This window comes from Oreochromis niloticus, linkage group LG20, assembly GCF_001858045.2.
Source record: "Oreochromis niloticus isolate F11D_XX linkage group LG20, O_niloticus_UMD_NMBU, whole genome shotgun sequence".
NCBI classification, from domain to species: domain Eukaryota; kingdom Metazoa; phylum Chordata; class Actinopteri; order Cichliformes; family Cichlidae; genus Oreochromis; species Oreochromis niloticus.
In genome coordinates this window covers 17049629-17193807 of record NC_031984.2, presented here as the reverse complement: position 1 = coordinate 17193807, position 144179 = coordinate 17049629, and the positions used below count along the sequence as shown (strand labels likewise).

The following is a 144179-nucleotide window of genomic DNA, read 5'->3' as shown; positions in this document are numbered from 1 at the left end:
TAACAAAAAACTTAAACAGAACAGTTATCATCATGTGTTTCTTCAGTTAATGGTAACGTAAGTTATATCAAAAATGTTTCCCTTTTAGCATTTGGCCTTCACCCAACAATATAATGTAATACCATAATCTAACCCCAGTCAGTAGAACAGAAATTTCTCAAAGCAACTCAAAACTCCGCATCCCCAGAATTAAGTCTTCCACTTGTCCTGCTTATAACAAAAGCAAACAAAGCATCCCATTTCTCTTGCTGGCATGGTAAATTGTTTGTCCACCTCTATTCATCCCCACCTTGGTCCAGTCACACACATTCACTCTCCTACATTCACACAAGATATTTTGCTGATAGTGGAGCCTATCCTGCGCAAATAATCGGATACTCCACAATAGCAAATTGAGCTCATTCGTTTGTTTTATTTTGTTTTTTAGAAAATAGTTCTTTATGCTTTTGACTGGATTGGCTCGCCGCAATCCTTTAGACAGAGACTCACAGTCTGATCAGGTCCCCGCAGGTAGACTCCTCCTCAGCCAATTATAATCTGGAAAGCCCACCTTATGATTGTCTGTGAAGGTTCTCAGTCATCCAGGTCATCGTAGTCAAAAGAATTTGCAAAGAAAAGCGTCTGGACTTCTTTGAGTTGCTTGAAGACGTTTCACCTCTCATCCGAGAAGCTTCTTCAGTTCTAAGGTCAAATGGCCGAGAGTCCCTGATTTAAACCCAGTGGGAGTATCCCCCCAAGGAGGGACAAAGGACCCCCTGGTGATCCTCTAATCACATGAGCCAAGGTGTGAAAGCGGGTGTGGCACCTAATCAGCCAGGGTTTCGGGTGAGCTCATTGTGAAACCTGGCCCCACCTTGTCATGTGAATTCCTGAGGTCAGATGGCCCAGGATGTGAGTGGGCGTTAAGGCGTCTGGGGAGGGAACTCAAAACTGGATTATAGATGGCAGACAGTTGGTGTCGTAAACTGTCTGCCATCTATAATCCAGTTTTGAGCCATTTAATTAGGTGAAGAAACTGCAGAAAGCTGAAGTAAATATTGGTTTGAAAGAGTAAAAGGAGAGGCAGACTGATTACAGCTAGCAACAAATAATTTTTCAGTGATTATTTTGTACTGTTGAAAACACAGAATTGAACAAAGTTGGACACACCTAATGCATGAACCAAAAAAAATGATGTAGAAAAACTGGACACACAGTATTAATACAACACTTAAATATTTAGTCACTGAAGACACCAAGTGAAGTGTTTCAGGTGTAATTTTGTTCCATTCTTCCTGCAAACAAGTCTTAAGGTGGACAACAGTACGGGGTCTTCGTTGTGGCATTTTGCGCTTCAAAATACGCCACACATTCTCTATTCGAGACAGGTTTGGACAAACTTTTACATGATGGCTCAGGACAAATTTAACTCTTTTTTAAATTACTGTTAATCTCCACAAACTCAAGAATTCAAGTCAATTTCCACAGCTATGGGCCAGTTATTTTTTACAGTTGATATTTTATTCATTGATTCAGCACACAACCATTAGGCTGGGCTATTTAGATGCTTTTCTCTTTACTTATTAGTAAAATGATCAGGGAAACTACTGCATTTTTGCCTGACAACAATTTTTATGACAGCTATATTTAACTGTACTTTCATACACTGACACTCAATTCTCTGTCTAGAGGACACTGGTTAGCTAATGCTGTCGTAAACAAACAGCAAGCCAAGCCATGAATTCATATATGAAATTCCAATGTCGCAACGAAAATATGTATAATGCTCACCGTTGATTAAAGAAATGTGTCCTGAAATGCAAAGAATTCAAATTACTGGATGGGACAGAGGCGGTTTCTCGCAAGTGAAGTAGTTTTTCTTTTAAGGGGCTTTTTTTTTGGAAGTTGCAAAACCATAACATCACAACAATGTGAGTGGTCACTTGCAATGTTGAACATTGAACAACATTAATTATGATGATGTGGGAACAACACCAACACGAGGATATCAGATCCTGCTGGCAGGCACGACCCTAACATGAGTTCTATTTTTAAAAGTGTTGACAAGAGAAAGTCAATGAGCTGCCTAGTTAGTTAGGACTGTAGTACGATAATAAACAACATCAGAATAAATTTTTCATCCATGCTTGAGTTAAATGAGCTAACTGCACCAACTTGAGTTGCTGAACAGTCCTCAGTTCCTGCTTCCTCCATAGAAGGAAATACAATATTTATGTGTGATGTAAGGCTTCAGGTGGCCCCTTAACTTTCAGCCATGAGTTGTATCAAATTACTGTTAGAAGTGTTGTCACAAGATTAAAATATCCATAAGTTTACACAGCATTGCCTACTAAAATAAGTGTTCTGAAATGTTAGAGAATGAAGATGGTTAGCAGCAAGTTATTGCAATACTTGAAGAGGTAGGGATGAGGAGCTGAGTGGAGTAGCAATAATGGCAGGCAGTTGCACAATGGAGATGGAGTCTGATGGCTGAGATGCTGTCATGCTGGAGGCTTAAAGGGTCAGTGAGTATAAATTGGTGGCATCATATAACAATGAAAATGAAATAGCCCCCAACTGTGTTGGGACAACCTATGATGTCTGTAACATAAACATAACATTACAAAAGTTTTGTGAAAGGTGGAGGGAGATACGGAGGACTCATTATAAGCTGTTGAATCCAAACTTATGATAGTAAGAATTTATTATGAATACATTGTGTTTGACAATATAAATACATTGTGTGGACAGCAGTATAACAGCACTGATGTTATGATTGATGACAGATGCGCAAACAGGTAGCTGGAGGAGCACCACACCCTTGGATACACAAACAGAGAGACAGTCAACACAAAGGCAGAGAGACACAGAAGTGCATGATAATAAGGCACACTGTACAAGCACTGGTAAAACGTGAGTCTTCCAGTTCAAATAGGTCTGTACATTTGTTCCATTTTCCAAGCAAAATGGTGTAGAAACAATTGTAACTTGAGCCTATAATGTTTAACACACTTTACACTGTAATTGTCCATCCGCAGGATGTTTGCAGTAAATTAGCAGTGGGTCATTTTTTGCTGCAAATTCCTTCAAATATTAGGTTTGGGCAAGCTAATCCAGTGAGTAATACTCTCTCATTGTAGCAATTTCCTCTAAACAATTAGCTTAAATGGAGGATTTATAAAAACAAAGCATGATGTGACTTTTATCAATTTATTTGTAAAAGTGCAATAAAAAGTCACAAAATGTACTGCAAGACATTATAATTTAAAACATTGTGTCACAATTTTTAGCACTACAGAAAGAAAAATGTTGAATGATTCAACAATTTACTAAACTTAATAACTTACCAGCAATTAAATTGAATGAAATTTAAGATTCCCTTGTTACTCCCTGTGGCACTTATAGTGTTTTCAGTTATTATTTTTAATAAATGTGTCCAAATCAAAGATGAGTTACTGACAGTAAGAAGTACAAAGGCCTCTAGCGTTGTGTTGTTGCTGCGCGCTTGTGAAGTGCAGTTAGCTTCTTTAACCTGTAGATGTGAATCAGGTCAGGGCCTGATGCTGTGCAGTTCTTCATACTGGAGACTTTCTTGTATGTCTGCCACTGTGATGGTTACTGGATCTTGTTCAGTGAGGTTGCTATGCTCTGCTTTTAGATCCACTAGACACTGATCATTGTTGTTGTGTTTCCTCCATTTCCCACATGCTCTTCCAGAATTGTGAGCCTTGGTGGGGCTGTACTCATATTGTTCCCCTGCCAATGAGTTTAGACTGTGGATCATTAAATGGAAAACATTGATTTAAACATCTGGTGAAAGACTGCAGAAGATTGTCACCTCAAATGAGAAAACATTTGGATAGTTACTTCACTACCTATTGTTTTTCATATTCTGGGTGATAAAAAATATTCTGAATCTGTTGGAATTGTTGGAATGAACAAAATCAGAATACATTTTTCATCCATGTTTGAATTACATGAGCTAACAGCTCCAACTTGAGTTGCTGAACAGTTCTCAGCTCCTGCTTCCTTCATAGCAGGAAATACAATATTTGTCTGTGATGTGAGTCTTCAGGTGAACCATTCGTTTTCAGCCATGAATTGTATCAAAGTACTGTTAAACACAAGATTACTACCAAAATAATCTATATAGCAACATTAAAACATTACCTACTAAAATAAATATCCTAACTTGTCAGAGTTTTTTTGGCCCAAACACATATATGTAAGATATGTAAGTATATCATTAGACGTGAAACGTATATCAGCTGTAACCATAGTTCACTTGGTCAGTTTTCTTGTTGCATTGAAAGCGTTCCTCTGTTACAGGCTTTGGCTTCAGTCCTGTTTAGTTTTCTGGAAAGTTCATGCTAATGCAGCAAGTTGAAGATTTTAGCTAGCCTTACTGTGAAACAAACGCCTGTTTAATTTACCAGGAGCAGCTAAAGTCGATGTTCCTTTTTAATTTCTGTCCCAAGTCAGTGAAGTCACTGAGGGGTAATGTATTTCACTGCGACCTGCTTCTGCCATCCTGACCATCGTAGAGGAAATTTTAAAAAATATATGAGTTGGGTCAGTCATATACTCTGAATAAGCTCACTACACTTCTTAAAACTGAAACAACATTATCTGATGAGGGTATTGCCAAGCTTTGTGAGGTGGTCAAGGGATCCAGGCTGTTTTCCGCATGTCATAAAGGGCCAGTGAGGACAACATACTCCAGAACACAGACCTTCATACACATGTTGAAGTATGTGGAGTCCAAGAACATTTTTTTAGGATAAAGTAAGAATAGAACAGATCAGTTTGCATACTATATACCTCTAAGAGAGACTTTGAAATATTTGTGGCAGAGATGTGTAACAGGTGAGCAATCAGCTGAGTCTTCATCAGATGTACAGTGTGACATTAGTGATGGTAAGATATTCAAAAGTAGTACTTTTTTTTTTAATCAAAATCCATTATGTTTCAAACTACTGCTATACCAAGATGCCTTTGAAGTTGTTAATCCTGTAGGTAATGGAAATAAATAGATAAAACTGTAGTTAGAGGAACCATGTTTTGCATGCTGGAGATAATTTGGGCTCACATTGCACTGGTGGCTTCTGCTTTAGTCGTACACATCATTTCTGTAGATACTGTTTAATGACACAGTCTGTTTTTCAGGGTGGTGATCCAAATCAGTGTGGAGCAGAATGCACCATAGAGATGTACAACTCTCCGGTTGAACACCTCAAGACTTAAGGTACACCAGAAGGAGTAAAGTTTGAGTCAGTTTTCAACTGTTTAAAAAATTTTCACATTTGTCAGCCAGGTTTGCCATTTTGATTAGGACACAAGATTTTTATGGCATTTTGTCATATGATGTTGTGCTGTTTCTTAAATTTTTTTATGAAAAAAAAAGAATGGTTTGTGGAGGTATGTAATAACGACAGGAGAGGTCTCAGTGTCTCACTCCAACTTTATTAACTGACTCAGCAGAACTTCACATACAGTAAGCGCCAAAATCTCCACCCCAGCACTTCCCTTCAACTTGGGTGTGAGTGGAGCCACACATACCCCCCCCGAACACACAATCAGGTCCCTATTCAGTCCAGGACCCTGGGCCTAAGCAAACGGCCCGAACGACTGAACCTGGGAGGGAGAGAACAGGCAGAGGAAGGGGTCCATCCTGTGAACGAGGCTAGTGAAGGCCAGCAGGAAAGGCAGGAGGAGGCTCAAACGCCGGTGGTCGGCGGGTAGTCCTGGGGGGAAAACCAGAGTCTGTTAACCCCGTTGAAGGAGGGTGGCCACAGCGAGGGGCCTGGGCCGGCACTACATGACTGTCAGGAAGAACATGTGCAGGTTTAAGTCTGTCAACACACACAGTATCCCTACGACCCCCAAAATCCAAAACAAAATGTTTCTGGCCCGGTTCGATAACCCTAAACTGGCCGTCATACAGTGGCCGCAGCGGTGTCCTGTGGGCATTGTGCCTGACAAAAACAAACTTAGCAGTCTCTAAAGTCTTTGGAACAAAAGTGTCAGGCAGGCAATGGTGCACCGGACTAGGAACCCGAAGCGAGTGCAAAAGCGGGTTGAGAGATAGCACTGATGGATCGAAGCAGGGGGGAGGGTTCTCGGGCAAGCATTCTCCAGGCACGCGGAGGGGATGACCAAACACTAGTTCAGCTGGGGAAGCGCCGAGATCCTCCCATCAGTCATGGCCGACCAAAGCTCGGAAATGAACTAGGGGCCTCTGTCTGAGGTAATGTCCGCGGGGGGGGTGAAACGCGAGACCCAGGTTGATAAAAACGCCTTGGCCACCACTGCTGCGGTAGTGGACTTAACTTTGTAACTTTGTTAACTGACTCAGTAGAACTTCACATACAGTAAGCGCCAAAATCTCCACCCCAGCACTTGGGTGTGAGTGGAGCCACCTGGTGGTCCACCACAGGTTCACCTACTCCATTCTGAATTGGAGCATTAAAAAGTTTAAATACTCTGACTCTGATACCTCTTCAAAGCCGTGTGAGGTCAGTCCTCAAACAAACTCTCAGCACAGTTAATACAAAACTGGAACTTTTTGAGGCTGTTGCCTCTCACAATTGATGACGTGGTGGAATGGAAGATGGAACAGATGATTTTTACCCCACTGCATTCAGACTGCAAATGAATCGCGCATGTGCGAAGCCATTGCTGGCATGTGATGCGCAGCAGCAGAAGAAAAGGGCCTGTGAGGCTCAGTAACAGAGATTTTATTAGAAAACTACAGACATTTTGCGCCGAAAAATATAATTTTTTTCCCAATGCATCATGATAACTTCATTTCAGTTTGTTTCTTTTCATCAACAAATAAAGGAGGTTACATATAAGCTACTTTTTTATTGCTCAAAACTTGTCTGAACACAAACTGCACTTGTTGGTCCACGGTGATGTATGTGGCTGAAGAAAACAAATTGCTGTTATTTTTAGGTTGTACAGTCCTGATCAAAAGTGTTAGACCATTTGAAAAATGGCAAAAAATCATATTTTGCATGGTTGGATCTTAACAAGGTTCCAAGTAGAGCTTCAACATGCAACAAGAAGAAACAGGAGTGAGGCAAAACATTTTTTGAGCATGCAATTTATTAAAAACAACGCTTAAACTGAAACAGGCTGTTTTACAGCTGATCAAAAGTTTAGGACCACACATCCAAAAAACATGGGTATACCCCCAAAACAGAAAGTTCCAAACTTGAACTCAGTAATTAATTGGTCCGCTGTTCTTGTTGATCACTTCATGCAAGCGTTTCCATGAGGCGAGTGGGAACATTTTTCCAAGTGGTGAAGACGGCCACACGAAGGGTGTTTACTGTCTGGAACTGTTGTCCATTCTCGGTTGGATTTAGATCAGGGAAAAACAAAGGGTGGTCCAAAAGAGTGATGTTATTCTCCTGGAAGAAGTCCCTTGTCCTACGGGCATTGTGTACTGTAGCGTTGTCCTGTTGAAAGAGCTCCTTCAGTGACAGACTGCTGCATCCTAGATCCATGAAGGAGCGTTTCCGCAGGTCCTTCCTCCCTGCAGCTGTCAGACGGTACTATCAGAACTGCTCCTAACAAACATAGATGTTTACATCTGCGCTATAACTGCAATAATTTAATCAACCGATTCGCACTACAACCTGGTTTGCCTCTTATCTGTAGTTATTTTTATTTAATTTAATAACTGTACAGTACTCTGTTTATAGTAACCATTGTCCTTAATGTAAATATGTAAGAAAAATTGAGTATGTTTCTGTTCTGTGTCCTGTGTACTGTTTGTTGTATATGTGTCTTTCTGGCTGCTGTTACAACCAAATTTCCCCTTGTGGGACAATTAAAGGAATATTCTATTCTATTCTATTCTATTCTGAAAAACCCAGTCATTACCACACAGATGAGGGCCCTCAGTCATGAGGGATGCTCTCTGCAACATCTGGACATAGCCAGCAGCCGTTTGACACCCCTGCACCTCCTGAAGCTTCATTGTTCCACTGAAGGAAAAAGCATCTCCCCAACCATTGTGGCGCCCCCTCGTCTGTAGGGCGAAGAAAACATCTCAGGTGGGACCTGCTTGTCATGCCAGTAAGGTTGGAAACCATCAGGACCATCAAGGTTGCATTTTTTTACAGGAGAAAAAAAGGTTATATTTTTTCTCATCAGAGACTTGGTTTTTGAAGCCCTTCAGTCTCAGATGCCGTTTGATGGTTATGGGGGTGCAATCGGCACCACTAATGGCCTTAATTCAGGTTGAAGATTTTTTTAGGTCTTCCACTTCACGTGTGCATTGGAAATAATTTCAGAGAATCATGTAGGGCTGTGATCCAAAGTTGTTCCACAAACTCAGTGTCTTATGATGGGTATTGACTATATATTTGGGTTTCAAAGTACACAGGTAAATGTTTCCACATTCAAATCCATTTTCCCTATTTGCTCCCTTTCAACATGCAAAATAACCTACAAACTGTGTGTGCGTGTGTGTGTGTGTGTGTGTGTGTGTGTGTGTACGTGTACTCTCCCTGGCAATTGATGAGATAACACGACACTTTTTCCAACAGAACCCAAATCATACCTCCTGGGTATGAAGCAGCTATGGAGGAGATCCAGGCTCCAGACATCCAGAGACCCCCAGAACACAAGAGACCAAGGAAGACCAACGAAGGGGCAACCGTGCCACTATCCCTGAAAGAGCTGAGGGGAGCCACAGATGAGGGGTCGCTCAGCAGCCACGGAGCAGAAGCCAGGGGGGGTTGCAGTGATGTGCCTGTGAGCTCCGCCGGCAGCCAGCTGTGCCAGAGTGACCGAGCTTCAGGCTCAAAGGCTGAGGGCCCGAGCGAGCCCCAGGCTCCAGGCCCCGACAAGCAGCCACCAGGAGTGAGCCGGTGGGTATCTGGACGCCCATCCCCGGACACAAAGAACCACCAATGCACCGATATCTGAGGGCGTCTGCCACTGGCAGGGGGAGTGGTGGGGGAGATAGGCTATTTGCCCTTTTTAACCTCTGCTGATTTCTACTGGTTTCCATTAAATAATGTGTGTTTCTGCATAAGCCATTAATATATAGTAAACAAAGAAATATAAAGGGACACTTTGAAAACACATCAGATATCAATGGGGAAAAACAATGTATGTGCCAGATGTGCATATACACAGTTTTTTCTCCCACAGTGGCAATTTTCTGGGCAGAAAAATCTAAATCGAAAACAAAGATCTCCTTTGCAGGATTTGTTGCCAAATGTGTCAATCATAATACACATAATACATAATACAATACACATTTTCCATGTGTATTTTGCATGATGAAAAATGTGATGAAAGGCAAAAAAGTTCAAAGAAAAAAAAGAGAAACTATAATTTTTGCCAGGGGTTGTATAGTTTCCTGTATGTCTAAGCCAATTGAAGTGGAGATCTTTGACCATAAATGTGATTTGCATGTTTTAGTACACAGTAATTCAAAGTGGGATCAGCTTCTTTCTGTGTCAAGAGGGACGGTCAGTGACACAGAGGTAGATAATCAAATATTGAATTTGCTATACAAATGGGTATCGAAGTTATCACCTCAATGATCAACTGTTGCTTCCTCCATTGTAACAAATGTAATATTGTTTTCTGCTGTGATCCATCAGATAGCTCTATTACTAACTGGCCCAGCTTGTTAGTTATATGTTATCAAAAAGAGACACTCCTTTGCAATTAGCTAGTGATCATTACAACTGATGAACTGAACTGGTTCTTAAATAGTGCTGTTTTACTCAATCTGAGCACTCAAGGAGCTTTAAAGAAAATGTCTCATTTACCCATTCACATAAGGACTTGATTTGTGTGTGTGTGTGTGTGTGTGTGTGTGTGTGTTTTTCTCTTTACTTCACATTGTATCACATAACTTGCTAATTCTTTCTAAGATTTACTAAGCAGACAAATTAGCACGATGCCACAGTCACAAAAACACATCAATATGAGTCAAAACCTCTGTGGATGATCTGCTGTTGGTAGTAAATGGTAAAAGCTAATGACTGAGAAGGCTGGAGAGAGAGCTTGGGTGGGAAGTGAGAGATTGGCAGGCCTGAGGCTTAAAGGACCAGCGAGTAGGAACTGGTGGCTACGGCTAAAAGTAAATACCTGTCGCCTTTCTGGCAAATTCTGTCACGGTACCGGGTCTGCAACCCAGTGTTTGCATGTGTTTTAGTTATATTCGTTGATTATTGTATTTCATGGGTTTTGGTTCTGCTTGTGTTATATCTTTAGTCCTAGAATTTTGGTTTTTGTTATTTTGCCTTTCTCGTGTTCCTCGTGTTGTCACGCTTGTCTTCGTGTTCCCTCTGTCTCCCTGTCTCTGTGCTAAACTTCCTGTTTTACTTTGGCACTTCCTTGTCTCATGTCAGTGTTTTCTGTTTTGCTTCCTCGCTGTCTTGTCATGTTTAATTAGTTCTAGCTGTGTTTCCCTCCCATTGCCTGATTACTCCCTGGTGCATGTTAGCCCTGCGTTTTCCTTTACTCTTTGTTGCATCGTTAACCTAACTTACGTAACCTAGCTAACGTTAACCTAACTTACACCTTCATGGCTGTGTGTCTCCCTGTGTGCCTCCTCATGTGTTTTGTTTTATATATGACCCAGTAGTTGTTCTAAGCTGACAAATACACAACTTTAATTAAGAAATCAATACTCTGTTTCTAAATATACAGCACACTAAATCCTATACACAGGTATTGCAGCAGTGATGTAAGCACCACACCCATAGAAAGACAGAAAACACAGGGAAATTAAACACCAAATACATCTTATTATACAAGTGCATGGCAGTCAGAACTTGACATCAGTAACAGAGACATCGTTTTTGTGCAGACTGAAGTTCATCACCCTTGCAAGTGTAATTAACACACACGTCAGACTATTACATGTGAGATCCTTCAGTTTAAGGTTTTATATAGCAGTTATCACAGGTCCGTATGTATTAAAATGGTTGGTCTTATGAGTATAAGATGTTATCAATACAATGTTATTAAGAAAGCATGAAGGTTTTTTTTAAAACAAAAACAAAAACAAAGGAAAAACATGCAGGTATAATGTACACTACATTTGGCAAAATGTTTCCATCTTAATGTTCTTATTTAATTTTTTGCTCACTGCATCTTTACTTTGTGAGTGAGTTAGTGTTGGAATTTCTGCATAGTTCCATTTTGTCTTTTGTTAAGTTTTTGATTTGATATAATGTCAACCATTCTTAAAACATTTTCTGTTCAGAAGAAAAAAATCTGTGTTACAAAAAGATGAATTTATGGTTCCTGTACTGAACAAAACATTTTTTTTTCAACTTTATTATGAAAAAAAAATCAACAGTCAACAAACAACACTATAAACGCAAATAAGTCAAAGTCAACAGAATCGTAAAAAATGCTATTCCAGCTCAGTATTGCATCAATGCACAAAGTCTTCACATTTAGCAAGAATATGAATTTTTACAAAACACTGTTTCAAAATATTGACTATGTTAATTCCACACATCATACAAAATTGCATAATTGTTCTTTTTGGTACAGCTTCTGGATACACAGAGTTGTGGATCCAGACTCTCTCACTACCTTCCTTAACAATTCTTGAATTTAGTTCACTGGCTAAAAAGAGATAAAACACAGCTGTTTGATGGCACTGGTTACTTCAGATCTTCTAGTCTCCAGACATGAAATGATATCTGAAAGGGAAATCTTTTTTTTTTCTTTTCTTTTTCTTTTTTTACATAAAATCTGATATGTGACATATTCAAATAACATGCTAACTTAATCTGGTGCTGAAGACACACAGACTCACCACATTCTAATTTTTAAGTATTGTTTCATTTTCTCTGAAACACCTAAATACTAAGTATGTAAAAGGAAATGTTATGTAGGTGACGTGACCCTGAAGATACACAGTTTTTTTTGCCAGTGCTCATCAAAATCAGGCACAAAAATGGCAAACAAACTGTAAAATAATTTAAACTATACATTGGGTTTGCCAAAATATGATCAGAGTGACTGGTAAAGGAAAACTTTTGCTGTTTACCTCCATTAAAAATAGTCTTAGACCTTAATTTTAAAATACTCAACCAAAATGTGCTGTAGTTAATTTAAAAACTGCAAATAGGAAGCAAAATTTTAGGACGTTGTTTCAAAGAACAAGGAACATTATTGTATGTGCACCACCAGTGTTGGGAAGGTTACTTTTAAAATGTATTCCACTACATATTACAGAATACATGCCCCAACATGTATTTTGTAACGTATTCAGGTACGTTACTCAATGAGAGTAACGTATTTTGAATACTTTGGATTACTTAATATATTATTATGCGTTATATTGCATTAAGCCTCCTCATGTCAGTCAGCTATCAGACACAGCTGTATTGACAAGAAATAAACTACTCAATAAAGTCTGAAGTTACACCAATACAAAATAACTGTGTCTAATAATGACATGCTGTAGTAGCCCCTACCTACACACTGGACTGGTTCAGTAGAACAACATAGTAGTAAACACCTCAACCGTGATAACCACATCAAACATGATAATTTTGTTGGATCAGTCAAAGATAGTCATAGTCAAAGATCCTTAAGTTCGATTTTAGAACTTTAGGACTCAGTTTTGCCATCCGTGCTATCTGGACCAGAGCCATAGACCGCTCTCATCTGGGCTTCACTGTCAAGAATGCCGCTGTTAGCCTGGCAATGTTATAGGGACACTTTTGAAACGTCCGTCCTTACTTAAGAGTCAGCAACCACATAAATGTGCCCATTAAAGTCGATAACAAACCACACCATACCAGCCCTTAAAGTGCTCACTGAAATGGTTTTGATATTAACTTATTGCAGTAACATCAGCACTGTAACTGCAATAAGTTAATCAACTGATTCGCACTACAACCTGGTTTGCCTCTTATCTGTAGTTATTTTTATTTAATTTAATAACTGTATAGTACTCTCTGTATATAGTAACCATTGTCCTTAATGTAAATATGTAAGAATAATTGTGTATGTTTCTGTTCTGTGTCCTGTGTACTGTTTGTTTGTATATGTGTCTTTTTGGCTGCTGTTACAACCTTGTGGGACAATTAAAGGATTATTCTATTCTATTCTATTCTATTCTATTCTATATATTTCTGCTCAATGAATTCGCCAAAATACCTAAAGTTAGTGAAAACTGTTTAAGTAGCTGATAGCCACTGCTAGCAGTAGCTACCTGTACTTAGCATGTAACGTTAGTTACAATCTTCACAGGAAAAGTTAAGTCTGCAGAGACAGTTGCAAAAAAATCTGTCCCTAAATAATTTATACCGCGCGAAGAACACATTATAAATAACAATATTACATAAACATGACCTGGTCATCTGAGGTTGGAAAGGTAGGTAGAAGAGTTTGAAGATGGAAAGATGGCTACTGGCTAGCTTACCTTTGAGGGTGTTTGCGCTCCAGGTGCCTGGTGAAGGTTGAGGTAGTCCCGGCTGTCTCAGTCAACGAGACTTTGCAAAATCTGCATTTTGTCGAATGCTTCTTTTTTGCATTTACCGAAAACTCTTTGTTTTCTATGAACGCAAACTTTATGACAGACAAAGTCGCTGACATTTCTGTAACTTACTGACATGGTTTACTGCTCAATCTAACGGGTTGCATTTAGTTGTGTTTGAAGAGCGCGAAAGGCGAAATAATAATATGCCACAATATGGAGGGATCTGAGCATAGCTGAGCCACTGTGTGCCACTGTGTGAGAGCTGAGCAGCGAAAGGAAATTAAGTGAGGAGCCTGACTTAAAATTCTTGCTGATGCTACAGCAATAGGACAGTTTTTATGAAAAGTACCTTTAAGTCAACAGACCCTGAATCGACAAAAAGCCCTGAGAGTGATCCCACAGCTGAGGATTATTTCGGGATTGGTTTTACCTGTAGAGTGAAAGCATTCCGAGAGCAAGTCTACTCTGTTGGACCAGGAGAGTATTGTTTTGTCTATTGTTTTTTTGTTTTTTTCAAAGGCTAAGAAAAGGTTACAGAATACTGAAAGAGGGAGGCTAGTAGCTGAGCAGGCTGAGACTAGAGGAAAATAAACTTAAAAGTACAAAAAGCCTTTTCTTAAGATTGTTTATTATGTTCGTACTAGGCCTGTAGAAATATGATAAAGGCAACTGGATTTGTAAGCCAGCCAATGTGCACTGATGCATTTTTGATATATTTAGGCCAGAAAAATTAAGGCCTTTTATTACTTTTCCAAACCTATTTTGAGTCGTCTGCTCCCCCGTAACACTGATCTTTTATTGAGGTCACATGAATATACATAGGTTCATTAACATATGACGTCTTACATAGGTATACACGTGAAGAAAGAGTACTGTCTGTGTGTGTGTAAGTATGCGTGTGTGTGTGTGGGGGGGGGGTCAGTGTGTGACCCCATAAACGACTTCCCTAAACCTGCTGGTCTGGAAGTCCAGCAGTTCATCTAAACAAAATGCACTTAGACTAAAACAGATATAGATATGTTTATCCTACCACAAAACAATAAGAGAAGGTACAACCTCTCCCATGCTCCCAGGACGTGGGTGTGAATGCCAGAACTCTCTGGAATGCAAACAAAGTCTTTGCAGACAACTAAGGATTAACATCCTATCACTACACAATCGATTATACACCTCTAAGCATATATGGCTAAATATTTCTAATCATAAATGACAGTCAGCAATACAAAACTAACATATACCTTCAGTTGAATTGACTGTCCAAGCACATGTGTAAATACCTTTCAGTTCAAATGGGTCTGCACTGCACTTGCTCCATTTTCAAAACAAAATTGTCATGGTCCTGGGTCATGCGACCCAGTGTTTTGAGTTTTAGTTTATTTGGATGTTTATTGTTTGTTTAGGTTCATTAAGTTATTCCAGCTCATTTGTAATTATATTACCCTTGTGTTTAGTCTCTCTTGCCCTTCATGTGTGTTATGTCTGTGTGTCTTATGTTGTCAAGTTCTTGTAGTTATTTCTGCCATCTTCCCCTGTACTCAGTCTCCCTGGTTCTGCGTCTACGTGTCATGTTTCATGTCTATGCAGTTATGTTAAGTTCATGCCATGTTTCATTTCCATGTCTATGTCTGCGTGTTTCCTGTTTTATTTTGGAAGAGTCTGGTGTTCTTTGTTCATTGTAGTTAGTGTTACTCTCCCCTGTATTGTCATTATGTTCCATTCTATAGTCAGCTGTGTTCTCATGTGTCTCCACTTCCCCTGATCGCCTCATGTGTGTATTTAGTCCCCAGTCTTGCTGTGTTCAGTGTCGCGTCGTCTGTGTTCCCACCCTCCATGTTCTCGCAGCCAGTCTGTACAATCACCGCCATGGTTTTCTGAGTCTCCTTAGGTTATCAGTATCTGTTTCCCAGTTTAGTTTAGGTTCAGTTTAGTCACGCTGTTTCTGCTTTGTTGTGAGACCTGTCATCAGCCACAATAAAGGCTCGCTTTCAGTTTAAGTTTGCTCCGGTCTGCTCACTTGTGTTCGCACCTGGGTCCACCACACACACCACCGCACGGTCTGTCCCCTCAGATCGTGACAAAAATAGTTTTGAAACATTTGTAACTTCAAATCAAATCAAATCAAATCACTTTTATTGTCACGTCACATGTGCAGGTACACTGGTACAGTACATGTGAGTGAAATTCTTGTGTGCGAGCTTCTCAAGCAACAGAGTTGTGCAAAAATACAATAACGTAAAACAAGCAAAATATAAAAATGGCTAATCTAAAAAGTAATAAATATGTGTACAATATATAAAGGTATATACATTACTGAACGTGTGTACTAAATATGTTTTTCTACATGTGTGTGTGTGTGTGTATATAGTGTGTATATACATGTTTTACAAATGAAATAAAGTAAACAATAAAATAAGATATATAAAATGTACAGAGGTTGGTAGTCGGACATGTGCAAAACAGTGGCATTAATGTACAGTATGGAGTGCATAATGTTGAAGTTCCAGTAGTGAAGGTGAGGTGTCTATGACGTGTTCAGCAGTCTGATGGCCTGGTGGAAAAAGCTGTCTCTCAGTCTGCTGGTACGGGACCGGATGCTGCAGAACCTCCTTCCTGATGGAAGTAGTCTGAAGAGTTTATGGCTGGGGTGACTGGAGTCCTTGATGATCCTCCCCGCTTTCCTCAGGCACCGCTTCCTGTAGATGTCTTGGAGGGAGGGAAGCTCACCTCCAATTATCCGTTCAGCACACCGCACTACTCTCTGGAGAGCTTTGCGGTTGTAGGCGGTGCTGTTGCCATACCAGGTGGTGATGCATCCAGTGAGGATGCTCTCAATGGCACAGCGATAGAAGGTCCTGAGGATGCGGGGGCTCATGCCGAATCTTTTCAGTCTCCTGAGAAAGAAGAGGCGCTGCTGCGCCTTCTTCACTGTTTTGTCTATGTGTACTGACCACGTAAGATCCTCAGCCAGATGTACACCAAGGAAGCGGAAGCTGCTCACTCTCTCCACAGCGGCGCCGTTGATGGTGATGGGGGTGTGTACTCCTCTGCACCTCCGGAAGTCCACTATCAACTCCTTTGTCTTTGCGACGTTGAGGGTGAGATGGTTGTCTTGACACCAGTGGGTCAGGGCGCTGACCTCCTCCCTGTAGGCCGTCTCATCACCGTTGGTGATAAGACCCACCACTGTAGTGTCGTCCGCAAACTTCACAATGATGTTGGAGTTGTTAGTGGCCGTGCAGTCGTAGGTGTAGAGTGAGTACAGGAGAGGGCTCAGTACACACCCCTGTGGAGCACCAGTGTTCAGTGTGATGGGGGATGAGGTGGTGCTGCCCAGTCTGACCACTTGGCGTCTGTCAGACAGGAAGTTAAGGATCCAGCTGCAGAGGGAGCTGCTCAGTCCTAGATCCTGCAGTTTCCTGTCCAGCTTCGAGGGAATGATGGTGTTGAATGCTGAGCTGTAATCTACAAACAGCATTCTCACATACGTGTCTCTCTTCTCCAGGTGTGACAGGGCAGCATGGAGTGTCAGGGCTATGGCATCATCAGTGGACCTGTTGTGGCGGTATGCGAACTGTAGAGGGTCCAGTGAGTCGGGTAGTGCAGAGCAGATGAAGTCCCTGACCAGCTTCTCGAAGCATTTGCTCACAATGGGGGTCAGGGCTACAGGTCGCCAGTCGTTCAATGAGGAAATGGTGGAGGATTTGGGTACAGGGACGATGGTGGCCATTTTGAAGCAGGCTGGGACTACAGACAGAGAGAGGGAAAGGTTGAAGATGTGTGTAAACACTCCAGCCAGCTGAGCCACTGAGCCACTTCATCCTACAATTTAAACTACTTTGTACCTGAACTGTCCATCCTCAAGATGTTTATCTACAAGCTTTGTCTACAAGCTCCCAAAAAGTGAGGGGTAAGTCTTCTGTTTTTTTTCACTGAATGTCCTTTTTTAAAATTAGGCTATACTGGGTTAAGGCAAACTAATCTAGTGGTTACTATTCTGTCCTTGCAATGATTTCCCACTTTCAAAGGTAGGGGTTCCCTGACAAACATTATTTCTGCTTCAAAGCAGAAGTGGCCTCACAATGGATCTCATTAACTAATAAATCAACTGAAATGTCCTTACAACACCTACTAAAGAAGTGCACACTTAAATTTAGCACTGGGTTTATGAAGCATGTGCAGTGACCAGTTTTGCTCACAATAACTGTAGAAGAGGAGACAAATAATCGGGTCTCAAGAAACAGAGGAGCATCATTGTAATGATGCTGTCACCTCAGTGGCTACCATTTCTTGATTTTATTGAGCACATAACAACAACAAATAAGTATGGGATATCACGCCCCCGCGTGTGCTGGCTTAAGAAACCTTTATTCATTATTTTAAGGCTTATGACCAGTGATGTGCACGGGCTTGCCTGCACATTTACCCCTGTCATCACAGTAATCCCTCAGTTTGGTAGCTGCTCTTCACCAAGCCAAGCTGCACTGTGGGGCAACATTGTGTTGTACCGCATTCCTTTCCTTCAGGGAACAGAAGATATAGATATAACTGTTCATTCCCTTTCAGTCGTTTCACTCAGTGCAACACATAAGTATTACACGCCTTGTAGAGCAGCCACCGAACTGGAGTTAGACCACAAGCACCTTAGTGTGTGGTATGCCCAGCAGAAAGGACAGCATAAGCCACTGAAGGGGCTGTAATGTCCAAACAATAGAACTGCACTAAAGTGTGTGGTTATGCCCAACTAGCTGCAGCACAAATATCAGCTATGGAAACCCCTTTAAAAAGAGCCCATGAGGTTGCCATTGGCCTGGTGGAATGAGCTCTTATGCCCCTGGGACAAAGTAAGACCCTTGGTGCTTTACACCAGTGAGATAGCTTCTATAATCCAGTGAGACAGAGCTCTACCTTGGCTGGATTAGCAAAACAGACAAACAACTGGTCACAGAAACGCACGTTCTCATCCCGCCGAGGGCCTGAAGGTGGGCCTTTGCTCCAAGCCGACTGGCGCAAAGATCAAACTGGAGGCTGTGCTCCAGCTGGGGGCACACCCACCGCAGCAGTAGGCACCAATCTCTTGCTGGTCGGCAGAGGAGTGATGGACCTGTGAGAATTAGTTGTGGGGTTGGGCTCTGCATGCCTCCATGTATTGTCAATAGCAGACAATAGGCATCATCTTCCTGGGGAGCTTACGCACCAACTGCAGAGTGGAGGCTAACAGGGGCCCTATATTTTTTCTATATTCCAGCCTCAGTAACTTTGACACAGCAAAATCAGCTGTATTTACCCACCTCTGATAAAATCTCACAAGTGTTAGCTTTATTTTGATACCAAGATTGTTTACAAAGAGTTTTCAAGCAGGAACTTCAGAAAGACCTTTGGGACTTAAGAGGTTAAATTAGCATGATGTTACAATCTCTAAAGTACACAAATTCTAGGAGAAAGTTCTGTGGGTGATCTGCTTTTGGTTGGAGACTGCAAGAGAGGCTGATGACTGAGAAATGATCATTTGTTGGTGCTGTGAAGTGTGTTTCTCAAACAAAATATGAAACTCTCATATGAGAAAGCTAATGTAAAAATAAAAATGTTGATACATAAATACCCAGTGAGTCCAAGCATAAAGTTAAGTGTACATATGACTTGTTTAAAACGCATAGTATGAGCTCAAACATTTGGTAAAACAAAACTGAACAACGTTGGACACACCTAATCATTGAACCAAAATAAAAACAGCAGTAGATAAACTGGACACACAGGATGAACACAACGCAACGAACCTTGAATGATTGTTCCACAAGTAGTTCTTGTTTTATACTCAAGTCTTCCTGATCATCATGTTTTCAGTTTCCTTTTCTGTTGTCCACTTAGCCACAACTCAATGATGCTCTGTAGAATATTTTCATAGCCATTTAATTGTGTAAAGAAAACGGGAAGAAAGAAACTGCAAAAAGCTGAAGTAAATAATGGGCTGATAGAGAAAAAAGGAAAGGCAGACTGATTACAGCTACCAACAAATATTTTTTTCAGTGATTATTTTGTACTGTTGAATACAGATTTGGCTAACATACAGTAAGACTTTACACTGACAAACATTTCCTGTCAGTAATTACTAGTTAAAAATACAGATACAAACTGAAAGCAACTTTCAAGTAAGTTGTTAAATTAAAATTAAAAATGATCATTTTTAAGTACCTTTCCTTTATTTTAAGGGTCAGATTAACCAAGAAGAGTTACATAGAAGGCTAGAAAGGGAGGATGGGTACACGATGAGAGATTGGAAGCTCCAGGCATAAAGGACCAGCAAGTAGGAACTGGTGGCTACAGTTAAAACTAGATACCTTCCATCTTTGTGGCAGAGCCTACGCTGGCTGCAACTTGTGAAAACAGGCCTTTTCTTTATGCCAGTGTTAAGTTTGTCCCACTGAGCTGCAGTAGAAATATGGTCCAGTGTGTAAGGTTCAATGTGACTGATGGAATTACTATGTAGATAACAACAACAAATACATAATTGTAATTATAAAGCAATATTCTATTTCTGAAAATAGATTCACTAAATCATACGCACAGGTATTGCAGCAGTGATGTAAGCACCACACCCATAGATACACATAGACAAATAGAAAGACAGAAAGCAAAGAGGTGGAGACTGAACACCAAACATCCCTTTATATAAAGAGGACAGCTTGAAGTGTGCATCATCAGTGACAAGGACATCCATTTCATGCAAACTGAAGTCGGATTCATTGCTATTGGCAAGGTAACTAACACAGATATATATATGTAACATGTGTCTTGATAGTCAGCTTTTAAATTGCAATTATCGCAGATGATTGTGTGAAAATGATTGGCCCTGTGTCTATACACTGTAAAATCTAATTAGTTCCCAGAACTCAAAAAAATTATGGAAACTCGTTGCCTCAAAAAAATTGAGTAAAGCTTAGCTAAAAATGACTATGTTAGGACAACTTATTTATTTTGAGTACTCTGTACAAGCTCATTTGTTCCCAGAACTCAAAAAAATTGGATCAAGTTTACGTAAGATGACCAAGTTAGGGCAACTTACTCATTTTGAGTACACTGTACAGCCGTGTTAGTTCCCAGAACTCAAAAAAATTATGGAAACTCGTTGCCTCAAAAAAACTAAGTAAAGCTTACTTAAGATGACTGTTAGGACAACTTATACATTGCAAGTCTGCAGTATTAACAATAACTTGATATTTCTGACTGTACAATACTAATTGTTTACCTACTGACAAACATGTTAAGTTCAACTAAATGAAAAAACAATTTGTGGTAACCTGAATATGATTAAAAATAATTAACAACAATTTTTGTAATGATGTTAAAATCAGCCCAACTTTTATTTTCAAACACAACAAAGTATAACAGCCAACATACTGGACACTGTTCTGCTGAACAACAAACAATTATATTGCCATCACTGTTATAATCTTACAATGAAACAAAGTCTCAGATTTAATTATTCTGAAAATAAGTTTAGGCCTACCACAGTTTGTTTTGTACTTACATTACTTATATAATCAAAATAAAATATTTATTGTTCTGTCACAAGTGCAGTCTCTAATTTAAACAACACATTTGTTTTCCATTTTAACACATGAGCTGGAATGTTGTATTATTTTAAGGATGGCTTGTTTCCAGTCCAGGCATTACTGCCTGAATGACTGTCATGGATCGAGGTGATCCAAATGTAGGTGCAGAAGAAAGTCTTTAACTTCCCTTAAGTACAGTGGCAGTGGATGTGGGTTGGAGATGCAATGAGCTTGAACCTGCAGGCGACCATCTTCACTGACCACACCATCTGTGACGGAGGACTCATCTCTCCTCTTGTCCTGCAAGCAAACAATCATATTTTTGGAACATGAACTTAATTGCTTTCTTAAAACATTTTTTTCTGCATTTGGTATAGAACAGACTCCAATTTAGACGATCTCAGGCTCCCTCCCCACTGGAGAGGTGACATTCAATGTCCCAAATTGTCAGTCTGGATAGCCCTGACCACCACCCAACACACAATAATGTCATGAAAGCATCATTTTAAAAAGGGCTATGTAAACATGGCCAATAACTTTCATTCTAATGATGTGCAAAATGATTTTGGGCACAAAACAGATTTTGCTGTTAGAAAACTTGCAGACTTCACTATATACAGTGTAGACCCTCTAAACTAAGTTTGGGGGATGTGATCTTTCAAGAAATGCAGACCAAACTGTTGTTGTTTGTTTACTTACACAGCATGTCTTGTAGAATTAACTGGAGTCACCAGCAACAGCATAGTGCAGTCATATCTCAAGTCTAATAATAGAAGACAGGAAAAGATCAGTAAAGAAACAACTTCCCCAAACCAAAGCACAAATAAAACAATAAGTAAAACAGGCTGATCTAAAGTATGATTAAAGTTCAGCCTGATTAATATAAATGTCACTGACAGTTGCTAATATATTGGAAAACCAAAATACTTACTGATGTCTTTCTGTCCAACAGCAGGAGTGCTGGTCCGGAGCCTCAAAGACAGTAAGAAGCAAGCAGAGGGAGAAAAAACAACATTTTTCAGAAACTGATTTGATCCTTAATGGCTGTGCAATCATTGTAACATAGAGTTTGCTTATGTTGTTAAATAAAGGCTAGATTTGACATTAATAGATGCCACAGATGTTCTAAAGCTGCCACAAAGCATGAACAACAAATGGACGTCTCCGAAAACGTCGGAGCATTTTTGCAAATATGTGATGTCTTGATAAATCGAGCAGATATTTGAAATTTACACAGCTACATTGTCGCCTGAAAATATCTTAAAAGTTTATTTTGTGACCCAGAAAAAGTAATAAGTTTTTCAGCGGCGCTCCTCCGCCATTGCCGCGCTTACACGTACGCACAGGCTCCGACAACCACGGCGACAAATGCCATCCTCCTTTCCCCCAGACTACCCTTTCTGGGTCACAAAATAACCTTTTAAGATATTTTCAGGCGACAATGTAGCTATGTAATGCTCAAATATCTACTTAATTTATCAAAATATCACATATTTGCAAAAGTGCTTCCACGTTTTCGGAGAGCTCTGTTATCCACCCCCCACATCCCACACCTACCCCACCCCTAACGGCTGCACCTCCCGAAGAATTTTGTCTGGGCTCTTATCTCACTTATTTATTTCAAACAATCAACAGAAAATTTCACCACATAGTTTTATGTAAGGTTTTTAAGGCTGTGGTGTTAATTTTTAAGTAACATGAGCCCAGCGGCAGCAGCAACGCTAGGCTAACACTAACTAGCTAGCAAGATTTTAAACCTGGTGCTAAACTAAGAGAAGCCACAAAATCAGTTTGAATAAGAGTAAACATTTACTCACCAAGTCAGTGGATCAGGTAAAGATCCACAGCAATGACAACAATAATATCTTGAGCTGACGCTTCTCCAGGTTTGCTCAACATATTCCATAAAAAATGTACCGTGAACATGCGGACTGATCCGCGAGGGAGGAGGACGGTAGTCACGTGGCATTTTCAAAACACATCTTTCATCCTTCCGCACTGAGAAGCAAAACTTCCAGCTTACTTAGTTTTTCTAAGTTAAGACAACTCAAATAAATGGAGTTTATCAGCGTTTTTGCATAAAAAGTACTGGTAACTTATTTAAATTGAGTTCTAATAACAAATTGATAAAAATTGAGTTCAGCCTATTTAATATTTTTAATTAAACACAATATTACATTTTACAGTGTAATGTGTTATTGATAAAGATATTAAGAAAGCAGAAAGGTGAAAAAAATGTGAGTATAATGGAAAGTGCATTCTGCATCTTTCACAAACTTGACGTCATTTTATTGTTGAATGCGCTTTTAGTTTATGCAAGTGATTTGTTGCTCTAATTTCCGCATGTGTTGAACTAATAATTTCTCTTTTTCTCCTAACTTAATTTTTACTAGTAAATCCAAAGTATTTACTAATGATTTAAATTATGTTGATTCAACATAATTTTTGTCATCTACTGTAACACAAATCTATTTGCTAGTGTCAGAATTGTTCAGTTATTCCGAGGTATTATATATTGAGTACACATGAGTACTTTAGGTTCCTTAAGTATATTTTTATTGTCAGTGCATTAGACATGCAACTCTCCCATCTCACACACAGCTAAGGACAAGCCAACTAAATAACAGTAGCTGGCTACAAGGTAACATTATGCCAGCTAATGTCTCCTAAAAATTTATTTCCTTCTGATAAACAGTTTGAATACATTCTCACACAATATGGCTGTTTATTTGCTAAGGGTCTGACTCCAGCAATGCTGCCCAAAGAAAGTTTCATTAACATTGGCCAACAGCAGTAAAAACAGCAGTGCTTTTGTTCAGGATATCCTCAGAAATTCACCTTAGTATCACTGTCATCGGACAGAAGTGAGCGTCTCTGACTAATTGACTTGTGTCAGACTCCTTTCACAAAGTCTTACAGCATCCTCCAGAGTATAAACAGACATAAACACCAGCTGAGGTAAAGAGCAGACTAATAGCCAAAACTCATTACAGATGAACAGCAGCAAGAGTTGTTTATCCTACATAGGTTACAGTACCTAGGATTATGCACTTGAATTGGAAAGGGGCAAGAAATCAGAATACAGCTGACTGCAAACTGCATCATCATCTACGCTAGAGATATTACAATTTTTTAGAACAGGTCCAAAGATATCAATACGGAAACAAAAAATTTGTCTTTAACATATCAGATAGTTATCTTTTGGGAATAAAATGCTTGCCCGTTTTTACACTTGTAATTCTTCATAAGACCATCCTGTCCTAAAGGCTTTACATCTGAGAGCATCAAGACGCAAAAGAAGACACGCTCACGGGAACTGACATCAAATACCAGCAAAATGACACTGGAAGAAGTATTTCGGTTTCTGAGCGATTATGAGTTTAAAGAATGTGAAGCCCAAATAAGAGGTTAGTTATCTGCTTTAGTAAATTAAACTGATTCCTTTATTGGCTAGAATACATTTTGTTGTTTCTTTTCTTGCTAGTATTGCTAATAGTCACAGGAGATGTATCACAGGACTCCTAACTGTTTCCTTATGTACCCAGCAAGCAACATCACTGAGCTTTGTCATCTAACTCCTGATCGCTTGAAGAAAATTGGCATAACGTAAGTTTATCCATGATAAAAGAAGTTGCATTGTTCACCCAGTTAATTTAGTATGTTTCTACTATGCTTTTACGTTTGTGCTTTTTTACTCTTTAGGAATGAAAGTGTCTGTCTTGAAATCTACAACGCTATGAAGAAGCACCTTGACATCAAAAAGTATAGCAAGGTAATTTAACATGACTCTTGGACAAAACCAATACTTATAATTTAGAATAGAATAGAATAGATTAGCTCTTTATTATTTATTGCTATAAGCTGCAATATACAAGAGCAGGTGCGATATAAGGTGCAATGTAATCGTTTGGTACAGTATCAAAAATATTCAAAAAGACTGTACCTATCCATTTAAAATAAAATATGATTTAAATTTCCTCTTGATAAAATACATTATATACATTATTTCCATTTAAACAAGTTGCCATTGCCATAGTAGAAGACATGATACTAAAAGATCATTAGCCTAACATCAGCGTCCATGCTGAGGCAGTCAGTAACATGACTGGATCTAAAAACAGCTAAAGCAGACTTTCTCGTAAGTGAAGAAGAAGTAAACAGTCACTCAGTCTGCGAAAAAATGTGAAACAACTTCAATATGATGTCTTCAATGTAAAATTGCAAAGACTCTCAATATCTAAACAGTATATAGTATTGTTAAAAGATTCAGAGAATCTGAAGAAATCTCTGGGTGCAAGCGACAAGGCTATAAATGAATGGATGCCTGTGATCTTTAAAACAAAGCGTTCTTTCAATGAAATGACTGCATGGGCTCAGGAACACTTCTAGAAATCATTGCCTGTGAACACACTTCAAAAATCTGAGGCGTTTTTTTATGGACACGTCTTCCTCTTAATGGTATTGTCTTTTCTCTTAATGGAGCTCCTATGTTCAACAATGTGTTCCTTTACAGAATGAGATGTTTTACTGTTGTATATTTTATTACATGAACACCGTATCACATAGATTAGTTTTGGGGTTTTTTGGTTTTTGATAAAGCTCGCATGTAAACAGTGTTACCATTTTGTGCAATCACAACGTAGAGTGGATTGGTGGATAGGCCTAAAAATTTAAATAAGGGGTTTTTTTTGCATCCAATTATGTATGGAGAATAAGTCTTGATGACCCCGATGAAGGCTGTGTTGCTGGAGTGGGAAACGATTTATTGGAATTAAATCATCTTTTAACAGTGATTTCAGAGAGAATATACAGCAGGGTAACAGTATGACTAAATCACTGATCATTCTTGCTGATCCTGAAGCAAACAATAGGACAGTTTTGATCAAAAGTGCCTTTAAGTCAAAAGACTCTAAAGGCACAATGCAGCCCTGAGAGTATCCCACAGCTGGAGATTATTTTGGGATAATAATCCAAGGGGGATAATCCCTCTGGAGAGCAAATCTACTCTGTTGGACTCTGCACTAGGAGAGGATAAGATGAGAAAAGATAAGATAAGATAACCTTTATTAGTCCCACATATGGGAAATGTGTTTTGTTACAGCAGAAAGTGGACAGTGCAAAGTTGCATAGCAAAAATTAGAAAAACACTGGAATAGAATAAGAGTAAGATACTGTACACAACTGTACACAATAGAATAAGATCAAATAAAATAAAATACTATATACAATAGAATAAAATAGAATGCGAATGCTATATACAACTGAGTATAATACAATGATGTCAAAAAGAGTACTGCACTTAGTGTTATTGCTATTGCACATGTGTGGATGTGTGTGTTTGGTAAGTTGCGGAGTGTCTTTGTTGTGGAGTGTGACAGCAGTGGGGAGGAAAGACCTTTGAAATCTCTCCGTCCCAGATCGTGGGTGCCACAGCCTGCCACAGGGAGCTGCTCAGTGCTGTCACAGTCTTCTGCATGGAGACACACATTAAGTGTGACACACATGTCACACTTAATGACAGGAGGTGCTAGCTGCTCCACATAATCAGGCTTAGAGCCAGCCTGACATTTTATATACACCACCATTGCTGTATGCGCTACCCTGACCAAGACAACAATTTTACAAAGCGGGGCAAGACATGCCTCAGAGCCAAAAAATCTGCCAGCAACATTATTGTTATTAAATAGTGGTATTCAAGTTATTTTTTGGTTAACCTTTTGATATTTGGGCTAGATGTTCCAGTTCAATTAACCACTTTTACTATTCTGACCTTGCAGTGGGTTTTTTAAGCTTGGACAGTTCACTGGTCTGGTTCACAGTTACTTTTGCAGTATTTGGGGTGGCTGTAGCTCAGGTGGTAGAGCAAGCCACCTATTAACCAGAAGGTTGGTGGTTTGATCCCAGTCTGCTCCAGTCTGCATGCCAAGTATCCCTGGGCAAGATACTAACCCTATGTTACTCTCTGATGCATCCATCGGAGTATGGATGTGTGTGAATGTTAGATAGGAAGCACCTGGAAACAGCGTATAAGAAAGTGCTTGGGCGAATGTAGAAGCTGTGTAAAGTGCTTTGAGTGCTCAGATAGAGTAGAAAAACACTATGTAAGAACCAGTCTACTGACAAGCAGTAGGCTATATGATAAATGGGCTGGTTCCCTTACAAACATTATTTCTGCTTCAAAGCAGATGTGGACTCACAATGGATCTCATTAACTAATAAATCAATTAAAATATCCTTACCTTAATCCTTAGCACTGGATTCATGAAGGATGTGCAGTGACCAGTTTTGATCAGAATAACTGCAGAAGAGGAGACAAATAATCTGGTCTCAAGAAACAGAGAAGCATCATGTCATGATGCTGTCACCTCAGTTGCTATGGTTTCTTGATTTTATTTCAGTAAAGGCAATACATAATATTGATGATATTGTAAAAGTGAGTGGGATTTTTTGTTTTTTATATCTTGTTTGGCTGCATCAGTCTTGTTTAACCCATGGCCTCTAGAGGACTAAGTCTGCATATAGCCCACTACATGCTAGAATGGCAATTTATTACTTCTAGCTGGCCTGTTTTTCTTTTAGTTGTGTGCTATTCCTTCATCATTTTGTTTGTATTCCTAAGTAAGTGAAATAAAATGCATACTTCTGGTAATTCTCCAAAGCATAATCTAAGTTATCATTTCATACTATGAAATAGTCACACAGTGGGCCCATGTATTCAGAATCATTTATTGCAAAGTTGGTTTATCAGTATTACTAGAATGTTGAAGGTTGCTTTGGTCCATGTTGCCACCATTTGGAGGTACAGACTGCAAACAGGAAACAGTAAATTCCAAGCCTCTTTATAGTAGAGGGGAATTGGGCTCTTACCAAATCGTAAGAAACAGTGGGGAGTTTGTCTTTTAGTCTTTTAGTCATTGTGAATAAACTTCTGTATTTGTGATTTTTGTGTAGAAGCCTCAGAAGTGATGAATAGAATATTTTGTTATATTTTGGGTAAGAGTACCTAGTGTAAAGTAATTATTAATGCTTACATGGTTTGCTCTCAGGGGAGGGGCTTAAGCTTCATAAGCCTGAGTTAATTCTCCTGAAGGTGGAGTTCAAGGTGGCCTTGTAAGAATAAAGACAAATTTTCTTTTGTTGATTTATTTTCCTTAGTTCTGCAGTGTTTGCAGCAAAGTTTGTTTGTACAAGTTTCTTTTGGTTGTTCACACCAACCAGTGCTGCTTGGCTATTAGTATTTCTTTTTTGTAAATAAATTGCCCGTCAGGTGAAGAGAATCCCTGGCTCCACCACTTCTGCGGCCCCCCTTACTGTGCCCTCTAGATAAATTTTGTGCTCCACCTGAGACTCAGTCCTCAAGAACTCACACAGTCACAGAAATTCTTAATAGTTTACTTTTATATCAAAAACACAATAATTCTTCTTCAGTGTCCCCTAATTTATCTCCTCACACTGTTTTCAGAAACAGTGTGTGTAAAACCTGCACTTACATATTACCTACAGTATTATTATTGTTCAAGACACCGCTGCCTCACAGGGTGGATGTGCTTGTTTTTAAGACACTAATTTTAACTTGATAGGACAATTATTGAGATAAACTGAGTAGGTACATCTCGGTATAGAAATTGCACTGTTAGTAGAACAGCAAAGAACTTTCCATTGCTGTGGTTACATATTTGCAAATGTATCATCAGGCTAAATTGCCCCCAAAAATATTTGCACTCTACCTCACTAGTAAATCTAGTCCTAAATATCATGATTACGGCTTTGACCAATTTTTTTGGTCTTTATTGGCTTTCTTGCGTCACATATGCTTAAACTGTTTGTTTAGTAGCACCCTGCAGTGAAATGGCTGATTATTGGATGTTAAATGTGTTATGTTAAATGCAGAGAAAAGGTAAGTTGAAGCTTATGTTTTTTAGGTAATATTAGGTAAAAAGCAGTGTGCAGCAGTGTCTACTACTCCTCTTTGTATAAGGATTAGACACAGTTTATCAAAATGTTATATTTTCTTCACACAGGTGTTTAATGATCCATCCATGGCCACATTGAGTTACACCCACTTCTTGTCAAGATCATAGACACCCCTCAGTTTCAGAGACTACGACATATCAAGCAGCTTGGGGCGGTTATTATGTTTTTCCAGGAGCATCACACAACCGCTTTGAACACTCCATTGGGTATGTCAAGAGGTTTGCAGACACAACAGTTTATGTTTTTTTCACTATGCTGCATGGTGAACTCTGTCTTTCTGTGTTTGTGTCTATGTAATATACAGGGTGGCATACTTAGCAGGAGAATTTGCCAAAGCCCTCAAGGTGAAGCAGCCGGAACTTAACATCACTGGCCGAGATGTCCTCTGTGTGCAAATTGCAGGTCTCTGCCATGACCTGGGTAAGTGATGCCCGTCTTTCACCATGCCATATGCTAGGCTTTTATTGATGGGTATGTTTAAGTATGAACATGAAAGTAAAACTTTAATAATAAACATAATATTATTAGCACATGGAGCTTTAAGCTCTAAAGTGAACCAACACATTTTTTATGAGCAAACAATTATGGGCAATTGGGAGAGGAAGAAACTCCTGACAGAATCAGGCATAGAGAGGGAGGACACCTGCCACAACTAACTTAGTAAGTTTCAAGGAAAGCCACAGATACAGCAAATAGACTCATAGAGCCAGTAACCCAAGGGAAGGTTCAGAGGTGCAGATTTACCTGCCAGGGAGCACAGCGAGAGGGAGGGCCAAAATAACAAAGCAAAAACTTTTTTTTAAAAACCCTCAATGACTTGTAAGAGTAGTGCATAAACCAACGGAGCATGAATGTGAGGAGAGTATCCAGTGACAGGAATTCAATTCATTTCATTTCAATTCAATTTATTTATATAGCGCCAAATCACAACAAAAGTCACCTCAAGGCACTTCATAGATACAGAGAAAAACCCAACAATCATATGACCCCTATGAGCAAACACTTTGGCGACAGTGGGAAGGAAAAACTCCCTTTTAACAGGAAGAAACCTCCGGCAGAACCAGGCTCAGGGAGGGGCGTCCATCTGCTGGGACCGGTTGGGGTGAGAGAAGGAAGACAGGATAAAGACATGCTGTGGAAGAGAGACAGAGGTTAATAACAGATATGATTCAATGCAGAGAGGTCTATTAACACATAGTGAGTGAGAAAGGTGACTGGAAAGGAAAAACTCAATGCATCATGGGAATCCCCGGCAGCCTAAGTCTATTGCAGCATAACTAAGGGAGGATTCAGGGTCACCTGGTCCAGCCCTAACTATATGCTTTAGCAAAAAGGAAAGTTTTAAGCCTAATCTTGAAAGTAGAGATAGTGTCTGTCTCCCGAATCCAAACTGGAAGCTGGTTCCACAGAAGAGGAGCCTGAAAACTGAAGGCTCTGCCTCCCATTCTACTTTTAAATACTCTAGGAACAACAAGTAAGCCTGCAGTGCGAGAGCGAAGTGCTCTAATAGGGTGATATGGTACTACAAGGTCATTAAGATAAGATAGGGCCTGATTGTGTCATGTGAATTCCCAAATGAAGACACAATATAAAAATATCTGAGCATTGTCTTTTTAACATGAATAAGCGCTTACTTGATAATATATAACATACACTTTACATGTAATGCTTCTGCTCATCAAATAAAACATATTCTCTGAGATTTCAATGTTAGATATAAGACAATGAAGTACAGTTTAATTTAAGAGTCTTGCTTGGAAGACATTCACAAACCGGCTTTCACTTGTACACATAAAAATTACATTTATTCATTCACAACCTTCAGTAAAACAAAATCTACAGATCAAGATTTTAAAAACACGAACAGGTTCAGAGCATTTTTTCTAAAGATTCTGTGAAAAAAAAATTATCCATTTAAATGAAAAATGTTTGATTTCTGAGTATGACTATCGTATAATCACTGGCTCACTTAAAAATTCACACACTCAACATTTGTGAGTGTTTATTTTGTATTTCTCCATACAGGACACGGGCCCTTCTCTCGTCTGTTTGATCTTATGTTCAATCCTGAAGCGGACCCACCAACTAAAGACTGGAAGGTAGGCGAAGAAAACAATCAATTTCTACTGTGAGACAATAGAAGTTTATCCACAATGTGCATGTGCAAACAACAACAAATCACTGCTGGCCCTTTGACTTGATAAGCTCGAGCTATTCTTAACAAGACACAGACATGCCCATGAGAATGCCTAACTCATACAATTGCAGATTTTAGCAGCTCCAACTGATTCCTCTACTAGAGATGATAGTCAATTGTGGCCACAAGATGGCAGCAATATAAAAGACAGTTGTTGTAAAAAGGCATGAGACAAAACACTGTTCAAGATAAATGTAGAGCGATTGCTTTACTTCAGTATGCTTTAATTGTCACATGTCACTATGACTACAATTACCAATATATACATACCTACACCCATCCATCCTCTATTCTCTGTTTATCCTTGCCATGGTCACGGGGGACTGGAGCCTATCCCAGCTACCACAGGGCAATGAATCAGATTTAAAATTAAATCAGAATCTAAGATAATTTTTAACTTGTGGTGTTAGATTGTGGGCTAACTGTAACTTATTAGATTATGTTTGAATTTAGGGTAAACTCCTCATCCAAGAAGCTTCTTGAAGTCTAACATCTAAATGGTGGAGTGTCCCAGGCTTTAAGCCTTAGTGGGCGTGCCCCTTAAGAGCGTCGTTGATTAGGTGCTTCATCACATGATCGAAGGTGTGAAAACTCAGCTGTAGATCTGCATATAAAGGATGAAGGCCACTCTTTTGGGGATGCCAATGTTCATATTATGGCACAGAAAACAGATGGTTTGAAAGAAGATCTGTACACTGTGAATGACCATTGTTAAATTAACCCTCTCGAGGCAGGCGTTGCCGATTTGCAACAGTTAAAAACTAACAACCTGATTGCCCCACATACATATTTTATGAGTTTTTTTTTACTCAGAAGTACCACTGCAAGGACTTGGTTGTGCATTAGCAACAAAAACTTAATTTGAGCCTGAGAGGGTTAAGGGGGTGGCTTCCAACACCAACTGCCTGTCACCTACAATGCAATTTTGAGATCTCTTCCCAGGTCCCTCAACTCCCAATCTCATCTTGCGCCAGGTGATCTTAATAGGCCACATGATAGGGTGAGGCAAGGTCTCACAATAGTTTCAAGAAACTCCTGGAAGAAGTCCAGTCGCTTTCTTTCCAAGCTCCTTAGTCTTTTTAATGTAAACTCCTCATGTTTTGCAAAAAACCTGTACGTGATGGAGGGAAATGGAGGTCATTTCTGGATTAAGCACCCTAAAAAACCTAACATTTAAGAAAATATGCAGCTGAGGACCTGTGTAATCGTCTCCTATGTGTTTACCACAGCTGTGTCTAATTCCCATTATCGGCTCAGTCTTTTATCAGTTCATCTGTTTACTTTCCTGGAGCTTGTCTAGCCTATGATCCTGTTCCCAGAAAGTTGATTTTGTTCATCTGTATGTAGTGTTTTCAGTGTAGAAACATTTCATCATTCATCCGAATGACTGAAGAACTCACTTAGATGAGTGACAAAATGTTTATCCCACTGAAAATATTATATAAGGACGAATAGAATCAAATTTCTGGGATTTCCTTGTCTGGATGATTGAGCATGCATCAAGAGCTTTGTTGCCTCAATAACAAAAGATCCTGAGTTTGAGTCCACCACCTGGCCAGGGCCTTTCTGTGTGGAGTTTGCATTTTCAGCGTAGGTGTGAATGTTGAGTGTGATTGGTTGTCTGTCTCTCTTTGTGAGCCTTGTGATAGATTGGTGACCTGTCCAGGGTGTACCATTCCTCTTGCCCTATGTGGTATCTGGATAGGCTCCAGTGAGCTACAGTCTGTTGAATCGAACCACACAGGCCAGTCTTTGCTGACCAGTATCAATAAGCATCAATTGCCACCTGTGACCCTTTCCCTGATTTATCATTGTTCCTGACCACATTTGAAAAATACTGTACACTACAGATTGGAAACACCCCACAACAGCTGCAATTTTGTAGATGACCAGCCATAGCCATTATAATTTGGCCTTTGTCAAACTTGCTCAAATCCTTAAACTTACCCATTTTTCTGCTTCTAACACATCAACTTTGAGGGCAAAATGTCGGAAGATAATCAGTGTCACTTCGTATGTCAGTAGTCATAATGTTATGTCTGATTGATGTAAACAGTAATAATATATCTCATGCAGCATAAGGAGGCCTCTGTAGAGATGTTTGAGCACCTGGTGAAAACGAATAATCTGGAGGAAGAGATGAAGCAGTATAGGTTGAACATGACAACTGACCTGACATTTATCAAGGAGATGATTAAACCTCTAAAGAGTGATGACACTAAGGTACTGGCCAGTTACTGTCTGAATGTTATGAAACCATTCGTTATCATTTCTGTCATGAAGGTCAATTCTGGTGTCGTCTCCACAGTGGCCGTATGAAGGTCGAGGTGAGAATAAATCCTTTCTCTATGAAATTGTGTCAAACAAGCAAAATGGGATTGATGTCGACAAGTTCGACTACTTTGCCAGGTTGGTGACATTTTATAAAACTCAGTATTTCTATATACAGGAAATCGTAAGGATGCTTTGGAAGCTTTACCATAATACATTTATTTAAATGTATGTATGTATTTCCTCACTCCTATCTCAGGGACTGCCACCACCTGGGCATCCGGAACAACTTTGACCATCAGCGCTTCATCATGTTTGCCAGGGTGTGTGATGTGAATGGGAGGAAGCACATTTGCTCTAGAGACAAGGTGTGGATCCCTGCTTTTTATCAGTTTTTAATGAGTAATTCATTATCTGATTGGCTGTAACTAAACTATAGGCGATGGTCTCAACAGGAAGTGGCAAACCTGTATGACATGTTCCACACAAGGATCTCTCTCCACAGAAGAGCCTACAAGCACAGAGTAACCCAGAGTGTAGAAATGATGTGAGTATCTCCAGGTCCAAATCTATACATATGAAAGTGATACATAGATTATGAGAGTGATATGATATTCCTTTTTTTCATCCAGGATCAAAGATGCACTCGTAGAAGCAAATAGACACATCGAGATTGTAGGTTCCAAAGGGGAGAAGTTCCAGCTCTCCACAGCTAAAACTGACATGAAGGCCTACACAAAGCTGACAGGTAGTGGATTCTAACTGCGCTATATTTAAAATGAACTACAAATTCATCTTTTAAAACATTTAAAACATATTCTGACAGACTCTAAACAAAAACCTTTTTGTTTCTTTGAAAGAAAATAGTCATATTTAAAACGCTTGAAGGACACTTTAAGGGCTTTTCAGTTTTACTTGAAAGAAATGTCTAGGTCTATTGCAGTTTAACTAAGTGCAGATGCAGGGTTACCTCATCCAGTACTAACTATACATTTTAGTTAAAAAGGAAAGTTTTAAGCCTAATCTTAAAAGTAAAGACGGTGTCCATCTCCTGAATCCAAACTGGAAGCTGAGTTAAGAGAAGGGGGGCCTTAAAGCTTAATGCGCTGCCTCCCATTCTACTTTTAAATACTATAGGAACCTGTCTCTCCATTTTCCTCTGTTTGCCCTATAGACCAAGTGGTTGAAGAAATATCTAAATCCACCGACGATAATCTAAAGGGCGCGAAGGAGATTCTACAGAGGATCTCAGATCGTAAGCTGTATTGGTGTGTGGGTCAAGCCAACCCAGTAAGTAAGGCTTTCATGTGCCTGCATTATAAGTCGACTATTAACAGTTTAACAGTTTTTCAAGTGAATTTTCACATTTTCATATTTCCAGTTTCACATAATAGATGTGCAAATAGTGCAAATTGCATTAATAATTAATATGCACACTATAAATCTAAGAAAAATAGCTGATTGAATGTACATTACAAAAATATGTTTAAGTTCCTATGCCTAACAGGTATGATCACATCTAAAGACCTGTAACTGTCCACTGTTTCCACCTCTTGACCCATGATGTTGATGGGTCTAGTCGTTTCTTATTGAAGAAGTTTTCTTTAGTTTAACAGTTTTTTTTTTTAGCTTAACACTTGCTCTAATGTGGCTTCATATTACTTCTAAAGCCACTGCTAATATTAGTTAAAAGTTAGTTCAACTCATAGGAACTCTAGTTAACCACAATGTTGATAATTAAAAATCATAATATAATAGTGGCATGATTTAACAATCAGGCTAAATACAGGTTGATGACAGCATGTAGTGTGTGACTTGCTATAGCCTATAGAGATTTTAAATGACAAATCAACATTTTAGAGACAGCAGCAACTGTTCTCATTTTCCTTGCCACACAAAACTGGCAAAGCCTATGTCATAATTTTGTCAGATTCCCTTTTCCATTTATAAAGTAAAACACCACGTATTTTGAGGAAAACTTTGGAATAGCTCAATTTTGGGAGCCGATAAAAATTGTTTTAAACAGAGATTCTGTTACATGTATGTGGCTTAATGTGAAGGTGCTCTTAATGTGTGTTGTCACAAATTGGTAAATTCCTGTCTTTTACCTCCTATTCCTCCCCTTTTCTCAAATCAAGAAAAAAGGGAAAATAATTGAGGTAAGATTGAGAACTAATCATAAAACAAGTTTAACAAAACAATAAAGACAACAATTAAAGCTTTTTTTCTGACTTCTGTCCTTAAGGAACTGATAGAAAGTTTGACCAAAGCAGTTCAGAAACAGGACCCAGAGGAAATGATAGCGGTAAGAATCATAAAAGCTCATAAAACAAGATTAACAAAACAATTACTGTATAATAACAATGTAAGCACATAGTCTCTCTTTGATTTTTCAGGAGATGGTGGAAAGTTTGAAAAAGGAGCTTGATAAGGGCTTTCATTATCGTCGTAATGATGAACAAATCACCGTTCAAGTAACTGTGAGTTTTTATTCTAACCCTTAGCTTCAATAGTTTTTTCTTTATTTTTTGACATCAGGCTTTAAACCTTGGGAATTATAGCACTATGCAATGCTAAAAAAAATATAAAATTATTCATCCAACATTTTTGACAAAATCAGTACTGGTTTATGTTGTCGTCAACCAATATTTAAGCGGAGTTGTAAAATGAGAAATTCTGTGGAAGTTTCACATCTCGTTGTGGAAGTTTCCATTTAATAAAGCCTGCAGACAAATGGTGAGCGGTAGCTAACATCCTTTAATCAAAAAAGAACAAAAACCCAAGCTTGGTGAGAGAAACCATCATCATGGGACAAGACAACCGGCAGAGTCTCTCTCTGAGCCTAGAATGACCCTGGGTTTAAATACTTCCTACAAGAACAAAAGGCAGTACACAGCTGTTTCACACCTTTGGTCTTTCCCCCAAAGAAAGGTTCATATTCCCTTGCTACGTTTTGAAAACGCTCTCGAAAACGCATACATTTGAAAATGGTGCTTTTGCGTAGCAGTGTGGACAGCGAAAATGGAGACTTTCCAAAACGATGACACATGTTAGTCATAGGATGCAGTCATGTGACCACTTCAACCAAGGTAGCGGAGGGTATTATTAGGGATGGGTATTGATAAGATTTTCACGATTCCGATTCCATTTTCGATTCTGTTTAACGATTCAATTCTTTATCGATTCTCTTATCGATTCTTTTTTTTAAAAAAAAGGAGAACACTAAGGTCGATTAGCTTAGAACTTTGTTTTATATCTTCTATTTGAACAAGATAGAAATTTAGGAGTAACATGGCCTTACAAACCCAACAGTGAGATCTTAAGAGATCCACAGCCTACGGCTCTTCAATGGGGTGTCACAGGGTCCCCGGGGAAAAAAAATGTAAATGTAAAATAATAAAATAAATATTCTTCTGTAGCATTAACAAAGTATAACATAAATTATTCTGTAGCAATTACACAAGAATATCCAGTAATGTCCCTGCCTACAATTAAACACATTCACTTACCGAAAATCGGGGACATCTGCTGTGGCAAATGGGTGCAAGCCTTTGACCACAAACTTAGTCACTGCTCGGTGACATTCGTCTATCCTGGCCTGAAAGGAGACGCTAACGGTAGACTGCAGCGACAACTGCCAGAGAGCGCCAGCCAGACTCTGTCTGTCTCTCTCATCATGGTCACCTAAATGCAGCGTACAGTAATGGCAGGTTTTGTAATAAGGCAGATCGCGCTAACGTAATATGCACTGTTAGCTGATTATTTACCTGCCGTATTAACGGAAGAGGACGTACAAACGTTACCGCTGCTGCTGGGTTGAGATTCACGAGTCTGGAGCGGAATTAAAAACACGACATTCATTTAAGGTTATCGCTTGTTTTTTGAGCAAATGCTTTTGCATATTCGTAGTGTTTCCTCCCTTAAATGAAATATCTACTTTGCAAGTATTGCAAGTTGCCCTGTTGTCATCCGTTCTCGTAAAGTGTGACCAAACTTTTTAGCGTTTGAGCCGCCATATTTCCTGCCACGTAAATGACGCTCCGCAACGTGGTGACGTAATTCGGGGCGACTGGAATTGATAAGGGAATCGTTTGGAAAAATGGCAAACAATTCCAAGGAATTGAAACAGTGGGAACCGGTTCTCAACAAGAACCGGGTTTCGATACCCATCCCTAGGTATTATACAGCAGTTGTTTTGTTTGCTCTCAATTTTGACAGCCCTATTAAAGATTAATATCAGTTTGTACATGCTCCAGATAGCTTTTCTTCAAATTCTTTAATTCTCAATCGTTTTTGCAACTTTGTACTTTTGTGTTACTCGCAGCAACAACTCCACCTCATTGTTAGTCCATTTAAAAAACTCTGTGCTTTTCTTCAACATTTTGCCGCAACATTTCAGAGCCGGAAAGTAAATAAACGGCAGACAGAAATGAGGCAGGTCGAATCGTCTTGCGTTTCACGCATGCGCAATACTGGAACGTAAGCGTTTTTGGCCGTTTCAATGTAGATGCACAACTCTGTGAAAATGACTGAAAACGATAGTGTGGACGCGGAGCGTTTTCAGATGTTCTGATACATGTGGTTGCTCTCCTGGACATGCACCATGTTCAGTGCTACCCTAGAACTTTCCCTCAAGAAGCATCACCAGGACAGAGTAATAGTAAGCTGCTGTGTGCAGCTCTCCAATAGTCAGAGCACCCAGTAAATGTGGAAAGAGGCAACACATAGGGCCAATTCTTTGTCATCGGGTTGTGTCACCCAGCTGCCAGCTGTCTGTGTAGCCCTTCTGCATTTTCTGACGAACCACCATGTATTTTTTGTAGACAGATAGTACAGTCAAATCAATTTACATGAATAGGGAAGAGGTCAAGTTGCTATGAAAAGTCTGAATGCCAGGACTGCCGAACCCACAGCAGATCAGTCTCCAAAGGGGGCAAACTCACAGGAAAATAAAGACTGCATACAGAGTTAGTAGGTAAGATCTGGGACCACTTCTGCATGCTGGTGACACATCTCTTTGCTTCCAGAGAGGCAGTTCAGTGTCTTCTCTTCTTCTTTTCCCATAATGAGAAACAGTTGTCCTTTACAGAGGGATGCAATTTCTTCTGTCACTTTACCCCCTCCTACAGAGAGTTTAGCTGGAAGAGGAGAACCTCATCTTGGCGGACCATCTTATGAGACTGTGGCATCCATCAACCAGGATGACATATTCATATTGTTAGGGAGTGATTCAAACATGCTGCAATGCAAGAAAGACAGATACCCTCACATGCATGGCCCAAGATATTCTCTATTCTTTTATATGTGTAAATTAAAGAGTGGGAGAATTTCATGCATTTTTGGTGCATGAGGAGGGCTGCTACTGGAAACTAGGTGATTCAGGTGCGGTACTTCATTCAAATCTCACTCTAAAGGCCTTTACACACCAGATGTGCAAAATCTATGTGAATTGTAATATTTAGTGTGTTTAAAATATTTTTCAGACTCACTTATTCTTAATGCAGCCTGCTCAAGCTCGATTTTTCTGAATTTTTTGACGTGAATAAAAAGAAATATCTGATCACTGCATTTGGCAACAAGTGTGGTCAAAGTGTGCTCAAATCATATAATAGCACCAGTACTGAATATACAATGATATGGAGATAAAGATATGGAGATATGGAGAAAAAATACTTTTTACCTCAGACACACAGCTAGACGCAATATGGTTAAGGTCTTCATTTGGTGGGCTTTATCCAGCACAACATAGGCTGAAAAGACAGTGTCTCCAGGACTGTGAGCCACATATGGCTTAGATGACTTGGAGTGATATCCTTTCTCAATGCTAGCTAGGTGAATTTCCACCCACTCAGTTTGCCTTTGGACCTGGTGGGGCCAGCTAAGCTTTAATAGCATCTTGCACAAAGCCCATGAGTGTATAAATACAAATAAATATCTCTTTTGCTGATTCCAGTGGTGTTGATTGTGATTTCCTCACTGGGAGTCTTACAGAGTCCACTTAGGCATGGAATATATAAGATGGAGAAACAGACTCTCCACTCAGAGAATCTTGGCACGAACCAACTAATTATATTCATTGCCACACAAAACTGAGCAGGCATATGTCATTGCTTTCTCAGTGCTTTAACATATGAAGTAAAATCCCAAGTATTCTGAAGAAAGTTTTAGGCAGTGGGAAAAAACATGTTTTAGACAGAGAAACTGGAAAAAGTGAGAAACACAGATTCTCTCTAAACAAGTAAAAATTTGCCAATTGACACAAAACATATGGGTTAAATGGTAAATGGCCTGTATTTGTATAGCGCTTTTAGTCCCTAAGGACCCCAAAGCGCTTTACACATCCAGTCATCCACCCATTCACACACACATTCACACACTGGTGATGGCAAGCTACATTGTAGCCACAGCCACCCTGGGGCGCACTGACAGAGGCGAGGCTGCCGGACACTGGCGCCACCGGTGTGAAGGTTGTCTTTCTGTGTGTTGTCAGTAAAGTATGAATCCCTTTCTTCTCCCTCCAACTCTCCATCCCACCGGGAGGAGGCCTCAGGGCAGACACAGGACACGCTGGAGAGATTTTATCTCTCGGCTGGGCCTCCCCCAGATAAGCTAGAGAAGGTGGCTGGGGAGAGGGAGGTCTGTGCTTCTCTGCTTGGGCTGCTGCCCCCGGGACCCAGCCCCAGATAAGTGGAAGAAAATGGATCGATGGACAGTTACGTTTTATTTATATAGTGCCAAATCCCAATAACAGTTGCCTCAAGTTGCTTAAATATCTAAAATAATAATAACACTGAAAGCAAACAGTGTCTCTCTCTTTCTCACTCGCGCTCGCTCATCTTTTAGGAGAAGAAGGAAAACTTGAAAGAGAAACTGGACAAAGACGTTCCTGAGTTGGGAAAGGACAACTTTGAAGTTATTGTGAGTTTTTTTTTTCCTTATTATCTTGAACTTTTCTTAAATTCTTGAGTTTTGTCTGTTCTTATTCATTTATAATAATAAACTGAGCCATTATTTACATTTGGATTTAAATGGAGGGTTTTATCACATTTCTTATTAGGTTGTCAGTTTGGACTATGGGATGAAAGACGAGGACCCCATCAATAAAACATATTTTTATAGCAAGGAGAAGCCTGACGAGGCATTCACAATCCCCATATCAGAGGTCAGAACTAGAGCTGTGAGATCATTCTGTATGTATTTCCATAAGACAACTTTGACTTTGTAATGATGTGTTATTTTTTATGTGGCTGTCCTTGATGCCAGGTGTCCAAGCTCCTGCCAGAGTGTTTTTCTGAGGTGTTCATTAGGGTTTACATGAAGAACTTTAAAACTGAAACTGAGAAAAACAAGGCAAAGAAGTGCTTCAGAGAGTGGTGCAAAGAAGTTGACTATGAGGTGCTTCTTTATTCTGTCTATTTGTATTGATAGACATTAATGTGTAACAAGCAATATGATGGAAACATAAGTTGCAGTTGAAAATTGTATATGTTGAATATCACATTCCTGAGTTCAGAATACACTAATAATAATTCTGCCATCTTGATTGTACTAATTGTACATGTATTGTACATGTAAACACAGATTCCCAAAATGGATGATGACGATGACCCCAGCTCCGGCACCAGCGCAATTCAAGTAGTCTCGTGAATCTGAACATGTGAAAGATTCATTTATAAGGTTTTTCTGTTACTCTAGAGATTTTAAAATAGGTAAATTGAATAATGTAATTGAAGTTTGGGAATGGTAATTTCTTGTGTTTTATTTTATTTAAATCTTAACCGTAATTTAGTTTGAAAATTAAATATTATCAAAATATTACATATTGAGTGAGTTTTAATGAGTTTTTTGTGGTTGTCATGGCAGGTGTGCTTGGCTATATTTTTATTTTATATAGTTCATGATATATTCATATGAAATGGGATCTTAGTACAGGAAAAATTATGATTTTATGATTAAACTATACATCACATGTTTTCATCTTAATCAAGCTAAACTCACATCAGTTCAATACACACTTGAGTCAGTTATTGAGCGCTGTTGTGATTTGCTCATTGTGGGAAAATTCATCATTTATCATGTAGTGGGTCTCTAATGAAAATGCACCAAAAATAAATGAATCTTTCCATTCATTCCATTTTCCTTTTTTTCCCCTTATTTCTGGTGTATTCAAAATTAAGTTCCTTTTTCTCCTTGTTTTATGTCATTGTGAAGTTATAGCTCTTGCAACATAAAAGGAAACTATGATACAAATGTTAAAATTTACTGTGGAGGCAAATTTCATGTATTAATCACATTTTTAATCATAACATTAGTTATAGTAATATCACTTTCTCAATTTACTATAGTAATAGCACTCCTGTCATTAGTTTGCATGCATGTGGAATGTTAACACAGTGAGGCCTTTGTAATGGGAGACATTGAACAGATAGTGGGACTCCTTCACCTTCTCTCCCCCCCCTCCCCCGCCACCCGTGATAGGGGCCAACATGTAAGAGTTTGTGGAATGTTCTTTGTCTGTGTCTCTGTATATAAGATGTAAGGGCGGTGGCCACAATTCAGAGATGATCCTGTTGTTTCACTGGGATGCTCTTTCCACATTGCAATGTGTTTATTAAACCCACTTTAAATCAAGCTCACTGGGTGTGTTGCAGGTTATTGTTAAAATTTCCATAACATTATAGCACTAATCTAACGCATTTGAAAAAAATCATAGTATCGCAAGATTTAACATCTCTTTTTTCTAATTCATAAAGAAGTTAATGGTTGTGTGTCTCTGTCATGGTTAATCTATATCAATACAAAAACAAATCAATACAAAAACTCAAAGAACAACAAAAAGAACAAGAAGGCAAGCAACATGGAGTGGCCAGCACAGTCCCCAGACAAACCACATTAAGCTGGTTTGGAATGAGCTGGACAGAAGCGTGGAAGCAAAGCAACCCAGAAGAGCCACACATTTATGCAACAGTTAGGAAGACCTTTCTGAAGAATATTTGGCTTCTGATGTAGAAAGAAGGGCATTCAGCTGTTATACCTGTTATACCTGTTAAAGGAGGCTACTTTGATGAGTCAGAAGATTAGAAAATGTTTGGTTTATAAATAGACTCCATGATTTCTTTTTTAACTTAAAAAGTTGTTTATTTGTTCTGTGCTTTCATTCAGAGAATAATAAGACACTGAAGTGTCAGAATTTCAATAAAAAACTGGAAGAACTGGAGACTTCTCATACTTGAGCGGTATTGTAAAATCACAAATACATTTTTATTGACTGTTGCCTTTTATATCCAGAAAGCATGATGTGCAAAACTGTAATCTTTGGTCATTTAAACATTTACAGCACTATGGATTAGCACTATATAAAAATGTGAATTCATAATATATGTGCATCAAATTTGTCTATGTAAGATATCATTTGATGATCTTTTTAGGGAAATCCCATCTTTATATTAAATTCACCTTAGACATAACGTCAGTAGGCTGGCCAGCTGCCAGTGCCTTGGTCAAAGGCAAAGTGACAGAAACTTTGACCTAGCATGAGGCACAATGTTTACTCACCAAGAAGTGAGTGCTGAACAAAAATCTGAGACCAAGTCCTCCAAAACCCTCTTAGTTTGTCTATTTTTTCCCTTTCTCTTCACACAGGTGTTTAATGATCCCATCCATGGCCACATCAAGTTACACCCATTTCTTGTCAAGATCATAGACACACCTCAGTTTCAGAGACTACGAAAAATCAAGCAACTTGGAGGGGGTTATTATGTTTTTCCAGGAGCATCACACAACCGCTTTGAACACTCAGTTGGATATGTCAACATGTTTGGAGTTACACATTTTTTGTTAAATTGTTTGTTTTTTCAGTTTGTTTCATGGTGAAGTGTGTGTTTTGTGATACAGAGTGGGGCATTTGGCAGGAGAGCTTGTAAAAGCTTTGAGGGCAAAACAGTTGGAGGAGCCGTCAATGAACTCGGAATCAATGACCGAGATGTCCTTTGTGTACAGATTGCAGGCCTTTGCCATGACCTAGGTAAATCATACACACGTTTTTCAGTATTACATGCAATATATTGAAGATGGAAGGTGGCTCCGTCATGTAGTCCATACACCCAACCTTCAAACAAGTTGCTGTTTGAAAGTTGGAGGAGACTTTGTTTTTTCCTGGAAATTTACAAAATTATTAATAACCAAATATAATCAAATAGATTTTTATTAGATTTTTGTCAGTGCCTGACAGGAATTTATCACAAAACACCCACTCTGAAGTTCACACACATTCACCTTTTTGTTTTTCTTCAATTCAAGGTCACGGGCCCTTTTCTCATGTCTTTGATGGAATGTTCAACCCTCAAGCAGACCCAAATGGTGAAAAATGAGAGGTAAGAAAGAAAAATATTAGTTTCAGTTTGTGTGAAATGGGTCATAGCAGTCATTCCAAAAACTGAAACATATATAAAAATACAGAAAAAAAATGGAAATGAACCAGCAATTATTTCGCTGTTTTTCTGGTCTTACTGACCACTTGAAGCACTACAAAACTTTATTTCCACATACTTTGAGCACTTTCTCTACTTTACATGGCCCATTGACAAATACATATTAACAGAATATGCACATCTTTGGATTATGGGAGAAGTACCTGGAGGAAATCCAAAGTCGATACAGAAAAATATAGCTTCACTGAGACTGGAGACTGAAGACTGAAAACTTAAAACAAACTGTCTCTGTCCAAAGTTAGGAAAATCTGAGCCTCTGTAAAAGAAACTGAAGCACACTAACTTACATGGAAGTAAAAGCAAACAACAAAAAAACAAAATCATATTAGTGCAGGCAGGTGGTGAAAACAAGATCAGTAAATCTCTCCTTTTGTTACTGCTGTCAGTATTTTACATCTATTATGATGGGGCTTTTATTTGTTTAAATAAAATTTAATTAATAAATTTGCCAAGTAACATTAGCTACAGTAGTTCCACTAAATGGTAAATTACAATGAACATGCATTCCACAGGTTAGGTCAGACCTGTTGGCTTTGTAAAAGAAATTGTGACTGTTACATTTGTGACTGTTACAGAGTGAAATGCAAATAACTGTTGTCTGCTTGCTTATTACCTGAGAAATGAACCTGTGCTTTTTTGTTTGTTTGTTTGTTTATTTGGGGGAGGGGGGGGAGGGGTGCCACTTTGAATCTGTGATCATTAAAATGCTTGTCTTTGTGTTCTTGCAGCATGAGGACGCCTCTATATTAATGTTTGATCACCTAGTGGATGACAATAACCTGAAGCCAGTGATGAATCATTACGGACTGATAACAGAAGGTGACAATGAAAATGACCTGGAGTTTATCAAGGAGATAATTAAAGGATCTCTGAAGAACAATTTACCTCAGAATGAGGTATTCATCTTTTTTGTGTGTGAATGTTTTGAAATCAGTCAGGATTATTCCTGGAAAAAACTGTGCCTAATGTTATTATTTTGGCTTCACCTCCACAGCAGCTGTATAGAGGTCGAAACAATGAAAAATCCTTTCTCTATGAAATTGTGGCAAACAAACAAAATGGAATTGATGTGGACAAGTTTGACTACTTTGCAAGGTGAAGCTTGCTATCCAGTGAAACCGTCCTCTTTTAACTTGTATTGCTAAATTTCTCTGTATCAATTCCTGTTGAACATCAACGATATTCAATAATGTTTGTTTTAGAAAGAAAGAAAGAAAGTGTACTTTATTGATCCCCGTGGGGAAATTCCTCTCTGCATTTAACCCATTCACTCAGTGAAGCAGTGGTCAGCCTTTGGGCGCCCGGGGAGCAGTGTGTAGGGACGGTACCTTGCTCAGGGGTACCTCAGGGTAGCTTTTCAGGGGAATCGAACCCCCGACCTTCCGATCATGGGGCCACCACTCTACCTACTGAGCTATCCCTTCCCCAAAAAGAGGGGAGAGCGCGAACGCAGTCCCCCACTACCACAAATTATGCAGTTGAGATTCCCGCATTTGGGGAATTCACAGGGGTCAGCACAACCGCAGTGCAATGGCTGAGCCTCGCCCTGGGTGAACCACCTTTGTGATCATGGTATCTCCCCTGCCAGGTAAGTATACTACACGATATGAAGAATCTCAGGAATTCTTTGAACCTCTTTGTGGGGGGGAGCGGCTGTTTTTTGAAATCCACACCTTCTCACTCCTATTTCAGAGATTGCCACCACCTGGGCATCCAGAACAACTTTGACCATCGACGCGTTATCGTATTTGCCAGAGTGTGTAATGTGGACGGGCAGTTACACATTTGTTCTATAGACAAGGTGTTGACCTGTTTTTTTATTAATTTTGAAAAGAGCGAGCTATTTATCTCATTATCTGTGACTAAACTATTTGAATGCTTTCAACAGGAAATGGCAAATCTGTATGACATGTTCCACACAAGAAACTCTCTCCACAGAAGAGCCTACCAGCACAGGGTAAAAATGGCAGTAGAGATTATGTGAGTACCTGTAGTTCAGGTGTCAGTACTACACAGCATTTAATTTGTCTACTGTCTGACCTAAAACTGACATGTTGGCCATTTTTATCCAGGATTAAAGACGCTCTCTTAAAAGCAAATCAGGATCCACACTTCCAAATTAAATGGGCAGAAGAGAACATGTGCTCTCTCTCCGAAGCTAAAAGGCACATGGAGGCATACACCAAGCTGACAGGTAGAGGATTTGAAGTGTGGTGTTTAAAATTAACTACTCATTTAACTTTTAAAACATTTGAAGTTGTCTATACATGCATTTTATTTGTTCTGTTTGCTCTGTAGATGAAGTGATTGAACAAATACTCCACCATGATGCTTGTTCTTGTTATGAATCCACCTCTTCCTCTCTGGAGGAGGCAGCACAGATTATACAGAGGATAATGTGTCGAGATTTGTACCAGCTTGTGGGTGAAATAAAGGTGTGCAGTTAGATTTTCATGTGTTTGTATTACAGGTTCACTATTGACAGCTGAAGATGGTGTTTTCTTATCTACAATTTCTAAACTTGACATTATGAATATGCAGTCATGGCCAAAGGTTTTGACAATAGAACAAGTTTTTCATGTGCATTGCTGCTAAAAACGTTTAGCAACAATAAATCTTTGTTGCTAATGTTGCTTGACGAAAGGGATTTCAATACATAGTCTTTAATAGTTATTCAGTAAACCTCTCTTATTAGCCCAGTTTAACCTCCATGTTTATTCCCTGTTGTTGTTAAAAAAAAATCAAGCTAATATAAAAGCTGGTGTCAGCATGTGATATGTGACTGGCTTTTCTGACATTGCCTTTACACACATGCACAGGAGCTAGACAGGTATACACTACTACTACTCTCCGAGTATTTTTTCTATGTGTAAACTAAAACACAAAGCTGTAGATTTACATATTTTAAAGTCTTGGAAGACCTAAAAAATCTTGAATTTAGGAATCTAAGAAAAGTCCAGTTTCAAACAGAAAAAAATTGAAAATTGAGAAACACATGGATGGAGTGTAATGTGAAGGTTCTCTTACTGTTACCAATAATGAACAAATCTCTGTCTTCTCACTTCAATTTTTCTGACTTTCTCAGCTCAAGAAAAAAGACCAAGAGAAAGCAGAGGTAAGAATGAGAACTCATCGTAAAACAAGATTAACAAATACGATAAAGGCTCAGGTTCTCTCTTCCATACTTCAGGACGTGACTAAACGTTTAGAAACAGAACTGGCTAAAACCATTCCTAAGGATGGAAAACAGGATGAAAACGACAACTTTGAAGTTAAAGTGAGTTTTTAATCTATTTGCCTTCAATAAGTCTTTTCTTAATATCTTGGATTTTGTTAATAATCATTTGATTCAAAAGACGTTGCAAACCTCCAATGAGCCATTATTTACATGTAAATATAAACATCACCTTCTCTGTCACACTTCTCTTTTAGGTTGCCAAATTTGACTATGGAAAGAAAAATGGAGACCCGATCAGTAACTATACATATTTCTACAGCAAGTTTAACCCTACCACTGGATTCAAGATCAAGCCAGAAGAGGTCAGAATCACAGTGCATATATAGGGAAACTTTCTGCTGCATATTTTGTCATTTTTATGTCACTGTCCTTGTTGTCAGGTATCCAATCTACTCCCAGAATGCTTTTCTGAGAAGCATATTAGAGTTTACTGGAAGAGACGTAATGATAAGCGTCTGGAAGATGCAAAGAAGTGCTTCGAGGCTGTGAAAAAGGTATTACTATTCTATTTAATGGCAGTGGTGTTACTACATCAGCAGCAATGTGGTGGGAAGTTAAGCATGCAAGCTGCAGTTAAAAACTCTGTATCTTGTCAGAGTGCTGATTACGAATTACAGATTTATAACTTTGCCTTCTTGGTTGTACTAATGAACTTTATATAAATACAGGAGGTGGAGGAGAATTAGAGTGACGTCAAAAAAGCAACACCAGGAGATGCCCAGTGAATATGAAGATGTTAAACATTCAGACACTAAGTTTTAGTGATACTGCAGAGATTCTGAAACAGGAATTTAAATCATAAAACTTAAGTACTTTGTCTACTTTACAATATCTTGTTTTTGCTTTTTGTTTTTTTATTTTACCTAAGTGGTTTAGTTTGGAAATTAAATATAACCAATATATTTACATACTGAATGATTTCTAAATCTTCCTCATCTCTAGTTGACATGGTTTTGTGGTTAGCAAGGCTTTTTTACTTTCTGCAATATGTATCAATGTGAAGTAAGAACCTAAAATCTAAAACAAGTCATGTATTGAATAAACTATATATAACACAATTTTCACTGTTATATTATACCATATAGCTCAGCTCAATATATGGTTAAGACAAGCACTGGGTAGTCTTGTGAGTTTTGACTGTGTGAAAATTTGTTCTTTATTATGTAATGGGTCTCTAAATGAAAACCTACCAAAAGTTAATTAAAACTTTTAGCTGTTTTACTGTTTAGATGTGTTTGTTGATTTCTGGCCTATTCAAAATAAAGCTCCTTTTCTCTTTCTGTTGTATCATTTTGAAGTTACACCAAAGGAACAAATTATGATACCAATGCTATATTTATAAAAGTATATACTGACTTCCCATACATACAACGATGGAGTGCTGTGTGTGTGTTTTTTTTTTTTTTTTTAACCTTTAGGGCTTATAAGCCTATACTGGTGTTTTTAAAAGTCATGTTTGACTTTATGCTTTTCTGTATCATTTCTGAGATGCTTAGAACTCAAATTGCACTGCTGGAAATAGTTTATTTTGATGCACATGCTGTTATTTTTGCAAATTTGCATTATAATATTTATTTTCGTTTTTCCTGCAGTACATAAAAATTGGTGTATCTCAAAAATAAAACTATGAAGACACTCAAAATACATTTCCTGTGGTGAGAACCTATTTTGTGGAATTTTTTTGTATTTACAATTTTGAGCGATGAACCTCTTAAATTTCTCTAACTACAAATATATGTAAAAAAACCCAAAACCGATTTTCAATTTTTTTGTAGTTTATTGCACTTTTCTGCAATTTATGTAGTTAGTATGCACTTAATGCATACATATTATTAAAGGTTGGGCTATAACGGTTTATTGATGTATAGCAACTTGAAATGCTCCCAAAAATGGCACTAAGCATTTAAAAATATAAAGATAAGCTCTGGCGGACTTGGTTCTTCAGGAGCTGGAACCAAAAGGCTACCTACTGATTTTAAAATACACAATAAATATTCATTAAATAATTAAACTTGTCTGTGCAAATGTTTTCGTGTGCAAATCTATGCTCAAGGTGCAATGCTAACTAAAGTGCTGGATAATGTGCTTTTAATAAGTTGCAAATGGTGCTCTTAGCGTGCTATAAAAGTTATAATGTACAAGATCATAATAAGCAAGTCCTCTTCCTTACAACCCCATAAAAGATTTACAACACTTAAGTTTGACCAGCTGCTGCCTGATAAGACCATCAAAATCACCTGTCTCTGTCTCTCTGTAATTCAGCACAATAAAATTTTCAGTTTCAGTTCTTACATGATGTAGCTGCCCTGTTCTGTTTACTGCTTCTGACTGACAGCTTGGATACAGATGACAGAAGCCATTTTTAGCTTGCTAGTTAACACATGGTAATGTCAAAATATCCCCAACTTGCTTTGGCTCTGATGGAGGGGGACGTATCTCTCTCCCTCTCCCTCAACTTATCTTTCCTGCTTGGCTTCTCATGTCCTTGTCTAGTCTCGTGCAACTTTAACCTTCAGAGAGTCTCTCAGTCTTGTTCTCTAAAACCTAAACAATATGGATTCGATCAACTGGTCCCTCAACGTAATTGAAACCCTTTTCTCAACTAGAAGCCTGGGTTCAGAAGAGCCCGATTGTCCCAGGAGGGACATTTCCTGCAGGATACATGATGGATGGGCAACAGAAGTGGCGCGTCGTTTGCCTGGCGGGACTGTCGATTGAGGACATAGAAGATTTATACCTATTCAGACCATGAATATTCGAACAGGGTTCTTGCTGATCTTGTATTTAGACCTAGACCGGCTGTAAAATTAGAAGCAGCCCGTTCGCACTAAACAAAAACATAATTTCTCTTATGTGGATAGCCACCATCAAGGCTGACTGACTGAGAACAACAACTAATTCTTCTCCTTGATAATGAGACTGTTATGGCTCTCTGTGCCCATATCCTTCCAAGGCCACCTGTGTCAGCTCTCGCTTAATTGGGTGGAAGGACACTCTCTTAAGCTGAACACAGGACACACATACACGTATGTACACTGACACAGATATGCACTCACCCCGCTCCCCATTCCAAACACCTCTGATGCTTGCCCCCACCCAATGCAGGTGGCGGGTTGACTGGACCAGCGCAGTGATGCCGCAGGACTGGATGCTGCTGTCTACACCGGCTCACTCCAACCCCATTACCCACCCCTGTTGCTTGTCATGTGTTTTTCATGGTGTTGCAATGTGAAAATTCATGTACTTTTTGTGCTGAGGAGTTTTTTCTTTTCTTTTCTCACACTGATCCCCTATCAGGAGCTCAGTCTGAGTAGAGTTCTCTTTTTTCCTCCTCAACTCCCCTATTGTGTTGTACCTGTCATTGTTTTTCTTAAATGGAACCTGTTCTGACCTGTCTCCCCAATGTGATGTCTATGTAATGTATGTACGGTTACAAGGGGTCTAATTTCGCTGCATGCTATTGCAAGTGACTAATAAACAGCTTCATCATTCAATCAATATCCTTTCCTTTTATCCAAAGTAGAAAGGCTGCAAAAGATTGTGACCTTAAATCAGATACCAATTGCACAGTTACTTTACACTGCCTTTTTTTTAATGTTCTGGGTGATGGTTAAGAACCAATCAGCTAAGTAAAGAGAAACGACAGTCCATCATTACTTTGAATGTGTCACAGTGCAGTTGCAAAAACCATCAAGCACTACGATGAAACTGGCTCATCAACTGTTCAGAAGAGACTGTACAAATCAGGCCTTTATGGTCAAATAGCTGCTAAGAAACCACTACTAAAGAAAAGCAACAAGCAGCACTGTTGGGGATTAATTCAAAATTGAAGTCGCACTGATAGTATGATAGTAAAAAATAATTCTGAATCTTTGTTTATAAAAATGTGAATAGATTGTGTGGACAGCAGTATAACAGCACTGATGTCATGATTGATGGCAGGTGTGCAAACAGGTAACTTTATCCAACAAAGCAAGATATGATATTATCAATTTATTTGTAAAACTGCAAAAAGTCACAAAATGTACTGCACGACATCAGAATTTAAAAATAGTGTCATCATTTTTAGTGCTACAGAAAGAAAAATGCTGAATCATTCAACAGTTTACCAAACTTTAAATAACTTAACTACAATTAAATTGAATGAAATCTAAGATTAACTTGTTACTTCCTGTGGTGTTATTAGGGTTCTTTTGTTATGGCGTGGTTAGTCAGAAGGCGTGAATCAGGTCCAGCTCTACTTACTGGAGACTCTTTCTTGGATGTCTGCCACTGTGATGTTTACTGGGTCTTATTCAGTGAGGTTGCTGTGGCCTTCTCTTAGATCCATTGAATATTGCTGTTATGTGTTTCCTCCTTTTCCCATATGCGTTTCCAGAATTGCAAGCCTTGGTGGGGTCGTTCTCATATTGAGTACACCTTGGATCATTCAGTGGAAAACATCTAGTTTATTCTCCTGATGGTGTATTTTTATGGTTATTCCTTCTAGAAACCTGATCGCTAACCTAGCTAGATGACAGAAACCAGGTTTAGGTAATACTAGTTAATGTGTTTTATTAACATTAGCTGATATTCTGGGTGATGAAAAATCTCCTGAATCTGTTGGAATAAAAACATCAGAATATATTTTTCATACATACTTGAATTATATGCGCTAACAGGACCAAATCGAGTTGCTGAACAGTCCTCAGCTCTCTATGGAAGCCCGTTTCCGCCACTAAAAAAAAAAAAGTATCCATAACTTATCTTTCTCGAAATTTAGAGTTAGCTCTGCCAATCTGTAATCCATGTGAATGACATCATTTTCTTTTTACCAGAAGGATATGGCGCAGAGGAATGCGCACTCAAAACCGGATCACAACAAATTGGCACTTTCGAGAGTATGTTTGCTAATAGTAACGCCATGTGATTCAGCCAATAACACAAGGATTTCATGATTTGTGTAGCCACGCTGTGCATTCATGACTGGCTGTAATACTGGTAGCTTAGCTGTAGGATTTGTAGCTGAGGGCTTCAGCTCCCAGGTAACAAGGAAATTACATCATTCACGTAGATTACTGATCGGCAGCGCTAACTCTTAATTTTGAGTTACTTTTCTCAAAATTTTGGATTAATAAATCGAAATTTCGAGATAATAAGTTGAAATTTCAAGAAAGATAGGATACCTTTTTTTTTTTTTTAGTGGCGGAAACGGGCTTTCATAGCTCCCGCTTCCTCCATAGCAGTAAATACAGTATTTGTCTGTGATGTGAGCCTTCAGGTGACCCTTTGCTTTCAGCCGTGACTTGTATCAAAGTACTGTTTAAAGTGTTGTCACAGGGATGCAGTTTTTCATAGTTTTATCTTAAGCATATCTCAGCTGCTTTTAAAATGGGATTTGGTGTGTCTCATCACCGGAAAGGTTATCCTGTTAACCCGGCCCTGAAGATGCACATTTCCTCATCAATCTCATCATCTCCTCAGCTTCTTTACTCCTCTAGTCTTTGTGTCTTGCATACAAAATATTGATTAACAGCTCCATTTTATACTTGAAATTTCCAAAAATGAATACATCTAATATTTGACAGCCTCCAGTTCACTGACTGCATATTGGCATTTTCCTCTGTGAATGAGAGGTTAACTACCCTATAGCTTGGTGTTGGTTTTCTAATAGGAGAATTTACCGCACACATGTTCACTGCATCTTTACTTTGTGAGTGAGTTAGTGTTGGAATTTCTGCATTTGATTTTGTTATTTTCTTAATTTTTCTTATTTTGTCTTTTGTTAAATTTTAGATTTGATATGTTGTCAACCATTGTTAAAAAAACTTGTTCCTACTTTTAAAAAGCAGAGTACCAAAAAGATGAATTTATGGTTCCTGCAGTGAACAAATCATCTTTGTTTTTTTCAACTTTATTATGAAACAAAATAAACTTTAAACAGTCGGCCATTATAAGACAAATAAGTCACAGTCAACAGAAACAGTATTGCAACAATTCACAAAGTCTTCACATTTAGCAAGAATATGAATTTATACAAAACACTGTACAAAAAATTGAATATGTTAATTCCACACATCATAGAAAAATGCCTAATTTTTCTTTTTGGTACAGCTTCTGGATACACAGAGTTGTGGATCCAGTCTCTCTCACCACTTCCCTTAATGATTTTTGAATGTAGTTCATTGGCTAAAAAGAGATAAAACTTAACTTAAAGAAGTCCAGAAGCTTTTCTTTCCAAGCTCCTTAGACTACGATGACCTGGATGACTGAGAACCTTCACAGACAATGGACACTATAAAATGACTATTGACTATTTACCTCAATTAAAAATAATCTTAGAATGGATTAGAGTGGATTTGTACAAAATCAAATGGCTGGTAACGAACAGATGCAAGGCCATTGATGCTTAAACCCTTTTCCAATAAAGATGATATATGTTGTATCACAAGAGAAAAGTATAGAGTTCTTAAAGTTGAGTTATTTACATTTTTAGCCTTAACATTTTTTAATCATTGTGCTTTAAATCAGGAAAGCTGACTCAAAACTTTCCTGACTTAAAATTCTTGCTGATGCTAAAGCAAACAATAGGAAAGTTTTGATGAAAAGTGCCTTTAAGTCAACAGAGTCTGAATCCACAAGGCAGCTCTGAGAGTGATCCCACAGCTGAGGATTATTTTGGGATTGGTTTTCCACTACCTGTAGAGTGAAATTACTCCGGAGAGTATAATCTGTTGGACTTTGCACCAGGAGAGTATGTCATACGTAATGACAGGAGGTGCCAGCTGCTCCACATAAAGAGGCTAAGAGCCAGCCTGACATTTTAGATACACCACCATTGTTGTATAGGCTGTCCTCACCAAGCTAAAATTGCCAACAGTGTTTGCAGTGCAACATTATTGGTTCTAAATAATGGTTTTCAAGTCATTTTTTGCTGAACCTTTTGTTCAGGTCTGTTAAAATATGATAAAGGCAACTGAATTTGTAACCCAGCCAATGGGCACTGATGCGTTCTAGATATATTTATCCCAGAAAAATGAGGACCTTTTACTACTTTTCCAAACCTACTTTGAGTCCTGAGACTTGGGTGTTTGATGTTATTTTTTTGGCCTTAAGCTTTCCACTTTCCTTCCTAATAAATTCACAGTTATTTCTAGTAACATAATTAGGAATACTTTATTGAAAATAAATAATGATCCTACACACAGGTTTCACAGGAGTGATGTGAAAATGTGAAGGTGTGTAATCGGGAGGATAGAAAGCACCACATCCATAAACAGAGAGACAGAAAAACAGGATGGGAGCCAAGGGTGGAGGAGAATCATAAAACACTAAAGAAATATATCTGTATAAAGCGAGAGGAACTTGCAGTACATAGCAATCAGAACTTGATGTTGCTGACAGAGACATCCTTCTTGTGCAGACTGAAGTTTAATCGCCATGGCCAAGGTAATTAAAACAGACTTTACAATATTACATTTTAGGTTTTTAAATGGCAGTTTTGGTGTGTGATGATGTCTGAAAATTGTTGGTCTTATACCTTATACCTGATTAGAAGTGCTCAGTGTAAGCATCATTATTATCTGTGACCTGCAATAAACAGTGATGATGTTTTTATTTTGATTTAAAAAAAAAAAATCCATAGTCAATCTTAAATAAGATCCCTAAAAAGTTATTACTAGTCATTACTATGTCAGCACATCTATGCATACACTGAATTTTGTTCTGTGTTGAAGAAAGATTGTCATTTGTATTGACTTTTTAATGCACAACAGTCCAAAGGTCTCTTGGCTTCCATCAGATTAGTGTCAGTTTCGTTTCGTGTTTAGAGGAAGGCCAATAACACTGAGGTTTATATACTCAAATGTATCCCTGCAGTTAAATTGGCTGTCCAAGCACATGTTTAAATACCTTCCAGTAAAAATGAGTCTGTACTGCACTTGCTCCATTTTTGAACCAAAATGGTTTTGAAACATTTGTAACGTCATCCTAAAATTTAAACTACTTTGTACCTGAACTGTCCATCCTCAAGATGTTTGTCTACAAACTTGCAAACAGTGAGCATATAAAAAGTCTTCCTTTTTCACTGAATAGCCTTTTTTATATTGGACTATATTTGATTAGGCCAAACTAATCTAGTGGTTACTATTCTGTCCTTGCAGTGAGTTCTCATTTTCAAAGCTCATTGTTTCTGCTTCAAAGCAGAAGTGGGCTCATAATTAACTAATAAATAAGTTAAAATGTCCTCACCTCACCTACAAAACAAGTGCACACTCAAACCTTTCACTGGATTCATGAAGCATGTGCAGTGACCAGTTTTGCTCACAATAACTGCATAAGGGGAGACAATCTGGTCTCAAGAAACAGAGGAGCATCATGTCATGATGCTGTCACCACAGTTGCTACTGTTTTTTGATTTTATTTCAGTAAAGGCGATACATACTATTTATGATATTGTAAAAGTGAGTGGGATTTTTTGTTTTTTATGTCTTGATTGGCTGCATCAGTCTTGTGTTGTGGCTCCCTGTGGTGTTCTGAAAGGGAAAATCCTAGAAATATATGTGTAATGATGTCACAGCAAAAATAACAGAGTAGGTGGGGTCATATCTACCAACTGTCTTCACCATGACATTAGTGTAAACTAGCTACTGATCAAGAGGCACAGTGTCAGTTTGGAACCAAAAGGCATTGACAGTGAAGGTATTTTAGTGGTTGACTTTATCAGACATGTATTTGTAGGAGCTTCCATTAAAGCGCAATTTCAGGTTTACATGGTGGAATAGTTTGGAATAATGCAGCTCTTACCTCTGGATAGGTCTACCTGATACCCCCATGTTGGTGTTCTTCCTATATCATCATCATAATAACGCTGGTCCAGGATCGTGCCTTTCTGGATAACCCATGCCCTCTAGAGGACTAGGTCTGCATATCTCCCACAACATGCTAGAATGGCAATTTATAACATCTAGCCCACAAAATACAGTTTTTGTTTTAGTTGTGAATGTGATGCTATTCCTTCATTAGTTTGTTTGAAGTCCTAAGTAGGTGAAATAAAATACGTACTTCCCCTAATTCTCCTAAGCATTGTACTAATTTACCATTTCATACCATAAAATAGTCACACAGTGGGCCCATGTATTCAGAACCATTTATTGCAAAGTTGGTTTAACAGTATTGCCAAAATGTTGAAGGTTGCTGTGTTACATGTTGCCACCATTTGGAGGTACAGACTGTGGATAGGAAATAGGAAATTCCAAACCTCTTTACTGTAGGGAGGAATTGGGCTCTTACCAAGCATTAAGAAACAGAGGGGAGTTTGTCAGTCTTTTGTTTAAATAGTCTTTTAGTCATTGTGAATAAACTTCTGTATTTGTGATTTTTGTGTAGAAGCCTCAGAAGTGACAAATAGAATATCGTTGTCATATTTTGGTTGTGAGTATCGAGTATAAACCAATTAATTAATGCTTGTATGGTTTGTTCTTAGGGGAGGGGCTTAAGCTTTATGAGCCTGAGTTAATTCTCCTGAGGGTGGAGTTCAAGGTGGCTCTGTGAGAATAAAGGCTTGCTGGAATTATCTTTAGTTGATTTATAAGTTTCCTTCATTTTTTTAACGGTGTAAGTTTGTTTGTACAGATTTCTTTTTGGTTGTTCATACCACCAACCTGTGCACCCTGACTATCAGTATTTCTTTTTTTTTTGTAAACAAATTGTACCCTCTGGCTCCACCGCATCTGTGGCCCCCTTACTGTGCCCTCTGGATAATTTTTGTTCCACTTGAGTCTCAGTCCTAAAGAGTTGACACAATGACAGGAATTTTTAATATTTTGCTTTTATATCAAAACCACATTTATTTTTCTTCAGTGTCCCCTAATTTATCTGCTCATGATGCTTTCAGAAAAAAAAAAACATGCATAAAACCTTTACTTTCACATTACCCTCAGTAATATTATTATTTAAGACATTGTTGCTTCACTGGGAGGGTGTGCTTGTTTTTAAGGCACTAATTTGTGCTACTTGATAGTAATAATTATTGAGATAAACTGAATAGCTACATCTCAGTATAGAAATTAGTGCACTGTCAGTAGAACAGCAACTAGCAACTTAAAGAAGTCCAGACGCTTTTCTTTCCAAGCTCCTTAGACCAGCAAAGAACTTTCCACTCCCGTGGTTACATATTTACAAATGTGTCATCAGGCTAATTTGCCCCCCCAAAATACTGGCACTGTGCCTCTTTAGTAAAATCCAACAGAGTGACTGACCCTGGTGCAGAGTGCTAGTCCATCTAGTTCTAAATATCACCAAGACAGCTTTGACCAATTGTTTTGTCTTTATTGGTTTCTTGTATCAAATATGCTTAAAGTGTCTGATTGGTAGCACCGGTGGCTGAAGATGTTAAATGTTACATTTTCTTCAAATTTAATTCCTTACAGGGGCGATCCTAGCCTGTTTGGTGCCCTTGAGCGAACACTCCCTCTGGCACACCCCCCACCCATAAAACATATTAAGGATTGTACAATAACATATTTTATCGTAAAACCATACTGAATTTAACCAGATAAACACACACACACACACACACACACACACACACACACACACACACAATGATGTATAAATAAAGACCAGGGCAGCAGCACGGTGCGAGTCTCAGAGCCCGCACTTCTGTGCGAGTGCTGTGACTGCCCTTGCTTGCAAGTAACTAACTGCAGTGTGTGTTTCTCCTCTCTGACTCTCAGCTGAAGAAGTGTCTTAGAATACATCTCTTGGCAGCTATGCACTTCAAGCTCTCCTCCTTACAATAAGATGTATTTGGTGTTTAATCTCCGCCCCTGTGTTTTCTGACTTTCTGTTTGTGAATGTGTATCTATGGGTGTGGTGCTTGCATCACTGCTGCAATACCTGTGTATAGGATTTAGTGCGCTGTATATTCAGAAAAGAATATTGCTTTCAGTACAGTTGTACAGTACAGTTGTATATTTGTCAGCTTAGAACAAGCCCCCCCATATCTACACAGTAAGTCCATCAGTCACATTGAACCTTCTACACTGGACCATATTATAATAGCTGTTTGTTAGCCGTTTGCATACTATGCATACTCTCTCTCTCTTCATATATGTGTGTGTGTGTGTGTGTGTGTGTGTGTGTGTGTGTGTGTGTGTGTGTGGGTGTGTGTGTGTGTATGTGTGTGTGTGTGTGTGTGACCCCATAAAGACTTCGCTAAACCTGCTGGTCTAGAAGTCCAACAGTTCATCTAAACAAAAGGCACTTAGCTAAAAACAGACATAGATACGTTTATCCTATCATAAAACAATAAGAGAAGGTATGCCCTTTTCCTATGCTTGGAGGATGTGGGTGTGAATGCCAGAACACTCTGGAATGCACACAAAGCCCCTGCACCCCTCTAAAGATCACACACTCTATCACTACACAATCGATTATACACCTCTAAGCATATATGGAAACTTGTATCATTAAAAGATTATACTGACTACTAAGTACAATTTCCATTGACAATAGCAGTCAGTACTTGACATCAGTAACAGAGACATCGTTTTTGTGCAAACTGAAGTTCATTGCCATGGCCAAGGTAATTAACACACACTTAACACTATTACATATGAGATACTTCAATATGGGGTTTTAAATGGCAGTTATCACAGGTGATTATGTATTAAAATGGTTGGTCTTATGAGTATAACATGTTATCAATATACAATATCACTATATCATGTTAATTCCACACATCATAGAAAATTGCATAATTGTTCTTTTTGGTACAGCTTCTGGACACACATAGTTGTGGATCCACACTCTCACCACCTTCCTTAACGGTTTATGACTGTAGTTCATTGGCTAAAAAGAGATCCAACACAGCCGACAGATGGGATTGGTTGCTTCAGATCTTCTAGGCTCCAGACATGAAATTGTATCTTGAAGTGAATTCCTTTTTACAGAATATCCGAGTGACATCTTCAAATAACATGCTAACATAATCTGGTGCTGAAGAGACACAGACTCCCCACATTCTAATTTTTTAAGTATTGTTTTGTTTTCTCTGAAACACCTAAATACTGAGTATGTAAAAGGAAATGTTATGTACCTGACTCGACCCTGAAGATGAACATTTTCTGATTCTCTGGCCTGCTGCTGTTTCTGAATATAGAACATTCATTGATAGTGACAATTTGAAGGGATTTCTAAACTAAAATTCTACTAATATTTTAACTGTAATTGAAATTAACAATTTTTATCAAAAAACTGACAGCTGGATTTATTGATTTGATGACAACTACAAAGACACCAGACACTAAAAAAATGTAAATAAAATGTGCAATAATTTGCAAGCCCTTTATTTTATTCACAATATAAAATATGTCAAGTGTTTAAAATAACAATTAAAAAAAGGTAACTTTTAATTTGATGGCAGCAACATGTCTCAAAAAACCTTTGAGAGCGCCATGTTTACTACTGTGTAGTCTTTCGTCTAACAGCAGGCCGTTTTCTAGGCTTTTTCTTGACACTGAGTGTGATATTGTACACCAAAACCTGCTGCCTTGCCACTGCCTATCAAAATCATGCCCAGAAAAAAAAAAACGGCAAACCAACTGCACAATAATTTAAACTTTACATGAGAACAGAAAAATGACCACAGTGGCACCACGAGGAAAACCCTGAACGTTTACCTCGATTATGAATAATCTTAAACCTTAATTTTAGAATAAACCAAAATGTAGTGTATTTAATTTAAAAACTGCCAATAGGAAGCAAAACATCAGAATGCTGTTTCAAAGAACAAGGAAAATTATTGAACGACCACACACACACACACACACACACACACACACACACACACACTGTTACTACACTACACTCAGACAGCAGCAAAATAAAATTAAACTGAATCACTGAAAATGAGCCAGGTCAGTGAATTTTGTTAACTGAAACTCAGAACAGCTCAAAACCTGGGTGGTTTTCACAATAGAGAGGGAGGTCTGGGCTTCTCTGCTTGGGCTGCTGCCCCCGCGACTTGGCCCAGGATAAGCGGAAGAATGGATGGATGGACCTTTACTGCTTAGATAAAGAAGACAGGTTCATGCCCTAGGAATATGTAAACTCATTCTCTAGCTCTAGCCTTCTTCCATAACACAGAATATTTTTATGTTATGTTTGTATGCAATGGGAGCCTTCAGGTGGCCCCTTCCCTTAAAATCATCCACATCTTGATCCTGTAACACTCTACTGTAAACACTGAGTATTTTACAATATATCATTTTGGATCTATTGTTGTATCAAAAACATTTGTGCATGTACGTGTGTGTGTGTGTGTGTGTGTGTGTGTGTGTGTGTGTGTGTGTGTGTGTGTGTGTGTGTGTGTTTTAGCCATTTCTGGGTCCAAAACCTCTTCAGTTCCCAAACTCAAGCAAACACTGCTGCATCACTGAGAGTTAAAAAGAGAGTCAAATACACTAGGTAGACATATCTAAATGTATATTGGACTTTGCTAAATATCCTGGGCACCACCCTGTTTCTGTTGCAGCTGTTCATTAAATCTCTTCAATCTTGCAGCCTCCGTTTATGATGGGTCGTTACAAATGGCTTGTTAAGGTGCTGTCAGTGGGTGCAGAGTGTAAGGGTGAGGACCCAAATGCAGAACCAAAGAAGCCAACTTCAACAAAACGTGAGTCTTTTCTGTTCATATGGTTATGAACAGAAAGCCTACAATTACAGAGTCTTGAAAGCAACTAACCAATAACTAACCAACTTTTTTCACAACGGCTGTGGTGCTAAGAGTCCAGTTCAGGTCTGATGTAACCTGCAAGTAGTTTTGTACTTGTGAGATAAACGCAGACGTTACCAGACAGCGCCACATTATTTCACAGGACATGAAAGCAAGCATGTTAGTGTTTGTTGTTAGACATGACTACAAGAAAATTTTTTTATAAACTACTTGTCATAACAGATAATCAGTACTGATTCTTTTCCCCTTTGGTACCCAGAACAAAACACCACTGCTGATAATGAGGCGAAGTAAGTATCTACTGATAAACCAAGTTGCATTTTCCACCAGTTTGTTAAGTATTTTTCTGTTATGCTTTCTTCTTGGTTTTTACTCTTTAGAAACAACATTCCTAAGAAGCCACGCTTCTACATTGAAGAACACAAGGTGAGACACTTTGTATTTTCAAATCTTTTGTTTCTGTCTTTCCCGGACCTGGGCCTGCTGAAGGTTGCCAGGGATTGGCAGATGCAAGCGGACTTGGATCAGAGGCTCTGCGACCAGACTTTGTCCTTTGGTCTAACTCCCAAAAACTTGCATATGTCTTTGAGCTGACGGTACCACGGGAGGAAGCAATTGAGCGTAAGAAGATGCGGTATGTCAACTTGGCAGCTAAGGCAGAGGACAGAGGCTGGAAGACCAAGGTGCGCCTGGTGGAAGTGGAGTGCAGGGGCTTTGTTGCCAGTACAACAGCAAAACTGCTTAGAGAGATTGGGATCAGAGGACAGGCACAACGGCAGGCTATAAGAGAACTGGCTAACACTGCTCAGAGGACCAGTCACTGGCTATGCCTAAAAAGGGCTGACATCACTTGGGCAGGTAAGGCAGTCAGCTAACCACGATACACATGCCAAGGATTGATCGACTCGTGGTGGGCCTGCCTCAACAGGGGGTGTCAAAAGGGTAAAACATAACATTAGAAGTTTTGCTGGTTGACTGATACAGCTGCCTCAGGGTCTCCTGGGGACTGTACAGTTAACCTCATGGTAGTGAAACTAAAAGGAGGAATAGAGGATGTACTTCCTGAGACAACTGGGGAAGTACAGTCTTCCACAGGAGCTGCTGATCCAGTTCTACACTGCAGTCATTGAGTCTGTCCTGTGCTCCTCCATCACAGTCTGGTATGGTGCAGCCACTAAACAGGACAGGCGCAGACTGCAGCGGACTGTACAAGCGCCCGCCTGCCCTCCATCCAGGACCTGCATCTCTCAAGAATCAGGAAACGGGCAGGGTATATCATCACAGACCCCTCACACCCTGGACACAGACTTTTTGACCTGCTGCCCTCTGGCAGACGGTACAGAAGCCTGCAGACCAGGACCACCCGACATAGGAACAGTTTCTTTCCTCTCGCCATCTCCCTCCTAAACAGTTGAACAGTCACAATGCTCCCACTGCCAGACTGCAACTGCACCTTATGTACATTTTGTGGTATTCATTCCACTTCATTTCATTTCTGTCATCATGTATTTTATGTATAGATTTAGATTGTAGATTTAGATTGGTTATTTACGGTTGGTTTACACAGCTTGTGTATGTTTGTGTATGTATGTGTATCTGTATATATCCACACGCGCGTGTGTGTGTGTGTCTGTGTGGGGGTGAATTGTGTTGCTTACATTGTTGAGATGTACATTGCTGTGCTTGAGAGTCACCATCCACCGGAACCAAATTCCTTGTATGTGTCTGCGCATATACATGGCCAATAAACGCGATTCTGATTCTGATTCTGAAAAGAATAGGAAAGAAAAATGTTCTCCCCTCTGCTCTTCTTCCCTTTTCTCGGAGGCAGTGGGGAGGTAGAGCGTACAGCCCGATCTGGCGGGGAGGTGTGGGAAGCCAGATCGGGCGCCCCCCTTCCGACTCTCCTCTCTGCTCTCTCCTATCTTATCTGACTTACTTGTCTTACTTCTCTCTATCACCTTTTCTGTCCCTTTGAAGAAATGAGGCTCCATAAATGTTAAAGAGGTAAGTATTTCTCAGTTGCAGTGAATAAATAGAATAAACTGTAGAAAACTAAACAGCAGAAAGAAGAAGAGAAATAACAATTTTAACATAAACCAGTGACACACTCCAGGGCCTGATCAACCCTGGCAGGGCCTCCTTGGATGAGGGTGTCAAGTGATAATGGCTGAAACACCCGATGAATCCAAGGTCCACTACTGACGATGTGTCCCAAATTTTAATATGATAATTTAGATCAGATTTCTAATCCCTAAACCTAACCAAGGAAAAATGGCAGATTAGCCTGGGTAAAAGAACGGAAGTCGAGGCACACAACGATGTGTGCCGCTGGTAAAGTTTCTGGGCCGCTTTTCCTCATAACAGCCATCCCCCAAGATTTTCTCCATTTAAAGCAGTGCATTGGCAGGGATTGTAACATCTAGTCCTTTTACTGAATCTGAATCAGTTGCAAAAAGGATGGGCAGATTCTTATATACTGTGATTTTGTGACTTTCCATAATTACAGTATGTTGACTTCTTTGAGGCTGCGGAGTCAGAAACAGTTCTAGTTTTGCTGGCATTTTAAAACTGACCTCATAGTTGGCTATAGTAAAATAAGAATCATTATTATTGTAAAAGAATAGCAGTGGAAGTTTATTACACCATCCACATGTGCCTCTGCTCAGTTCAGCTACAGTTCCCCTGCTGCTCTTCATAGCAGGTCACCTGCACGATTCTCCACGCATCACCTTCACACACCAGACACCACAGCTCTGTTTTCCTGACATACACGCACTGTGTGGGCAGTGGAGATATGTCTTTGCTCACTGGCAAGATCAACAGTATACACCCTCACAGTGGTACTATGTTAATATCAAGCCAGCTTGATTTCACATTTTAAAGAAAAAGACCTTTGATTTTTTGTTATGTTTTTTTTTATTCAGGATGCTTCAGATGCTATAATCATATGCTCATCTTAAATGTGACAGAAGTGGCCACATAGGTTATATAAGGGTTATTGTTATCCTTACTCCCTGCTAGTATGATGACTTAGTTTAAAAAAACAACAACAACAACAACAAAAAGAGATTTTCTACAAACTTGCAATGAGTGCAGGCTACCTAAAATATCATCTTTTGCTGAATATTTCTTTTTTATATTGGGTTAAGTCAAGCTAATCCAGTGGTTAATATTCTGTGTTTACAATGAGTTCCCACAAGTCAGATTTGTAAAACAGTAAAAAGTCACAAAAAAAATGTACAGAACATAAGAAATGGACTCCACTGTCTCACAATTTTAATTGAAAAAAATTCAAATACTACAAAAAATCTGAGTCAATAAAGATCAAATAACTTACCTTAAACCATGTTCTTGTATTCTGAGTAAAATAGTGTCCAAATCAATGATGAACAGTAAGAGAAACAGTCACATAAAGTACTCAGTTGTGTATGATTCTTCCTAACCAACATTATTATATAATGTGTCTTCTTCGCATACCCTGTCTTCAGAATTGACTGTCTCTAAAGTGCAATATTTTCATAATATTACTGAAACTGTTCTAAGAATTTCTATCAAAACAGCGGATTTTTCAGATGTCAGATGTTCCAGATGTGATTATTATTAGTCTACTTAAAATAAGCTGTCCTTGACTTTCACCAATAATAATAAATTCTTTAAAAATGTTCTTAAATACCAATCAAGCTTTTTTCACCACAAGGAGTGGGTTCAGTGGTATTTGTATCATATCACACTGAGACTCAAACTTGTCCGAGGCTTTTACTAGATGCATCAATAGTATTAATTCCAAAATCCTAGGTGCCTTTGTGAGTTATCGCATCACAAGATATTCAGAAACCTTGACCTAGGACCTTGACCTTGAGACTGAGATCACTAAGATTTGAACTTATCGAAGATTATTAGTAAATGCACCTATGCTGTGACAACAGGACCCCATCAACATTTTACAGCTAAGGGGTAAAAAAGAAAGAAGAAAACTGAAAACCACACTGGAAGCTTCAGATCAAGCAATAGTCTCTAAGTATAAACAAAAGATTTTAAGTGGAACAAGACAGAATATTATAAAAGATCAAAATATTACCACAGAAGATCAGAAGAGAAAAACATCAGGTACTTATCTTTCATGAAATTAAATCTTGCCCATGTGTCTCTGCCGGTGTCATAAAGGCAAAAGAAAATTTAACTAAGCGTCAGGCACCATGCTTGTTTACCATTGTACCAAATTAAATGTAAAAGAAACAAAAAACCCCAAATCCTGCTACTTGATATTGTGTTAGTTGGACATAGTTTGTCTAATTCTTTTGTTGTCTTGTTTTTTTGTCTTCACAAAGGTGTTTAATGATCCCATCCATGGTCACATGGCATTACATCCAGTTCTTGTCAAGATCATAGACACGCCTGAGTTCCAGAGACTACGAAACATCAAGCAACTTGGGGGGATTTATTTTGTTTATCCAGGAGCATCCCACAACCGCTTTGAACACTCGATTGGGTATGTCCACTGGTTTTCACACATGTACACCTATTTGTAATAAAAATCCAAAAGAACGGACAGACTGGGTTATATACTTCACAAAAAAATGAATGGAACACTTTTTTAATCAGAGTACACCATCAAGTCATTAAAACCTCTAGGATATTGATCTGGTTAGTTAAGTAGCAGAGGGGGCTCCTAATCAGTTGAAGCTGCTTTCGTGTTAATTACATTAACAACAGGCACAATAGAGGGCAACAATGAGACAACCACGAAAACAGGAATGTCTTTACACATGGAGCCTTTTTCACTAGTTGCTAGAGTCACTGTTGCGCTCCATATCAGTATATATATCCAGCATGATTTTTTTTTTCCTGTTGAGATCGGATATGTTTTCATTGTTATTTAATTGTTTTGGTTTGTTGTTGTTTTGTTGTTTTGTTTTTTGCAATGTAATAATGTACTAACTGAAAACAATTAAGCCAATGCAAAGACTGTGTGTGTGTCCTACATTTTGCAATAAAGAGTGGCGCATTTAGCTGGTGAGCTTGCAAAAGCTCTGAAGATGAAGCAGGAGAAGCAGATCGAGCAGTTGGAGGAGTTGAAGAAGTTGAAGCTGCTGATGGAGTTGACGCCGGAGGAGTTGAAGTTGAAGGAGTTGAAGCATGATGATTTGAGGATGTTGAAGAAGTTGGAGAAGTTGGATGATAAGGAGTTGGAGGAGTTGAAAAATTTGAAGACTGAGGAATTTGAGAAGTTAAACAAGTTTAAGAAGTTGAGGCCAGAGGATGTGGAGAAGTTTGAGAAGTTGAGGGAGTTTAAGCCTAATGAGTTGGAGAAGTTGAAGGAATCACTCATCAGTGACCGAGATGTCCTCTGTGTGCAGATTGCAGGTCTTTGTCATGACCTAGGTAAGCAATACAAGCATTTTATATATCACAGATATTATATTGCAGATGGCCATCATAGGGTGTGATTAAACATGAAAATAAAATTAAAATATCCCCATGTCAAGTACTATGTTGACCTTGACCACTGATGTGGCTAAAACTAACACATTCTTAAATGAAAGCAGAAGATTAAACCCATGTGTTTGACAGGATGAACATTTAATGGAACGAATTAAGATATACACTATCCAGTTTACTGCACTGTAATTACATCTATAGAAGTGTCTGTCTATACTAGCCAATGTGCAATGCCTGAAAAGAAGTTATAGAAAATAACCCTATGGTTCATATCATATTTTTATTTTGTCATATGAAGGACACGGGCCCTATTCTCATTTTTATGACGGGATGTTTATGGAAGCAATCAGAGACAAAAAAGGCAAAGAATTCAATGGGAAATGGGAGGTAAGAGTTTGAAGTAATAATGGAAACACATAAAACTTAAAAGAATAAATGAATTAAACCACAGTAATCAGTTATCTGAGCTTTAGAGGTAACTGGTTCTAAACTTTGCAGGAATCTGTACTCCGGTGTTATGGTTCTAAGTTTCTGCTTGAGTTGTACTTCCCTTATAATTGTTTTGATTGCCTGCACCTTTATTTAGTTTCTCCTAGCTATCTCTCTTCCTTAATTGCCCTCTGTCTATAAATTCAGAGGTTGCAGGATCACCTGATCCGATGCCATACAGCTAGGCTGCTAGGGGCATCCCATGATATACTGAATGTTTCTTCATCACTCACCTTATTTTCACTGTGTTTATACACCACTCTGCATTTGATCATTACTATTAATCCCTGGCTCTCTTCTAAAGTGTATCTTTTTCCCAGTCTTCCTCCTCCCAGCCCAAAACTGGATCCGGCAGATGACCTAGACATGACCTAATCATAAGACCTAGTCATGATGACCCTTCTACTTTTCTACTGAGACAAGTTTCTTAGGCATGTGAAAAGTAGCCTTGTGCATCTTGACCATGTTTGGCTTCACACACAAAACCTAGGCAGTTTTATCCACAGAAAACATAATCCAAACTAAATATAATTCCCAGCTAATCAGTGAGCACCTCATGTGTATGAGGATGTGCCTGACTCCATTCAAGTCCAGGTTTAAAATCCTGGCAGGAGAATTCACGCACTGAGCAAAAAAGTGAGGGAGTTGATTACATATGGAAAGAAATTTGCTTCAAAAGTGTTGCAATCCATACAATATGATCCACAATCCACACAAAAATATGAAGCAGTACATCCAAATCTACATAAATACTGATCATATACCAGAAAAATACAAGGCAGGAGGATCAACCAGCTGTACTCCACTGAACCATCCAAGACGTACTTTCAGTGGCATGGGAACAGTGTGAGGACAGCACCACCAAGGCTGGAGACGGACAAATACTGGAAGAGAAGGATGGGAGAAGGATGCAACACATAACAGCAATGCTTGGTGGCTACTGGATCTAAGGGCAGATCACAGCAACCTCCCTGAACAGGGCCCAGTAACCATCACAGTGGCAGACGTCCAAGAAAGCGTCTCCAGTATGAAGAGCTGGACAGCGCCAGACCCCAACATGGTTCATGCCTACTGGCTAAAGAAGCTGACTGCACTCCATGAGCGTCTGGCAGCACAAATGAACAGGCTGGATGGATGAAGCACACCCAGAATTGCTAACTGAAGGCCAGTTAGTCCTGATCCCAAAGGACCCCCAAAAGGAACAAGTCCCATCCAACTACATGCCAATAACCTGCCTCAGTACCAAAAGGAAGCTCCCGCCAGGCATCGTTGCAGTTAAAATGAACAGGCACATGGCTCAATACATAAGCAGGGCACAGAAATGAATTGACAGGAATACCAGAGGAGCAAAACACCAGCTACTGGTGGTGTATCACTTTGAATTCTATTATACATAGTCTCACTTTGCTTTACAAAGCCAGTGTTTTAAATGTAAAAAAAAAAAAAAAAAAAAAAAAAATGCCCCCACTAAAACACTCACCTGTGTATTCTTGCAGCATGAGGATGCCTCTATTGAAATGTTTAATCACCTATTGGACAACACAGATGGCCTGAAGGACATGATGAGGAAGTCTGGACTGAAAATAGAAGGCGACGATAAAACTGACCTGAAGTTCATTGAGGAACTGATCAGAGGACCTCCGAGGGTCAGTTGGGTGAATTAAGTATTGTCTTTGCTACACAAGTGAGTGTCTAATGTTTCTCGTCTGGCTTTGTCTCCACAGTGGCCGTATAAAGGTCGAGATGAGAAAAAATCCTTTCTCTATGAAATTGTGTCAAACAAGGAAACCGGGATTGATGTTGACAAGTTTGACTACTTTGCCAGGTGAAGCTTACTTTACGAAAGAAAAATTCACTTTTTGATGCAATATGCAAAACTGCTTTGTAGGTTTTTCTGTATACAGATAGTTAGAGTTACTATCTGAAGCAGACTTGGTGGGGTTTCTTGTGGGGGCAATATTTCAATGTTTCCTCTCTCCCATCTCAGGGACTGCAAACAGCTGGGCATTCCCAACAGCTTTGACCATCAGCGCTTCATCATGTTTGCCAGGGTGTGTGATGTGGAGGAGGATGGGCGGAAACACATTTGCTCTAGAGACAAGGTATTGACCTCTGCTTTTTTTAAAATCAATTTTTAAGACGAAATTATTTTACCTGACTGGCAATGACTACACTTTGCTGTTAACAGGAAATAGAAAATCTGTATGACATATTCCACACAAGGCTGTCTATCCACAGAAGAGCCTGCCAGCACAAGATAAAAATGGCTGTAGAAATTATGTGAGTACCTACAGTTCCATTCTTAATACTACCCAGAATTTAGCTTTATCTGCAGTTTTGCCTTTGAAGTCATATGTTTGGTCATTATATATCCAGGATCAAAGATGCCCTCTTACTAGTAGATGACCACCCAGACTTCAAAATTAAAAGTTCAAAAGGGAAAATGCTTTCTCTCTCTGAAGCCAAAGATGATATGGAGGCTTACATAAAGCTGACAGGTAGTGGCTTCAATCTGTGCGGATAAATTATAAATTGTCTTTGCATGCACTTTTTTTTAAAACTGTAACAGTTTTTATTTTTCTCATTCAGTTTATTTCAGATAAACCATCTTCAAATACAAATACAAATTGTTAAAGATTGTGGACAACACTCAAACAGAACTATGTCCCTTCTGACTGACATTCATTATATTTAGTAATGTTTGCTATAATAATTCAGTTACGTTTTTTTGTGATACAAATTTATGTAAAAGAATTGTAAGACCCTACTGATGAATTTGTGAGCTGTTTCGTGTTTGAACTTACTTATCTTCCAATTTATCTGTTTACTCTGTAGATCATGTGATTGAAAGAATACTCCACCCCAAGGAAGAAAGGAAGGAAGAAGAAAAATTGAAGGAGGCAACAAAGATTCTACAGAGGGTCGTGAAACGGGACCTGTACCGCTGTGTGGGTCAAGCCAGGGTATGCAGTTTTTATGTGCCTGTATTACAAGTGCATATTTCTATCACAAGAATAACTCTGATAAATTAATCTCAATCCCCAAATCAAAGGTGAGAACTACAGACTTTATTTGCATCTACATGAGACAAATTTGGCTGTGTAATGTGTCATTTTTGTGTTGCTGTCCCTGATGTCAGGCTTCTCCCAGATAGGTTTTCTGATGAGATACTTGGGGTTTACTGGAATATCCATGAATACAAGGAAAAGAGAGAGAAGCTTACAGAACCATTTACATTTGGACAAAAGGCCAGAATGCACAGAAATTGCTGCTTACACCAAAAAAAGCCATGTCATGTAAGAGAGTCTAAATCGTCATCAGAGGATGAAGCACTGGCTGTCTCAGACATGCCTGAGCTTCTTTCGTGCAGTCTTGTAGTTTTCGATGATTCGTCAACAAAACCTACAATATTATTTTCCTTAGTTGAACCTGGGCAAGCATGGGTTGGGGGGGGAAACTAATAAATTCATCATAACCAAGCTGCTGCTAGGGAACAAAACAAAAAACAAAATCAGTTGTCAAGGTGTGCTGGGTCGCAGGGAGCATGAGGCCCCAAATGTAGGACTCCTAACACAACATAATGAACGAAAAGAGGCAGCTTTATTGCTGGATATGTAGAGCACAAGCTAAATACAAAATTCGGAAACTAGAAAGTAAAACTTGGAACAGGGAGTGATAGACGGAACCGAGGAGCACCGAGGAAACACACAGCAACACGACAATGAGCAGAGGGAAACAGAGGGCTTAAATACACAAAGGATAACGAGGGAATGAGACACAGGAGGGTAACACAGCTGGGACTAATCAGACACAACAACAGAGAGGAAGCAAAACTGAATACATGAAACACACATGAGACTGTCAAAGTAAAACAGGAAACAAAAGAAACACACTAAGACTCGGACTGACTGAACATTTATAACAGAGGGTGCAAGAGACATGACTGGGAAACAGCCGAAACAAACACAGAGGCAGAACTAAACATGCATGAGAGACATGACAGACTATACATGACACATGGACACAGGGAAGGCAAGAGAACAGAACCAAAAATAATATTAAATCAAAGAATATGAATTAATCAAAACATAAACACTGGGTCACAGACCCAATACCATGAGATCAGCCTTAGAGGTTGATGACAGCATGTGGTGTGTGCTATTCTGACACTACCTTATCACACAGCCCTATGGGAACAAGGAAGGCATAAAATATAACTTTCCATGTATGCACTAAAACACCAAGCTGTAAATGAATATTTATTATGAAAAAAGTTTTGGAACAGCTCAAATTTGGTGGATGACAAAAATTCTGTTTGAAATAGAGAAATTGAGTAAAAATAGAGTCTCTTTAAAAAAAAATTGGTTTCATGTAATTGTGCTTTCTGTGTGATTTCTGCACTGAATAAATCCTTTTTTCGTTCCACTCTTTCTCAATTCAAGAAAAAAGAAGGAAGAGAAAAATGGAAGGTAAGAAAGAGAACGGCTTATAAAACAAAATTAACAAAATAATAATAATAACACATGTTCTCATCTCCATCCTTCAGGAATTCAAGGAAAATTTGAGAGAAGAACTGTGTAAACAGTTTCCTGAGTGTGGGAAAAAAGATTTTGAAGTTATTGTGAGTTTTACTAATCCATCAAACATTTCTTAAATGTTCAATTTATTTAAAATATGTGTCCAAGCTGCACTGGGCAATTATTTGCATGTGAATATAAAAGCAGGTTTCTCTGTAACATTTGATTTTAGGATGTCCCTTTTGACTATGGGATGAAAAGCAAGGACCCCCTCAGAAAAGCATATTTCTATCGCAAGGATAACCCAGATAAAGGAGAACCAATCCCCAAATCAAAGGTGAGAACTACATCCTTTATTTCAATGAGCCATGTGTTCTTTTTTTTAGGTATCTCCATAAGACAACTTTGGCTGTGTATTATGTTGCTGTCTGTGATGTCAGGTGTCCAGGCTTCTCGTTGATTGTTTTTCTGATGAGATGTTTCGGGTTTACTGGAAGAACCATGAAAACCTAGAAGGGGAAGAGAGAGACGAGAAAGAAAAGGAAATCAAAGAAGTCTTCAAGAAATGGTGCAAGGACAATGGCCTTGAGGTACTATTTTATTCTATTTTATTGCATTGATTGGCATTGTTGTAGCAAATCCACTTAGCCAAGAAAATGGACAGGACATCAGTTATACACATGATAGTCTTTTGATGAGACCTTAGAAAAAGCGTGCACCACACAACAAACTGTCCAACATCAGAGCAAAATATTAACAGCTCTCAATAAATCTGTTACTGGCAATAAAACACTTACAAAATAACTGAAAACATGCTGTTATCAAATCAAATAGACTGCAGTAGTTACAACAGGCATTACTATATAATAAGTAAATGATGTGAGTGCAAGCAGGAAAGCTGCAGTTAAAAACTGTCTGTCTTGTTAAAGACCTGAGATCAGATTACACTTTATAACTCTGACATGTTAGTGGGACTAATAAGCTTTATTTATAAATACAGATTGTAGAAGAGAGATGATGACCATGACACCGACACCAGTGCTGCTGGTCAAGCAACTCCAGGAAATGACCAGTTGATCTGAACATGTGAAAGATTCAAATATCACGTTATTGTGTGACTTTAGGGACTGTAGGGATTTTTATATTTTTAATATTAAGCTGGTTTGAATGAATTAATGTAGTTTGGGTATTTTAAATGTTAAATTCCATTATTTCATTTAAATCTTAACTATATGATTTAGTCCAGATATTAAATGTTATCAGAATATTAAAAATCGAATGACTTTTAATCAGTTTTTTGTCAGTGATACAAACTGATACAAACTACTTCCTTCAACATGTATTAATATGAAATAAGCTCTTGATAAACTAAAATTAATCATTTATTTTACTGTTTCGACTACATATTGCACATTTTCACAAGAATCAAACTAAATAGATCACCTGGTTTCAATACATGCAGTTTTGTTCTGAATTACTCATTGTGTGGAAATTCATTATTTATATCAGGTCATCGCTAAATTGAATCTACAAAAGGTTTGAATCTTTCAGCTTTTTTCTTGTTCCAATTTGTTTCCTGCTGATTTCTCGTAAATTCAAAATAAAGCTCTTTTTCTCTTGTGTTTTGTGTCATCGTGAAGTTACAATTCTTTCAACTTAACATTTATCACATTGTCCATCTCTCGGTGGCTGCTGCCGGAAAAAGATAACCAGAATGCAAAACCTCAGCTGCCTCAGAATTTTCTTGTTCTCAATTTTTAAACTACATCATATAGCCAAACAATGTATTACAAAGTAACATGTAACAGTTGTTGAAATGTTAGTATTTGAACACCAGGCGGAGCTCTTGTAATGATAATGTAATTAACGCATTTTATTTTGTATGTTTTATTTTTATGTTGAGCATGTTCACATTTCCCATTTTGCATACCGGATTGATGTACTGTTATTTTGATACATGAAAAATAACCGGTTAATTTTGTAAGTTTAAGGTAAGGGCAGAGGTCACTTCCTGTTTTGAGAAAAAAGGTCAGAGAAGCTGCTCATGGTGACGGTCTAGCCGTGTAAAAGTCAAGCTAAAGAAGAAATAACAAGTCCTAAGTTCCAAATAAACCGGTTTGTCTACTTGCAGGCCAAAGTGGTATGTTTGTTTGTATTTTGTGAATTTTATATTGCAATTTGTTTTAATGCTGAAATATAATTTTCTTGTACATTTGTATTCACCAGTGCTACGGTGTACCTGTGTACGTTAAGAGAAGCACAGTGAACATCAGTAAAGAAGATCTCTCGTGTCTCTCGTGCAAGTGTACAAGCCAGCATATAACACATTACAAAGTTACATGTAACCCCGTTAAATACATCTGAATCAGAGTCTGAAGACAATGAAGAGAGGAGGAGGCTCTTTGCTGGCTGGTAGTAAACAGTTCAAGAAAGTAATTATTAATCTACACAATAACTGTCAACTATAGAGCTTTTTGAAGAAACAGTAACAATAAGTTAAAAAATAGTTTTATTTACCTGCATGGCTCAAGGACAGTCGCCAGTTTTTGGAGTTTTACCTGCTCTGATGGAGTTAAAATGACTAGGTCGTGCTTTTGTTTGTCTCAGCAGCAAAAAAAGCCTCTTGATTCTTTAGTAGACAAGAAACAATATCCAGCGTTGAATTCCACCATGTGGAAACATCCTGTATGAATGGCTCTCTCAGTCTTGTGTGCTCCTGATGTAGTTCCTCCATATTAGCAGGGCTGTCTGTAATGCATCAAATTTGGTTTGTTTTTCAGTGTCATAAAGCTGTTAAATTTTACTTGAAATATTCTTTCGGCACAACAGTTGGAAAGTTGGATCACTTGACGCTAACTGTAGTATGATACTTGAGTCAAGGTGGAGGACACACTCTACGGCTATGAAAATGATTCACATGTCACGCTTCCTCACAGCACAACAATCACACTATCTGATGACAACTGGCAGCCTTAAAAGGAACCCCGGCTATTAAGACATGTTTGCACTAAAATATATATTGTGCTTTTAATAATCTATATGTGGTATTAAAATACGCCAAATGTTTTCCTTTTAAGCACATTTTATATATATATAACTGATTTACAATTAGGCTGCCATTGTTATATACTTCTCAATGCATTCTGGGTAGTGATGTCATGTGGTTGCACCGCATTAAGTTCACAGTTAGCAGCGCACTGGAAATGACTTCTGTTCGACCTTTCCAGTTTGAATGAGAGCAAACAGAGAGAGGATGAAAATAGTCAACCAGTATCTAGTTTAGATGAAGATGAAAACCAGATGAAGATGATGAGGGAAAACTACTGGTGTTTTTGCGGCAACAGCTTGCCAATGGCAATGGCGACTTTGTTTTAAGGAGCTCATTTAACAATCTCGCCACATTAGCAGACCCCAACACTCTCATATCAAAATTTGATCTTTTATAGCCATCGCCCACCTGCCTGTTATAGTTTGTTTATACATGTTATGTCACTGTTGTCACTGTTGTGTGTCAAACAAAATGAATGTTAGTGACATTTGTACTTAAGTTGAGTGTACTTTTTATTTGTAATGATGCAAAAAACTTGTGTTTGAAAAATAATTTGGGTAGTCTTTCTTGTGGAGCCATAATATGTGTCAGGTTCACTCTCATGTCGATGTCTCGGGTTGAATCCAACACAGCAGAGAGAACATCTACCATCATAGCTGCCATGTAGCGATAGTCTTTTCCAGCAGTCACTGGTCTGGCTCTGAATGTCTTGTGGACTTGAAATTTTGAACTTGGGTTTGCCAACACTTTCCCCATCTTGATAAACAACCTGTTCAAAAATCATAAATATGAAAGCATATTTAATACAAAATTCCCAGCGTCACATAGGGGTGAGCGATAAGGCAAAAATATAATATCACAATTTTAATATCACAATTTTGTTTTCATCACCATTTTAGTTGAGTTTGTAACTTTTGTCATACTCAGAAGACTACTGCTATCAGTGTCTTCATAAAAACTTTTTAGCTACAAATTTAATGTTCATCATAATACTACATCTTATTTATTTTACTTATTTTAATAATAATAATAATAATGATGATGATAATAATAATAATAATAACAACAACAGAATAAAACACATAACAGAACAGTGACAAAGTGAAGAACAATAAAAACACAAGCACATGATAAAATTAACAAACAGTGCGTTCACAGTGAATATGCAGATTTCAACAGATGGATTTTGAGTTGAGATTTAAACTAGGTGAGAGAAGCAATATGGGGGTAGAGAGTTCCACAGCCTGGGAGCAGAGTAGCTAAAAGCTTCTCCCATTGTGGTGAGGCGGAAAGAAGGCAGTGAGCTGGATAGAAGAAGAGGATCGAAGTGAGCGGGCAGAAGAGGTAGTGCTTAACAGATCAGAAAGGTAAGGAGGAGCAACATAATGAATGGCCTTAAAGGAGAGCAGAAGTTTGTATATTATCCAGAATTTCACAGGGAGCCAGTGAAGTTCCTGAAGAACAGGGTGATGTGCTGTTAGGAGGGGGTTCTCGTAATGATGCGGGCAGTGGAGTTTTGAACCAGTTGAAGCTTATGGAAGGATTTTGGGGGGAAGACTATGCAAGAGAGAATTACAGTAGTCAAGGCAGGAGGTAGCAAGAATGAACAAGAATGGACGTAGACTAGGTGGAAAGAGAGGACGTAATCTTTTAATGATCCGTAGATAGAAATAGGCAGAACGGGTGAGATATTTGATGTAAGATTTAAAGGATAGTGAACTGTCGAGGATGACACCAAGGCTCTTAACCTGAGGTGAAGGGAAAACTGGAGTTATCAGTAGTGAGTGAGAAATGATTTGCCTTCAATAGGTTGGATTTAGTGCTGATAAGAAGGATTTTAGTTTTATTCTCATTAAGCTTAAGAAAATTAGAACTGAAACAGGATTTTACTTCAGATAAGCATTTTGTATAAGGAGGTGGGAGGGAGTAATCAATATCAGTTGTATCTTGCCAATATAAGATTAGAGACTATATAGCCAAGTGGCGGAGGGCTTTCGCTTCGGTGGCCTCAGAATCTCATCTCTGCTTTTTGCGGATGATGTGGTTCTGTTGGCTTCATCAGGTGAAGGCCTCCAGCTCGCACTGGAGCGGTTCGCAGCCGAGTGTGAAGCAGCGGGAATGAGGATCAGCACCTCCAAATCTGAGGCCATGGTTCTCAGCCGGAAAAGGGTGGAGTGCCCACTCCGGGTCGGGGATGAGTTCCTGCCCCAAGTGGAGGAGTTCAAGTACCTCGGGGTCTTGTTCGCGAGTGATGGGAGAAGGGAGCCGGAGATCGACAGACGGATTGGTGCTGCGGCTGCAGTGATGCGGACGCTGCACCGGTCCATCGTGGTGAAGAGGGAGCTGAGTGTAAAAGCGAAGCTCTCAATTTACCGGTCGATCTACGTCCCTACCCTCACCTATGGCCACGAGCTGTGGGTAGTGACCGAAAGAACGAGATCGCGGATACAAGCGGCAGAAATGAGCTTCCTCCGAAGGGTGGCTGGCCTCTCCCTTAGAGATAGGGTGAGAAGTTCGGCCATCCGGGAGGGGCTCAGAGTAGAGCCGCTGCTCCTCCGCATCGAAAGGAGCCAGTTGAGGTGGTTCGGGCATCTGACAAGGATGCCTCCTGGGCGCCTCCTGGGTGAGGTGTTCCGGGCATGTCCCACCGGGAGGAGGCCCCGGGGCAGACCCAGGACACGCTGGAGAGATTATATCTCTCGGCTGGCCTGGGAACGCCTTGGTATTCCCCCGGATAAGCTGGAGGAGGTGGCTGGGGAGAGGGAGGTCTGGGCTTCTCTGCTTAGGCTGCTGCCCCCGCGACCCGGCCTCGGATAAAGCGGATGAAGATGGATGGATGGATGGACTATATAAGTGAAAAAAGTAAATCTTTGTCTAGTGTTTTTGGGTTAATGCACTTTGTCAGATGATCAAGGTCTTTCAAAAGCCGCTTGTCTGTCACAATCTGCACGAGTGCATCTCTGGACTGTGTCATCAAGGGGGTTATGGGCACATTGTTGATAATGTCTGTTCCCTGGCCAGTCGTGTCGGATGGTTACATGGTGTATTACTGATATCCATTTCTCCTTCAAAAGCAAAGCACCACCCTCACAAGTTTGTGTGCTCCACCACAGATGATTGATGATGGATGGATCCAAGCTCCCAGACCTTCGCAAACCTTTCTCTTAGATTCAGCTGCCAGTTCTTTGGACACTGCTTTAGTCACATGCCAGGGATCAAATTCGCGAAGCTTTTGGGATTGCTGACCCTCATTTCTTTTACAATTTGAGGATAATAAAATGATCAGCGTGGCTGCTCTACCAGGTGTAACAATTAAGTTTAACATCCAGGCATCCGTTTAAACAGAATATATGAAATTTAACAGAGTTAGAAGTTAGCAGGGAGTTAGCTCGCTAGCTTCCGTCTAAACATACAGTAATATACCATGTTGTGACTGAGGGATGGCTGAAACAAATTAAGAGGTACAGCTCTGCTATCACTTCCAACATAAATGAAGACAGGATTACTGAAGTGGGGCTAGCTGGTATATAATGATGTGCTACGTGATCGGTAGCAACCAGTGATGGGAATAACGGCGTTACTTTTTTCAGTAACGAGTAATCTAACTAATTACTATTTCTATCGTTACAACGCCGTTACCGTTACTAACAAGAAAATTTTTCAACAAACAGACGGTTGAAGCTGTCTTCAGCTTAGCGCATCTTATATCAGTTGTGTGGAAGTTGCTGTCTATGTAAGTAATCCGGGCGCTACAGCTTTAAGTAGCTGCGCGCTCCCGCGGACGGCAATCACTTTCTGCCCGACGATCACTTTTTGGTACAACACCTGGAGCTAAGGGGCAAAACAACCGCATGAGTGCTGCTGTTTGACTGAGGAAGAATAAAGTAGTCGTAATAAGCAAATCACACGACCACTTTAAGATGACAAAGCAAAAAGGTGATATATACAACAGTTTTTAAATTGTGTTGATAGGCCACGTAAAACCAGATACAGGATAAACAATATATACGCGCCGATTTTCCTCAATAGTTTCATCACGTTAACTGTCTAAGGACAGCGCTAGCAAGCACTCTCTGCTTATGACTAAAAAACCCTGCCCTTTGTGTTGGTAGAAAAATGCACCATGTCGACCAATCAAAAAATGATATGGCAACATGACATTTGGTTGTCTAGGAAGAGGTGGAAGTTTTAGGAGTGACGTGTTGTCTTGTGTAGTTAGTGTGTAGTGTTGTGGATACTTTTGTGTTGTGTGTCAGAACAATGAGGTGACTGCTGTCTCCAGGTAGAGAGCAGGAGTGATACACCTGCTGCTGTCAGACCTGTAGGTATCAGGCTTGTGATGTTGTTTGCAAAACTTGTGCATATAATTTTAAAATTGTCAATTTATATTTGCATTTAAAGTTATGAAATATGATTCATTAAACATGTTTGTGGTTGTTACAGTAAAAAATATAATGTTTTCTATTCGGATTTTATGTTTTTTGTCTGATTTTAGATCAATTGTGTTAGTACAGTGTGTCAAAATGAAAACATAACTGTAAATTCAGACACGTGAGGTTGTGCTGAAAAGAATGATACAAAACAAGGCAAAGTAAATCATTTTCAAAGGTGAAATGTAGAGGTAAAATCAAAAGTAGTTAAAAATGGCCAATTATACCCTGGACCCCAGAGGGTTAAACATTTTTTTTTTTAAAGTAATGCAATAGTTACTTTTCAAGTAATTAATTACTTTTAGAATCTTGTAACTCAGTTACTTTTTTGAATTAGTAACTAGCAGTGTTGGGTAAGTTACTTTAAATTAGTAACTTAGTTACATTACTAGTTTCTTCTCTAAAAAAGTAACTCAGTTACTTCAAGTTACTCGTTACTTTCAGAGTAACTAGTTACTAGGGAAAGTAACTTTGGTTTTACTCAGAATTCTCTTGTTAATGTGTTGCTTCCGTAACTGGATACCCAGCAAGATTGCCAGTCTTCTAGCTTGCTTACTTGCCACAAGTGCACTGTGCCACCTACCAATAGAAAGGAAAAAATAATGTGCACATTTCCACGAGAGAAATCCCACGCCTGGACCGTCGTTGACCACCGCCATGATTCTAGCCTGCTTTTTACATCCAACACAAAAACTGCAGTCGTGGTGCTTTTGATTGTACTCAGAACTTGGAAATTGTGCCTTCTGAATAGGAAGATGTAGGTAACACCAGACTGCAGATGAGCTGCATACAGAGCTGGACTGGGACAAAAAAATCGTCCCGGGCATTTTGACTAGAGACCAGCCCACCATTATAGGAAAAATCATAAAGCCTTTGAATGAAAATAAACACTGTTGTGACAGTGATGTACACTGTTCTGATGGTATATATGTATCAATCTATCAATTGTTTGTTGTAAGACTCAGATAATTATTTTTTTTAAAAGCGAGACATTTTAAATGAGAATAATAAAGAAAAGTATTTCCTTGTCCCCCCCCTTTCCCTGTTAATGCCCTACCTGGCCACCTGGCAAAACTTTGCTAGACCCGCCCCTGCACAGTTACCAGCTGTCAGCTAGTAGAAAAGGATGCTGGTGTTATTTGTCTCTCAGAAACAGTTCATAACTTCCCTTCAACTCATTCATGTCACCTAAAAGGTAAACCTGTTTCTACATCACCTGTTCAGCTCTGATGATTCAGTAAGGACATCTCCTGGTTTCATCTTCATGTTTCCCTCTTACCAGATAACCAAACCGATATCATGACCAGCAGCTTAACAGCTGTGGCTCCAGCAAACATCAGCTGATACTAGAAATGAATATTAAATAAATTCTAACAACAGCTGATCAAGCTTAAACGTGCTGCTGTTGTTTAGCGCGACATCCGCTGGTTTCCTCTTTCTGGCGCAAAGTGGGCGATAAATAGACAAGAGAGAAAAGCCGATCAGCTGATCATTGATCAGTTTCGTGATTGAAGTAGAAACGGGAGAGGAGAGAATGAGAGAAGAAGAGGCAGCTGTGCAGCTTCAGCTTTGTGTCTTTTTCATTGTAGCTGAAGTCCGGGACAAACTGTGTTCCTTTTCACCTCAGTACGAAACGCGTAATATTTTCTCTGAATACCAGACGATTCTGTTTTTTACGGGACGGTTGGCAACTCTAATAATTAACCGTATGAACAAAATAAAGTTCAACATCAGTAACATAGCACCCACCCAGCTGTATAGAAACTCCGTCATGCTAGCTAGCACGCAGTACGAAAATGTCAGCATAACGAAAATAAACTCCACCTAAACTTGGTTTATATCTGACTCCGATAGACTGCAGGTCATAACTTCTTACCTGAAGTTCAGTTCACCTGACACGCGGACCTGCGGCATGCGGCCGCTTCGGGTCTCTCCTCTTGCCTCCCTTTTCCTTCATCCACCTGCTGGCTTCCACCACTTGCTAATGTTATTGAATCTGTGGAAGCTCCGCAATATCCACCACACGAAGTAACGAGTAACGAGCCTATCTAAATCCCAGTAACGAGTAACGCGTTCCTGATTTTGGCATAATAACTAGTTACCGTGCTCGTTACCACAATAATAACGTAGTTACTGTAACGCGTTACTTAATAACGTGTTAGTCCCAACACTGGTAACTAGTAACTATAATTAATTACTTTTCAAAGTAACTTGCCCAACACTGGTAGCAACACAGCTATGTTAGCATAATATAAACAGTGAAACTGGAGGATGAACGATAACGAACATACTGACTTTGGTTCACTAGATTCATCATATGACATGAACAAATCCTGGGAGTTACCATCATCCATGTCTACTTGTTTGTCCAGTTCAGTCTCCTGTCTACCTTTAGAGGTGTGGTCTGTTGAGACTGGAAAGTGCACATCAGATTGCCATTGTACCACTACATCTGACTTACTTATCTCAGTCTGGGTTGATGCATCCGTTTTACTTGAAGAACACAGAACACTTGCAGATACTTTAGGAGGTTCAACTGCTTCATTGTTTGTCTCCTCCATAACTGACATAATGTCTGAGTTGTCATCATCATCCACGAATATGCTGCAGAAGTGAGTTGTTGTTTAGTGTCTCTTGTCTTATGTGTTTCTTAGGGCGGTTTTCACTCACTTTTCGCAGACGCGTGGTCTCCTTATGGGGAAAAATTGTCGGGACTGCATTTGGTTTTAGTCTTTGCTTATAACCAGACGCATCTGGCAGCTCTTTCATCAACTGTGGTTGACTAAATGCCTCGAACGCATCAGGACTAAAATGGCGAGAGCACAGCCGTGGGTCTTTTGGGAGTTGTACTCAACGGCAAGCATCTTCCCATTGCTTTTTTTCTTTGCTTCTCATGAGGAAAGCTGTACAGACTTGCATCTGTTCCTTTGTGGCCCATCAACTGGAAATTACAACCAAAAGCTGCACAATGCAGCATAGTAGTTCCTCCTCCTGCAACAACAGGTTAGCTGAATGAAACCGCCTATACTGCCAACAACCAATATATGTCATCGTCCCAGAATACATTGTGTGTACAAAAACATGGCCGCTCCCACAACGCCAAAATAGTTTTAAATGACAAAGATTTAATTAATAATGAAAACATAGCAGTTATACGCAAGTATGTTTTTATATAGTGGAGATAATTTGTAACATATTTAGAGTAACTTGTCATAATAGTCAGGGTTCTTGCAGGTGAGTTCAAGTTCCAATCTTCCACCAAATTCTATAATACAGCATTTTTATTAAATAAATATGTTACAGGCCTTCCATGGGGTCTGTTTTTTTTTAACAGAAAAGAAGAGACAGGAGACATGAGTTGCGTTTGGTCTGCAGGCTCTTCCTCGTCTGATTTATTAACAGAATTTAACAGTGTTCTTTTCTTTTCATTTAGACACACACATTTCTTTGGCGATTTGGCGATTTTTCCTATAACTCTAAATCAGGGGTAGGCAACCTTTCTGATGACGAGTGCCATTTAAAATTTCCTCAGAAGTCAGTGTGCCATATGATTGCATTAGCAATAAATTTAATAACGCTTCTATATAGTTACACACTATATAGAACTCCTTTATAGAATTATATTTGTTCGCAGATGTTGGCAGCTATTAGCGAATAGTTATCAGCTATTTTGAAACAAAAAAAAGACACTTTTTATCCATAACAAGAACTCCATAACAGCAAATTAACTGTACAACACAAAATACAAATGCTATTTATGGTCTCCTCCCAACAATGATAAGAAAAATAAACTGGGCCAATATGGCATGTTTGTTAATACAGAGACACACATGTTAATGTGATCTCTGGTCTCCCACTCAGAGACACAGGTCTCCGAGTGTCCAGCATTCAGACGGCTACCTGAGGACACTCATGTGAGAGAAAATCTGCTCACACAGATATGTAGAGCCAAATACTGTCAATAAGGCCTCTGCAATGTTCTGAAGACAGTTAAACTTGTCAGGTAGTGATGTCCAGCAGGTGAAAATGCAAGCTCCATGAACATGCACATCTACGGATTCCAGCTGCTTCGATGTTATATGTATGATTTCTATACATTTTACATCAGATAAAAACTTTGGTTGTAAGCTTCAGATAATTATTTAATAAAAGCTAGACATTTTAAATGAGAATAAGAAAGTATTTCTTTGTGCCCCCCTTTACCTGGCCCCCCCGGCAAAACTTTGCTAGACCCGCCCCTGCACAGTTACCAGCTGTCAGCTAAGTAAAAAAAGGATCCTGGTGTTATTTGTCTCTCAGAAACAGTTCATAACTTCCCTTCAACTCATTCATGTAACCTAAAAGGTAAACCTGTTTCTCCATCACCTGTTCAGCTCTGATGATTCAGTAAGGACATCTCCTCGTTCCATCTTCATGTTTCCCTCTCACGAGATAACCAAACCGATATCATGACGAGCAGCTTTTACAGCTGTAGCTCCAGCAAACATCAGCTGATACTAGAAAGTAATATTAAATACATTCTAACAACAGCTGATCAAGCTTAAACGTGCTGCTGTTGTTTAGCGCGACATCTGCCGCTTTCCTCTTTCTGGCGCAAATTGGGCAATAAACAAATGAGAGAAAAGCCGATCAGCTGATCATTGATCAGTTTCATGATTGAAGTAGCAACAGGAGAGAGAGGGGGGGAGAATGAGAGAAGAAGAGGCAGCTGCAGCGTAAAGACAGAATAACTCCAGCTTTGTGTCTTTTTCCATTCTAGCTGAAGTATAGGACAAACTGTTCCTTTTCACCTCAACACGAAATGCGTAATATTTTCTCTCAATGCAGGACGATTCCGTCTTTTTATGGGACGGTTGGCAACTCTACTAACTAACCTTATAAATTAAATAAAGTTCAACATCAGTAACATCAAAGCACCCACCCAGCTGTATAGAAACTCCGTCATGCTAGCTAGTACGCAGTACGAGTTGTTGTAACTGACTGTAAAAAGTAAGCACAACGAAAATAAACTCCACCTAAACTTGGTTTATATCTGACCCAGATAAACTGCAGGTCATAACTTCTTACCTGAAGTTCAGTTCACCTGACACTCGGACTGGCGGCTGCCTCGGGTCTCTCCTCCTCCTGTCTCCCCTTCCCTCATCCACCTGCTGGCCTCTGTGGAAGCTCCGCCTTAGCCACCACCAAACAACTGAGTTATTTTTACGCACGGACCAGCATCTGACCAATCCACCACCTCTCATCGTTTATACCGTTACAAAGAAAGAAAAAAAAAGTCACTGGGCCACCGAGCAAATGCCCGGTATGCCCGATGGCCAGTCTAGCTATGGTCGTGCCATCAGTTAACCCTTTGCGTGCCAACTATGGCTCGCGTGCCTAGGGTTGCTGACCCATGCTCTACATGAACAGTGCAATACCACCATGAAATCAGGTCAGGTGGTAGAGCAGATCACCTACTAATTGGAATGCTTTTTAAATCTTGCTTGTGTCAATAACTACTAGACTGCAGTACTGTAAACATTTATTCGTGTAATTTAAAGTACCACATGGGTTGACACACTGAATTAAAACATAGATTTGAGGGGAAATGTACAGTTTTCACACACATAGAATGCCACCTGGAATAACTCTCATTTTATGTAATTTTTTAAATTGCCTTTTAAAGTACTAACCTAAAACAATCAAAGGAACAGGAGGCAAATGTATATACAATGAAGTGTCAATTCCATGTGGCAGAAATACAGCTGACCTGTAAACGTGGACCTGCTTTTTAGCTGAGCCATGTGTTCCAGTAACAGTTGAGGTCTTCCTTGAATGCAAAGTAAATATGGGGTGGTATGGACGCACAAACTAACTGATCTGCTGTACAAAAACCGCTAAAGATCCTGCCACATATCATTTAGGGGTGCAATAAGACACCACATGCACATCTTTGTACCAGATCTCTTGATTCTACAAATGCTGTGTGACCTGCTCTGTGATCTTTGAGAGTGACATCATAATGAAATGGCTACAACCCTGCTTCATAAAACAAACTGACATAATGTGCTTTAAGTTATGCAAATTTTAGGAAAGCTACAGCATTTTTAAAACTAATACTCCATGACAATAGTAATACTGGAAAAACTGTTGGACGCTGTGATCATATTCCTGTACATACCTGACGTGAAAACATCCATTCTACACTGAAAAAAAGTTTTCTTCCCTCACAAATGTGCTGCTGAAGATCCTATGATGTGTCCCTGAATAAAAACATAATTTGATGATCAAAAAAGGAAACACTGAAATATTAATTTTGTTTCTTTAGGGTTTCACACCTCCTTTCTTTTGCACCTCATTCTTGATGGCTGTTGTGTACAGTTTCTTTCATCCTAAACTGTGTAGGTAGTTCTTCAAAATGTCATTTCACCAAAGACAAACGAGGCCCCCTTTCTCTGAAACGACCAGACTCCCTCGTTATGCTGTTGAAAACACATTACAGAAAGTGTTTCACACGATCTGGGTCTGAGGTGATTCCGAGGAGCTTGCAAGCACATTATGGAGCCACTAAAAACGCTAAAATTATTTTGTGAGCACCTGACATAATTTCACATAATATCATCCAATGATAACATCCATCATCAATCTCAGAGATGATGGCTAGTTTCATAAACACACACACACACACACACACACGGGACCTCATATGGGAATTCTGCAATTGGTACATGATTACGTTGACATACTCACTGATATATCACAGCAGGGCTGTTGTACAGTGGATGACCAGCAGATGTCAGTATTTCCAAATGAGCTGTTGAACGGGGCTTCGTGTGATCTGCGTTTTGGCGAAGCAATTCGACATATTCACGGGGCTTTATCACAGCATCACTAGTACTGTAGTTAGTGTAATGACACCCGATTACAGAACAAGGTGACTGAATGTGAAACAAATTCAGTGACATCAGACTACAGCAAAACAAATACAACAACAACAACAACAACAACAGATCACGTGAACATTCCACTGTCAAAGGAAGAAAACTTCGCCATTATTCGGGAGATCTCGGAGTCCTTTACTACTATTGTTTAGTTCATAAGCAGATTTGGTAAGTCAAACTTTGTTTCATATTTTCTCTCAAGGTGTTTATTCATCTCGTATACCTGTTTTTTAAAAAAACAAAAACTCTCGTGTAGCTTTGGGTTTATGTCCAGGCTCAGTGGGCTTTATAAAAAGAACCTTTTCTTGTATTTTAAGTGATTTCATGTTTGTATGCCAGCTTTACTCACAGGAGTGTTCCCAGATTAATTTATCAAACCTCCGAATTGTGCAAAGTTGTTTTTATAAATAGTTTTGTATATTAGACTGAATACATATCATACTGTTACAGTGCTTAAGACATTTATTAGACCAGCTGTCATTAAAAACAAGAAACCACAAATATTGTTTTTAAATCTGTCAAAAACTTGTTTAAGACTTAAAGTCAAAGTCATGGAACTGAATTCATGTTTTTATAACCTTATTTTGGCCTGCACACTGGACCAGTCTGAGAATTCAGAAATTAATCAGACATAACATTCAATCACGAAAACGATTTTTTAAAATAAAGCAAATAAATTAACTTGTTTCTACTTTTTTGTCAAATGTGAATGTGAAAATCTGTGGATAACAAAAATAATTATATTGTATGATTAAAAATATCATTTTAATTAAGGGGCTTATGCTTGCCAGTAGATGAAATACGTACTGGACACTTTGCTGTGAATGAGTTTCTACCAAGTCTAAAAATGTGCATACAGTGTCAGTGAATAGAACTGAACTGAGATGTCTGTTTAAAGTAAAAGAAGGAAAAGCACCATCCTGTTTCCTTGTAAACGTGCAGCTCAAGGCCAAATTAGGCTGCAGCATTGTCCCCTGTAGTGATAGCACTAATCTAATGTATTTGAAAAAAGTCATAATATCACAAGATTTAACATCTCTTTTTTCTAATTCATAAAGAAGTTAATGGTTGTGTGTCTCTGTCATGGTTAGTCTCTATCAATACAAAAACACATCAATGCAAAAAAGTCTACTTAGACATCAAAACATGAAAAAGATGTTTGCCTGGACCATGAAATGCCACCAATGGACTGCTGAATACTGGGAGGTGTTATGGACTGATGAATCAAAATGTGAAATCTTTGGTTTATCATTCAGGATTTTTGCACACTGTCGATTAGGCAAAACGTTGGTTCCTTACTCTGTGGCATCAAATGTCAAACATTAAGGAGGAAGCATGATAGTTTGGGTCTTTTTGTTGGATACAGGTGACTGTTACAGAGTGAGAGGTATCCTGAACCAAAATGGCTACCATAGCATTCTGCAGTGGCCTCTGGTATGCATCTAGTTGGTCAGGGGTTCATCCTACAGTAAGATAATGACCCAAAACATAAGTTCAGACCCTATTACAGATCTATCTTAGGAAAAAAAGAACAAGAAGGCAAGCTTGACAACATGGAGTGGCCAGCACAGTCTCCAGACTTAAACCACATCAAGCTGGTTTGGAATGAACTGGACAGAAGAGTGAAAGCAAAGCAACCTAAAAGAGCCACACATTTATGAAACAGTTAGGAAGACCTTTCTGAAGAATATTTGGCTTCTGATGTAGAAAGAAGGGCATGAACGCATTCTGTAATGTATGTTTGCACTGATTGCCGATCACGCTTCAACTGAGTCGTCCTCGGTCAGAAGGAATGGTACTCCACAGTGACGTAGTTCAAATAACTTTAATAAGGAGGTGGCAGATGATATCAACAGGATGTACAGCTTTGGTGGGGAAGCGATTGCATTACAGCATTCACATGCAGGTAAAGGGAGTGTGAGTGTGTATATGAGTGTGTGGTCATCTCTCAACAGAAAGAACAAACATATGTATTAACCCCTATGAATAGCAGTGTACCGCTTATACAGCACTGTGGGTTTCCAGCATAAGGTTATATGATCTGCCATAACCTCATGGCCACTAGATGGCACCCTAAGACCATAAATGAATTTCTAGCTGGTATATACATTAGCAAACAGGATCTCTACAGATTACAACAATTCAGATAATAAACACAGTACATAATTACATCCACCTCCAACCACAATGCTTGACAGTAAGTCGTATAGGAAATGACATATCAGCTGCAACCAAGGCTGCCTGTAGTAGGCCAAAAACCGCAGCTTAGCGATAGCAACGGGACTAGCTTCTTACGTAGCAAATTACACAGAGCAAATTACGCAGATAATGTCAAACAAGCATCACTCTCGTCTTATGATACTCACATGATAAGCACGCACACAGGGGTAACTCACACAGGAACACAAGAAAAACGTTAATCCTCCGACACACCTCTCATCTGTGCAGAACTGCGCTGAACACGTTCCCAACCGGAAGTACAGATACCGAGGTGCATCATGGGTAACGTAGTCTAAACAGTTGAAGTGAACAAGCGGACTTTTAACAGCTGCCCCTGTATTTGTATGGAAATACACACATGCTAAAATCCTTCTATTTTGAGACAGTATCATCTGAGTCCTCAGGAACTTTGGGAAGTTCCACCAGCTTAGTTACCGGGCGAACATAGGTACTGTCTTTAACCTTGACCCCGGCAGCTCGAACAATGCCATCAGTCCCTGGAAAAACTTGGGAAATGGTACCCACAGGCCAAAGGCCTCTAAGCAGATTAGAGTCCACAATCATAACAGCTTGTCCCACGGCCATGTTGTCAGTGGACTTCCTCCATTTCTGTCGGAGTTGCAGTCCTGGGAGGTAGTGCTGTATGAACCGCTTCCAGAAGTGGTCGCTGATGACCTGACTGTGTCTCCATCTTCTGGTCGAAAGAGTGCCTGAGGGGCCGTAAACTGCCTGGGGTAGTGCCGAATCATGCCGCCCCATCAAGAGAAGATTTGGTGTGATGGGATCTGGGTCAGCTATGTCAGCCGATGCATAGCCGAGTGGTTTTGAGTTCAAAATGCCCTCAACCTCTATGAGGGCTGTGAGTAGGACTTCTTCGGCTACAACTTGGTCCTTCAGGACTACTTGCAGAGCTGACTTCACTGCTCTGATTTCCCTTTCCCAGGCTCCGCCAAAATGAGGAGAGTGTGGGGGATTGAAGCAGAAGTTGATAGTCTGCTTGGCTAGTTGCTGCTTGAGGTCAGGCTCCATGTTTTCAAACGCTGTTTGGAGTTCTCTGTGACCACCTCTGAAATTGGTCCCTCAATCAGACCACATCTCGTATGGCTTTCCTCGGCGTGCGATAAATCGGCGTAATGACATAAGGAAGGAATCAGTGTCAAGACTAGGGAGGAGATCAAGGTGCACGCATCTGGTTGTAAGACACTTGTAGATAATTCCCCAGCGTTTCTCTCTTCTACGACCTATCTTTATCGTGTACGGCCCAAAACAGTCTACGCCCGTTGACCAGAACGGGGGCTTATAGAGTCTCAGCCGTGATGAAGGTAAGTCAGCCATTTTGGGTGTAGAAGGTGAGGCGCGCCATCTCCTACAGTCCACACACTGGTGCTGATGTTTCTTAACGGCTTGACGTCCTCTGAGAATCCAATAGGTGCGCCGTATTTCCGCAAATAGCCTCTCTGCACCTGGGTGAAGGAGCTGGTCATCATAAGTTTTTATGATGAGCTTGGTCAGGGGATGTTCAGCTGCTAACACAATGGGATGAATACTGTCTGGATCTAAGTCGGCGGCTCGACGGAGGCGGCCTCCGACTCTGATGAGACTGGTCAGACTGTCATATTCAGGGGACAGCACGCTAAGACGGCTGTCTGAGCGGACTGGGTGACTGATCTGGAGGGCTCGGGCCTCCTCTGGGAAGCTGTCAGTCTGAGCCGAGCGAAGCAGCATGGTCTTGGTTTCTAGTTGCTCTGCAGCTGTAATAGGAGTGTCGGCCGCCCCGTGTAGGATCCGGTGTGTAGCAGCAATCAGCTCATCTAGTGTGGCATACTGTGTTGGATCTGGTAAGGTTGGGGATACCGAAGCGTGCCCACAGAATGCAGTCTTCCTGAGCTCTGCCTCGCTGCATGCCGGGAACTCTGTTGGCAACTTTGTTTCCAACATAGCTACCGCCTCTCTGTCCTCCTTTGACCGTGTGACCTCCTTCTCTGTCCTGTAGGGGGAAGCGTCTAGTTGCCACAAACGCTTCACATCTTGATGCAGGGCCTCTGCAGGAGAAAGGCACATGTTCAGGCACTGCAGGTCCCCCTCAGATGTAGGCATACTACTGGCTGGCCCCTGGATGGCCCATCTGAGCTTGGTGCAGACGGCTACCGGCCCTTTGGACGACCCCCGAAGGACAGGACGGACAGGGGTGATGAGATGAGCGTTATCCGAGCCAATCAGCACCAAAGGTTGGACCTGGTTAAATCCCTCAATCTGGGCTTTCTGCAAGTGAAGATACTTCTTCTTTAGCTGTTCAGCTGGACATGACTGAGTAGCTAGACTCAGCTGTTCGGCTGTGAAGGCATGTGTTACTTTGTACCTCACTTTGGGCTTAGCCCTTGGTGACACCTGAAATGAGACAAAGCCTCCCTTCATCTGGATTACATCTCGACGGATAGTTCTTAGTGAGAGTGTTGCTTCCTCCTGTTCCAAACCTAGAGATTTAACTGCCGCAGGAAGCACAACAGTCTTCTCTGAGCCGTCATCAAGCACAGCAAATGTGTCCAGAGATTTGCCACCATGATGTAGTTGAATGGGTACTACCTTAAGCATAACACGACCTGAGTGACTTGAATAGTCTAGGTAGACCATACTAGTACTCACAGTTAGTATGTTAGGGTCCCGCTTCTTGGCCTCAACCAGGTCATGGAGCACCGACAAATGCTGGTCACCACAGGTGTTGCACGGCTTCTTCAGAGTACACTGCTCTGGAGAATGTTTACGGCCACAGCGCCAGCATTTGGCCTTCTCTGTAATCCAGGTAGCCATAGCTTTGAGGTCTAGCCTTTTGAATCCATCACAGCCATTCAGATAATGCTGTCCCTTCGCAGTATGGACAATAAGGTTTGAACTTCTGTCTCTTCTTAGGTTGGACTGTCGGATCTGGAGCTGTAGATTCTACCTCTTGTTTTAGCTTGGCTTGGGTTGGGTTTGGGCCGTAGTAGATGGAAGCAGATTTGTTGTGTGGCTTGAGCCCTGCTGAGGCTTTGAGTACGTTCTTCTCTGGACATGGCCTGTCAGGGGGCATTTGAGAGGCTTGTCTGGATAGCTGAAGGACTTGGGATTTCCGTTCCAGCCATTCTGAGAAGTCGTACATGTTGTACGTTCGGCTGCTGCCAGTGCGGATGGTCCCCCGGGTGATACAGTACTCGATGAAGCTGTCTCTGTAGTTCAGGGGGAGCTTGGTAAGCAGTCTGTCCACATGTGAACCACAATGGAGCTCACTGGCTGCCACTTCATCCATGGTACTGAGAAGCCCGACCAGGCTGGACACTGACAGGGACAGGTCTTCAATAGCTTGATAGTCTCCGGTTCTAATAGGGGGGCAGTTTAATATAGTGCTAAGCTCACTTTGGACTAACTGCCTTGGCTGTCCATACCTCTGCTCTAGCGCCCTCATTACACTAGTGTAGGGAGTGCGGTCGTGAATGTAGCGCTTGGCTACCTGTAGGGCGCTGGGATGCTCTAGATGATCTAGTAGGACCTGATACTTGTAATCTTCTCCCAGATGAGAATGTGGCCCTAAGGTGCTGTCCAGCCCTTTCTTTAATAAGGCGAAGTCACTCTCTCTGCCCGACCTGAAGATCACCAGCTTAGGCTTTGGAATGCCATATGAGGACGCTACCATCATCTCCATCAGGTTTGGTAGAGGCGTTCCTGCTGGGTAAGTTGTGGCAACCTGTGGATTATGGTGTTCAGCAGAGGAAGATGATGAATAGTTACTTCCTGAGGGATAAGGAACATAGTATTTGCCAGCTGGATCAGGCAAAGCTTCAGGATGCAGTATGTTAGGCACAGGGCGATGTGCGTCTGCCCACTGTGATGGCTGGGTCACAGGTTCTGGTGGACGTGGAGGTTGGTAGGTAGGATCAGCAGGATGTGGTGGTTGCTGCAAGTACACAGGATTAGCTGGATGTCTGGCTTGGAAGACGGGAGCAGCAGGATGTGACGTCTGCTGCAGACTCACTGGGTCCACAGGCAGTGATAGCTGGTGTACTGAAAGATGAGCACGTCCTAGTGGCTGATCAGCTGGGGCTGCAGGATGTAATAGCTGCATCTGGCCTGGCCTGTTTATAAGGAGCTGATGTTCCGATCGCTGATATGAGAAGGGTTCAGCAGTACATCGTTCAGGTCTCCTGAGTGGCGTCGATGCGGCTACATAAGTGGCAGGGTGCAGCACTGGCTGAGTGTGAAGGCTCACTTTACGAGGAGGTGATGGAGCGGATGTCTTCACTGGCGTCAGCATGTTCACAGGTGTTGTGGTGTCCTGCTCTGTGGGTATTACTGGCACAGGTAGTGGCTCTATGGTGTGCTGTAACACCTCACTGCTAGGTTGTAGTGGTGCAACTTCTGTTATGGAGGAAATATGTTGGCGTTGTTCTAATGCTCCTGTTTCTGGGGGGAGAGGACTGCCAGGTTGAGAAGCTTGCTCCAAACGCTCCACCCGCTTCAGTAATGTTCCATGAGTTTCCTCCATAGACACTTGCAGTTGAGTCATGTGTTGGAGGACACTGTTCCATACTGATTCCATCCTCTGCCATCTCTCTTCCTCTTCATTATCGGAGCTGCTTGAACTACTTGGAGCTCTAGATGGCTCGGATGGCTCAGTTAGATTGTGCTCATAGTCCACCAGATGTCCCGGAAGTTTCTTCTCCCGCTTTGGACGGGGGCTACTCGATGCACCTCTATCCTGAGGGTTTGCCATCTCATTAACTCAGCCGAGGCGAATCCGGCTCGAAGGACCACTTGTAATGTATGTTTGCACTGATTGCCGATCACACTTCAACTGAGTCGTCCTCGGTCAGAAGGAATGGTACTCCACAGTGACGTAGTTCAAATAACTTTAATAAGGAGGTGGCAGATGACATCAACAGGATGTACAGCTTTGGTGGGGAAGCGATTGCATTACAGCATTCACATGCAGGTAAATATGGAACGCCAGGACTGCCATAATGAATTACTTAAATACACCATTAAATAATTAATTAAATGTGGCAATAATTAATTAAAATGGGAATTAATTAATTAAATAAATAGTTATGACACATGTAATTAATTAATTATTGACACATTTAATTAATTATTTATGTATTTCACATTTTAATTAATTATTGACACATTTAATTAATTATTTCATGATATATTTATTTATTTCATTTTGGCAGTCCTGGCGCCTGGCTGTCATCATGAATTAATTTTATCTGTCAGCCTCACCCATCAAACTCAGGGGGCGGGGTTAACGCTGATCGACTCAAAACCATTGCTTTGGCCTGGTGGCCATTGTTTTTAGCCCACAACAACCGGCAGAACTGAACTTTGAAAAACCCTGTTTGTGTGTCACCAAATACCGTTTTAATATTTTTTAGCCGAGAATGTAGTGGTTTAATCTTCATATGTCTGATCGGTTTGTCAAGATACAGCCTCTTTGCAAAAGTGCTTCGATGATTTCGGAGATGTCTGCCCAGTCTCACGGCAAAGCGTGGGATAGACCCGCTCGCCTCGCAAGCAATCGAGCTGTTGTTACCGCCGACAAAGCGCAGGCCCCGGTACACAGCTGCAATAACCCCCGCTGACACTGACTTCTTTTACTGAGGTTATATTTATCGGGGTGTTATTTCCTGATGTTCGTATGTGTCCTACGTGTTTCAGTCGCCAATTCTGAATTATAACTAACATTAAAAACATGTTTAAGGAGGAGAGAGAGGAAATAAATTCGATTAACAGCTGATGTTTGGGTTTCTGTTCAGTAATCAGCGTGACCTGCGTATAAACGCATAAAAGAGAAAACGTTGGTGTTTCCGTCATGTAGTAACTGCTGGCTTTAACTGTACAAAGGTTGTTCGACACTATGAAACACATACAGACTTCATGATGTTCGGCTAATATTTTTATTGTGAATATTAATCATGAGGGTGACCTGTACACCACGGAGCAAGATCAGCATCTCTCCACGATATCTTCAGATCTCTGAGTTAACACAGAGTTTCCCAGCTGACTATCTAACTGTCATCTACGAATATGTCACGGGTCATATCAGTATGATTTTACAGAAAAGCATCCTTAATACTGCCAACTATTCCAGAGACGTGAAAATCTACAGCATAAAGAACACAAAAATATAGCAGTCTAACGCAACACTGTAACAGAGATGAACCGTCAGTTTGTCGCAGATCAAAGTGGAATGAAAGTGATTGGTTGAACAGGTGTTCGTGATCTGTGTTATCTGCATTTTCATCAGTGTAAGAGACTCAGCAGCAGATTAGACTAACAGTTATACATTTAATAAATTACCAAATGAATCCACGATCGAACCTGTTCCGACAATTTGAGTTTGTATTCCCTCAGCTGCAGACTCGCTGCTGTTTAAATGTTTGAGAGGAAGATTAGATATAAAGCAAACATCAAACAGACTCAGTCTGCGGTCACATTTGATATGAGGCCAGCACGGATATTGGCTGTGTCCTGTTTTAAGATCATACATGTAAAATTGTTGTCTGACCTCCGTCGATCCAGCCGCTCAGAGTCCGTGGTTACCATGGTTACTGCATAAGCAGCTATAATGTAAACATTACGCAGCATGGGTGTTTATGTTTTTCATTGCAAAAGAACTGTCTGAATGGTTAACTGACGTTAACTTGGATAAATTATAGTTAAGGAGTATCACAGATAACGCCCATGTGAGCTGCTGAAATCAGTAGGCTATTACTGAAATACACGTGCTATATCATAAACTATGATATAAATAGGGAGGTCCTATTAACATGTTTAGTTTTAAAGGACACCTTCCTGCCTTTAGTCTCATTCATGAGCAGTATTAGTTTTCTTCTAACATCCAGAAGTCTGCACGATGTGTTTCACAGTTTGTAACAAACCTTTTACAGTTAAACATAACATGACCGAAAAAGCAAAAAAAAAAAAAAAAAGAGAGAGAGAGAGAGAGAGAGAGAGAGAGAGAGAGAGAGAGAAATCACACAAATTATATGTTAAGCTCATTTATTTTTAGTTAAGTAAACTCTAAAAATTCTAACATAGCTGGTGCTTAGAATACAGTTAAATAACTATTAAAAACAGATGATATAATATTTCTGTCCAGGTTGCAGTCTTCATCTTGAACATGCTGTTGCAAACTCTGCTCCTCTCGGTGGAAATGCGCCTTCTCTTTCCTCTTTGTATAAAAACATTTTAAAAGTCAGTTTAATCTCAAAATTCACTGTTAAATCCGAAACACACCAGATAAAGAAAAGCGAATAGTTCAGTCTAACACATGTGCCAGTGAACCATTAAACGTCTGTAAAACTCTGCAGTTATGAAACATAACTTTAATTTGAGCCAAACCGATTTGCTCAGTTGTAAATAAAACAGCGAAGTAAACGTGACCCGACAGACAAAACCTGAGTGAATTAAGTCCAGCGTTTAACCACTGAGAGCTAAAACTCAGGTGAGGTTTCAAAGCTGTGTGCAGGTAATTGGACATCAGCTGCCGATAAAGTGGCTTCGCCTATAAAGTCCTCTGTAAGGAAACAAGCTCCAGCAGCTCTGCGCTCGGGAAAAATACTATATTTACTTATGTTGTGCAGAAAAATGCGCTGACATTGCGTTATATCAAGCACCGGCTGCCCAGTTAAACTGTGACTATCACCAGGTAACGTGGGCGTGTTTCTTGAATTAGCAGCAGGTGTTAAACAGCTGACAGGTGAGGAGGACGCATGCAGGTAAACTGAGGGCCTGCTGAGCTGATCGCTGGTGTCCTGAGAAACATGTAAGCTCGTTCTTTATGTTACAGAAGCACAGAGACACAAGACCAGGCGGAAAGAGACGATCGTTCGGTGAAAATGCGAATCTGCGAATGCAACATGTGGAACACGGAGAGTGGGATATGTAAACAAACCGGTTGACGTAACCCCCTCGGTGCACTCTGCATGCTGACTGTTAGCAGAGCTACTGAAATCTCTGAAAACATCTGAGCACTTTTGCAAACATGTTCTATGTTGATAACCTGACCAGACATGTGAAGATTACAGCGCGACATTCGCGTGTAGTTGGTGACAGAAAAACGGGGTATTTTAAAACTACACCACCACCATTGCTGCCTGTGATTTGAAACGCATTCTGGGATACCTGGCTGCCTCAAGTCTACAGAAGCAATCGATTATCTAGGATCGACCTGTTTTGACTTACATTGCACGGCAACCAATCAAATGTTAGAGAAGCTGCATGGGCAGCGTTAACCCCGCCCCGTGAGTTTGATGGGTGAGTCTGACAGATAAAATTAATTCATGATGAGAGCCAGGCGCCAGGACTGCCAAAATGAAATAAATAAATATATCATGAAATAATTAATTAAATGTGTCAATAATTAATTAAAATGTGAAATACATAAATAATTAATTAAATGTGTCAATAATTAATTAATTAAATGTGTCAATAATTAATTAAAATATGAAATACATAAATAATTAATTAAATGTGTCAATAATTAATTAATTACATGTGTCATAACTATTTATTTAATTAATTAATTCCCATTTTAATTAATTATTGCCACATTTAATTAATTATTTAATGGTGTATTTAAGTAATTCATTATGGCAGTCCTGGCGTTCCATAGGTAAAGGGAGTGTGAGTGTGTATATGAGTGTGTGGTCATCTCTCAACAGAAAGAACAAACATTTGTATTAACCCCTATGAATAGCAGTGTACCGCTTATACAGCACTGTGGGTTTCCAGCATAAGGTTATATGATCTACCATAACCTCATGGCCACTAGATGGCACCCTAAGACCATAAATGAATTTCTAGCTGGTATATACATTAGCAAACAGGATCTCTACAGATTACAACGATTCAGATAATAAACGCAGTAAATAATTACATCCACCTCCAACCACAATGCTTGACAGTAAGTCGTATAGAAAATGACATATCAGCTGCAACCAAGGCTGCCTGTAGTAGGCCAAAAACCGCAGCTTAGCGATAGCAACGGGACTAGCTTCTTACGTAGCAAATTACACAGAGCAAATTACGCAGATAATGTCAAACAAGCATCACTCTCGTCTTATGATACTCACATGATAAGCACGCACACAGGGGTAACTCACACAGGAACACAAGAAAAATGTTAATCCTCCGACACACCCCTCATCTGTGCAGAACTGCGAACACGTTTCCAACCGGAAGTACAGATACCGAGGTGCATCATGGGTAACGTAGTCTAAACAGTTGAAGTGAACAAGCGGACTTTTAACACATTCAACTGTTATATCTGTTAAAGGCGGCTACTTTGATGAGTCAGAAGATTAGAAAACATTTGGTTTATAAATAGATTCTATGATTTCTTTTTTAACTTAAAAAGTTGTTTATTTGTTCTGTGCTTTCATTCAGAGAACAATAAGACACTGAAGTGTCAGAATTTCAATAAAAAACTGGAAGAACTGGGGAGTTCTCACACTTGAGCGGTATTGTAAAATCACAAATACATATTTATTGACTGTTTCCTTTTATATCCAGAATGCATGATGTGCAAAACTGTAATCTTTGGTCATTTAAACATTTACAGCACTATGGAGAAGCACTTGAACATCAAAGATTTAAACAAGGTGATGTAACATGAAAGTATCTTATATAATATGTTCTTTGGTCTGTGGTCTAACTTACTGTTGTGATTAGCACTATATAAAAATGTGAATTCATAATATATGTGTATCAGATTTGTCTATGTAAGATATCATTTGATGATCTTTTTAGGGAGGCCAGCTGCCAGTGCCTACCTACTGACAGATTTCCAAGCTTCCCTTTATGTCAAAGATCCAGGAAAAAGTGGTCTGTAAACAACTTCAGATCTTCTTAGATACAGTGGCTTGCAAAAGTATTCGCCCCCCTTGAACTTTTCCACATTTTGTCACATTACAGCCACAAACATGAATCAATTTTATTGGAATTCCACATGAAAGACCAATACAAAGTGGTGTACACGTGAGAAGTGGGACGAAAATCATACATGATTCCAAACATTTTTTTACAAATAAATAACTGCAAAATGTCTGTGAAGGTTCTCAGTCATCCAGGTCATCGTAGTCAAAGGAGTTTGCAAAGAAAAGCGTCTGGACTTCTTTAAGTTGCTTGAAGACGTTTCACCTCTCATCCGAGAAGCTTCTTCAGTTCTAAGGTCAAATGGCAGAGAGTCCCAGATTTAAACCCAGTGGGAGTATCCCCCCAAGGAGGGACAAAGGACCCCCTGGTGATCCTCTAATCACATGCGCCAAGGTGTGAAAGCGGGTGTGGGACCTAATCAGCCAGGGTTTCGGGTGAGCTCATTGTGAAACCTGGCCCCACCTTGTCAAAACACAGACTTAACAACGTGGTGTATGCTGTACAGTGCAGCGAGGAATGCCCAGACCTCTACATTGGCGAGACCAAACAGCCACTTCACAAGCGCATGGCACAACATAGAAGAGCCACCTCCACAGGACAAGACTCAGCAGTCCATCTGCATCTTAAGGATAAAGGTCACTCTTTCGAGGATGCCAATGTTCACATTTTGGACAGAGAGGACAGATGGTTTGAAAGAGGAGTGAAAGAGGCCATCTATGTCCACTGTGAGCGACCATCTTTGAACAGAGGCGGTGGTTTACGACACCAACTGTCTGCCATCTATAATCCAGTTTTGAGTTCCCTCCCCAGACGCCTTTACGCCCACTCACATCCTGGGCCATTTGACCTCAGGAATTCACATGACAAGGTGGGGCCAGGTTTCACAATGAGCTCACCCGAAACCCTGGCTGATTAGGTCCCACACCCGCTTTCACACCTTGGCGCATGTGATTAGAAGATCACCAGGGGGTCCTTTGTCCCTCCTTGGGGGGATACTCCCACTGGGTTTAAATCTGGGACTCTCTGCCATTTGACCTTAGAACTGAAGAAGCTTCTCGGATGAGAGGTGAAACGTCTTCAAGCAACTTAAAGAAGTCCAGACGCTTTTCTTTGCAAACTCCTTTAACACTAGATTTACTATCCTGCGCAAATTTGCGTAACTTCCCTAAACCCAACACCCCCTAGAATTACTGGCTTTTTTATTTTCTGGTGCAAGTCCCGAGGTGTTAAGCACCCCTGCTGAGATTTTCACAGGTCGTCAGCTTGTTTCTCCTACAGCTTTTGTTGTGCAAACCACCCATTGTCCTTGAGGCCTGGCACATTTGCATTTGCTCACTCGGAGTTGCTCAGATCCAAGGCAGGCCAAACCTCTGTGTTACAACTTTCAGAAATGCCTGATAGAAATGCTTCAACTTACTCATGAGATTTTGACCACATTTTTTGCGGAAGTCACAACTATACTGAATGCACGACCGTTGTTGCCAGCTGCAAGAAATGCTTGGTAGGGAACAGCTGTTCCCTACCAAGGTTCGTTTCAAAGTTTGAAAGACTTTGAAATAAAACAGACTTGTGTACCCATATATTGTGAATGTCTGTCTTTTGTATGTAGGTTGTAAGACAGAGGTTTGGCCTGCCTTGGATCTAAGTAAACAAATGCCAATGTTGCACAAACACAAACACACACACACACACACACACACACAGCAAATCTGCATTTATTTGTCCCACAAGTGGAAAATCTGCATTGTCATTGCAAAAAAGTGGACAGAGCACAGTATAGAAAGTGCACTATACAAACAATCTGGAAACATAAATATGGACATGTGTATTCAAAAATATTGGTGTATGTATACACACACACACACACACACACACACACACACACACGTAGATAGATAGATATATGTGTGTGTGTGTGTGTGTGTGTGTGTGTGTATATATATATATACATACACACACACACACATACACACACACACACACACACACACACACACACACACAGCAAATCTGCATTTATTTGTCCCACAAGTGGAAAATCTGCATTGTCATTGCAAAAAAGTGGACAGAGCACAGTATAGAAAGTGCACTATACAAACAATCTGGAAACATAAATATGGACACGTGTATTCAAAAATATTGGTGTATGTATACACACACACACACACACACACACACACACACACACATATCTATCTATCTACGTGTGTGTGTGTGTATATATATATATATATATATATACACACACATATATATATATATATATATATATATATATATATATATATATATATATATATATGTGTGTGTGTATATATGATATAGATGTGTCTGTGTGTTTAACTAGACTTTATGCATATTATATAAGGTGTGGCTATATAAATATATAAATATATGTACAACTCTGTGTATATATGTTTATGGACAGGCATGCAGGCAGGTAAGGAAGGAAAGTAGCCTTGCAGGGAAGGAAAAACTTGAATCTCTCATGGTTAGGGGTTGGGGGAGGGTGTGTTTGCACAACAAAAGCAGGAGAACAATGGAGCTGACGACCTGTGAAAATCTCAGCGGGGTGCCAAGAGGATTTAAGATCGGGGGGAATTTACGCAAATTTGCGCAGGCCAGTAAATCTAGTAGTAGGGACTTGCACCAGGGAAAAAAGGCTCAGTAATTCTAGTGTTAACACTAGAATTGCACCAGGGAAAAAAGGCTCAGTAATTCTAGTGTTAACACTAGAATTACTACAAGTCCCTACTACTAGATTTACTGGCCTGCGCAGATTTGCGTAAATTCCCCCCGACCTTAACACCTCTTGGCACCCCGCTGAGATTTTCACAGGTCTTCAGCTCCATTGTTCTCCTGCTTTTGTTGTGCAAACACACCCTCCCCCAACCCCTAACCATGAGAGATTCAAGGTTTTCCTTCCCTGCAAGGCTACTTTCCTTCCTTACCTGCCTGCATGCCTGTCCATAAACATATATACACAGAGTTGTACATATATTTATATATTTATATAGCCACACCTTATATAATATGCATAAAGTCTAGTTATACACACAGACACATCTATATCATATATACACACACACACATATATATATATATATACATACACATATATGTGTGTGTGTGTATATATGATATAGATGTGTCTGTGTGTATAACTATGTATGTATGTATATATATATATATATATTTAAATATATAAAATGTTTGTATAGTGCACTTTCTATACCGTGCTCTGTCCACTTTTTTGCAATGACAATGCAGATTTTCCACTTGTGGGACAAATAAATGCAGATTTGCTGTGTGTGTGTGTGTGTGTGTGTGTGTGTGTGTGCAACATTGGCATTTGTTTACTCAGATCCAAGGCAGGCCAAACCTCTGTGTTACAACCTACATACAAAAGACAGACATTCACAATACATGGATACACAAGTCTGTTTTATTTCAAAGTGTTTCAAACTTTACAGGGTTTGCAGACCCAGTGTCCATCATCCCTGCATTTGGCACAGGTGAATTTCTTACATGTTGCACAGGTAAATCTGCTGCGATTCCTGTTGCAGCTCTCTTGCACCTGGCACTGTGTTGTCTTTACAGTCCCTGGCACAGCACCTGCCTCTGTGCTAAGATTTCCTTGTGCTGCATGAATCGGCAACGAAGTTGCTGAGCTAGAAGATGCAGAAACAATCTTCTTTTGCCTGTCCACCCTGTACATGCCTTGTACAAAATGTAGGCATTCACTGCCGCCAGGTCCAGCATATTGTAGAAAACCGCTACTGGCCACCTGCGTGTTGCTGATCTTACAGAATACATCCGTGCCATTTGGTCCAACACGTCTACACCACACTGTAAAAGCAGAGCGAGAGAGTCATGAGTATATGTTTTTTTCTATAGGCCTGTATAGCACACATCAGAAAACATTGTACTACTGGTGTAAAATTGTACACACATTCACATACCTTCATGTGGTTGTAGTCTGTGATCGTGTTGGGTTTCCTCTTTCTGCCGTCACCGATCGTCACGTCTTGGTGCATGGAACTTAGAACACACACAGTCTTGGTTTTTTTAGGTGCATAAATTGTCAAGGAGACACTGCCACTTCTAAGCACTGAAGTGGAGAATACCTCTCGCTTTGCAGTATCTTTTGCAAGTTGAGGAAGTTCACGCCGGACTTTATTCACCATGCCCAGTAATGTTGTTTTGCGCTGCAGCAGTCTGTGCGACAGTGACAGTGAAGTAAAGAAATTGTCCGTTGTGACATTTCTTCCATCATCCAAAAACGGCTCCATCAGTTTCATGACCACGTTCTCTGCCAGCCTCTCTCCCTTCTGACGACTGGGGTCCTTTCCCAAGTAAGGAGATGCACTGCAGACATATTTGGTGTCCAAATCCGTGGCCATCCAGAACTTGATCCCAAATTTGTCTGGCTTGGTTGCAATATACTGGGTGAATGGACAACGAACCTTGGTAGGGAACAGCTGTTCATCTATGGTCATGTGTTCCCCTGGAGTGAAACTCTTAGCACAGTTCTCGTTGAAGCGTGTCCAGATGTCGGAGATCGCTGCAAATTTGTCTGTTTTCACCCGTTCTGCCCGCGTGTCCCTGTCATCAAATCGAAGGTGTTGCATAATTGAAATGAATCTATCTCGGGGCATTGTCTCTTTGATTAGTGGCACCAGAAAACTTTCTGACCAGCAATCCACAATGGCACCAACAGGACACATGATTGCTCTTACAAACAGGATTGAAATGAATGCCATAAGTTCATGAACTTAAAGCATAAAGTCTAGTTATACACACAGACACATCTATATCATATATATATATATATATATGTGTGTGTATATATATATATATATATATATATATATATATATATATATATATATGTGTGTGTATATATATATATATATATATATACACACACACACACGTAGATAGATAGATATGTGTGTGTGTGTGTGTGTGTGTGTGTGTGTGTGTGTGTGTGTGTGTGTGTGTGTATACATACACCAATATTTTTGAATACACGTGTCCATATTTATGTTTCCAGATTGTTTGTATAGTGCACTTTCTATACTGTGCTCTGTCCACTTTTTTGCAATGACAATGCAGATTTTCCACTTGTGGGACAAATAAATGCAGATTTGCTGTGTGTGTGTGTGTGTGTGTGTGTGTGTGTGTGTGTGTGTGTGTGTGTGTGTGTGTGTTTGTGCAACATTGGCATTTGTTTACTTAGATCCAAGGCAGGCCAAACCTCTGTCTTACAACCTACATACAAAAGACAGACATTCACAATATATGGGTACACAAGTCTGTTTTATTTCAAAGTCTTTCAAACTTTGAAACGAACCTTGGTAGGGAACAGCTGTTCCCTACCAAGCATTTCTTGCAGCTGGCAACAACGGTCGTGCATTCAGTATAGTTGTGACTTCCGCAAAAAATGTGGTCAAAATCTCATGAGTAAGTTGAAGCATTTCTATCAGGCATTTCTGAAAGTTGTAACACAGAGGTTTGGCCTGCCTTGGATCTGAGCAACTCTGAGTGAGCAAATGCAAATGTGCCAGGCCTCAAGGACAATGGGTGGTTTGCACAACAAAAGCTGTAGGAGAAACAAGCTGACGACCTGTGAAAATCTCAGCAGGGGTGCTTAACACCTCGGGACTTGCACCAGAAAATAAAAAAGCCAGTAATTCTAGGGGGTGTTGGGTTTAGGGAAGTTACGCAAATTTGCGCAGGATAGTAAATCTAGTGTTAAATAACTGCAAAGTGGGGTGTGTGTAATTATTCAGCCCCCTGAGTCAATACTTTGTAGAACCACCTTTTGCTGCAATTACAGCTGCCAGTCTTTTAGGGTATGTCTCTACCAGCTTTGCACATCTAGCGACTGAAATTCTTGCCTATTCTTCTTTGCAAAACAGCTCCAGCTCAGTCAGATTAGATGGACAGTGTTTGTGAACAGCAGTTTTCAGATCTTGCAAAAGATTCTCGATTGGATTCAGATCTGGACTTTGACTGGGCCATTCTAACACATGGATATGTTTTGTTTTAAACCATTCCATTGTTGCCCTGGCTTTATGTTTAGGGTCGTTGTCCTGCTGGAAGGTGAACCTCCGCCCCAGTCTCAAGTCTTTTGCAGACTCCAAGAGGTTTTCTTCCAAGACTGCCCTGTATTTGGCTCCATCCATTTTCCCATCAACTCTGACCAGCTTCCCTGTCCCTGCTGAAGAGAAGCACCCCCAGAGCAAGATGCTGCCACCACCATATTTGACAGTGGGGACGGTGTGTTCAGAGTGATGTGCAGTGTTAGTTTTCCGCCACACATAGCGTTTTGCATTTTGGACAAAAAGTTCCATTTTGGTCTCATCTGACCAGAGCACCTTCTTCCACATGTTTGCTGTGTCCCCCACATGGCTTGTGGCAAACTGCAAACGGGACTTCTTATGGTTTTCTTTTAACAATGGCTTTCTTCTTGCCACTCTTCCATAAAGGCCAACTTTGTGCAGTGCACGACTAATAGTTGTCCTATGGACAAATTCCCCCACCTGAGCTGTAGATCTCTGCAGCTCGTCCAGAGTCACCATGGGCCTCTTGGCTGCATTTCTGATCAGCGCTCTCCTTGTTCGGCCTGTGAGTTTAGGTGGACGGCCTTGTCTTGGTAGGTTTACAGTTGTGCCATACTTCTTCCATTTCTGAATGATGGCTTGAACAGTGCTCCGTGGGATGTTCAAGGCTTGGGAAATCTTTTTGTAGCCTAAGCCTTCTTTAAATTTCTCAATAACTTTATCCCTGACCTGTCTGGTGTGTTCTTTGGACTTCATGGTGTTGTTGCTCCCAATATTCTCTTAGACAACCTCTGAGGCCATCACAGAGCAGCTGTATTTGTACTGACATTAGATTACACACAGGTGCACTCTATTTAGTCATTAGCACTCATCAGGCAATGTCTATGGGCCACTGACTGCACTCAGACCAAAGGGGGCTGAATAATTACGCACACCCCACTTTTCAGTTATTTATTTGTAAAAAATGTTTGGAATCATGTATGATTTTCGTTCAACTTCTCACGTGTACACCACTTTGTGTTGGTCTTTCACGTGGAATTCCAATAAAATTGATTCATGTTTGTGGCTGTAATGTGACAAAATGTGGAAAAGTTCAAGGGGGCCGAATACTTTTGCAAGCCACTGTATATACTTATATGATTCACTATATATGAAGCAAACTAAAGCTGATGCAAGTGTTTTATAAGTTTTTTCTATTTCTTTTCCATATGGGGTGGCTCGTGTTGGTAGCTCTCCACAAAATTGCATGTCTTCATGCATCAGTGGACATCAGTGGACTGATCTAGTTCCAAAGAGAAACATGGACTACTTTTTATTCTTTCCAGAAGCTAATGCTGTATGTCTAAGGCCATCTCCATGATACGGTGGCTCACAGTATCATTTGAGAGTGGGATGGTCAGTAGCTTCTTTGCAGCAGCCTCTCTGATCATCTCATGGCGCATATGTACAGCGGCAGGCAAAATCATCTCCTCCGTTGTATTGAAGGACTTTTTACTCTGTGCCACAAGTCTGGATACGAGGTAGCTAGCTTGTAAAGCACATTCAGAGTTACCAGTCAGTGGGACAACAGACCGTTTCTGCATCTGCTGTCCATTTTCTTTTCTCTTGAAATATTCCACTGGCTTTCTTGCGAGCGTGGGATGTTTGGTTTAGAGATGCCATTTTAATTTCTAAGCCTTCAGTGCTTCCTTGGATATCATTAGTCCATGCTCCACGCATTGGGCCCTTGGGTCCGCCTCGTTTCCTGCATTCACAAACCTATATTTCAGGAAGTCAGGGTTGTAATTGCACAAAAACTTTACCTTTTGGGAAGGGTTGTCACTTTTATCTTCATTTTTGCTTTTTAAGAATTTCTCTTTATATATTTTGCTCACTGCAAACAGCGGGCAGAGTGTCATCTTCTGCTTGCTTATTGAGGCTGATTAAATAACTCCCACCAAGCGCTGAGAAGCTGTATTGTAACTGAGATTTTCATGGGTAACAGTAGACCCTGGCGTCTTCAATTAATAACTTATGACGTCTCCACCCCTTGCAGTTTCACACCTAAGAATCATTGTTATAATGTGTCTAATTTACAAAACGATTTACAATTATTTACAAAGGTCTCATCTTAGCACTCATAACACTTGACACACAAATTGACTTATACTTACTAATGCACTGTTTGGTTAAGATTTTACACAGAAACACTCAAAGCAACTATCAGAACAACTATCATGTCTCTTCTTGATGCATGCTCAATCATCCAGGTAAGTAAATCTCCAAAAGTTGATTCTATTCATCTGGACGTAGCATTTTTTTGGGGGGGGGGGGAGGAGAAACATTTCGTCACTCATCCCATTGACTTCTTCAGTCTCAGCTGGCTGCAGGTTTCTCCAATCTTATAAACAGTACATTTGCATAATGACTGAAACCAGCCCACTGAAGGAACAATGGGCTGAGAGGTCAGTTCCTTAATCTTAATTATGCAAATTCTCATGACCATTGATCAACAACCACTGACCAAAACCCACTGATCAAAGAACACTGATCAATGGCCATGAGTACCATTCACAGAGAGTTGGGGAATGGCTGCAATCACAGCATTGTAAGATGGCGAAAGATGTACCCTTAGGCCCCCTCCTCGATTCAGAGATGGTCTTTCCCTTTTCAAGTAAATGGCCTCCTTGACTCCGCACTCAAACCTGGGTTCCTCCCTGTCCAGGATGTGTACATCCTCATCCTCAAAAGAGTGTCCACTGGCCTGTAGGTGTAAATAAACTGCAGAGTCCTGGCCTGACGAGGTAGCTCTTCTGTGTTGTGCCATCCACTTCGCCAGAGGTTGTTTGGTTTCCTCGATGTATAAATCCTGGCAATCCTCCTGGCACTTAACAGCATACACTATGTTACTCTGTTTGTGTCAGGGAACCCGATCCTTGGGGTGGACCAATTTTTGGCACAGCGTGTTTTGGGGTTTAAAAGTCACAGAGACTCGGTGTTTCGAAAAAATGCGTCTCAACTGCTCCAATACTCCTGACACATACGGGATCACTAAAGAGTTTTGCTTAGTCAGCGGTTCGCTTCTCTCCAGGATCGGCAGGAGCTTTCTTTAGGTGCCTTTCCAGCTTTGACAAAAGTCCAGCTGGGATAAACACATTTACTCAGGGCCTTCTTGATGTGCTGTTCTTCTGCTTCCCTGGCCGCTGTGTCTGTGGGGATTTTGTTCGCTCTGTGTTGTAACGTCCTAATGACACCCAGTTTATGCTCCAGTGGATGATGAGTCAAACCTTAAATACTGATCCGTATACGCAGGTTTACGGCACACATCAGCTTTTAAATGTCCCCCATTACTGATGGACTCTTGGCTTCCATCAGATTAGTCTCAGTTTCTTTTTGTATTTAGAGGAAGTCCGGTAACACCGAGGTTTATATATTTAAGTGTATACCTGCAGTTGAATTAGCTGTTCAAGCACGTGTAAATACCTTCCAGTTCAAATGAGCCTGTACTGCACTTGCTACATTTTCGAACCAAAATCGTTTAGAAATATTTGTAACTTCATTCTAAAGTTTAAACTACTTTGTACCTGAACTGTCTATCCTCAAGATGTTTGACTGCAAAAGTGATGGATATAAAAAATCTTTTTTTTCTGAATGTCCTTTTTTATATTAGGCTATATTGTGTTAGGGTAAACTAATGTAGTGGTTACATTCTGCCCTTGCAATGAATTCCCACTTTCAAAGGCAGGAGTTCCCTCACAAATGTTATTTCTGCTTCAAAGCAGAAGTTGGCTCACAATGGATCTCATTAACTACCAAATCAACCAAAATGTCCTTACAATACCTACTAAAGAAGTGCACACTTAAAGTTAGGATTGGATTCATTTCCCAGCCTAGTACTTGTATTGTACCTTGTTACTCTCCTTCAGTTGTAGATATAACTGTTCGTTTCCTTTTAGTTAATTCACTCGCTACACATATAAGTATGGTACATATATACACGCCCCACAGAGCAGCCACTGAACTGGAGTTAGACCACAAGCACCTTAGTGTGTGGTAGACCCAGCGGAAAGGACTGACCTTAGAAAAATATGCAGAGAAACCCTTTGTGAATGAGCCAGTACACACCCAAGCAACCAGCCCTCACAAATGTTATTTCTGCCGAGAACCACCAATGCACCAGCTGGTTAGGGGAATCAGCTACAGGCAGGGAGCGTGGTGGGGGACATAGGCCCCCCACACCTGAGATGTTCCCAGAGATGAGGAGTCTCAGACCCAACCTGACACATAAACAAATAGGCACACACAGACACAAACATTCATTTCCACCCTTTTGCATACATGTACAAATACTTAGCATTCACCCAACATGGAGACAAACAGAAATGAACACTGTACACACACTCACACTCCCCAAACATACTCTATACCTCCAGTCCAGGCACCATCTGCCGCCGTGAAAGGGGCAATCCGCTGCCAGACCCAGGAGATGACCAGACAGTCAGCTCCTTCTCCCGGCCCCCTGCACCAGATGGTGAAGAGAACGGGGGTTGTAAAGACCCCATACCTCACTTCACCTACCTACTCATATGTGGTGTTGCTGCGTAGTGTTCTAAAGTGCATTTAAAACATGGGAGGGACATGGAACTCTCTGGTACTAATGGTACTGTTAAGGAGAGTTGCCAGTGGGCTGTCAGCAGGAACCAGCGATCTGAGCTCCACTAGACACATGGCCTGGTACGTCTGGAGCATAGTGACGGAGCTCATGCCGCGGGCAGTACCGGCCTAAGCCCAATAAAACTTGTCCAGCTGCAACTCAGAGAATCTGCTTGGACGTCCAACTCCATGTATTGCCCATAGCTGACAATAGGCTGTTCTGTTCATCCTCCGACAAACCATGGACTTCCAGACTGATGTCCAGCATGCCATCATCTTCCTGGGGAGCCTACGCACCAACTGCGCGATGGAGGCTAACACCAACAGGGGCCATATATTTCTTCTATGTTCCAGCCTCAGTAACTTTGACCCAGCAAAATCTGCTGTAATATTTACACAACTTCTGATGAAATCTCACAAGTCTTAACGTTGCTTTGATACCAAGATTATACACACAGTTTGTAATTGCAGAGAAATATTCATTATGAGCATTTCATTTCCGAGCAGGAACTTCAGAGGAACAGGAACACATTTAATGCATGAACCAAAATAACAACAGCAGTAGAGAAACTGAAAACACAGGAGGAAAACATCACAATGAACCTTGAGTGATTGTTCCACAAGCATTTCTTCTTTTATACTCTTCCTCATCATTGTTTGTTTTTTGTTTCCTTTTTTGTTGTGCAATCAACCACATCTTAATGATACTCTGTAGAATATCTCCATAGCCATTTGATCACGTAAACAAAATGGGAAGAAAGAAACTGCAAAAAGCTGAAGTAAATAATGACCAGAAAGCGAAAACGTTAAGGCAGGAAACTGATTACAGCTGTCAACAAATTATTTTTTCAGCAGTTATTTTGTACTGTTAAATACAGATTTAGCTGAAATACAGTAGCTTTTACAATGGAGACTGTGGTTTCCCATCAGTAATTACTAGTTAAAATTACAGATAAAAACTGAAAGCAGCTTTCAGATAGAGAGTTCCACATCAAATTTAGTGTGACCACTTTAATAAAAAAAAAATTTTTAATTGTTGCGGTAAGTACCAAATCATCAAAGGTGGTGTTGCATTAAACTTCTGTAGAAATCCTTTCAAACTAATGTAATGCTGACTTTGCTTGTACAATGCGACTGGTGGACTCCCAGTGTAGATACAGAGGTATTGTTCTACAAATACATAATGGTACATAATTGTAATTATAAAAGCAACATTTTGTTTCTGAAAATAGATTCACTAAATCCTATGCACAGCCACAGGTATTGCAGCAATGATCCCAACACCACACCCATAGATACACAGGCACAAGCACAGGGGAGGAGACTGAACACCAAATATCTCTTTATATAGAGAGGACAGTTTGAAGTACATATCATCAGTAACAAGGACATCCTTTTCATGCTGACTGAAGTCAGATTCATTGCTATTACCAAGGTAACTAACACAAATATATATAACTTGTCTCTTGATAGTGGGGTTTTAAATTGCAGTTATCACAGATGATTGTGTGGAAATGATTGGCCTTGTGTTTATTATGTGTTAATGATAAAGATTCATTAAGAAAGCAGAAATTAAGAAGAAATGTGAGTATAATAGAAATTACCTTCTGCAAAATGTTTTACAAACTTGGTTTTGTCATCTATTGTAACACAAATCTATTTACTAGTGTAAAAATTGTTCAGTTATTCACAGGTATTATATATTGAGTACACATAAGTATTGTAGGTACTTTAAGTTTATTTTCATACTAGTGCTTAGGGGAAATGCTGCTACTTTCTTTAAAAGCTACTACTTTTGTGAACTTGTAAATATTTGTTGTACTATTGACTTAAGTCAATGATAGAGCTTGTACACTACTCAACTTTAACGAATTCCACCCAAAATATTACTTTTAAACATTTTCAAAAGCATTGAGTCAAAACACAAAACATAATTCTTTAACCAAGCACTTGTATTTCTTACTATTACACAGATATAAAACCAATCAACACAATAAGTATGTGGCACACACTGAACTAATCTTATTGAAATATATTATAACACAGTACTGAAAATCGTATTGACGAATCTCCAAAACAACACCACAATCTTAAAAAAAAATGTGTAAAAGTATAAAAATAAACTTGAATTTTTGTTTTGTAGTACAGTGGTCCCTCGTTTATCGCGGGAGTTAAGTTCTAAAACTGCCTGCCTATCTATTCATTAAAAGTTCTGTAATTTTTCAGTTTCACTTCAGAAGCATAAGTCTTTGAACAGATAATGTTCAGATGCTGATTACTGTTTTGATGGAGTTAAATGTCAGCTGAATCACATTTTCAGTTGTTATATGCAAGAAAATCCAAAAATAAATTAGGTGAGGAAAGAATATTCGGTAACACTTTAATAAGTGCACAATATTAAGCATTAGTTAATCATCTGTTAAGCATTAGTTAATGGTTACTTAATTATCTCTACAGCATCTACAAAGTACTTCTCATACTCAGTTAATAGTTTACAAGCACTGTTTTAAACACTTTATTCATGATGAACAAGCTAATGTATAACACTTTTTATTACGTTTTCGTGTTCTAAAACTCATTGATTAATCATTTATAAACGCTAAACGCTACTCTGCATCAGTTACAAACCAGTCATTTCAGGATGTTAAATGGTATGCAAAATCATTGGTAAAAGGTAAGTAGATGGTTAACATACCCTATAAAATACTATAAACTCTACATGTACTACACATACTAGTTTCATACTAGATGTTTTATAAACACTGAATATCAGGGTTAAATTAGTCAGCTGCTATATCTGTACAGATGTCTTGCAATACATTTATAACTGTCACTTAAAGGCTGCCAATGCTGTAACTCACTATCGATCAACCTCTTTTTCGATAGATTATCTATAAATACTCATAAATACCTTAATAAACTTATTTAGGAAGTTACAAACCATTTGCTACTTGTTAGTAAAGTATTTTGAGTGAGCTCATCTAAAGTGGGGACCATATATACTTTACAAACTATTGTGAACATTTTTAAAACGCATTGTAACAAAAAATAAATGACAACACAGAGGGTAGCTCCAGAACGCACAGTAAGATGTCAATCACAAAAACATCAGAAAAATGCTTACAGATTTGACACACAAATTTTTTTTTTTCCCTTGACACACAAATGTTGATACAAAAAAAAAACAGTGTCATAAACTATCAGCCAATATTTGAAGTAATACAGAACTCGGCTGGATGCAAACTAAATGACCTGTAGCTCTTTACATAAAGTGTTCAAATAACATTTTCAAAAAGGTGAAAAAATAGCAGTAGCAACATTAACTTAATTATCTGTATTTTTTGGAAATGTCATATATCAGTCTCCCCAAAGTACAATTTTTGTGCTAATTTGCGAGCCACTCGTTCCACTCAATAACTGTAAGGTGTTCTGACAGTAGGCTATCATTTCTGTTACCCCTGAGTCTCCAGATTTGCTTCTTGTAAGACCTCCAGGCTCTCTCCAGATGTTGGGTATGAGCACCTGTAGAAGGGTCAACATACCACCTGCTGTGGTTAACAGTATGGTGTTCATACCCTAAATCTGGGAGTACACGATAGGCCCGCCATTATCACTGAGGAATCAACATGAGAGGAGGGTAAGGTCAGGTTTAGCAGGGATGGAACACGTTAAAGAGGTTCCCTGTTAGCTCTGTTTTAAGGAGAATTTTGGTGTGAAAACAAATAATAGTAATGAATTTTACAGTAAGTGTCTCACTTTGTATGGAGTTGAGTCTAAAAACATAATATGAACATTAAAATAGATACCCTACCAAAGCATATTGGTCTCCGTTCACCTTTTTCTTCAGTTCCATTCTTCAGTTTGCATTTTATTTTTCTTTTAAGTAGCTTTTTCCTCTGAAGATATTTATAAGCTTCAGTGGGCCTCTTTTAGAAATCTCCTCGTTAATTAGTTTTTTCAGTCGTGTGAGATTTCCCATTTTTTAGCCAATGTTTGTTGTTAAGCCAACAGAGGAAGCCATGTAGTTGCTGCTTCCTGCTTCCTACATGACCGCGATGCTGTGCCCTCTCACCTGTAGGTCATAATCAAGCTGGAGTAATGGCTTCCTCTGTGAACACGACAAGCCCAGACCAAACCCGGGCAAAACGGGGAAATAATAACGTGGACAAGATGGATGTTCCTGGTACCAGTGGTGAGTATTTTTTTTTAACCTCATTGTATTAGCTTATTTCATTGCTAACACCCACCGCCTATTAGCAGGTAGCTTTTCGCTAGCTGCTAATAGGTGATTAGCTTAGCTTAGCTTTTAGCTACATTTAAGCTTTAGATATTGGCAAAAACACTGTTCAGTTTGTTTTATTAGTCGTTTCTTGTGGCTTGGCTGAAGGATTAAATGAGGATTATCGCCTTTGGTGTTACTCTGGGCTGTAATTTATAATTGTGCTTTCTGTTATTTAATTTGTTAGTCCTTCTCTAGCTATTTTGCTGCATGTCTATGCAATATAAATTCACAATAAATGCTCTACATTATACAATCTAATGCACTATGTTTGAAATACGTTAATATATAATTATAGTCAAATTGGCCAGTTTCTAAATACATAACTAAATATAGTTTGTAATGTTACCATTGTAGGTAGGTTATTTATCAATCACTATAATGCTTTTACTGTTATTTAAATTCTACAAAGTGTATATTAGTATTATTATTGTATTTGTTTTATTAATTTTATTTATAGCCAAATCTCATTTTGTTTTTAATTTTCTCTAGGTGTGAATGTTGCCCCAACTGCACAGCTGGCAGACAGAAGAAAATCACAAGAGTTGGAGATCTGTAAGATGAGGCTAGAGTATCAAAAGGATAAGATTGATGAGCTCACCAAAGAAAGAGACTATCTAAAGGAGCAATTAGCAGCATGTAAGTCCACTCTTAAAAACATTACATAGCTTGTCACATACTTCCTCTGCTTGAGCACTTGCATAAGCATTCTGTTGAGTAATTTTGTCTGTGTTGTCTTTTTAACTGTTTTACTAGCTCTCTCAAAGGAACCTACAAGTTCTGTCCAGGATTCCAGTGATGTATTGAGCATGTCTTCACTTTCCTCTGATGGGTCTTTTGATGAGAGTTCTGACTCCTCCATCAGCACAACTTTATCAGATGAAGACAGGAAGAAGAGGAAGAAGAAGGCCAAAGCAAAAAATCACAAGAAGTCAAAGAAACATGACCAAAAACTCAGAACAAGAGGTAAGTGATTAACTCAACAGTTTGATTCTGCATGCGGTGTGTTACATTCAGGGGTCAGCAACCTTTAACACCCAAAGAGCCATTTGGACCTGGTTTCTACGGAAAAGAAAACACTGGGAGTGGCAAATACTTTTTGACATCTAAAATGAAGATAACACTGTGTATATATTTTTTTTTTTAACTTTATGCTTTGTATAAACAACTATAGTGTGTCTCTTATGAAATCCATGAAGTGCTAGAGAAAATTACATTTTATTCATGTAATGAATACATTTTCGACTCTTAAAAAATAATAACAAAAAAGAAAGACAACCAGTTGAAGGTCTCTTTTAAATGAATTAAAAAGCTGAATTAAATTATCCATGTAGCAAACAAAAGCGGTTGTGAGCTGTAATCCTTATATTGCCTTTGGGCTTTCTGAGTATAGCGGAGCCTTGACCTGAATTTAAAAAAATAATTGGGGAAAAAAGCACTGTGCTCCTAAAAAATAAAAAATAAATATTTGCAAAATATCTGCATAATATTTATTTTACCTGGTCAATGTGTGTGGCGGGGCGTGGCCCGCAGTGCCGCTGCGCTGCTGGCAGACACACCTGAGCGGCATCCGCAATCACGCCTCACCGAGGTCTTTGCTCTCTCTGCTGTTGTTTGTATGTCGGGCTGTGAGCTGGAAAGCTACAGCTGGCTGTGTGTGTGAAAAGTGGTCAATAAAGAGATGCTGAAGAGCATGTTAATGCAAACATCGTCGGGTCTGCCGTGATATGTTTACAATGGGACTTATATTTTTCTTTTCTTACATTTCTCCATAGTTGGCCTACCTGGGGCTGAAAGTCTCGGTAAATTGTTTCACCGTTGTTTCAGCGGGTATACCGGCTTCCATGAGTGTGACTCTTATTTTGAGCGACGAAAAATAATAAAATATAACTTTATTTTTATATTTCAAGTTCACAATCATCTTCTAATCTTCTACTTCAGTTAAATACTTATAATATATTTTTCCAAACCACGTGGAGCCGCAGTATAAGGACTAAAGGGCCTCATGCGGCTCCGGAGCCGCAGGTTGCCGACCTCTGGTTACATTACTACACTATTACATTACATTAATGATTATGTTCTCTCAATTGCAGTCCAGAATCCTAAGCAAGTGGTCACCCAGCATAACACGATTTTGAGGCTGTCCAAAAGAGGAGCGACCATATCTGCTGGGAGTGGACCGGAACACGATTGTGGCAACTGCTCCAATTGCTGAGCTATTCATTGTTGCACCTGAGAGGTATAAAGAATTAGAAAAAAACAAGCAGGAACAGAAACTTTTATTGTTTGCAACACAGTGTGCTGCAACAATCAGTGCAGATCCAGAAATAGAGGAAAAATTCAAAGCCTATAAGTCTTCAGGGAAGTTGCTTCCTCTTAAAACAAAGAAAGATTAGATTTTTGTTTTTTTACATGGTGAAATGTGGTGAGAGTCCACCATTGTTAACAGCAAAAAAAAAAAGAAAAAAAGAGACAAGTTATATATTCCAGTTGATTGGTCAATTGTTTGTTTAAAAAAAAAAAAAAAAGTGACAGACTTGATTTTTCGTTTGTATGCTTTTTATTATTATTTTACTTTTAGGTTCTGTAGTTTTATTTTAATGATCACACATGTGATACACTTTATGTAAAGAGCTACAGGTCATATAGTTTGCATCCAGCCGTGTTCTTTATTACTTCAAATATTGGCTGATAGTTTATGACACTGTTTTTATTTTTGTATCAACGTATGTGTGTCAGATCTGTAAGTGTTGTTCTTTGTGATTGGCATCTTAAAAATAAAGTGTGTTCTGGATCTACCCTATGTGTTGTCATTTATTGTTGTTACAATGTACAGGGTGGGCCATTTATATGGATACACCGTAATAACATGGGAATGGTTGGTGATATTAAAGTCCTGTTTGTGGCACATTAGTATATGCGAGGGGGCAAACTCCTCAAGATGGGTGGTGACCATGGTGGCCATTTAGAAGTCGGCCATCTTGGATACAACTTTGGTATTTTCAATAGGAAGAGGGCCATGTGACACATCAAACTTATTGGTAATGTCACAAGAAAAACACTGGTGTGCTTGGTTTCAACGTAACTTTATTATTTCATGAGTTATTTACAAGTTTCTGACCACTTATAAAATGTGTTCAGTGTGCTGCCCATTGTGTTCAATTGTCAATTCAACCCTCTTCTCCCACTCTTCACACACTGATAGCAACACCGCAGGAGAAATACCAGCACAGACATCCAGTATCCGTAGTTTCAGGTGCTGCATCTCGTATCTTCACACCATAGACAATTGCCTTCAGATGACACCAAAGATAAAAGTCTAAGGGGGTCAGATGGGGAGACCTTGGGGGCCATTCAACTGGCCCACGACGACCAATCCACTTCCCAGGAAACTGTTCATCTAGGAATGCTCGGACCTGGCACCCATAATGTGGTGGTGCATCATCTTGCTGGAAAAACTCAGGGAACGTGCCAGCTTCAGTGCACAAACAGGGAAACACATCATCATGTAGCAATTTCAAATATCCAGTGGCCTTGAGGTTTCCATTGATGAAGAATGGACCCACTATCATTGTACCCCATATACCACACCAAACCATCACTGTTGTTGTTCCAACAGTCTTGGAGGGATCCATCCAATGTGGGTTAGTGTCAGACCAATAGCGGTGGTTTTGTTTGTTAAATTCACCATTCACATGAAAGTTTGCCTCATCACTGAACAAAATCTTCTGCGTGAACTGAGGGTCCTGTTCCAATTTTTGTTTTGCCCATTCTGCAAATTCTGTGTGCCGATCTGGGTCATCCTCTTTGAGATACTGCAGTAGCTGGAGTTTGTAAGGGTGCAATTTGTGAGTAGCTAATATCCGCCGAAGGGATGTTCCACTAATGCCACTCTCCAGTGACATGCGGCGAGTGCTACGCTGTGGGCTCTTGCTGAATGAAGCTAGGACAGCCACTGATGTTTCTTCGTCAGTGACAGTTTTCTTGGGTCCACATTTTGGCAAATCCAACACTGAACCAGTTTCACGAAACTTAGCAAGCAGTTTGCTAACTGTAGCATGGGAGATGGGTGGTTTCCAGAGTTGGGGAGTAACGGAATACATGTACCGCCGTTACGTATTTAAAATACAAAATATGAGTAACTGTATTCCGTTTAAGTTACCGTTTAAAAAGGTGGTATTTAGAATACAGTTACTTTGTCGAAATAAATGGATTACATGGCGGTCCTCTGTAATTTTGGTCATTCCACGCCGCACATTGCGGCTGGAAACCCAAACAAAACACGCGAGAAGAGGCTGTAAAAAAAAAAAAAAAAAAAAAAAAAGCGTCCTGTTGGTGGCGGTAATCAAACAATGGAGCCAGAGCCAGCACAACAGAGTCAGCAGTGCACGTCGGGCAGGAATGCGTTTCGGAGTTGGAAGTTCCAACACCATTTCATATTCAAAGAAGAAAGGGATGGGCGGAATTTCACAGTGCAATGCAAACTCTGCTTGCCAGCAAAGAAGATGCTCTCCGCGTCAAAAGACTCCACCTCCAACCTAACAAAACATCTGAAAGTAAGTTATTTTAAAAAACTAAAGTTAACATATTGCAAATATCTTATTTTAGTTGTGGTAGCTACCTAGGCTATGTGCCACTTCAGTAGCTTCGATATAATGTTGCTGTGATTTTAGCTAACATTGTTAGCTGGTGTTAGCTAACATTAGTTCATAGACTGTTAAACTTGATAGATAGTATTAACGAGCTGTAAATTATCGTGTGCAGTTGTGAAAGCAATCCCAAAATGATTAACAGTAGGGTGGACATTAAGGTTGGGCGAGATTTAAAAATTATAATGGGGGGAGCAATGTAATAATGCACGGACTGATTTGCGCATTTAGAACATAAATAGAAAGTTTAGTTTGGGGGGGATATTTTATCTTCTTTTCTTGTTGGAGTTTCTGTATTAACATAGCTACTTTTTGGATTATTCATTTATTTATTCGAGATGCACCAAATTGAACAAAAAACTTAACTTTACCTCTGATATTTTTTTATGGTCGCTGGAAGTGACATTTTGGTTTTTAACTTATTTGTTTTTTAGTCGAGTATCTAAGACATAAACACTGGAACACAGTTAAAGTGGAAAAAGAAGTCAGTTTCTTTGTATCCCTCCCCACCATTATGGTTTGTTTATTTAAATTAAATGTTTTGTTTTTTCCTGAACGACTACTGCTTTTCTTTCATTCTGAGTTTGAGTAAATGAATCGCTGCATTTGTTCATGCCATTAAAACACCACTATTATATTTTCCATTGACTGCTTCTCTTACCTTCAACCAACATTATTATTATACTTACTCAAGGGCAAAAAAAAATAAAAAAATTCCTCTTGTAAAAACAATCGGCGAAAGGCTCAACTTATTGTTGATAGTCGAGATATTCGTCCAATTGCCCAACCTTTTTGCAGTGATCTCGAATACAAAACTATTTCTTCCTCAGTAATATTTTATCTTTTGGTCGGTCTATCTCTTTTTTTTTTTTCAGAGGATGCATCCCAGGGTTATACACAGTTTACCCAAAGCAAATACATCGGATCATGGTGATGAACAAAGTGGCAAACACACAGCCCGTCCTCTTCTCAAACAAGCCATCTTTAGCACTCCAGCCATCACCCAAAGGAGAGTAAATTCCTTGGTATTTGACTTCATAGTCAATGAAGTGCAGCCCTTTTCTACCGTTGAGAACACCTCATTCCGTAAGATGGTTGAAGGACTAAGTGGGGGCAGGAGTCCTGTTTGCAGAAAAACATTGATGACTCACATTGAGAAAACCTTTCCAAAAATGAAGGAAGCAGTAACTGAAATTCTTCTACATACTCAAAATGTGTGCACAACAGCAGATATCTGGACTGCGCAGAAGTTTCATTGGCATCACATGTCACTGGATCGAGTCAGACACATTGGATCGCAAGTCTGCTGCACTGGCATGTGAGAGGTAAGAGGCCATCACACTTATGATGTTATTGCCGCCAAAATAAGTCAGGTTCATGCTGAATTCCAAATCCAAGGCAAGGTTAGTGCTACAGTCACAGACAATGGGAGCAATTTTGTAAAAGCTTTCAATGAATATGGAGATTCAGAAACAGAAGATGATCTGGAAGACACAGATGATGTCACTACAGTACTTGAGGAGGAGCAAGAACATGAAGAAGAAGAAGAAGAAGCTGAACTTCTTTTTGCCACCACACCATCGATGTGCTGCGCACACACTAAATCTCATTGCCACGACTGACCTTGATAAAGCTGCTTCACAGCAGGGTGTTTCCAGAAAATTATATAGGAGTGCAAAGGCAAAATGTGCAGCCATCTGGAACAACGCTCATCGCTCATCAGGTGCTTCTGATGTAATTGAAGAAATTGCCCAAATGAGATGTGTTGTACCTTCAGTGACTAGGTGGAGCTCAGAGTACCATGCAATCGAGAAGCTAATGAATCTACCTGAAAGTCAGCTCAATGAAATCTGTGAACAACTGAAGGTGGCAAAACTGCATCCTCAAGAGACAGTGTTTCTCAAAGAGTATGCAGCCATTCTGAAACCACTTGCCTACTCAGTCAACCTGCTCCAGGGGGAAAAGAACTGCTATTTCGGATATGTGATTCCCACCCTTCTCAGTCTGAAAGCGAAGTTATCTGAAAAGTTGACACAAGTGCAATTTTCAACTCACATCCTCTTAGCGGTCATCACAGCAATTGACACTCGATTTGCAGCTGTATTAGCCTCCCATGAAGCAAGGATGGCAGCATCCACCATCCCAAAATTTCGACTCTGGTGGCTTGCTGATGATGAGAGAGAATCCACGAGAAGAACAATGGTCCAAGAGGCTCGTCTCCTCAACACAGAACCTTCTAATGACACCAGCACCACTGGACATGCCTCAGTGGGAAATGAGCCAGAACATGATGATGATGACGACAGCTTCTTCAGTTTTCAGAGTACACAGGTGACCTGTTCTACAGCGGAGGATGAGGTACAGAGGTATCTTCAAGATTCAGATAAGACATTGACCTCATTAAAGGGATATCCATTGATCAGAGCCCTCTTCTTAAAATACAATACAACTCTGCCGTCAAGTACTCCCGTCGAGCGTCTCTTTAGCCACGGAGGACTTGTTTTCACCCCACACCGTAACCGCATGACAGACAAACACTTTGAACAGGTGCTCTTGCTGCGTTACAACCGCCTTTACTGGACTGTAGACTAGGCGAAACAGATGTAGGTAGTCTGCTGAAACTATCTTGGTATTGTTCACAGATAGGGCTTGCAACCTCAGTATTTTGTAGTCTTTAGTATTTGTTTTTGGCATGCATTCAAAAAGCAGCACCTCATATGTTTACTGCAATTGTTAGCCAATTATTTGATTTTGGGGGCCAATTAAGGTTTTCAACCAAGCAGTTCAGCACTGACACCTTGGACAGTTCTTTGTTGCATGCCTTTGTTAAATGGCCATAAGGTAATGTTGCTGAGTTGCATTAAAACATATATTGTCTTGTTTTAAAAATTATATCTAGGCGTAAGGTTTAAAATGTAATTTCTCATTGTTACATTGAGTTTGAATATCTGAGTTGTATTGAAAAATCTTTTGTAATTTAAAATTATTGGTGGAAGAATAATATTGACAGTAAATGCCAAAATATTATATTTTTCATTTTTGAGTATAATTTTATATATTGCCTTTTTTGTCCTAATAAGAAAACAGTCATTGAAAATGCTGATATTTTTTCTCCTTGTGCAAGGCTACTTTTTATTTTAACTAAGTGATGTTGGTGACCATAACAGTAAATACTTTTCAATGGCATATTTTATGTTTGTCTAATACTCTTCCACTTGTCAGCTTTATAAATACAAAAAAAATGTTAAGGAAAGACGGTGCTTTTTTATTATCTTTAAGAAGACAAAACAGCTTATACAAACATACCCAAGTCTTTGCTCCTCTACATTACATATATTATCTTAAGTTGGGCTTAACAGCTAATTGGTAAAGAAAAACAAACAAGGATTTGCAGGATGTGATAGCAACATTCGTGTAGTTGTAAAAAGCATGACAATATATTAAGTAATACAAAGTATTCAGAATACGTTACTCACATTGAGTAACTTAACGGAATACGTTACAAAATACATTTTGGGGCATGTATTCTGTATTCTGTACTGGAATACATTTTAAAAGTAACCTTCCCAACACTGGTGGTTTCGTAGGGTGTCTTGCATTGAAATCTGCTCTAATGACCCGGTTACTGCGTTCACCAGATATCAACACAATTTTGATCCGCTCCTCATGTGTTAACCTCTTCGACATGTCAATGGCTGTGAACAAAGAGAAACTTGTAAATAACTCATGAAAGAATAAAGTTACGTTGAAACCAAGCACACCAGTGTTTTTCTTGTGACATTACCAATAAGTTTGATGTGTCACATGGCCCTCTTCCTATTGAGAAAACAAAAGTTGTATCCAAGATGGCCGACTTCTAAATGGCCACCATGGTCACCACCCATCTTGAGGAGTTTGCCCCCTCACATATACTAATGTGCCACAAACAGGACTTTAATATCACCAACCATTCCCATGTTATTACGGTGTATCCATATAAATGGCCCACCCTGTATTTTACAAACCATTTGCTACTTGTTAGTAAAGTATTGTAGCGGGCCAGGGCTGTTCGGGGATTTGTTATTGACATTTATGTTCTGTTGTCATGTTGCCATGGTTACAGGTGACGCTCTCTCTGCCACTGTGTGTTTTCCGGGTGAGATTAGCGCCATTTTTTTGTGTAGTTGTTGTGCTGGTGCTGCTGAGCAGTGGGCTAGCGGCACTGTTCTCCAGTAAAAGCAGAATAAATGGCTGTGCTCCCTGGCTAGCTCGCAGGAAGCAAGACCGAACGAAACCTCTGTCTCCTCCTTGTCTGAGCTCGCCACATTGGTGTCAGAAGTGGGATAGCTCACCCTCACCGGAATGGAGAGAGACACTCAGAGGCTGGAGCAAGCCGTCGAGGAGAGCATTCGCTGCTTGGGAAGTGGGCGATTGAAGAGAGAGCAAGCGAGCGGCCATGTAAGTCCCCTGACCGGTCCTGACGGCGCGAGCGCACCGCGGCAGCGGCCCGTCGCGACCGACGCTGGGACAGTGCTTCATGGGCTGCCTTTGTCGACCGACACGCCAGGCCCCCGACAGCGAGCAGTGATGCCTGCAACGCCAGCTAAGGTACCGAAATACAACGGGCTAACCCCGCTAAAGCCCTACCTCTCACAAGTACGGCTAGCTGCGAGGCATAATGGCTGGAGCGACGAAGAGGCTGCTACACACCTAGCGCTAGCATTGGAGGGAGATGCACTGTGGGTGCTCCTTGGCCTAGCCCCGTCGGAGCAGCATGAGCTCCAGGCCCTCACCATAGCACTCGAGAGGCGATTCGGGCGGCGGCACTCCGCTGGTCGGAGCGGGGAGCGGCTGACCGGCCGGGACCGTGGGCCGGGGGGAGCCTGGGCACCAGTGGATGTGTTGCTGTGTGCTTGTCGTGGCTGCCCAGGGTTCCCAGCAGCAGCCCGTGAGGAGCTTGGCCTGCATGCTCTGTGAGGCGCTCCTTGAGGCTGAAGGGGCCGAGCTTGTGCTCACATCGCGACCTGACCAGCAGTTGCGCCCCCCAAACTGCCCTCGGGTCAGAGCCGCGGACTGTGACGGTGAGGGCGAGGTCACGGGGATATGCCGGCCACAGCCCTCGGTGCCCTGGGGGCGTCCCCGTCGGCCGACCGACCGCTGCTACCGGTGTGATGAGCCTGGCCACGTGGCACGCGACTGCCGGGCACCCGCCCCAAAGGCCAGAACTATGTGGCCTCAGGGGGATGACAGGGGGAGCGGTACAGCGAGGGGACCACTGCTCCAGCTTCCTGCCCCCCTCCAAGAACGATGCATGGTGGCGGGCCTAGTCGGGCACCTCAAGGGACTCTACCTGAGCTGCTGTGTTGAGGACCAGCCCTGCCAGGCCCTGGTGGACACGGGGTCCACCATTTCCCTAATACGACCTGGTGTGTTTCCTGGAACATCCGGGCCGCTTATGAAGGGTTGGTCGCCCACCGACACCCAGCTGATGACAGTGACGGGGGAGAGACCTGACATGCGGAGGAAGAAACCGTTGCGGATCCGAGTGAAAGATCTGGAGCTGGTGCATGACTTCTGGCTTGCTGACATCCAAGACCAGTGCATCATCGGCCTTGATATGCTGACCCGCTGGGGGGCCTGCGTTGACACCGCGAGGCTGGCTATCACTCTTGGTACAGAGACTCTGGCCCTCCAGTGTGGTCAAAAGCAGGGAACCAGAGACTGCAGGCAGACGCGGCTGGTTCAGCACACCATCGACACCGGCTCGGCTCAACTCATCTGTCTGCGCCCACGCCAGCTGCCCCTCTCAAAACGGCAGGGAGAGCGGGCCCAGGAGGCATGGGGCGTGGCTACTGCTTGGGCCACAGCCGGCGGAGGGGGTTGGCTCTCGTTGACCATGCAACAGCTGAAGCAGGAGCAGGAGGCTGATGCGACGTTGGTTCAGGTGGGGGCCTGGCTGGAGGCAGCACGATGCCCAGGCTGGACAGGGGTGTCAGGACAGGGGCCCGAAGTGAAGGCCTACTACTCCCAGTACAACAATCTGGAGACCCACGATGGCCTCCTGTACCGGAGATGGTGGCCCCCCGAACAGGGCAAGGATCTCCTGCAGCTGTTGGTGCCTCGGTCGCTGCAGTCGCAGGTGCTCGAGCTTGTCCACGGCTCGGTGGGGGCCAGCCACTATGGAAATGCTAAAACTCTCCGCCGTCTCAGGGGACAGTTCTACTGGCCTGGTTGTCGACGGGAAGTGGAACTTCATGTGCACTGCTGTGACACCTGTACGGCACAGAAGGGCCCCACTCAACGCTCCAATGCCCCCTGCAGCGGCAACAGGTGGGGCCCCGATGGAGAGAGTGGGAGGAGGCGTCCTAGGGCCTTTCCCCGTCCCCGAGGAAAGGAACCGGCGCGTGTCGGTGGCCGGGGACTGCTCCAGGAGGCTGAGGGGGCGGCCGCAAGGGGTTCATGAATACACCCGCCAGGCCCAGGTCAGCGCCGCAGTACGACAGAAAAGAGCCTGCAACACCAGGTGCCGAGGGGGAGCTTTTGTGCCTGGTGAAAAGGTTTGGGTGTACTGCCAGTTCGCAAGAGAGGGGTGTCCCCCAGGCTGTGCGGTCACTGGCAAGGGCCGGCGGAAGTCGTGGGGCGGCTGACAGAAGTGGTGTACCAGATCCACATGCCGGGCCCAGGGCGCGTGGCGGTGTTGCACCTGGACAGGCTCTCACCGTACCACCCGCCCGCTCCAGCAGCCACCGGGGCAGGGGATGCTGGTGGCACCCCAGGTTCTCATCCGAGTGACTCTTCCCCTACTGGTCGAGATCGGCCTGCGCGCCGAAGGAAGACACATGGACATTTGCAGGACTTTGTGTTGGGTAATGGGGTTGTCGGGGATGACTGACCCCTTAGGTGGGGGCTATGTAGCGAGCCAGGGCTGTTCGGGGTTTTGTTATTGACAGTTATGTTCTGTTGCCATGGTTACAGGTGACGCTCTCTCTGCGACTGTGTGTTTCCGGGTGAGAGAGCGCCATTTTGTGTTGTTGCTGCGCCGAGCGTTGGTGTTAACAGTGTGTGTGTGCTCTTCGGCCGAAGGCTAATAAACGGCTGCCTGGCTAGCTCACGGGAAGCAAGACCAATTGAAACCTCTGTCTCCTCCTTGTCTGAGCTCGCCACAGTATACTTGTAGGTGACATTCACAAAGGTAGGATGGTTTGGCAGTTAATTTTACCGGTCAGAGCACTTTTCTAGCTAATATTCACAAAGGTAGGACGGTTTGCCACTGAATTTCGTGTTGTGCGCATGCGCAGAAACAACGGGTAAGATGGTTTGCAAGGTAGGATGGATTCCCAGAACACCGGCCTCTGTTGGAGGAGGCCGAAGCGGACAGCACGCCGTCCTCGGGCGTGGCAGAACCCCCGCGCACCTCGAACTCCGTCTCCAGCTTGGCAGGTCCCGCTGGCGCACCACCCTCCGGCTCACCCCGAGCCGCGCGCTGTCCACCCTTACAGTAATCACACAGTTGCTGTAACAGTACATTCAACAGCTGCAGCTCTCCTGCTGCCAGCTGTACACATCACCACCAAAAACAACAACAGCACAAGCAGCACACAGGTTTTAAGCCGGCGAGGCATGATTGTAGATGCCGTGAAGGTGAGTCCATCTCACCTGCAGCGGCATTGCAGACCACGACCTGCCGCAATAATAAAGCATTTTTTAATTTAATTATAAATAAATTATTTCTCCTAATTATGTCCTGGGTTTTAGCTATTTAATAATAAAAAAGGAAACATCACAAAAAACACTTAAGGTCATGAAAATTAGTTGCGATTTAGCAATTCGATGATGCATTCACCTTATTTATTGAAAAGTATCGGTATCGGTATTGGTTTTGGCGATACTGGCCCGTATTTACTTGGTATCCGATCGATACCAAAATATGCAGTATCGCACACCACTACTTCGGAGTACGCGACTCACAAGAGCCAGAAGGGCGGAAGTGCGAGGCTTGTGAAATGGGACGGTCTAGCCTCCGTCGTGCTGCTCAGGTTGCCTAGCAACCATGATACTAACCGCTAGACACGTTTCATACAGAATAGTTTGACAGAAATGAAGGAAAAAAATGTTTTTTGTTCCTTTGTTTTTTTTATGAGATATTTTGATTTGTTGAGTATCTGAGGCTGAGACCACGGGACTGTAAAACCATGATTGTTGGTTTCATTTCTGTATCCAACTGTAATTTTAAGATTAGCTAGTAAATAGGTAATGTCACTTATGAGACTAGTGTCACTACACGTTGGTAATGTAAAAGTAGTAATAAGATGGCAGTAGTTCAAAATGGCGGCCAACCAAACTGGTTTGACAACCGCCATTTGGTTGGCCGCCATTTTGAACTACTGCCATCTTATTACTACTTGTAAATATAATATGGCCAATATTATATTTATTATTATATTATGATTTATTACAGCAGTGAGTTTGAACTCTGTTTTGAACTGAGTTTCAGTAAAGATTCAATTTGCATTTATTTATATTTCCTGTCACTTTATATCTCCACTCAAACACAAGTATCTTTTACAGTGATGTATTAGATGTTTAATAAGAGACAAATATTGTTCTTTTAATATGTTGGCATTATTAAATCTGTCTGAATGCTTACCAATATGGGTAAAAAGAAAATTTACAGGCTGTAATAACTGTTTTTGATAAAAGGAAGAGTAGACCAATATATTAAATATTCCTTTATTGGGTGAGAAAATCAGACCATGTCATAACTGCTTTAAGTCATACAGAATAAATATCAGAGCCTTAAACAGGCTGACTTCTGCTAAATGGGTCAAACTGGGTGGAAATGATACAAACACATAACATCCTTATAGAATATGATGTAACACTATAGGTCAACTTACTTTAGAATATATAATCATTTACAGCAATATGATACAACAAACACAGCAGTACTACTAATCCAAAATACGCCATGCTTCATATAACTGAAAAAATATGGACATTTATTTTCAGGTGCATTCTGCTGCTGATACTTAGACAGTTTAATTTTCTGAATATAAAACTTTTCACTGCCTTTCACAGTATTTAACTTTAAGTCCCTTATTATTTTCTCCCACAGTGAAAACACTTGAATGATAAAAATATTTTAACATTACCTAATAAGACAATTAGTTATTTTAAACTTTTCTAGCAGTCCTTCACACAGAGGGAACAGTCTGTCTATTCTCTCCATCTGTCAGCTGCTGCTGGCTCTTCCTCCTCCTCTTCCTCACACACTGCTGAGTTTGTCCTGGTGGATCATCAGGGGTGCAAAGCCTCGCAGATGATGTGCAGCAGTGGGTCCCTCAGTCTGTCCTCACTCTGGACACTTGCAGTTGTCACACATGGAAATCAAATGTGTGATAAGCTGCAGGATTCAAACACAAGTGTAACTTATAAGTACATGTTCATACTTTTATTACACAATCAGAGAGAAAGAAACAGAGAGAGAGTGCAGGACAGACAGACAGACAGGTGACACTCTCAGGTGTATACACTGCTACAAAACAGCACAAGAGAAGGAGGATTTAGTGTTTGTGTTATTACGAGTGCTAAACAAGAAGAGTTCCCAGATGGTACAGTGGACACATGTGTGACTCCTGTGATTAAAGCATCTTTCTTTCAGCTTAACGAGTGAACCGTCAGCTCGTTCAAACACACGTTAAAGTCCGTTTGGCTCGACACCACCGAACAGAGGCAGCAATATAACATAGCTAACATTAACAGTGCAGTGAATCCTGCTTGTGCCGTCATATTCAGGACTGCAAACCGAGCAGCATTCACTGACTTTCAGCTTGTTGTGTTTGTGGATATATGACTGACTTTAAATCACCACATTCTCTGTAAAATTAGGTTCAACTATTGAACGGCGTATATTTTAAAGTAAAGGGTTTAAAACCAAGTTGACACTAAAAGTACTAACATCACTAATGTCACATAACTTTGCAGACATGTGGCCAACTGTAATGTTTTAATGTCCTTCATTAATAAGCATTTGCACATAAATAAGTGACATAATAACCTGTGTCCCAAAACATAGGCTGCATCCTCCTGAGGCCGCATTTGTAGACCGATTACGTCACAGCAACGCAACGGAGGCTGTCCCAATTCGTAGACTCCTCCGGATCCGGCCGACAAATGCGTCCTCCCTTTCCCCAGATTTGAAGGATGGGTCAGGTATGTCCTTCGTGGGTTTACTATAAGAACATCGACAAAGAAGTCGTTGAGACTCCCCAGAAGCACTTTGATGAGTGGCTCTTAGGTAATTTCTCTGATATCTAATGTAAACTGTACATGACTGTTTTTTGTTTTTGTTTTTTTTTATCAGGGGTGATGAGTACTCGCCTGCTTTCATACCATCACAAACTAACACAGGTGGGGCTTGCAGGTTAAAAGGGGTGATAGATTTTAGTGTTTTAATACAAATGGCTGGTTTTTAGATAAGGAGAAGCATCAGAAGTTAAACACAAGCAGATAAAAATTGTAAATATTGTCAGAGCTGATTTCTGAGCTGATTTACAACAGACAAGGGCTGCAGCTAATGCTTATTCTAATCTATCATCTGAAGAATATACTGGTCATTTTCTTGGTAATTATCTAGTAAAACAAAACAGACACTTATAAATGATCAGGTGTCTGATGTGAATATTTTCACACTTGATAATAAAAATGGGGACACTGGGATCGAGCCCTTGTTTCTAACATTTGTTAACTATTCAAGCTTAAGAAATATCTAGTATAACAATTAAAATATCTAGAATTAACTGTTATCAGCTATAAATACTAATAACAGAACATTTCCCTGCTCAAAATGCAATAAAACTAAAGTTTGTACTAGGCACTCTGAACTTTTCTCCTTACTAATGCACTAATTCTGTCTTTATTTAAATTACAGACAAAAACAAGACAGCAGGAATGTAAAATGCCAATGAAGATGACCTAAAATAAAAAACATGAAACACTCAGTGACACATTAAGATTGAATACATGTAATTTAATCAGTTTGAAAAAAAAAGAAACATAAGAAAAGTGTGCAAATATTTAAGAAGACTCAATTTACAACCTTACAATATAAAGTGCCTTGAGGCAACTGTTGTTGTGATTTGGTGCTATATAAATAAAATTGAATTGAAATTGAATTTACTTAAATTATCATATTTGATATATCAGAGCTATATTTATGTGAGCTTATACGTTATAGTGGAAATTTAAAAAAAGAGGTAATTACATTGAAGGTTAAAGGCCAGATGATCGTGGCTGTACATGCTGTAAAGCCCAAATGACATTTGTTATTTTATTATTTTAATTTTAATTTGCTGTTTGTTTGTGTAAAATTTTTCACAATTTTTTCCTATAATCAATCTAAATAGGTTAGTTCACATCTGTATATAATGAAATATAATTACTGCAGTCATTAATGCATTATTTTACCCTAAATTCTCATTTCTTAAACAAGTGTGTCAAAAGACATGTCCCATAGTCATGATAAAGATGAAGATTAACAAAATAGTAATGATACCTGTTGTGATGTCTGATTTGGAGAGTGTCACACTAACAAAAAGATGAGCAGCAGAGCTGGAGGTGGCAGAGTTGAAGATTTTCACTGGGAGCGACCAGGATGAACAGGAAATGAGTACATCAGAGAGACAGCTGAACAGTTGAACGGTTTGGAGACAAAGCTAGAGATGCAAGCCTGAGATAATTTGGACATGTGAAGAAGAGGGAAAATTGATATACTGGACAAAGAATGCCGAATATGAGGTCGTCAGGTATGCAGGAAAAGAGAAATATAACAGAAAAGATTCATGGATATAGTAAAGGACATGAAAGAGAGTTGTTTGACACAGGAGGCAGCCAGGGATGGGAAAGATGAAGGCAGATGATTGTTAGGTTTATATTGTTGATTGTCATTTATGCTTAGAAATATTTACTCATATATGCTTAGAGGTTTATAATCGATTGCATAATGATAGAGGTCTGATCCTTAGCAGTCATAAGAGAGGTCGTACCTTCTCTTACTGATTTATGGTATAGGAGGACACCTACTCTGTATCTGTTTAAGAGCCCTTTGTTTAGGTGGACCGCTGGACTCTTGGCACCAGCTTTGGGGAGTCGTTCACAGGGTCACATTTTGAAGAACACACACACACACACACACACACACACACACACACACACACGTACACACAGAAAAGGTACTCTTTGTTCACATGTATGCCTATGTAAGACGTCATATGTTAATGAACTTATGCATAGTCATGTAACCGCAATAAAGAGCAGTGTTATGAGGGAGCAGACGAGAGCAACTGGGGTCAAGCGAAGGAACGGCGCTCGTCACAGTTCTCTCCCTCGTGCACGAGTAATACAAAGAACTTTGGTGACTTGCGGATGACCCAAATTGTCAGACTTCAATTAATCTTTAGGAAATGAAAAAAACAAAACAAAAAACAAAGAAAAAACTTGGGTGCTTTAATTTGTTAATTTTTGCAAAGTAATACAAGTGTTTTTTGCCTGTTGTACATGTAGTGGAAAATTATTCTTTGCAAAAACTGAAAATGCTGAAAAAGTCTGGAGGTTGTGTTCTTTTGCTGGAAAAAAACAGATGCTTTCTGAATTAGGGTCAAAATCACATTCAAATGCTTGTGTCAATAACTACTAGTCTGCAGTACTCTAAACATTTATTCGTGGAATTTCAAGTACCAAATGGGCTGACACACTGAATTAAAACATAGATTTGAGGGGAAATGTACAGTTTTCACACACAAACAATGCCACCTGAAATAACTCTTATTTTATGTAATTTTTTAAATTGCCTTTTAAAGGACTAACCTAAAACAATAAAAGGAACAGGAAGCAAATGTATATACAATGAAGTGTCAATTCCATGTGTATGTAGCAGAAATACAGCTGATCTGTAAACCTGGACCTGCATTTTAGCTGAGCCATGTGTTCCAGTAACAGTTGAGAAGAAGACCCTTGAATGCAAGGTAAATGTGGGGTGGTATGGACACACAAATTAACTGATCTGCTGTACAAAATCCACTAAAGATCCTGCCACATATCATTCTGGGGTGCAATAAGACACCACATGCACATCTTTGTACCAGATCTCCTGATTCTACAAATCCTGTGAGATCTGCTCTGTGATCTTTGTTTTAAAACAGCATTTTTAAAACTAATACGCCGATACAATAATAATACTGGAAAAATAGCTGTGATCATATTCTTGTCCATACCTGCTGTGAAAACATCCATTCTGCACTGATCATAGTGTAAGTAAACAGGGGGATTCTTTCGTTCTAAATTGTGTAGTTAGTAGTAAAGTTGCGTCTGTGTCGAGGCCTGCATCGTCGTTCAGAATGTCATTTGACCAAAGACAAACGAGGCCCCCTTTCTCTGAAACGACGAGACTCCCTCGTTATGTGATTCAAGCTCTTGAAAACACATTACAGAATTACAGGAAGTGTTTTACATGATCCGAGGAGATTGCAAGCACATTATGGAGCCACTAAAAATGCTAAATGACATAATTTGACATAATAACATACATCTCCTCAAATCAATCTCAGAGAGGATGGCTAGTTTCATAAACACACACACACACACACACACACACACACACACACACGGGACCTCATACGGGAATTCTGCAATTGATACATGATTACGTTGACATACTCACTGATATATCACAGCAGGGCTGCTGTACAGCGGATGACCAGCAGATGTCAGTATTTCCAAATGAGCTGTTGAACGGGGCTTCGTGTGATCTGCGTTTTGGCGAAGCAATTCGACATATTCACGGGGCTTTATCACAGCATCACTAGTACTGTAGTTAGTGATATGACACCGGATTACAGAACAAGTAAGGTGAATGAATGTGAAACACATTCAGTCACATCAGACTACAGCAAAACAAATACAACAACAACAACAACAAAAGATCACGTGAATGTTTCCACTGTGAAAGGAAAAAAAACTTCGTCGTCACTCGGGAGATCCGGGAGTACTTTACTACTATTGTTTAGTTCATAAGCAGATTTGGTAAGTCAAACTTTGTTTCACTTTTTTCCTCTCAAGGTGTTTATTCATCTCATATATCTGTTTTTAAGAAACTCCCATGTAGCTTTGGGTTTATGTCCAGGCTCAGTGGGCTTTATGCCAGCTTTACTCACAGGAGAGTTCCGAGATGAGTTTTTCAAACCAGCGAATTGTGCAAAGTTATTTTTATAAATAGTTTTGTATATTAGACTGAATACATGTCATACTGTTACAGTGCTTAACACATTTATTAGACCAGCTGTCATTAAAAACAAGAAACCACAAATATTATTTTTAAATTTGTCAAAAACTTGTTTAAGACTCAAAGTTAATGAAATCACTGAACTTAATTTATTTTTCTAAACCCATATTTTGGCCTTCACACTGGACTAGTTTGAGAATTCAAAAATTATCAAACATAACTTTCAATCACTGAAACATTTTTTTTCTAAAGCAAATTAAATAACTGCTTTAATATTTTTTTCTACTTTTTTCTCTAATAGCAAATGTGAAAATGGTGGACAACAAAAGTAATTATATTGTATCATTAAAAATATCATTTTAATTAAGAACCTTATTTGGAAAAAAAATCCTAATATCACAAGATTTAACATCTCTTTTTTCTAATCCATAAAGAAGTTAATGGTTGTGTGTCTCTGTCATGGTTGATCAAGTCTGTATCAATACAAAAACACATCAATACAAAAACTCAGAAAGGAACAGTACAGTATGGCATGAAGTAAAAACTGTTCAGTGATGATTTTTCAAGCAGTCTTTGAGTCCATAAAAAGTTGAGGCGTGTCCCGGTTTGTTCTATTTTGTTTGCCAGGATAATAATCTCATACATGCAGTGTTAAGCCAGTTAAGCCTGATGTTGTAAAGGTTTTCAGTGACTAACAATAATTACATCTTGGATATAGAAAATTCACATTTTTAAACATAATAGATAAAAATACATTATATATAATAATGTACAACACAATCTTAAAATAGACCAGGAGCAATGCTTATGCTGTGAGGTCCCTGCCTCCATTATGTTATTAACAAGTTTATATACAATATATTATCTATGAACAGGCAGAACATCCTCTCTTCCTCGCTGAGTTCATGTTTCCCATTATGTCACACATCGGTTCACCACGTCTCACACAGAATCACCACCAAGACACATCACAAATCCTGTCAATGATTCACTTAATGTTTAAACCACTGAATCAGATACTGAAGCAGTGACAGACTGAATGAAGCTTCGGATGTGACTGATCGTGTGACTGTGGCCAGACAAACCAAGCCTTGACACGTGCTTCAGAAGCACTGTGTTGTTGTTTTGACACATGAGCTGGAGCTTCAGCTTCCAATGGACCATCATTGAAAGTGGAGGTCTTTCCTACAGAGAAAGAGAGTCAACAGCTTGTGTAAAAGGCAGCTCAAAGAGCCACAGCTTCTGGCACAGATTTAATATTAGTTGCAGTAAGCAAGACTTTGACTTGGAGGTTTCACAGATCCGTTTGCAGCGAGAAAACCAAAACTATAACATCAAAACAAGAAAAAGAGGTTTGCCTGGGCCATGAAATGCCACCAATGGACTGCTGAATACTGGAAGGTGTTATGGACTGATGAATCCAAATTTGAAATCTTTGGTTCATCATGCAGGATTTTTGCACACTCTCGAGTAGGCAAAAGGTTGGTCCCTTACTCTGTGGCATCAAATGTCAAACATTAAGGAGGAAGCATGATAGTTTGGGTCTTTTTGTTGGATACAGGTGACTTTTACAGAGTGAGAGGGATCCTGAAGCAAAATGGCCACCATAGCATTCTGCAGTGGCCTCTGGTATGCATCTAGTTGGTCAGGGGTTCATCCTACAGTAAGATAATGACCCAAAACACAAGTCCAGGCTATTACAGATCTATCTTAGGAAAAAGGAACAAGAAGGCAAGCTTGACAACACGGAGTGGCCAGCACAGTCTCCAGACTTAAACCACATCAAGCTGGTTTGGAATGAACTGGACAGAAGAGTGAAAGCAAAGCAACCCAGAAGAGCTACACATTTATGCAACAGTTAGGAAGACCTTTCTGAAGAATATTTGGCTTCTGATGTAGAAAGAAGGGCATGAATGAATTCAACTGTTATATCTGTTAAAGGCGGCTACTTTGATGAGTCAGAAGATTAGAAAACATTTGGTTTATAAATAGATTCTATGATTTCATTTTTAACTTAAAAAGTTGTTTATTTGTTCTGTGCTTTCATTCAGAGAACAATAAGACACTGAAGTGTCAGAATTTTAATGAGAAACTTGGAGAAACAGGGAGTTCTCACACTTGACCGGTAGTGGACACCTATTCCAGGGTGGACACCTATTCCAGTGGTGTCCACCCTTGAAGGAAATGTCATAGAGATAGTTCATGAATATAAATACCTTGGTGTCTGGATAGATGACTCCTTTACCTTTAAACCACATATAGAGAGACTTGTAAAGAAACTGAGGCTGAAACTTTGTTTTTTTTTCCGTAATAAACAGTGTTTTTCTTTTGCAGTAAAAAAACGTCTTGTCACTGCAACCTTTTTATCTGTGTTAGATTATGGTGACATTCTGTATATGAATGCTTCTTCTTCATGTCTTCTAATGTTGGACACGATGTATCATGCTTCCTTGAGGTTTATCACCAATTGTAGATATCTGACCCATCATTGTGACTTGTACTTAAGAGTAAATTGGCCTTCTTTGGCCATTAGAAGACAGGGGCATTGGTACACTTTTATTTACAAAGCTATTCTTGGATTGTTGCCTCCTTATATTTGTACTTTGGTCACAAGGACAAATAGTGGTTCTTACTCCTTGCGTTCAAATGATCAGCTGCTGCTGTCTGTTCCCCTTGTCCGCACAGAGTTGGGTAAGAAAGCCTTTGTCCACTCTGCGCCTTTTTCATGGAACCTGTTACAGAAAGACTGGAAACTGACTGAATTGTTGTCTTTAAATGTTTTTAAAACTAAACTCAAAGGCCTACAGACTGCCTCAATAATGTGTAATTGTTTTGTGTAATTTTTAATCTTGTTTGTTTGTATGTATTTGTTTGGAAATGTGCTGCCTCTTGGCCAGGACTCCCTTGAAAAAGAGGTTTTTAATCTCAATGGGACATTCCTGGTTAAATAAAGGTTAAATAAAATAAAATTGTAATGTCACAAATACATTTTCATTGACTGTTTCCTTTTATATGCAGAAAGCATGATGTGCAAAACTGTAATCTTTGGTCATTTAAACATTTACAGCACTATGGAGAAGCACTTGAACATCAAAGATTTAAACAAGGTGATGTAACATGAAAGTATCTTATATAATATGGTCTTTGGTCTGTGGTCTAACATACTGTTGTGATTAGCTCTATATTAAAATGTGAATTCATAATATATGTGTATCAGATTTGTCTATGTAAGATATCATTTGATGATCTTTGTAGGGAAATCCCATCTTTATATTAAATTCAACTTAGACATAACGTCAGTAGGCTGGCCAGCTGCCAGAAGTGAGTGCTGAACGAAAATCTGAGACCAAGTCCTCCAAAACCCTCTAAGTTTGTCTATTTTTTGTTCCTTTCTCTTCACACAGGTGTTTAATGATCCCATCCATGGCCACATCGAGTTACATCCACTACTTGTCAAGATCATAGACACACCTCAGTTTCAGAGACTACGAAACATCAAGCAGCTCGGGGGCGGTTATTATGTTTTTCCAGGAGCATCGCACAACCGCTTTGAACACTCAATAGGGTATGTCCACTTGTTTACAGACAGATACACTAGTAATACTTTTCTTTCAGTGCTGCATGATGAAATGTCTGTGTGTGTGTGTGTGTGTGTGTGTGTGTGTGTGTGTGTGTGTGGTTTTGGTGATACAGGGTGGGGCACTTAGCAGGAGAACTTGCAAAAACTCTGAAGCTGAAACAGCCAGAACTCGACATCAGTGAACGAGATGTCCTTTGTGTGCAAATTGCAGGTCTCTGTCATGACCTGGGTAAGTGATGCACGTCTTTCACTCTAATAGCATCAAGTTTATAATACTAGCCAGTGTAAAATAAAACATGCTTGGTAAAATGAAAAAGGCAAATGGTCAGTGTGTGTGTGAACTATAACAGGAGCCATTAATTATTATTATTTTTTACATTTGTTTCTCCATGAAGGACATGGACCTTTTTCCCATCTGTTTGATGGAATGTTCAACCCCGAAGCAGACCCAGAACATAAAGACTGGAAGGTACGAAAAAAAAATTATTTCTACTGTGAGACGCGACATAATGGCCAGCCACAAACATCAAATATATTTGAAAACACTGTCAGATGCCATCTTGAGGAAATAAAGTACACATGGCACTAAAAGATAGAAACAACACAGTGTTATCAATTGTCAGTACATCAGCCAAAAAAATAAAAATCTTATTAGGCTGACAAGGAAAAATACTTGTCAAAGGATAAAATTTAATATGTGTCTGAGCAACTTTTTCTGTAACACAAATCATCTCAGTGGCAAAATGTGTTCTCTTGCAGTAATAACATTATTATTTGATGAAGGATCTTTTTCTCAAACTTTGATTCTAAACTGATTCTGATTTTTTAAATCAGTCAAAGCGTCTTTAATTTGCAAACGTGAACAAACATCATTTTCTGCTAGAAGGAGCCATACCACTGTTATGTCCACGCTCATCATGGAAGCAGACTTAAAGACTAACTCATAAAAGTTGAGAACCTCTGGTTAAAACTGGAACACTGACACTAATTACCTCTATTAACAGATGGTCATGTGCTCAAATTTGATTCTGTATGTTGTATCTGATCATTTTAAACTTTCAACCATTTGTTCTTAATATAAACAATAATAATGTATCTCTTGCAGCATGAGGATGCCTCTTTAGAGATGTTTGATCATCTGGTGGTGGTGAATGGTCTGGCACAAGAGATGGAGCGTTATGGACTGATACTCCCACCTGACCTGACATTTATCAAGGAGATGATTAAACCTCTAAAGAGTGATGACACTGAGGTACTGGTCAGTTACTGTCTGAATATTATCAAATCATTTGTTATCATCTGTGTCATGAAGGTCAATTCTGGTGTTGTCTCCACAGTGGCCGTATGAAGGTCGAGATGAGAATAAATCCTTTCTCTATGAAATTGTGTCAAACAAGCAAAATGGGATTGATGTGGACAAATTCGACTACTTTGCCAGGTGGGACTTGTTGATGACATTTTATAAAACGCAGTATTTCTATCTACAGCAAATCTTAAAGGTGTTTTGGGGGGTTTACCATAATAAATGTATTTAAATTTACGTATTTCCTCAATCCTATCTCAGGGACTGCCACCACCTGGGCATCCGGAACAACTTTGACCATCAACGCTTCATCATGTTTGCCAGGGTGTGTGATGTGAATGGGAGGAAGCACATTTGCTCTAGAGACAAGGTGTGGATCCCTGCTTTTTATCAGTTTTTAATGAGTAATTCATTATCTGATTGGCTGTGACTAAACTATAGGCGATGGTCTCAACAGGAAGTGGCAAACCTGTATGACATGTTCCACACAAGGAACTCTCTCCACAGAAGAGCCTACCAGCACAGAGTAACCAAGAGTGTAGAAATCATGTGAGTACCAACTGTATAATCCTATTGTAATACAACAGTTCCCATAAAGTCATATACTGGGTCTTTTGTATCCAGGATCAAAGACGCCCTCTTGAAAGCAGATCATCACATCCTGACTAAAGGTTCAGGAGGGACAACGCTCTGTCTCTCCAAAGCTAAAACTGACATGGAAGCCTACACAAAGCTGACAGGTAGTGGAAAACATGCTCTACATATTTCCTTTTAAAAAATACTAAAATGTCTATACATATATGTGCTGTCAAATGATTTGTCCTACTTTGAAATAATTCTACTTTCTCAATGATTTTAAGTGTTTTCAGTGCAGAATGTCTAGATAGATAGAAGTTGTTGTTGTTGTTCTGTCAAGTAAGCCATTCATTTATAAATACCTTTACACATTAAACAATCCAACCCAGTATCACACCAAAATATCTGCTGGCCCACCGTGTCTATTTCACGCCTTGCCTATCCAAAACATGAAATGGACACGCATGCAGACGTTGCATTGCCAATAATCTTATATTTAAATTCAAGAATTCGGTAGTGAACAAAAACATATAAAGGTGCTTAATTAAATTAAAGAAGGTGGCTAATATGTATGTAAATGAATTAACAGCGTCTGTTTAAATGCTTACCAATGATTATTTTCATGTTGGTTTGAAATGGAAAAAAAAAATCTCACTCTGCTGTTACTGCAGTTTATTGCAACTTACTGCAACTTCTGCATTTGTGTTTTTTTCACGCTTTGGAGATGCACAGCATGAAAAAGACACGGTTGACTGGCGTGTCTATTACATGATTTGCCATGATGTCAGGTTGATTCTTCAGTTTGACTGATACGTCTCTAGTAGTTTATAGTAAACTGTAAATTTATTTAAAATACTGCAGTGTTACTAATGCTTTGCTTACTTTATTGCTTGCTTATTTTGTTTTGTTTATTAATGTTAATCAATTTTTTGTGTGTCTTTCTTTATAAGACATTACTGATGAACTTGTGGATGTTTCTTTGGTTTACTTGAATTGACCTGATCTTAACTTTATTTGTCTGTTTACTCTGCAGATCAAGTGATTGAAAGAATACTCCACCCTTGTTCTTGTTCAAATGAATTCACTCCCTCTCCTCTGGAGGAAGCAAGGATGATTCTGCAGAGGATCATGTCTCGAGACCTGTACCAGTTTGTGGGTGAAACCAAGGTGTGCAGTCAGGGCTGGACTGGGACAAAAACTTGGCCCAGGCTTTTTTGGCCCACCCTGATTGCGACACCTGCCCCCAAAACTAACATATACATGGGCCAGGGTATAATTGCCCATTTTTGACTACTTTTGATTTTACCTCTGCATATCACCTTTAAAAACTATTTATCTTGCTTTGTTATCATTTGGTATCATTCTTTTCAACACTACCTAATATATCTGAATTTACAGTTATTTTTTCATTTTGACACAATTAACATAATTGATCTAAAATCAGACAAAAAACATAAAATCTGAGTAGAAAGGGTTATATTTTTTACTGTAACAACCACAAACATGTTTAACAGATCATTTTCATAACTTGAAATGTAAATATAAATTGTAAATTTATAAACAACAATTATTGCAAATAGTTATTTGCAACTATTTGCATCCATGGCATTCTTTTATAGCCATTTCAAACTATTTACAGAACAATCTGGTGTTCTGCATCAAATAAGATGCCATACAAATTATTTGTGCCACTCCAAAAAATAATTTTTGTCCACTATAAGACAGAGGACAACATCACAAGCCTGATACCTGCAGGCCTGACTGCACGAGGTGTATCACTCATCCCGTTTTCCACCCAGAGACAACATTTACACTGTAATCTGTCTTTGGTGACTTTTTAGCTGCAACTGTGACATTGACCAGTTGCCTCATTGTTCTGACACACACACAAAAAAACTATCAACTACACACTAACTACACACTCCAAACACATTAAATGTCACAAATCTCTCGCATCTCAGCTCTCTCTCTCTCTCTCTCGCTGCTGTCACTCTAAAAAAAATTACCCTTCTTCCTAAACAACAAATGCCCCATGTTGCCATATGATTTTTTGATTGGTTGGCATGGTACATTTTTCCACCAATAGGAAAGGGGTGTATTTTATTTTATTTTATTTTTGTTTGGTCATAAGCAGAGAGTGCTTGCTAGCGCTGTCCTTAGACGTAAATGTGACGATAGTATTCAGGGAAAAAAAAAGTGAATATTTTTATCATGACTCTGGTTTTACGTGGCCTTGTCAACACAATTTAAAAATTGGTATATAGTCTGAATACCTCACTTTAAACACAAAAATGGACACTGAGGCTTGTCTTGGGTTCACATAACATCTTGTTGCTATGTCATCTTAAATTGGTCATGTGATTGGGTTACCATGGTTTAATACTTTTCTTTCTCAGCCAATCAGCAGCACTTGTGCAATTGTTTCACCATTGTGTGTGTGTGTGTGTGTGTGTGTGTGTGTGTGTGTGTGTGTGTGTGTGGGGGGGGGGGGGACATTATATATAATATAATATGTGGCACAACCTGTAGAGGTTTGTGTCTCTCTCCTTGGATATGGCTCCCCAGACCATCACTTAGAAACCCTCAAACTGGTCATGCTAAACAGTGTTACAGCAGCATCATGTTTTCCACAGCTTCTCCTTGGTAGACTTGCCATTTCTGGTATTTAGTGGCAAATGCATGTGTTACGACCCGGCTCAAAAGCCGCAACATAAAAAAGGAGATGAATACCAGAGTGTAGGTGAGAAGAGGTTTTATCTTAAAAGTGGAATACCAGGTTGGCTAAAATGGCTGATGCCACCAAGGCAAAGACAAGTGAGCTCCCTGAAAGCCTGCCTCAAGTATGCTTTTATCCACAGCTGACTAGGTGTGGCCAATTAGCACCAGCTGAACATAATGAGGAAATTAGGGGCTGCAGAGGGACGTAACACATGGCACAAAAGAGCAGATACTGCTCTGGACAGGACCTTCTACCCTGGATTCTCCTCCATTCTCTTGAGAGTGTACTGGGAGACACAGAAAAAACATCTGGCAGTGGCATGTATCAATGTGCCATCCTGGAGGATTTGGACAGCCTCTGTAGGGACCATGTATTGCCTCAGTCTTCCAGTAGTGACACTGACCCTTGCCAAAAGCAAAACTAGCAAAAAGCAGTCAGCCAGCCTGACGCAGGGCTTACGCAGAGAGACAGACAACCATTCCCACCTACGGGCAATTTAGATTCCCCAGTTAACCTAACCCCACTACTTACATGTCATTGGACTATGGGAGGAAGCCGGAATACCTGGAGAGAACCCACAAAAGAACATGTAAACTCCACACACAAAGGTCCCCGCCAGATGGTGAAGTTGAACTCAGGACCTTCTTGCTGTGAGGGAACAGTGCTAATCACCACACCACTGTACTGCCCGATATTCTCAATATTTGAGACAGATTTAAACTGAATTCATCATAGCTGATTTTGAAACCATTTAAATCCATAATGAGACACTCATAGTCGCCTACATAATAGCTTATTAGCCCAGTTTAACCTGCATTTAAGCAATATTTTATTGCAAGAAAACATTAGTTGATTACAATATTTGTGGTGTGTAAGTGCGCTAAAAAAGAGAGAGATGTTGATGTGACTCTTCTCTCCCTTTCTCAGCTCAAGAAAGAAGACCAAGAGGAAATAAAAGTAAGAGTGAAAAGTGATTATAAAAAGAGATTAGCAAAACAATGATAATATCAATGACAGCACATGTTCTCTCCATCTGTCAGAAGATGAAGGACAGGTTGGAAAATGAACTGGTTAAAGTCATTCGAAAGGACAACTTTGAAATTACTGTGAGTTTTTATTCTAATTATACTCAATAATAAATCTTCCTAAAATCTTGGTTTTTGCTTTGTTGTTTTAGTTAAATTGTGTTGCCAACCTGCACTGAGCCATAATGTACATGTGAACATAAACACAGGCTGGTCTGTCACATTTCTCTTTTAGGTTGTCACTTTGGACTATGGGATGAGAAACAAGGACCCCATCAATACCACATATTTCTACACCAAGGCTAACCCTACTGAAGCATTCAAGATTCCCAGAGAACAGGTCAGAACTACTGCATGTCTTTGCATGAGCTGTGCGTTCTTTCTGTAGATGTCTCTGTAAAACAGCTTTTATGTTACTGTCCTTGTTGTCAGGTGTCCAAGCTTCTCCCAGTGTGCTTTGCTGAGAAGATCCTCAGAGTTTACTGTAAGAACTCAGCCAGTCTGAGAGATGCTAAGTTCTGCTTTCAAAGGTGGTGTCACGAAAATGACTTTCTAACTGAGGTAACACTTTATTCTGTTCGGTGGCAGTGACAGGCATTACCATGTTACAAGCAATGTGATGAGAACATAAACAAGAAAGCTGCAGTTAAACCTGCATATCCTGTCAGAGCCTTGAGTTCACATAACACATTTGACCTTTTGGTTGTACTAATGAACTTGTCTGTGTCCTTATATATCTACAGGATCGAGACAGAGCAACTCCATGAAATGAAGATGTGAAACACTGAGAAATTAGATTTTTGTGTTACTGCAGAGATTTAAAAACAGGTAAATCAGCAAGCTAAAGTAGTTTGATGATTAAACTATATATCACACATTTTCACTATAATCAGATTATATAGCTCAACTTGGCTCAATGGTTTGGATAAAGGCTACTGTTATGATTTGAAAAATCATTATTTATTATATAACAGGTCTCTACATGACAATTTACCAAAGGATAACAGAATCTTTCTGCTGTTTCCTCTTTAGATTTGTTTACTGCTGGATTCTGGTCCATTCAAAATAAAGTTTATTTTCTCTTTGTTGTGTGTTATTTTAAAGTAACAGCCTTTGGAACATAAGGAGGAACTATGATACAGATACTATATTTTTAAAAATTGCATAGATTTCACTATGCTACTCATCCCTGCTGGTTACTGTTGGAAAAAGCATCCAGAATGCAAAACCTAATGTAGCCAGGTAGCACGAGCTCTCATTATGAAACTGACTTAACAGACATTTATAGCAATTCACATTGTATGTGATTTTTCAGTGATCCATAGTGGTGGTCTTGGAGGAGTGGAGTTTAGGTAATAATTATTATTGTTCAGAGAGATTAAGTCCATATGCTGTTAACCCTTTTGCCACATCTGAGGTTTAGAGACGCCAGAAACTTTTGTAAACTTTGTAGGAAATGAAAGATTACAAGAACTGTGTTGAAGAAAGGCTGGACAGTGTCACAGGACAGCCACAAAAGCTTTTGGCACACTTTAGATGCTTGTGCTCCAACTTACGAGCAAACCAGCTGCACTGCAGTCACAAAGTTGAGAAGAATCTTTATAACACATGTATCAGTTTCAGTTCAGGGGAAATTGTGTTACAGCAACATGATAAAGCATAAAAGTACTACAGTCGACACTAAACAACAAATAAACAACAAAGTTATAGTACCACGGACGCTTGTTATGGGCCTTATACTACGAGAGTGCAAGAATGTACATATACACACCGTTTATAAAAAAGAAAATCAAAGTAAAAATTAAGTTAGCTAAAAAAGAGAAAAACTAAGACTGACATGGTGTATGAGAGTGGTGCAATTTGCATTAATATGTACATTATAAATCTAAGAAAAACAGCTGCTTGAAGGTATAATACAAAAATATGTTTGGGATCTTAGGAGTGACACACAGCGCTGTCTGGATTAGCGAGCGTGTTTTAGAAGAGACGACGCAAATGCAGACCCTCAGAGACAGGACTGGTCCTAACAAAAGAGCCGTTTATTTAGGTTGGATGATGATTAAATAAGAATACAAAACAAAAGGCAAAAGGAGATTTTCACTAAACAAAATTAAACTGTGTATGTCTGTGAGGGTTCTTAGTCATCCATGTCATCGTAGTCTACGGAGCTTGGCAAGAAAAGCATCTGGAAGTCTTTAAGTTTCTTGAAGACATTTCACCTCTCATCCGAGAAGCTTTATCAATTCTAAGAGTAATTGGTGGAGAGTCCCAGATTTCTATTGGGAGAAAAAATCAGGAGAGCCTTCTCCAAACATGACATCCCAGTGTACTTCAGATCCAGCCATACACTCAGACAAAAACTGGTTCATCCCAAAGACAAAGCTCCCAAACACAAACATAACAACAACATAACATGACAACCGAGGATGCCAATGTTCACATTTTGGACAGCTGATTTGAAAGAGGAGTGAAATAAGCCATCAATGTCCACTGTGAACAACCATCTTTTAACAGAGGTGGTGGTTTACGACACCAGCTGTCTGCCATCTATAATTCAGTTCTGAGATCCCTTCCCAGATGCCTTAACGCCCACTCACATCTTGGGTCATTTGATCTCTGTTAGTCACATGATAGAGTGAGCAAGGTCTCACAATGGGTTCACCTGAAACCTTGGCTGATTGTGACCTAAACCCGTTTTCACACCCTGCCTTGTGTGATTGGGCAGAAAATTGATAGGGGGTCCATGACCCTCTTAGGGACATTCCTAATAGAGCTTAAATCTGGCACTCTCCACCAAGCACTCATAGAACTGAAGAAGCTCCTCGGATGAGAGGTGAAACGTCTTCAAGAAACTTAAAGAAGTCCAGACGTTTTTTTAAGACGAGGTGGCCAATGTATGTTGAGCATAATCATTAACATACAATGATCATATGTTGGTGCAGTGAAGTGTGTTTCTCAAATAAAATACAAAACTCTCATATGAGAAGAATAATTTAAAAATACAAATGTTGATGCATAAATATGCAGTGAGTCCAAGCATTAAGTTACGTGTACATATGACTTCTTTAAAACACGTGTATGAGTTCAAACAATTGGTAAAACAAGTCTGAACGTTGGACACACCTAATGGATGAACCAAAATAAGTAAAGCAATAGACAAACTGGACACACAGGATAAAAACAACACAACAAACCTTGAGTGATTGTTCCACAAGTATT

The 144179-nt window shown here is 39.9% G+C and overlaps 2 protein-coding genes, 3 long non-coding RNA genes, 1 other non-coding gene and 1 pseudogene across 12 annotated transcripts; 5 read left to right on the top strand and 2 right to left on the bottom strand.

Annotated features, from left to right (window-relative positions):
* Positions 1 to 24346: 24346 nt before the first annotated feature.
* On the top strand, positions 24347 to 41465 carry LOC102077020 (deoxynucleoside triphosphate triphosphohydrolase SAMHD1-like; annotated as a pseudogene).
* A 1529-nt stretch (positions 41466 to 42994) lies between these two features.
* On the top strand, positions 42995 to 48400 carry LOC106098763 (deoxynucleoside triphosphate triphosphohydrolase SAMHD1). Its single transcript, XR_002057561.2, has 15 exons — positions 42995 to 43012; positions 43094 to 43249; positions 43346 to 43475; positions 43751 to 43824; positions 44670 to 44837; positions 44876 to 45036; positions 45634 to 45742; positions 45830 to 45921; positions 46014 to 46135; positions 46240 to 46376; positions 47027 to 47056; positions 47132 to 47218; positions 47374 to 47481; positions 47560 to 47673; positions 47848 to 48400. It is a non-coding gene; the product is annotated as a deoxynucleoside triphosphate triphosphohydrolase SAMHD1 (long non-coding RNA).
* Positions 45374 to 45537, bottom strand: LOC112843389 (U1 spliceosomal RNA). The gene has a single exon (XR_003215720.1). It is a non-coding gene; the product is annotated as a U1 spliceosomal RNA (small nuclear RNA).
* Positions 48401 to 54482: 6082 nt separating the features above from the next.
* Positions 54483 to 141969, top strand: LOC100705915 (deoxynucleoside triphosphate triphosphohydrolase SAMHD1). Of its 2 annotated transcripts, none has more exons than XM_019349714.2 (18): positions 54483 to 54607; positions 60725 to 60836; positions 61156 to 61186; positions 61277 to 61322; positions 65228 to 65388; positions 65896 to 66281; positions 66637 to 66725; positions 68324 to 68473; positions 68552 to 68652; positions 136902 to 137010; positions 137098 to 137189; positions 137265 to 137380; positions 138250 to 138383; positions 140863 to 140892; positions 140976 to 141041; positions 141196 to 141300; positions 141393 to 141521; positions 141704 to 141969. In XM_019349714.2, the coding sequence occupies exons 1-18, from the start codon at positions 54599 to 54601 to the stop codon at positions 141725 to 141727; spliced, it is 1890 nt and encodes a 629-aa protein (XP_019205259.1). In that variant the 5' UTR covers positions 54483 to 54598; the 3' UTR covers positions 141728 to 141969. The 2 variants fall into 2 exon arrangements, with proteins under 2 accessions (XP_019205259.1, XP_019205258.1); XM_019349713.2 differs by lacking the exons at positions 136902 to 137010; positions 137098 to 137189; positions 137265 to 137380; ... (4 more) ...; positions 141393 to 141521; positions 141704 to 141969 and adding exons at positions 68815 to 68929; positions 69016 to 69107; positions 69204 to 69325; ... (4 more) ...; positions 71785 to 71934; positions 72345 to 72966.
* On the bottom strand, positions 71782 to 92730 carry LOC102079514 (flocculation protein FLO11). Of its 6 annotated transcripts, XR_002057701.2 has the most exons (7): positions 88110 to 90794; positions 85553 to 85640; positions 85141 to 85284; positions 84984 to 85065; positions 75042 to 75162; positions 73862 to 74092; positions 71782 to 71853 (listed from the first exon to the last, which is right to left on the bottom strand). It is a non-coding gene; the product is annotated as a flocculation protein FLO11 (long non-coding RNA). The 6 variants fall into 6 exon arrangements; XR_003215431.1 differs by lacking the exons at positions 84984 to 85065; positions 85141 to 85284 and having other exon boundaries at positions 88110 to 92730; XR_002057703.2 differs by lacking the exons at positions 75042 to 75162; positions 84984 to 85065; positions 85141 to 85284 and having other exon boundaries at positions 88110 to 92730.
* Positions 92753 to 96649, top strand: LOC112843231 (uncharacterized). The gene is made up of 2 exons (XR_003215432.1): positions 92753 to 92926; positions 96611 to 96649. It is a non-coding gene; the product is annotated as an uncharacterized LOC112843231 (long non-coding RNA).
* Positions 109932 to 115645, top strand: LOC100705991 (E3 ubiquitin-protein ligase RBBP6-like). Its single transcript, XM_003460124.4, has 5 exons — positions 109932 to 110007; positions 112651 to 112764; positions 113344 to 113490; positions 113608 to 113817; positions 114945 to 115645. Exons 2-5 carry the CDS (start codon positions 112671 to 112673, stop codon positions 115064 to 115066), a joined length of 573 nt encoding a protein of 190 aa, XP_003460172.1. The 5' UTR covers positions 109932 to 110007; positions 112651 to 112670; the 3' UTR covers positions 115067 to 115645.
* Positions 141970 to 144179: the final 2210 nt, after the last annotated feature.

What these genes read in the sequence shown, in the direction of transcription:
- LOC100705915 (XM_019349713.2), top strand. An exon ending in CGCTTTGAACACTCGATTGG is followed by an intron (nt 65,389 to 65,895) that starts GTATGTCCACTG and finishes TTTGCAATAAAG; the next exon opens with AGTGGCGCATTTAGCTGGTG. An exon ending in GCTGTGTGGGTCAAGCCAGG is followed by an intron (nt 69,791 to 71,269) that starts GTATGCAGTTTT and finishes TCTCAATTCAAG; the next exon opens with AAAAAAGAAGGAAGAGAAAA.
- LOC100705991 (XM_003460124.4), top strand. Translation starts at nt 112,671, where the DNA reads ATGGCTTCCTCTGTGAACACGACAAGCCCAGACCAAACCCGGGCAAAA. An exon ending in GGATGTTCCTGGTACCAGTG is followed by an intron (nt 112,765 to 113,343) that starts GTGAGTATTTTT and finishes AATTTTCTCTAG; the next exon opens with GTGTGAATGTTGCCCCAACT. An exon ending in CCAAAAACTCAGAACAAGAG is followed by an intron (nt 113,818 to 114,944) that starts GTAAGTGATTAA and finishes TCTCAATTGCAG; the next exon opens with TCCAGAATCCTAAGCAAGTG.